This window comes from Amblyomma maculatum, chromosome 2 (genome assembly GCF_055883805.1).
Source record: "Amblyomma maculatum isolate TAMU_Amacu chromosome 2, ASM5588380v1, whole genome shotgun sequence".
NCBI classification, from domain to species: domain Eukaryota; kingdom Metazoa; phylum Arthropoda; class Arachnida; order Ixodida; family Ixodidae; genus Amblyomma; species Amblyomma maculatum.
In genome coordinates, this window is record NC_139345.1 from 1,069,609 (window position 1) to 1,203,677 (window position 134,069).

At 47.2% G+C, this 134,069-nt stretch overlaps 2 protein-coding genes, 1 non-coding gene and 4 pseudogenes across 3 annotated transcripts; 3 read left to right on the forward strand and 4 right to left on the reverse strand.

Annotated features, from left to right (window-relative positions):
* The first annotated feature begins 18,658 nt into the window (after positions 1-18,658).
* Positions 18,659-19,857, forward strand: LOC146197799 (uncharacterized; annotated as a pseudogene).
* A 116-nt stretch (positions 19,858-19,973) lies between these two features.
* Positions 19,974-27,467, reverse strand: LOC146197800 (uncharacterized; annotated as a pseudogene).
* Positions 27,468-27,652: 185 nt separating this feature from the next.
* Positions 27,653-28,833, reverse strand: LOC146197801 (uncharacterized). The gene is made up of 2 exons (XM_084591812.1): positions 28,661-28,833; positions 27,653-28,376 (listed from the first exon to the last, which is right to left on the reverse strand). Exons 1-2 carry the CDS (start codon positions 28,831-28,833, stop codon positions 27,653-27,655), a joined length of 897 nt encoding a protein of 298 aa, XP_084447938.1.
* Positions 28,834-37,210: 8,377 nt separating this feature from the next.
* LOC146197802 (adipokinetic hormone/corazonin-related peptide receptor variant I-like) lies at positions 37,211-96,517 on the reverse strand. The gene is made up of 4 exons (XM_084591813.1): positions 96,140-96,517; positions 70,582-70,749; positions 38,186-38,390; positions 37,211-37,842 (listed from the first exon to the last, which is right to left on the reverse strand). Exons 1-4 carry the CDS (start codon positions 96,515-96,517, stop codon positions 37,211-37,213), a joined length of 1,383 nt encoding a protein of 460 aa, XP_084447939.1.
* On the reverse strand, positions 70,117-70,189 carry TRNAL-CAA (transfer RNA leucine (anticodon CAA)). The gene has a single exon. It is a non-coding gene; the product is annotated as a tRNA-Leu (tRNA).
* A 5,958-nt stretch (positions 96,518-102,475) lies between the features above and the next one.
* On the forward strand, positions 102,476-104,357 carry LOC146197804 (uncharacterized; annotated as a pseudogene).
* Positions 104,358-107,178: 2,821 nt separating this feature from the next.
* Positions 107,179-109,037, forward strand: LOC146197805 (uncharacterized; annotated as a pseudogene).
* The last annotated feature ends 25,032 nt before the right edge of the window (positions 109,038-134,069 follow it).

The window sequence follows — 134,069 nt, forward strand, 5'->3', positions numbered from 1 at the left end:
ATATTAATACGCTCGGAAAGCTCCATTATTTGATACGCATGATTATAGGGTTGATGAAATAGATTTAATGGTCTTGGCTGTCCAGGAACTGTTGGAGTGCGACCAGGTTAAAATCAGTGGCGGCAGGATTAAATGTTTTGGCGCTTGGATTATTTTTTGTGGCGCCTAGATTAAATTCTATGGCGCTATGATTAAATACTCTGGCGTTTGGATTAAATTGAGCGGGAAATACTGTAGTTCCCCCATGTGTTGGCGATGTCATAACATTAGGAGCTGTTGATGCTTTTACATCGATTTCTGTGTTACTCGTCTATGTTTACGTCTGCGGATCCGTACAAGCTCCCGTGTGGCGATCGACGCCGGTGGAGAAGCCCACAGTGTCATGAAGTGCCCAGTGACTTGTTCTAATGAGTGTGGTTCTGCAGTCCACGTCTGTCGCTTGATGGGCTGCAACCATCTGCACGCCTGTTTAGGAGTCGCAAGGCGCAAATGGGACTAAAGTGTTCAGGTCAATGGACATCTTGCAAGCTAGCACAAGCATGGGAATGCAGCTTTACTTGTCACAGCCACAAGAATGTCCCAGCACGTAGTCTATTCCCGCTTCGATCGACTTAGCGGTGACGAAGTCTGCGCAAAACACATTTTTATTCTACGACCGAGCGTAGCTGCCTAAGCTGTTTTTCCTCATCTGACAAGTGCCTTTGGGCAATCCGGGTCAGACCTGTCTACCATTGTGCTTCTCAAAGTGCCACGGCTATAAAGAACATCAGAAAAAGTTCTCCATTGTCGATACGAGTGTCAAATACAATCTCAGCACAACAGGAAGTAATGTAAGTGGCACCCGTAGACATCGACACACTAGGGCACTAAAAACCAAGTAAGTGATTTATCGACGTCACAAGCCGTTTCATCGCGAACGGCTGAAGCCAGCCGCGTTTTCTTTTGGAACGACTGGAAACCGGGTGCAATGCTCAAACTATCTCCGTGTTGTGTTCGCTGGGGTGTTGACAGCAGCTGGGCGGCTAGTCTTAATCTGGAGCTCATCCAAAAATACCCAGCCGCGGCGTCAGGCATCCGGCAGCTACACCGGCATGTAATCCGATTTAGGAAAAGATAAACATTAATCCGGTCCAATCCTCATAAGCAACTTGCAGGGCTCTGTTGATGCCTACCGGAGATAAAACAGCAATATTTTCGACATGAAAGTTTGTACCTTGTTATTTGCCGCCGGCTACATCAGTTAATTAAAATATATTTTAAACATTAGTTAACTAAAGTGGACACGCGTTAAACCGAACCTCAAGGAACTCAAAAAATATGTTGAGTTTGTCACGAGTTTCGTTTGCAGGAATAGTATGTTCCGCATTGCGCTATCAGCTTCCGCGCCATTAATCCGACGCGAAAGGTGGGCGCGTGCCGTTGGCATTGTCGGCGGAAGTGGATCCCGATATGCTAAATGTAGGTAATAATAAGAACGGTGCACAACGGGTTCAAACTTTAATATTGTCATTAGGTTTCTGATTGAGACGGTGTATTTCATTGCGAGTGCCATTTCCGTGAACAATCATTGTCTGCATCGTTGAAGATATCCATTTTTCCCTCCAACGCAAGGGCATTGTGCGGTCGTGCATCCACTGCCATCGAATGCTGACTTCGTGACGAAATGGAACGCACAGCACTGAACAAAGGTTGCGAGGCTTAGGCCTAACTGAACACAACTGTAACCACATGGCGTCTTGCAAGCAAGCGATGGTGGTGCAGGCGAGAAACGAAAACCAAGACGGGGGCAGTGATGCGTTTCCGCGATGTCGCCGCCCTCATCCAATGAGTTGAGGTTGAGAGGCTATTTTCGGCTCCGCTTGTGCGGTGCTTGGAAAATTTCAGTTCCAAATACAAAGCCAACCAACACCCAAGTGTTTCTTCCGTTTAAGCGTTTATCTGATATTCGTTTATCGACCTTCTATGTATTCTTCAAGAGAGAAAGAAATAAGTTATTATTGGCAGCCTTCAAAAATGACAGGGAATAATTGAACTTAGCCGCAACCTCTAACCGTCGGTGGGTATCCCTTGGAGCTCGGAGGTGGAAATAATATTTATGAGGGAATCTTCACTCTAATCGCAAGGAGATTCTAAGAAAAATTCTCGTGTGTAGGTTAAACATCATCACAGCACTAAGGCTACGCGAATTTATTCCAAACTAGAGGACTTTGCAGCCACATTATAGTTCTGCTGTATATTGCCCTGTGACACATCCACACCTACGCTTGTTCCTATCCCGGACAAACAATTGACCCTGGAGATTGCGATACTCGGCAATGCGAATTTTCAGCGCATCTCTTTACATCGCAGAAAACCTGGCGTCTCCGTATGTAGTCAGTGGCGTGAGCGAAAAGTATGCATCAGTGGAATTCCGTGCTGTCAGCGAAACAGTGTAGCCCAACTCCTATCGGAGGAAGATCAGTTACAAACTGGTTCGGCAGCGGTAAATCAAAGTTTTATTAAAAAATTGCCGACGATTACGTTACTTCCTAATGCGAAATTTGAGCACAGCTCATCAGCTGTTTCACCTTCTCGATAGGTTGAAACAAAGATTTCGAGATATGTATGTACAATTACAGACAAGATTTTTTTATTTTTCACACGTATTCTTTGAAGACACACTCAACTGACGGATGCCGCTGACGCCGCTAGCGAGTGAAGAGAACGTGGCTCTGCGTTTCGGTTTCGGATGCACGCACCGTGATCCGCTGATAGCGAGCCGGCGCTTCGGCAACCGGAGAACAAGGGGCTTTACAGAGAACACCCTCGCCGCCACGCAGGATGAGGAGGGGAGGGGGGGGGGGGGGTATACACAGTGGCAAACGGGGGTGGCTGGAGCGCGCGCAGCAATCAGATAACACGCGCGGTCGCCGCCAAAAAGGAAGGGGGGGGGGGGGGGGGGGGGCTGAGCTCGGGGGCTGAAAGGGGGGCGGAGCTAGTTACGAGGCGGACAGTGACGACTGCGCCGCCGACGAGTGCGACGCCGACGACGACGCGAAACGCAGGAACGGGCGTGAGAGCTGCGCTCGAAAAGAATTAAAGCGCAATCAGACGCGCTACTCAGTGGTTCTATGGCGTAACGTATTATTGATCTCGAATGCGAAAAAGAGTACTTTTGATCATTTATTCTGCGTTATCGTTTTTGTAAATATAATTGATACCCTTTCGGGTGCACATTGTTTAGAGGGGAATTCCCTACATTAGTTCATATAAACGCTGATGTAACAGTAATGCTAAGACTAGCTGAGTGCTTCCTAATTAATGTTTCATTTTAAAGAAGTAGGAAACTGTGACCGTCATGGAATATAAGCAAAGACAGAATCTGGGGCTTTGTATAGTCGTCACCACCTGGTAGATTTAGTGATCGCTTTGCTGTAGTTTTGTGTTAAGGTTTTATTTTTCTATAACGAGACTTGTAATAAATCTCTTAGCTGAAGTCAGTCCGGACGGAAATGCCTTAATGAAACTAAAAAGCAAAAAAACACGATTTCTGTCCTTTATGTTGGCATTGACTTGGCGAATATCACGGAGAGAATAACGTGTAGGCCTGTAGAGCTGAACGCAGCAAATATTCATTGAATTATGCTGAGGTGGAGAAGAATACGTTTACTTCAGCACTTAAACGAATTTGCAGTTGGATGGGTGTGACGTTGAGTGGCAGGCCCTATTCCTAGACACTACTGGCCGCCGCTGCTGTTCGAGCTACATGGACCACGGCCCACTGCGTCTCCAGGCTCGAGCTGTACAAGGCCGCGTCCCAGCCCTCCTCAGTTGATTGACGTTTGTCTAAGAATGTTTCAGAGAAGGCTAAGTAATTTTAAGGAATACTGGTTCAAAATAGAAAAAAAAAGTATTCGCTGAAACAAACTCTCTGCCGCGGCGGACACAATACGCTGCAAAACTCCTCTCAATACCAATGTAACCAAATTCCACTTATTAACTTTTTAATTATTTCTTTTGGTGCTTTGTCCCAAAGAGAAGTTCGAAACCGTGAAGACGGCAATGACTGAACAGTTTTTGAAACGAAGAAATCCCATTTTCTAAAGTCTTGTAGTGCTAAGAAATCCGACTCTGTTTTTTTTTTATATACAAAACCACAACTGTGGGCAAGAGACGCACAGGTAGTTTTATGCAGAGCGGCATCCAGTGATGTCGGGATGCAGTGCGAACGGCGCCAAATTCTAACTGCCTCTTCTGTACTCTAACGTTTCATGTACTTTATTTTGCACCGTCGTTCCTAAAAGTAATTTTCCATCTGTTTCATCTGTTCGGTCAGGTTCTCCAAATCTAGGACACGTCCATATCATATGGATCATGTCCGTTATGCCATCGCAACGTTTGCACCTGGGGCTAAACATTTCTGGGTGCCACTTGCTGTAAAGCTGGGGGTTCTGGAATACTCCAGTCTGTAGCTTACGCCACATAACCTCCTCGCTTTTGGTGAGTTGCTTACACGCTTTTGGTAGTACTGTTCTGCCTAATTTGTAATGATTTAGGATATCTTAGTAGGTGTTAAGGTCATCGTCGAACTGCAGGGGCTCCTCATCGCGCAAGGGGTACGGGGTTGCGCATAAGTCGTCACTGGGATCCCGGAATGTAGCTAATCCTCGGGCCAGTACGTGCGCTTTCTCGTTCCCCCTCAACCCCTGGTGCGCCGGTGTCCAAATGAGCGCGACCTGCTCTGCCGGTGGTGAACCACTGGCCAACACTCTTGCTGCTATGGCCGAAATGCGGCCCGCGTCAAAGTTTCTAATCGCTGATTTCGAGTCTGTAACTATAATTTTGACCTGTTGTTGTGTTAGAGCTAGCGCGATGGCCACCTCTTCCGCCTCCGTTGTGGTCGAATTTCGGGTGCTGCAGCAAACTACCGAGCCCCCGTCTTCTCTAGTTGCTACTGAAACACGTCCCCTACCGTTCGCGCATTGTGCGGCAACTGTACAGGGTTTTGAATATTTGGGGGCTGGGATTTAAAACATTCCTATGCAAAATCTACTACACCATTCGAGCTGAAATAACGTTCACAAAGTAGCAAAATATCGTCTATGTTATCTGATAAGTGATTCTACATCGGTACTTGCCTAGATTTTCCGAAATCGAGAAAAAACTGCTCTCGGCGGCGTGCACAATTTTCGCAGAAGAGAGTCGAAAAGCTATTTTAACATGGTGCGTCATCTGTCGGGCAGCGAGGCAAGCGTGCCAACGGCCGGGATGGAGCTTGTCTCACTGCTCGACAGATGACGCATCATGTTAAACTAGCTTTTCGACTCTCTTCTGCGAAAATTGTGCACGCCACCGAGAGCAGTTTTTCTCGATTTCGAGAAATCTAGGCAAGTACCGATGTTGAATCACTTATCAGATAACGTAGACTATATTTTGCTACTTTGTGAACGTTATTTCAGCTCGAATGGGTTAGTAGATTTTGCATAGGAATTTTTTAAATCCCAGCCCCCAAATATTCACGACCCTGTATATAAGACGTCCTGTATCTCAAAATAACGGCTTGAGAGGCTAGTTGGTGCATCATCGTATTCAGATATGTGGCGCAAACAAAGACAAACACAGGAGAAGATCCACAACACACGCGCACACTACCAACTGTAAGAAGAACCGGAAAACACTTCCTCTTCTACACTCAGGCACGTCTCAACTTCTTCTTCTTCTCATCTCCCTCTTCTTTGCCAAGGGGAAAATGTCACACTCTTCCTCGCACACCATAACCTTGTCCAAACATGGCGGTGACCAATCTCTTCTTTCTTTTCTTCTATTCTTTCTCTTCTTTACCAAGGGGAAAGTGACACTTTCTTCCTCTCAGCCCAAAAAACATCGACCAAACATGACAGTCACAAATTCTATACTGTCTTGTAAATCCACACCACTGCATTGCCCAGTAACTCCTCTCAATAGATTCTCAATAGATAGGGACTACTTAAGTTATGGTGTGTAGATGGACATGTCCTACTGTATTTGCTGTATTTGTGTGGTGGTGTTTTTAGTGTATGATTTGTGACTATGTGGTGATATTTACCTGTCCAGTGTGGTAGGAGTTACTGGGCAATGCAGTGGTGTGGATTTACAAGACAGTATAGAATTTGTGACTGTCATGTTTGGTCGATGTTTTTTGGGCTGAGAGGAAGAAAGTGTCATTTTCCCCTTGGTAAAGAAGAGAAAGAATAGAAGAAAAGAAAGAAGAGATTGGTCACCGCCATGTTTGGACAAGGTTATGGTGTGCGAGGAAGAGTGTGACATTTTCCCCTTGGCAAAGAAGAGGGAGATGAGAAGAAGAAGAAGTTGAGACGTGCCTGAGTGTAGAAGAGGAAGTGTTTTCCGGTTCTTCTTACAGTTGGTAGTGTGCGCGTGTGTTGTGGATCTTCTCCTGTGTTTGTCTTTGTTTGCGCCACATATCTGAATACGAAGACGTCCTGTCTTCCCTCAAAACGGGCTTGTAGCGCTGTTGCTCTATCACTCCTCCGGCTCTCATGGTAAACGGGGTGCATGCTTTTGGGGAGCGGAGGAAAGACACGGCTTCGAACCATATGAGGTGGCACTCCTCTGATATGTCGAGACGTAAATAGTTTATCCGAGCAAGCTATTAGTGCGCTTGGCACGGTTGCTGCGTTAGTACTGAAAAATAGAGTGGAGCTCCGGGGGAGGCCCGCTCGGGCGTCGGGGTGTGCGGCCTCTTTCTCCTCCATCTCCTGGTGATTGTGCACCTATGTTGTCTGAACTGCTCTTATCTGCCATTTATATTCAGGGGGAGGGGGCGCTATTCTACCCCACACGTAATTCCGGCAGGCCTGCTGCGAGTCCGACATTATGTACGCTGCTTAAGCCCAAGCACGCACATGGTATCCTCGAAGTCGAACAGCAAATCGGCTTCGCTTTATTTCTAATCCACATTCGAGGGCAATAAAATAGGCAACAAGAATAAAAATGAAAGACAATGTGTTAACTACGGAGACAGCAACAATATCGAAAATCGCGCTCGTTAAATTTTACAAACATTTTTCTTACCTAACTTAAAAACAAAAAATACTTCTTAGCACTCAATAGCGGAAAGACCAATTACATCACGCTAAATTCTAACCTCGGTTACCATGAAGTACCTCGCTGTGCTCTATACTTTGTCTCACAAGATATCCGCAGCACTGCGAAAGGCAGAGGTGCCCTTGCAATTGTGCTCCTAAGTGCCTCTCGGCCCTGCGCACTATAATAGAGAATTGTGCTCCTTTACTGTGACCCCCGCCAATTTGGGGGCGAAAGGTGCGTATAGAGCACGATTGCCTATTGTAGAGCGCGTGATCCTGATTGGACTGGGGAGCCTCTACCTTTCGCAGTGCTGCTAACATCTTGTGAGACGAAGTATAGTTGCTCACCGTCTCCTCTGATTCACTTGAATGGCGTCTGAGGAGGACATATTTTTCTCCTTTCCGGCGTAGCCTGCACACGTGCCTGCTCTCCTGTCGTTGTCTGCATTTGGACATTCATTGTCTGAAATGACCTTTTCCATTGTAGTCTCGTTGCTTTTCTCTTAGTGAAAGCTGCCTTTAGCGTTATTCGAGGGGCCTGGAGAGAAAGGTTCGTGAAACTCCGTTCACGCTTGCTGAATGCTTGAGTGTATGTTACCTCCCACGGCATCTTTTTCTCTTAAGAAGCGTGATTACGAAATGGCGCTCTAAGTGCTGCAAAAGTTTCATGTTTTCCGTTTTAAGCTCGCTGACATTTTGCAGCACAATCCTTCTCGACATCTTTTTCTCGACCCCGCGATGAAAACACTGCATTCAGTCTATACGTTAAAAATACAGAGGAGTGTGCGTCGCGCTCACATGAATAACTAAGGTATTTTCTCGAAGATATTATAAACAGCGTGCAGTTTGCTTCTTTATCCTAATTAACCCATTCCCCTCTGTAATGCCTTTGGCCCTGAGGGTACAATAAATAAATAAATAAATAAATAAATAAATAAATAAATAAATAAATAAATAAATAAATAAATAAATAAATAAATAAATAAATAAATAAATAAATAAATAAATAAATAAATAAATAAATAAATAAATAAATAAATAAATAAATAAATAAATAAATAAATAAATAAATATGTCTGTAAACGATCGCGACAGAGCGCGCCTTTGCCTGTCGAAATGACACGAATATTGCGACAGCGAAACTGAATTGGAGCGCCTGAGTGACTGCAGGTCGTTCGGAAGCCTTTCAAGTCAGATGATCAGAAATGAACAACGAGAGATGAACCTTGGGCCTTCATTGGACAGCTACGAACTGAAAGTGCGCACAAAGGTTCGATAACAGTACACGTGTCATGAAAATAGGAAGGGGAGTTGAGCAACCCTTCGAGTGTAGTAGAAAATAACCACAAGACCGAACAAGAGCCATGAAAGGAATGTGCACTTTTTAGTGCGGACACAGATGTACGCTGTTCGCTCTCTTTCCTGTCTTGCTCACAGCTACTGAATGCACTTCCATCGTTCTCGATTGACGGCTTCTGGGGTCTTGAGGGAGGTCATCCTCGCTACATCTCAAGCTCCTCTTTGCAAGTTCTGTACCTCCCCAGGCCGTTAAAGTCCATTTCTTTGGATGACCGCTCCGTTATTTCGTCAGGCACAGGATTAATCTGTTGCGCTCGTTCGCAGTGTTCTTTTGTTGGCAGTCCGAAAACAATCTTGCTTGTAAGCTGCACAGAAGCCTCTGCCCGCCTTTCAACGCGTGTTACTGGTTCGATGATTTCTTTACTGTCGGAGAACCCCGTCTGGATCGGTCGATAATTGCAATATGCTTCCAAGTAAGTGTCCCACAGTACTGCAGCCACTCCTCGGTGATAGCCCACAACGCTCCGGACCCACTTAAAATCAATACTTTTATGAATGACTCTCCGAAATGTATCAGTGTATAGAGTTTTCTCTGATAATGCATTTTGAGCTGACTCGGAAAAAAGGAAGTCAGGTATCACCGCGGTGGAACTTTCAATTGCGTCTCGTTAAGCTCAATGACAGAAGTGGCGGTTAAGTCGAAAGGTGATTCAGCGTAAATCTCCAGTAAAGCTGCTTTCGTGGACGATACAGCTGCTGCTTAATTGCTGCTTTAATAAGCAATAGCTGTAGGTCTAGTTGTCGAGAAAGCGATGTATTTAGCAGGATCTAATTTTAAGTTCCGATAAAGTAGTTGGTGCATGAGCTTGAGGCGTGCGATTTTAGCTCCGGTTTGAAGTGTTTTTATTCCCTGTTTTCTCGTTATTTCAGTTGATGAGTCGGTTGTTCTGAATATAAAACTAATCGCCTGCATTTGTACTGCTTCAATTTAATTGATGTCTTGATTGATGAAATAAAACCAAACGACATTAGCATATCCGAGGACAGAGCGAATCAGCGCATTGTAAGCTAGTAATTTCGTTCCATAAGGAACTATGTTCAGGTGCCGCCTGATAAAAAATAGTCGTTTTAGTGCAGTTGAGGTTATATAGCTGATGTGAGAGCCCGTCTGAGGTCACAAGTTATTAATAGGCCTAAGTATTTGTGTTCATTAGCTGCCGCGACAGGGTTGCTGTATATACTGTACTGAAATCTTGATATATGCTTCTTTATAGTTACTGACATAACAGCAGATTGAGTTGCAGTGTCATCTGTCAGTCAATGCACCAGTTGTTTATAGCTTCTAGTGCACTGTTAAGGGCTTTTCGGACATCGATTGAGTTAAACTCTCGATATATATAAAGCAGTCATCTGCGAAAAGTCGCATTTTAACATTAAAATTAGTCACTATATCATTGATGAATATTAAGAATAAGACAGGTGCCAAGACGCAGCCTTGGGGTACGCCTGTGGGCTATATTAGATGCTTGATCATTGGTTTGTACAAACTGTATCCTGTCGGTTAAATAGTTGGTAATCCAGTTTTCGTCTTGGCCTAGGGTCGATGGTAGCTTTTTTAACAAGCTTCTGTGCGACACCGAATCAAACGCCTTTTAACAGTCTAATAGTATTAGATCTGTTTGTTTCAGGCTCCCTATGGTTTGGATTGGTCGTGCAATAATTATAATAACTTAGTTACGGTTGAAAACACCTGACGGGAGCCAGGCTGAAATAAAGACAATGTGTTGATAATTTCGAGAAATGCATTTTTGTGCTTAAGAATTAGGTGCTGAAGTATTTCAGATGCTGGGAAGGTGATGGAGGTGGGCCTGCAATTAGTAATATCGGACCTGTTTCCTGATTTGTGTACCCATATTATTTTGGTTATTTCCCATTAATTTGGAAGAGCACAGGTTGAGAGGGATTTAATAAATATTATATTCAAGTATTTGGGTACTCACTCGGCATAACTATACAAAAAATAATTTAGGACTTTATCTGGCCCTGAGATCTTCTTAGTGTCCAGATTTAGTAATAGGTTCAGTACCCCACTCTCAGTTATAGTTAAAAGTTCAATACTTTTTGTTTTGGTGTTTGTTTACTCAGAGAAAAGACTAAAAGATTATCCTTAATGAATACCGAAGCAAAATAATCATTTAGTGCATTCACTTTTTTAGTGCTTTCTACTTCTGCGAGGGGATTATCATTGGTTGTCTTGAGGTTTAAGTAACATCAAAATTTTGTTGGAGCAGTTCTTATAAACTTTGGTAGGGTGCAGGAAAAGTAGTGTAATTTGACTGCGTTCATTTGCACCTGCAGGCTTTGTATGTAATGAGACAGTTTACTTTCTGTTCCCGAGCAAGATATTTGCTTCAACAATTTTTTAAGACGATTAACTTTTCGTGTGGCATTAATTACGTCACATATTATCCAGGGGTTGCGTTTTCTAATGGCTTTTTTTTTTTCAGTGGGATGAAATTATGAATGCCTTATGATACAATAGTTGTAAATCTATTCCATAGCACATCAATATCTATGGAAGAATCGGGTGCAAGATTATTGAAGGAGTCGAAGTGATAGAAAAGATGGTCTAAAATGCTAGTGTCATCTGCTTTGAAAAAATCTACAATTGTAGAATGTGAACTTGGGACATAACGTGCTCCAGTACGCGGCACACTGCATATGGTAAGTTTATGATCAGAGATTCTTTCAAGTATTTTTATTTTAGACTTATCAACAAGAAAGTGATCGCTAATAAAAACCAGATCAATGAGTGTTAAGTGCGGATCCTTGTTGACGTGTTGGTTGGTTTACCATCTGGGTTAGATTAAATTGCAGCATATCAAAGAGAGCATGGGAAGAAGCACTGTGATGTTTCATTGTCAACCAGTCAATATCAGGGAGATCAAAATTACTGAGGAAAAATTGTCTAGCTCCTAAAAATGATATTACACTTAACGATGTAGTGTTAACACGTCTCGATCATTTGACAGGCTACGGTAAACAGCCTATAACAATAGAGCAGGCACCAAGTATAGATTTTGCAAATATTTCTTCCACACCTTCAATATCTGAAAGTATCATGAAATGTATTTTTTTGTTGAAGAAGAGAGCAACTCCTCCACCATGTGTTTTTCTCTTTTCGAAAGAGCATAATTGGGGGGAGTAACCTCAGAATCTTTTATATGAGATGTCAATCAGGTTTCTGTTACCACCATAAAGTCTGATTTTATGCCGAAATCTATGCTTTCTAAAGACTCAATCTTGTTCATTATGCTACGGGCGTTTATGTTATCGAACGTTATTTGGCTCTGGGAGGACGGCGTAGTCGCAACGTCCCAGTCGGAAAAGAACTACAGAAAATTTACAGAAATCGACTATCTTGTGTCGAGTTATAATGCCGTTATGAGCGCATTTCACCTGCCAAGCAATGTAGCCGTAATGGGGCTTTCAGCATAAATTGTCACACAATCACGATATCAATAACATTAAAAGTGTGCAAATGAGGCAGCAGAAGCACTTATTTACATATTTGTAACCCCCGTCAAACATAACAAAGAGAGCGATGTTATAACGTTCGTCTCACTACATCTAGTTTCGGTCGCTCCTCACCCCGAACATACGCATCAAATCAGAGAAGTCAAGCTCATGATAATTGATGCAGATGACCACAACCGTTTGCTTGAAGTTTTCACTACTCGTCACGGAGCTTTCGCTACAAAGGAACGAAAGCTGAGGATGCGTGCACAGAGAGCATCGAATTGAAATAAGAGACCTATTTCATGAAGCCTCACTTCCATAATATCTTCCCCGTAACAATATTTTCTGCGCAGACTTCAAATTCAGAAGGAAAATGCCAAATAGTTCTTCAGACAGCATCTGTCAGGCCAAGTATGACGTCAAATTGCTCTAGTAGCCGCAGTTCTCAGTATTCAGAGATAATCTGAGCGTCACGTACTTGACAAAAAGCAATGTCTAAGCAATCAACGATCCGCACAATGAGCCGAAGACCTAGCGGAACATGATTTTACGGCTTTTCATCCCTTTTGATAACTCAGCAAAGCAAACGTCTTTCGCGGCGACCCTGTCGGTATACGTTGTAGCCTCTCCAACTTTTCCAATCGGAGGCATCTGCATGACAGCAGGGGCGGGCAGTAATATGTTACGTTGCCACGCCAAATTGTATTAGTGCAGTCAGTACCGACACCAGTGGGAAAAAGAGAGAGAGAGAGATAACTCTGAATTTGCTCTTTATTTTGCCCTATCGATTGTCCCCCCTCTAATCCCTTTCAGTTAACCTTCATGAGATACCAGCGATTTCGGGCAAGCATAAAGGGAATATCAATTTTATGGCCTAGTATTGGTTGGGTTAGGAAGCCGCGGCTTTCAAGCAAACGTGGGAAGCGACCGGAGCAATGGCTAATTACCAACCGCACCTCAAATTTGGTTGCATGACGCCCCCATCAGTAGCAAGAGTGAGCGGCGGTGGCTATCACCGCCGGCGGGACCCACTAGATTGTGATTTCTGTGACTGGCCACTCGCTACTTAAGCAATACGAATAGGGCCCCAGTTCTGATTAGGATACGATTGTTTAAGTTGCTTTCATGCTGCACAAGCTGCAAGATAAGAAATGTGCTCATCCAATCATTTTTTTACGAATATTTGCTGCCATGAAAAATAGACAGCTCTATGTATTGCCGATGCTCGCCTGACGTCGCTAATAGAATGCATCTACGTGCCTGATTTTTTAAGAGGTTGGATCAGACGTAGGGTATAACATTAGGCTGGTTAGGAGACGCAGCCCGGAGATAAATAGGATTCCGGCATCACAAAGTGGTTATCTATGGTTATGGTTACCTATTTCTTAGATTATGGTCTATGGTTATCTATTTTTAATCGTAGGCTGTATGTCTTTCCGCACTTTCATTGAGCTTTCTACATTCTTTACCAGGGTTCTAATCTGGCTAGGTGGCAGTCTGAACTCTACAGGCGGCAGCTGTAACTATATAAAAGCAAAGTTCAATGGCAAAGAGCTCTTACATTAGGTCTAACATTGCGAAGCGACGCTGACTTGTGCGGAACACCTTAGTGAATGGCTGCTAATTCATTCAAATCACCAACGATCACCAGATTTCAAACAGAATACGGGCGCTTTTGTACTTTGCCTCCTTCAAAATGAGAAGAGATGGAACCTGCTACATTGATGTCATCAGCCAGTTGCTAAAATCAGTCAGCCATCGGGGCGGAAAAATTTAAAAAATGCGCAAAACGTTTTCAAACATAAAACACTGATGAGTTTCTTCCGTGGCAGATATTTGGCGCCCCATTGGAGTATATGCTCCGGACGCAGCATAAAGCATAGATTTTCTTGATCGCTGTTACACGTTTGGTTTTGTAGCGACAGAACCCGGTTCGCAACTTAATTTTTCTAATCAACCCCAAACCACCTAACCATCCCTGAAAAAGGGCAATAACCACCATACTGCTAAAATCTGTTGTTGGTGGGATTCTCAGGGCTGCTGTACCCGCTGAACTGACCGGCTTGTCAGCAGTTCCGATTCTCATTTCAAGGCGTCTTTCTCGCTACCGGTTAACGTGGCTTTTTCTCCTCCCTGCGAACGTTGTCTGCCTGAGGTGCAGTATACGCGTAGCAGTAGCTTTAGGGCCCAATTCCGTCCTGCCATGTTATATTCACTCGAGCGAAAGATAGCATAAAGCTTTGCTTACTTTAAGGACCTAAGTAATTAGGACGACGAAATGGTCAGGAACGGATCATGCAATCTGAAGGCAATATCACTAATGGTCGTTAAAGGCAATGGGCTAGAATCAAAAGAAAAAATGAGGCAGGGGGGGGGTAGAAAGTTAGAGGGACGAGAAAGGACTAGGAAATTTGCTTCGGTGAGTACATGACAGGGTTAATTGGAGGGAAAGGGCCGTTTACCTCTAATGGACGTAGCTAGACTTATGAAGGCAATGAAGGAATTAGGCGATCGCCACGGAGGGCGCCTTCTTCATCTAGTTTGTGCATGCTAGTCTTGACCTAACGTTAGGACATTAAACAGTAAGCTCAGAGCCTGTGCGAGTTTGTATTCATTATTCCCGACTATTTATCATTAAACCTAGTCGTAAGCAGCACACATTACTTCCTTTAGTTTTGTCTTGGTTTGAGCCAAGAACAAGAACTTATTTCGCTGGACACTTCCATACTGGAATACTTGCGTATAACGGCTTCCACAAACGTAGTAGCTCGCTCGACTCACAGGAAAAACATTGCTCGACTGGCGGTGCGGCACACTGGAAAGGCCCCTTACACAAAACGTGATCCCGGCGGCGCGAGATCTGTCTGAAAAGTTTGCGACAAGATTTGACATCTGCGAAACAGTGGGCTTGGCTGGCACTGTCTATTGGTTGCTTACTCTGGAATGGTTTGCGTTTGCATGAGTCCTGTCACCCCAGGGCGATGCAGTGCGATTCCATCGAACAAACTACCGTGATACAGGTATGCGCATGGCGCATTTTCAGATTTAGCTAACAAAGTTCAGTAATGTCTGCTTGCAGATTTGTCATTCATTTTTAATGTGTCCAAATATTCGTGAGGCCCTGGACAATGCGATCAAGTCAGATTTATTGTATCCTCTTTACAGTGATAACTGCACCGATGTTGTGCGTTTAGAATTTTGATTCTGTACCAGATGTTGAAGCTGCAAACCGCTTTATTGAAAAGCTTATCAGCGCCGAACCAGATGATACGGCCCGTGTTATAGAGGCTAGAGTCTCATCTAGCGCATCTCCAAAAGGATCACTAAAGGAGCTAGCTACCGCTCGAAGATATAAAGTTCTGCTCGGCTCTTCTCTGACATCTGTGTGCGATTTGATGCAGAAGGGCGAGTGCGAAATGCAAGACACTTTTTCTTTTCACAAACATGCTCTGTGCTATCGCGGGCAGGACAGAGAGTAACGGCCTGTGGTAATTGAAGCAGCACAAATGCACATAATTCGCGCTGTTACATCGACGTTTCGTGCAACGATGTAATCAATGCAAGGTGCACTTCTGGTAGGGAATTGAAGTGGGATATTTACAATTGTGACCCCAACCAGTTCGCGCATGAACATTGCCAACCAGTTTGAATCTTTAGCGTCGACGTTAATTAAAGACGCCCCAAATGCGAGGGGAGTGTCAAGTGCCTGCGCAGTGCTCGTTTGCCCACTCCCTTAACTGGCTGCCGAGGGCTCTCGCCCGCACCTTTCGAAGGCATTGTTCTTCTCGCTGACCGTTGACATCCGAGTTAGACACTCTGGCTCATTGCTTCCGAAGGCATTCTTGTTCGTCTTGCTCTTTGAGGTCAAAAACTCTCGCCTGTCGTTTTTGAAGGCGTTGTTGACCTTGCTCCTCTTCTGTCCTCAAACCCGCGCCTGTCGTTTACGATATCGATCGGCAGCAGCACTCATGAAAGCTTCCGCCGAAACCGGCACCATTACATGAGGTCATAAATGGTTCTGCAGTTGATGACTGGGATATCCAAAAAGAGAAAGGGGTCTTTCAAACACAACCTGTTTATATGACCTTCCTCCATGGTATGCGGAAATGATGATGATGATGATGATAATATTAAAAATAACAATAATAATAATAATGATAACGTTGGCTAGTCGATTTGTATCTTACGTCATTATAGCAATTCAAATAAAGATACGGTGCGCAATTTTTTCGCCCGATGGCACCTCTTGTCCCATCATTCGCCGACCATATAAACTGTCCCAAATTAACAATTGTGTATATTTGCAATGTCGGTATTGAATGTAGTAAGTAACAAAATATTATTCGTAGAGAGTATTCGTTCATCTGGTGTTGTTTTCACTTACTAGTCACTAGTTATTTTCTTACAAGTCATTTACTACAATATCATACCTGGGATTCAAAAACATCCTATGATAGTCGCTAGTGCATTTCTTGACGTCGTTTTGCCTTGGTGGACGGAATCCTGACGGACAGTCAGTAGGGGTTGAAAATATAAACGGTAAGCTTAAGCACCCGCTTAATTTTTAAAGCAAAATTTAGTTAAAGGTACCATACATGCGCAAAGTTCACAATAGAGAACAGACCCGCCATAGTGGTGCAGTGGTTACAGAGCTCGACTACTGTACCCAAGGAGGCGGGATCGAATCCCAGAACCCCGGGTGGTCAAGGTTTCCGGAGCCTTCCACTATTGCGTCTCTCATAGGTTGAGTCACTTTGGGACGTTAAACCCCCTATCAAACAAGAGAGAACAAACGCAAGAGCACGCAGCCTCATTAGTTCAGCAGTTACAGTGAAAACTACACTCCCTGCCTTGTCATTCACCCGTTTTATAAATTCATATTCAATACAATCCATTTTAAATTCGCTCACAAGCGCATGTCGACCGTCAACCATTCCGCTTTCACACCAGTTCTTTACAAGCGTGAGAAAACAATCTCGTCCGTGTGTAGTGAAACGAGAAACATCCCGACATGCGAGAGGCTGTTCAGCCCACGCAAGTTTTGCACAATACCAAATGGCCATAAATGTATCCTAAAATTGATCTCAGGAGGCATTTCTTTAAACACCGCTTATTGGATCAATTCAGGCGTCGATTTTCGATCGCGAAAATTGTCTATAACATCCACATGTAGGAAAGGTTCTTGGTAGCAGTTAAATAAATATACGGCTGCTGCGCGGTCGCTAATATACGTGTTGTGGGTATATTTTTACATTATTTGCCATTTTCATATTTCAAAACGACCAAAATAATAGCAGAATACGACTGAGAGAGAATTCAGGGGCGATTACGATAACTCAAAATGTAATAGAAATAAATTTACGTCGTTGGGAAATCAGGGTGGCACTTTCTTGCTGCTTTTTGTTTTAACGACACTGAAGCGCGGCTTCCTTTTTGTTGTAGTTTCAATCCATAATCACGGAGGAGTCATTTCACAAACGCAATCGCGTTCTCTGCCAGTCTGAGAGAATTCGAGACGATGAAAAAAAAATCACAAAAAATGTCTTTTATTTTTTTAGTCTTCGCCAGCAATAGGAGAGTTTCCTAATTCAGCGCCATCTGGCGAGTGAAGCAAGAAGCCTTTGCTGCCGCCATTAGCTTGGCGAGCCACTCCGGTAGAGTCCGTACGCGCGCGTACGCGCGTGTAGCTGTGACGCTATACGCGTGGAACCGCGCGTTTTCTCCGTGTTGCCATTCCATCGTTCCAACTGCTGCGTTGAAAAGTGTGCCAGAATCATGCCCGTGCACTGCTGTGTGCCATTGCGCAAGCAAAGAGGAGTGCTCGACGAAAAGGGCTCAAAGGCAAGTAGGCTTGTTATCAGCCTTTTCGCATTCATGCACTTGTCTCAGTTCATGCGTGACCTTGTGTCTACTTCTTTTCTTTAGGTCTCCTTCTTTTGCTTTCCGAGGGACGCTTATTGGAAGAAGAGGTGGCTTATTGCGATTAAACGCGACGAGGGCAAGTTTTTCACCGTTACGAAGTTCACGAAAGTTTGCTCGAGACATTTCACGGAAGACAGCTATCTTCCGAATGTAGCGGGGAACCGGCGTTACCTGAAACAAGATGCTGTGCCGGCTGTGTTTGCCTTTTGTGCGTCGAAGCCTCCACCGAGAAGAAAGCCTCGCAGCAGACAAGCATGCAGCCTAAACTCGACCACCACCGGTGCTAGCGCCGCTACATCCGATCTTGTGCCGACCACTGATTTTGAAACCGAGCCATCGGAGGCGGCAGAAATGATCTACGGGAGCATTCCTGCCGAGGCCAGCACGTCGAACAGCATCGGTGACGACGCTACGTGCGATTGCGTGTGTTCGCGTGAGGTTGCGGATCTCAAGGAAAAAGTTGACGCACTGACGGCGCACATTGAAACCCTTGAGGCAAAGCTTAAGGGCCAAGCAGAGGAACTCAGTTTGACAAAATCCTCTTTGTACAGGGCGCAACGTGAGCATGAGCTGGTAGAAGCTAAAAATGTACAGCTTGAAAAACAAACGAGTCGAAAATTTTCTGTTGAATGTTTTCAGGACAGCCCTGAATACATGGCATTTTACACCGGCCTTCCTAGCTATGAAGCTTTTGTAAGGTTTTTTAACTTCCTTGATCCAGGGGAGAATTGCGAAAACCTTAAGGTCTAGTCAAGGAGTTATGCACAGGGCTCTAACACTGCTGGAAGGCCCCATTTGCTGCCTGCCAAAGAACAGCTGTACTTAGTGCTGGTCAGGCTTCGTGTTGGGCTGCTGGAAAAAGACCTAGCCTACAGGTTTAGGATTTCGATGGCAACGGTATCCAGGCTGTGCACAACCTGGATAAGCTTCATGTACCTTCAGGTAGGCCAGCTTAACCTTTGGATGTCAAGAGAACTAGTGAATGAATCAATGCCAGCTGCGTTTATCGCACAGGGGTACTCTAGCACTAGAGTAATCATAGATGCAACCTAAGTAAGGTGTGAGGTCCCAAGCTCTCTTGTACTACAGTCACAAACTTTCTCTACCTACAAGTCGGCAAATACATTTAAAGCATTGATTGCTATATCACCAGATGGGACAATCACTTTCTTGTCAAAACTATTTGCCGGATCGATTTCCGACAAGGACTTGGTGCAAAAATGTGGATTCCTAAAGCTTGAGTTTCAGCCTGGAGACACTGTAATGGCTGACAAGGGATTTAAAATAGACGAATTGCTCAACAAGATTGGTGTCACATTGAATACTCCTCCATTCTTACGTAAAGAATGTTTCACAGCAGAAGAAGTAACTGAAACACAAGAGATTGCAGCACTTAGGATTCATGTTGAAAGGCGAATTCAGCGCATCAAAGCATTTCACATCTTTGACAGGCCAGTCCCACTCACCATAGCGCCTGTCATCAATGAAATGTGGGCTGTTTGTGCATTTTTGACCAATCTCCAGAGCCCACTTATAGGGTGCGGCGATACTGAATAGTGCATTTGCACTCTTTGGTAGCCCTTTTTTTAATTATTGTATAAGTATGCATGTTCTTCCCTTATTTTCCCCTTATTATTAGTGGATACGTGATGTTACTGTATGATGTTTTATTATGCTGCATGTTCTGAGCAGTGTATCGGGTGCCTGGGCTCCGTCAAGCACAGTACATCTACCTTTTGCCCTTGCATCCAAGACCTCGTTGTGTGAATATCAGTGTCATAATGTCACTAGTATGTGTTTGGTGTCAGTTTGTAAAAAATAGTGAAGCAGTTCTGTTCTCATTTTATTGCGAAAGCAATACTACTTGCACTTTCAAGCCTTCAGCGTAGCGAGGCGGTGAGCTGCCAACTTGGGTCTCTCATTTCTCATGGGACGGTTATGTCCAAATCAGCCTGCCAGGACCCTGGCATTCACGTTACTAATATAGCCCCAATAAGGCACGTTCATAGGGCATGGTAATAGAGGGGCTTTATATGTGGGCTGGCAGGAGCTGCCAACTTGGGTCTCTCGTTTCACATGGGACGCTTATGTTAGAATCAGCCTGCCAGGAACTTGGCATTTCGTTACCCCTATAGGCCACTAAGGCACGTTCACACGGCTTGGTTAAAGCGCAGCTTTATGTGTGGGCTGGGGAAGAAGAAGATGAAGAGAATAATTAGAAGAAGAAGAATGCTCGGTCACCCGCAGCTATTGCTTTCGCTCAATATTCGGTTCAGCAGCGTTGAACTCTTCTAATTTTTTTTTTTCAAGATCTTAGATGACCTGCAGTTTATTGTTCTGCCAGAAATGGGAGAAGGGTGTCAAAGTAGAATTTGTCGAGTTTGTTTCAGCATAGCTGCCATGCAGCTTCATCGAACCTTATTCTTTCAATCACAATAAAATGTGGCGAATAGACCACAAAGTCTGCCCAAGTGAGGCCAGTTAGTGCCATTTGTCTAAGAACTTGATAATAATAAGCATCTTGGCGATCAAGCCTGATAACACCGGTGGCATCCTTCACGAGGCATGACCCTTCTAACCTTGGAAAGTCCACATATCCTTCATTGAGTAAGGACACTTAACCTCAATAATTCCGTGGCTGCCTTCTTCTGGGTCCCAGACTATCCTATCTGGTGAGGCTCCCAGCCACGGGCAAGCTGGACTTACAGCAAGTCCACAGTGGAATGTCTGCACGTCGTGCTGAAGGGCCTGCATTGTCGTTGCATATTGGCGTATGGCTTGCAGCTCATTTGAAATGCCGTACCTGAAATAAGGACAAGAAAGCTGGTTCTACACTGCACTAAAAGCAACACCTCCAGTTCATAAAAGAAAGACTGCCAGTGAAAGCAGAAATATGACCATTATTAACCCACGCTGAATGAGGTTAGCTAACTTGTAATGCGTTAAAAGTGATTTTTTTACAAGACAGCATGCATGATTATGACAACCTGCTCATGGATAGGAGAAAGTAGTTTTTCATGTTGTCACAGACCAATGCCAGCAATACTATGTTTGGGAACAAGCTGGTGGTGTACGTGTTGACGCAGAATTTTCCCTTTTCCTCTATAGTTTCTAACCTCACATAGTTACGCCTTTAATGTACTGTATGCCCTTAGTGTGAATTCATATAATTGGTCTGGCTTACATTTTTTATTGTTCCTTCTCTTGTCACATTTTAGGTTTTGCATTAATGTTACATACTAGATTATGTTACTCCCTTTGTCCACTTTTATCTTGTGTTTCTCCTTGCCAGTACTTAAAAGCTTGTTAATTATTTCATTTTGCCCTCACTATTCCCTTAAGTTGTTCTCATTTGGATGTGGATAGGTCAAGAAAGCTGTGCATACAGTACAGGATGATGATAAGGGGGGAGGGGAAGAAACCGTAACGACATTCATGGTGAGCTTTATCATATTGATCGTATTTATATGCTGTGAGCAAGAACGTTCTGATGCATTCTAGCAATGCGAGGAGGAGAAAGCTGTCTTATTGAAAGGTCAGCACATTGATTGTCGGAAGGTGCTGCTGAAAGGTTTGTGATGACCAGAACCTGTTTAATTCATCAGCAAGCCTCACTGCGCCATAATTACGATATGACATGAACGGCCAACACTGTTAAGTTGCGCTGACATATTCATGCGTTGTATGCATGAACAATATCCGTCATTTTTGGTTGCTGAGTGGGCTTACACATATTTTTGATGTGATACCCAAAATGTGAGCTCTTTATTTTTTTTTTTTCCTTCTTTCGTGGAGATGTCCGTGCTTAGGCTACACATGACCACTTCTCTTGCATATGCTGTGGTCGACGGCTGGCAGAGATGCCCGTTTAGGTAACTTTTGGGTCATCGAATATCGGACCTTCACATTTGGATGAATCCACCGTCAACTGGTTACAAGAGAATGATTCTCTCCTTGCTCCTCCAGGAGAGAAGCCTAGCACATCTAATCCGACCCCTTTCCTGGCACTTACACGCCCTTTTTTTTTGTTGACCAAAGGTGTGGCCGTATATATGAAATAAATAATTGAAGCAAGAAATAAATCTTGGCAATCTGCAAAATATGCTTGCACATTTGATGCCAGTACACTTAACCTAGCGATTACATTTCGTGACATTCTGTAAATTGCAATGCATGTCTGCTAATTATTACAATTGCTGTATGTGCTGTACCAGTGTACCTAGGCAGCTGTTTTCCCTCTTTGTGGTGAAGTTTCCAGTCTTCTGTTAGAACAAAGATTGTGTTACCTCAGAATATTTTCTCACATGCATCAGTGCATACGTTGCTTGAATGCTTCAGTGCACCCTTTTAAAGGGACACTGAGGACAACTCCATTGAGGTCTCAGTAAATATTTGATTATTTCTCTCATTATGGTTGTGTTGTCTGGCAGCAATTGTGGCATATAGTATTTATTGGTGAGAAAAAATTTAAATTGGAAGCCTTCCCATGAGTCGATTCATGATGACCTTGCTGAAAAGGACGTGTCACTGCCACATTAGAGTGGCTCATGGCACAATATATCTTGCGGTAATCTGCACCAAAACTTCTTTGTGGAAGCATGCCTTTTACTTGCAAAATTGGCCGGTAATCGCAGCATCTTTGTTCTGTTTCTTGGTCTTTTCATCCTTTTAAAACCTCTGCTTTCATTTTAAGTGGTCTCTTCAATGGTTTGTGGGGTTTAACATCCCAAAGCGACTCGTGTGGTCTCTTTAAGATTAGAACACTGTATGTTAGCGATACACGAAAACTGCTTTCCATCCTTAGTGTCTCTTCAAAGGAATCCGACAATAAAACACAATTCACAATAAGTATTTCAATATCTATTGCCATTTGCCCACTTTTGCCTGGGGCTACTTGGAGCTTGTTTTACTTCACAAAAGGAGCTTTGTTTAACAAAATAAATACAGTGTAAATTTCACTGAATTAACCATATTAACAACTCCCTCTTGTGTAAACTCACTGAACATCTCAAATGTGTTTCGTCAGCACTTTACTTCTGGGCTGCCAGGAATGGCAGCTATGGGATGTGGTTTTTATGGTAGGCAACCACCTTGGCAGGAATGTTGCTTTGTGAGCTGCGTCGATTGGTGTCTACCCAAGACTTGGACATCACTTAGGAATATACACAGTCAGCAGTAGGACGGTGTACATCGGACCTGTGTTGGCAGTCATTTTTTCAGAATTGCAGCGTTGGAACCAAGGACCATATGGCATTACCTTGGCCTGCATGTATGATAACACAACAAAAACAGGACATAACTCCGCCTAACTGACAGGATTAAAATTGCCATGCAGGCCTTGTGCTCAACACATCACTAAAGGCAACAAGCACTGTTTGCCATGTCAGTCACAGCAATGGTTCTAGCAAAGCTACTTTCACTGTGTAGTGTTTAATATTTTTAACAGTGCAAATTTATACAGTTTTGGTACTCTTGCAATGATTTATATCCATATACCTTTTTTATCCCATAGCTGCAGTTGGCTATCATGACATATGGAGTATTTTGTGACCACCCGAGGGTATTGTATGACCTGAAATCGAGATGCATATGTGTATTTTCACACTACACAACCAATATGAAGGTGCAGCGGTGGCGTAGCGGTAGAACATCCGCCTCGCATGCAAGAGGACCGGGGCTCAAATCCCGGTGCCGCGCAATTCTCCACCGGATGAAAAAAAAAAAAATCCGCGTGTCGATGGAATTGCATAAACAGGTTTGGGGTGCGACCTGATGCCGGTGAACACCTCCGGCAACGCACTCCCTCACCAGAACAGGAGTTGGCCACCCTGGTGCAGTAATTGGCCGCAACCTCCTATGATAAGCTCCATAAAACCCTGGCCCTCAGTCACCAGCGGTTGCGGAACAACTGACCACGGCGGCGGTCAGACCTGTGACGCAGCAGGGGGTGCTAAGAAAGCCTGGCTCCGCTGGACAGGCCGCCATTGGAAACTGACCCTGGCAACGTTTAATGCTAGAACCCTAGCTAGTGAAGCTAGCTTAGCAGTGCTGTTAGAGGAACTAGAGGGCATGAAATGGGATGTCATAGGGCTTAGTGAGGTTAGGAGGCCGAATGAGGCATATACTGTACTGAAGGATGGGCATGTACTGTGTTATCGAGGCTTACCAGAGAGGCGACAACTAGGAGTAGGTTTCCTTGTAAATAAGTATATAGCGGGTAATATAGATGAATTCTATAGTATTAATGAGAGGGTTGCAGGCATCGTAATAAGGCTTAATAAGCGGTATAAACTGAAGGTTGTACAGGCCTATGCACCTACATGTAGTTATGATGACCAGGCAGTTGAAAGCTTCTATGAAGATGTAGAATCGGCAATGCGAAAAGTAAAGACGCAGTATACTGTACTAATGGGCGATTTCAATGCCAAGGTAGGGAAAAAACAGGCAGGAGACAAGGCAGTAGGTGACTATGGCATTGGTTATAGGAATAGCAGGGGGGAGTTACTAGTTGAGTTTGCAGAGCGCAATAACTTACGAATCATGAATACCTTCTTCAGCAAACGGAAGAACCGGAAATGGACATGGAAAAGTCCTAACGGGGAGACTAAAAATGAAATCGACTTCAGAATGTGTTCAACCCCCGCCATTATGCAAGATGTAGAGGTAATCGGGAAAGTGCGATGCAGTGACCACAGGATGGTGAGGTCCCGAATTAGCCTAAATCTGAAAAAGGAACGCAACAGATTAGTAAGAAAGAAACCCATCAACGAATTAGCGGTGAGGGGGAGGGCAGAAGAGTTCAGAATCTCGCTACAGAATAGGTTTTCAGCTCTAACTGAGGATGGCGACATTACCCTAGAGGCAAGGAACAATAATTTCAGAGATATCATTACTGAGTGCGCGGTAGAAATAGGCGGTAGGATAGTTAGAGAGGATACCGGCAAGCTGTCTAAGGAGACGAAAGATTTGATTAAGAAACGCCAGAGTATGAAAGCTTCCAATCCAACAGACCGGATCGAATTGGCTGAGATATCAAAACTAATCAATAAGCGCAAGGTGGCCAATATAAGGAAGTATAACATGGAGAAAATTGAGCATGCTGTAAAGAACGGGGGAAGCCTTAAAGCGGTAAAGATGAAATTGGGCATAGGCAAAAACCAGATGTATGCGATAAAGGACAAGGCGGGCAATGTAATCACTAATATGGAAAAGATAGTCACAGTAGCCGAGGAGTTCTATAGAGATCTCTACAGTAGCAAAAGAAGTCAGGACCGTAATGAGATTGGAGGTAGGGAAAAACAGTCAGACGTTCCACCAGTGATGAAGGACGAGGTCAAGAAAGCACTAGAAACTATGAAAAGGGGGAAATCAGCTGGAGAGGATCAGATAACTACAGATTTGCTGAAGGACGGGGGGGGGGGGGATATTGTGTTAGAAAAACTGGCCACCCTGTATACGCAGTGCCTGGTGTCATCGATGGTACCGGAACCATGGAAGAATGCAAACATTATCCTCATTCACAAGAAAGGGGACTCTATGGACCTTAAAAATTACAGACCAATCAGCTTACTGTCTGTTACGTATAAGGTATTTACTAAGGTATCGCTAATAGAATCAGGACAACCTTAGACTGCAATCAAGCAAACGATCAAGCAGGGTTTCGGAAACGGTACTCTACTATCGATCACATCCATACCATCAATCAGGTGATAGAAAAATGCTCGGAATATAACCAGCCCTTATACATAGCATTCATTGATTACGAAAAAGCATTTGACTCAGTTGAAACCTCGGCGGTGATGCAGGCATTGCGAAATCAGGGGGTAGACGAGGCGTACGTGAAAGTGCTGGAAGATATATATAGTGGCTGCACAGCAACCATAGTTCTGCATAAAGAAAGTAACAAAATTCCCTTAAAGAAAGGTGTTAGGCAAGGAGAGACAATCTCCCCAGTACTATTCACAGCTTGTTTAGAGGAAGTATTCAGAGACTTGGAATGGGAGCAGTTAGGGATAAGGGTAGACGGAGAATACCTCAGTAATCTGCGATTTGCTGATGACATTGCCTTGCTAAGCAACTCGGGGGATGAACTGCAAATAATGATTGATGACCTAGACAGGAAAAGTAGAAAGGTAGGCTTGAAAATCAATATGCAGAAGACTAAGGTAATGTTCAACAGCCTCGGGAAGGAACAGCAGTTTACATTAGGTAGCAAAATACTAGAAGTAGTAGGCGAATATGTCTACTTAGGACAGGTAGTAACCGCAGATCCGGACCACGAAAAGGAAATAACAAGAAGAATACGAATGGGATGGAGCGCATTTGGCAAGCACTCGCAGATTATGACTAGCAGCTTACCGGTATCGCTCAAGAGGAAAGTATACAACAGTTGCATCTTGCCTGTACTCACCTATGGGGCTGAAACGTGGAGGCTAATCAAGAGAGTTCTACTTAAGTTGAGGACAACCCAGAGGGCTATGGAACGAAAAATGGTAGGGGTAACATTAAGAGATAGAAAGCGTGCAGAGTGGGTCAGAGAAATAACTCAAGTTACCGATATTCTAGTGGAAATTAAGAAGAAGAAATGGACATGGGCAGGACATGTAGTGCGAAGAGAGGATAACCGATGGTCGCTGAGGGTAACAAACTGGATTTCAAGGGAAGGAAAGCGTAGCAGGGGGCGGCAGAAAGTTAGGTGGGCGGATGAGATTAAGAAGTTCGCAGGGGTCAAGTGGATGCAGCTAGCACAGAACCGGGTTAAGTGGAGAAATATGGGAGAGGCCTTCGCCCTGCAGTGGGTATAATCAGGCTGATGATGATGATGATGAATTATTTAACTTCTCCGAGTTCCTTTTAGATCTCTGATGCCCCGACACACATGAACGTCACACGGGCTGACCGACTTTTAAGTGTTGTCCAAACCTCTCTTTTAGATCGGGAAAAGCGTGAAGTCCCTGTGTCTCCACAGCTTACGCCTGGCAGCCAGTCGACGAGAAGTTGGTGACACATGTCTAAGTTTGAATGCGAATGTACAAAAAGGGCGACCACTGAACAATTAATAAAAGGCTTTATTTCATGCAGTGGTTTTTTGCTATTTTTTCATGCTTGGATGCTACCAGTGTTTGTTTACAGTGCTGCTGAAGACTTCATGGCCTATCAACTAGCATCTACTGGTGCCTTTCTGTCATTTTATAATGCCTTACTACAGAGTCCATACCTAGTGTCCATACTAGTAAAAGTTGCCAAAAATTGTAAAACGCTGCAACAGATCACCCTAAAGATTGATGAGCTGTAGAAGCAGTGCATGCAAGCATTACAGTGAGCACCTGTTTGCGTTTGCACTTACAAGCAAAATAGTATTTATGGATGCTTACTGGATTGCTCTTACTCGTGACAGATCCCTCTCGGCAGTCAAGTTCTTGAGACCCTTCACTGTCCAGTTCTCATGTTTCATAACTGCACCAAAGTTGGATGCAGTCAGTCGCTGCCTGCCATGCAGCACTCTTGTTTTGCCCACGGCTACTTTTCTCCAACTTGTGAGCCTCGGTGATAGTAAGGGTTAGAGATTGCAAAAAGAAAAAAAAAGGAAAATATGCTTGCACAGGTAAAAAGTAACATTTACCAGATAGATTGTAGCAGCAGCTGTACTTCTAATACTTTCATATTTGAGAGAAACGTTAGTTTGCTGTGCACTATGGTTGACATGCATATCCTCATATGTTTGCGCTGGGTGAGCAGTGACGTTCAGCACTTTACCATATTTAGACGAAGCCCTGTGTTTGCACTCTGTATGTTATGTGCATTTAAGAAAGATAATGTTAGGAACTGTAGCTGCAGACATTTTTTTTCTAACATACTAGCCACATTTGTATTACTAAAGATTGTCTTACTACAACTTCTGTATTTACCTCAAGTATGGCTTTCTGTGATGCTGGCAGGTTTTGAGATGAAGCGACATACAGTGATGTTGAAGGTATGATAGTTGGTTCTGGTGGAACGGAGTCGGCTCCTCTTGATGTGGAACCCAACTTGATTTCTGGACTAATATGAGTGGAAAAATGATGAGGCATTAACGGCTTCTGGCTCCATAACATACTGCCTTCGCAAGTTTCCCCATAGGCAGAACTTGAAGGTTTCACTGTCATTGCCTGCAAATGCTTTGAAAATGGGGTTGGTGCCAGTTCTGCGAGATCTTGACCAAATTTCAGAGCAGCTTTTTTAACATCCTCTGCAAGCCTGGGTTTTTTGCGAGCTTCATAAAGTCGAGAGGCTGTGGCACACTCCCTACCACCAGGCCGTACGGACCTCCAATCTACATCATCTACCGCGCTGGATGATATTTTATCCCCACGCGGTCGTCTCCACTTCTGCGGCAGCTCCGTGCAGGACAGCTCAGGCGGCGGTTCTTCATACCCTTGCTCTTTGAGCAACACAAGTAACTTGAGCAGTACCAGAGCATGGTGACACACACCACTCTCCCGCGCAGCGCACTCGCATGTGCAGCCGTCGATGAAACCATCTTTCGTTATCACAACACTGACTTGGTATGGCGATGCAGTCTTTTTCTGGCTTCTAAGCACCGCGCGCGTACACGCACGAACCTGGAGTCACTGCACAAGAAAAAAAAAAGACGAGAGTTTTTGATTGATGTTGCTTACAGCGCAACCGAAGTAAAAAAAAAAATAGCTGGCACTCGGTTTAACCGGCCATGGCTGCTCTGAGTGCATTCGCATAAAGCTTGTGCGCTCTATTTTCTCACTCAGAATGAGAATGAGCATAGGCGGTTCAGCGAACAGAACGCATCTAGCATTCGAAGACGAAAAAAAAAAGCATAGTCGCAGAATGTGGCAGCTTACCGTATAGTGAATGGTGACGTTTCAATGGAAGCGCACTGAACGTAGCTCTCGGCGACAAACTTGTGGCTGCGCTCATCGTTCCGATTGCCGAGGCTTCTGGAAGCGCTGTACGCTTGTATTCTGTCGATGGTGAGGCTCTTCGGGACAGGAGAGAGGCTTCTGGACCACGACATTGCTAGCGAAGAGGAGTTATACGGTACAAATAGGATCAACCCAGCAAGGGAGAACGCGGACGCTAGGTGAGCAGCGGCGTTCGTCGCCAAGCTAATGGCGGATGGCGTCGGCGACCAGTGTTGCCGGACCGAATTAGGAAACTCTCCTATTGCGCGCCAATCCCTTCCTATGCCCTTTTTTCGGCTCTACTTTCGGTTGCGTTACGTCACATCCTTGACGTCATATCCACTATGGCACCCCTTTCTTCCTTTCCGCTTCCGCTCCCGCTCCCACCTTCCTCCCTTTTCTTACACGCGGTTCAGGTGTCCACTGAACAAGTGTGGCAGATACTGCACCTTATCTTTCCTGCGACCCAGTTATTCTATTTAATTACCTAAATAACTAATAATTCTAATTACCTATTGGCCTAATTATTTTTTCGGCAAAAACATTACGTCCTCCTCTATCGATGGACACCACTCATTAACCTCTACCACTTCTGCTGCGGTCACAATTTTGTGGACACGGCTTGCGGACAGAAATCTGTGAACATAGCGATTTATTGATTTATTTGTAGGAAGGGAAAGGCGCGGTAACTGTCTCACTTGATTTCTGTGGACTCTTCAACCGCGCCGTAAGGGATGGGAAGTAATCCTTTCGCATTAATAAAGTTGTTATTATTATCATCATGTATATACGAAGCTGACCCCGCCAGGCGTCGGATCCAAGCACCATTGGCGCCTTTCATTTGCCGCTTCCTCGAACGCCGCACCACACAGTGTGTGTGTGTGTGTGTGTGTGTGTGTGTGTGTGTGTGTGTGTGTGTGTGTGTGTGTGTGTGTGTGTGTGTGTGTGTGTGTGTGTGTGTGTGTGTGTGTGTGTGTGTGTGTGTGTGTGTGTGTGTGTGTGTGTGTGTGTGTGTGTGTGTGTGTGTGTGTGTGTGTGTGTGTGTGTGTGTGTGTGTGTGTGTGTGTGTGTGTGTGTGTGTGTGTGTGTGTGTGTGTGTGTGTGTGTGTGTGTGTGTGTGTGTGTGTGTGTGTGTGTGTGTGTGTGTGTGTGTGTGTGTGTGTGTGTGTGTGTGTGTGTGTGTGTGTGTGTGTGTGTGTGTGTGTGTGTGTGTGTGTGTGTGTGTGTGTGTGTGTGTGTGTGTGTGTGTGTGTGTGTGTGTGTGTGTGTGTGTGTGTGTGTGTGTCGAGGCTGCAGCAAGAAGGAAAAGAAAATGCACGTGCCTCCTATTGGCTCTGTAGCTGAGCCACCTCTGCTGCCTGATTGATTTATACTGATTGATTTATAGGAAGGGAAAAGCACGGTAACTGTCTCACGTCTTCAGTGGACGCCTCAACCGTGCTGTAAGGGAAGGGAGGAAGGTGGGAGTGAAAGGGTTAAGAGAGAAAGAGCAGCCGTAGTGGAGGGCTGCGGAGTAATTTCGACCACCTGGGGATCTTTAGCGTGCGCTGGCATCGCACAGCACGCGGACGCGTCTTCGTTTCGCCTCCATCGAAACACAGCCGCCGAGGTCGGGTTCGAACCCGGGTACTCCGGCACAGTAGTTGGGCGTCTTATTACTACACCACCCCGGCGGGGCCCTCTGCTGCCCGTGCGGACAGAATAGAGAAAGCAGAGAAGAAAGAAAAAGCAGAGGGAGAGAAAGAGGCGCGCCGCAACAGCCGTCGTCCACCACCTAAGTGGTAGCGGGTGCAATGACGGCCTACAACAGGTAAAAATTCGATGGCAGGCTAGCCCCCACCGCAAGCGGCGTTGACCTACCAGTCCCAGCCCCGTAGGGCTAGGAACAGCCACCCTTCACCTCCTAAGTCCACAGGAAACAGAAGCAGACCCCGATGTCTAGTGTTAGTACAGCAGGCAGCAGCGGCGTTTGAAATTGATTTACAGGGTAGAGAAGGAGCAGTATCTGTCACAAATCTCCGCTGACACACGTACCGGGCCCTGAAGAAAGGGAGGAAGGTGGGAGTGAAAGAAAAGAGGGAGATAGAGAAGCAGTAGTGAAGGGCTACGATCCACCACTTCTTCTGCAAAGTAACTTCTTTGGGATCTGAAGAGTTAAGCTTTCCGGCTCTTCTACGCGGTTCAGCAGCCGCTTTACTATTCTTCCCCAAGGTTGACTGTTTACTGGCCGCTGCGCACCGCTAGCCATATATATACACCACAAACCACGTAGATGGTGATGCGCAATCGCTGCTGCCGATCAGAGGGAGAGAGAGAGAGAGGGGGGAAGGGAGGGGAGGCTGTCGGCGAAGCGATGAATATTGCGCGGCGGCAGCGGCGGCTCCGGCGGCCATCGGAGGCACCGACGCGCCAGCTGCGCGCATTGTGACGTCACTCGCTCTTCACGCATGCGCAGCGTGGACTTTCCAGAGCTCCGCAAAATGGCTCGGTGAATAGCGTATTATTGCTTTCGCAACAAAATCTTTGTTGACAACTCAAAAAGTATTCACGTGAGGGACGGGGGTTCGTGAGAGGGGAAGTAAGGTAGACCCTCGCAATTTCACTAGATGGCCCGAACCCTTGTGCCCGCATCCTTTTTGGCCCAGTGCACTGTTGAATCCCGCCACAACGAATACAGCCACAACGAAATTTCCGCGACAACGAATAATTTTTTATTCCCCGCGAGTATCCTATAAGAATTAATGGCCTAAATTTCTCTGCACAACGAACCATTTTTGCAGAGCGTTTCCGCTTCAACGAAATTTTCGCGTTCAAAATTGAAACCGAAACTAGTTTTATTGGCGAGAAGTCCAAGTCAAATCCAAAGCCACATTAAGCATGAAATCACGTGATTGCAGTTCCGCCATTTTGGCTTTGTGTCGTGGTCATAGAGTTCGTCGTGGTCGCGTTGTTCACTCGCTGCCTTTCTCTTCGACAACGACGAGTTTTCATCCGCAGGACACGATGGCAACGCAAGTGAAAAAACGCAAAACTCTTTCCCTTGAGCAAAAAGCTCAAATAATCGCCCAAGCAGAAAGCGGAAGGAAGAAAGCGGCAATTGCTGAAGACTTCGGAATTCCTGCAAGTTCGCTGTCAACGATTCTAGGCAATAAGGACAGCGTGAGAATGGCACTTGCTTCAGGCACATCCTCGAAGCACAAAAAGGTGACGCGGCCCCTCCATGAAGAGTTGGACAAAGCAGTGCATGCGTGGTTTGTGGAAGCACGAGCCAGCAACGTCCCCCTGTCCGGAAGCATCGTCCAGCAGAAAGCCTTGAACTATGCATGCCTACTTGGCATTGATGATTTTAAAGCCAGCATTGGCTGGCTAAACCGTTTCAAGGCCCGCCATAACATCGTCGGAAAAGTGTTGTGCGGTGAGTCAATGTCAGCAGACGTGGACGGAGCAGCTGCTTGGAAGGCGAGTAACATGGCCGGAATTTTAAGCAACTTCGCGCCTGCAGACATTTACAACGCCGACGAGACCGGGCTATTCTACGAGATGTTGCCGGCTAGGACGCTCGACTTCAAGGGGCAGCGCTGTCACGGCGGCAAACACAGCAAAAAACGCATCACAGTGCTGCTTTGCACAAACATGGATGGCTCGGACAAGCGTCCGCCGTTAGTCATAGGCAAAGGTGCCAAGCCGCGCTGTTTTAAGGGAACTCGTAGCCTACCTGTGCAGTACAAGGCGAACAACAAGTCATGGATGACCCGCGCTATTTTCACCGAGTGGAGGATGGCATTCGACCGCGACATGAAGCGGCAGGGCCGTAAAGTTTGCTTGCTTTTGGACAATTGTTCAGCGCATCACTCCGACGAAGTCAAGCTCACTAACACGGAGCTGAGGTTTTTCCCTCCCAATTGCACGTCTGTCTTACAGCCTCTCGATCAGGGCGTGATTCTTAGCCTGAAGCGCGCTTACCGCGGGAGGTTAATTCAGCGGCTGCTTTTTAACACTGAAACCGGCCGAGACACGAAGGTGGACTTGTACGTGGCACTGCAGATTATATCTGCTGCCTGGAGCACACTGGGGCGCTCAGTAATTGTGAACTGTTTCAGGCACGCCGGATTTGCCGAAGGTCGACCCGTACACTCTGCTGGCCTAACACCAGGCGTTACAGACGACGACGAAGAGGCGTCACCGGCTCCGGGGATCGCGGCCGCCTGGAAAACGCTGGGAGAAATAGGAACCGTGCCGCCTAATCTCGAGCTCGACGAATACATCGGCGCTGACGCTTGTGTTGTTGTTCACGAAGATGTGAGTGATGAGCAGATCATAAAAGCTGCCCGGAATGATAAGGACTCTTCCGATGAAGAAGACGACGACGTACAGGAAGCGCCGGCTGCGGCAACCGCCGTACAGGTGATGGACGCTTTTGATGTCATCAGGAATTTCGTTGCTGTCCGAGACGACGATGTTGCAATGGGTTTGCTGACCGAGTGCGAAAATCGCGTGACGGCGTTGCTCGCCGTGAAGCGTAAGCAAACCAAGCTTACAGATTTTTGGCATTAAACGCCTTTGCTGCTGCTTGGGCAATTCTTTCTGCGTTTCACGTCAAATTTTTGCGATAACGAAGTTCCGCGAGAACGAATTTTTTTTCGTGCACCGTGAATTTCGTTATAGCGGGATTCAACTATACGAAATCGAGTCTCACACATGTGGGGTGATCAACGTGGTTTCCAACCGTTCCGGTCCCGCGGATGATGCCGCGGGCTTATTTGATCATGTTCGATACGTGTGGGTAAATTGAGATTTAAGGGGACTTCATGAGCCACAATTGGGTGGCCCTTTTCAGCTGACGCCAAGCGACCACCTCAGCCTCAGAGGGAGGGTAAAATATGAGTGATTGCCGGTAGTGAAGGGCGATCTTGTGCTCGGTGAACATATTTTTTTGGTTCTGGAGACGGGGAATAGCCTCCCTTAATGGGCTGAGGAGTGCTCGGGCGTTGGCGTGAATGTAATTGCATCCTGCGGGTAGCTCCGGTGCTCGGAAACCCAGGGGATGGTGATTCGTCTGGTATGAAGTGTAGCGCGAAATATGTATGAGCAGCAAACGATGTTAGTGTACGTTAAAGATCCCCAAACGGTTGTCCCGTTGGAAGTCAGGAAGCGACTAAAAATCCCTCCGCTATTATGAAACATGCATTCAGAGCATCACCAGGAAAGAAGGCTGAAAAGGGCGAAAACGCTGCTGAAGATATATCAAAGAAGACAGGACGTGATTTATGTCGAAGCCGGCAAATATGAGGACAGGCATATTATGGTTGCGGTAGCGTCAGATGAACGAAATCTAAGAATAAGCGGTTCGGTTAAAACGAGCTTAGCTCACACGGCTGAAGAGGTAGCGATTACCGTTGCAATAGCAGGGACAAGGGCTACGGCTATTATAAGTAATTAGAAAACAGCAATATGCAATTTTCTCAAAGGAAGGGTCTCTCCGCCGGCGAAAAAGATGCTGAGAACATGTCAGGATGACAGAATAATCCGGCTAATATGGGCACCAGCCCACTCCCAGCTTTAGCGAAATGACGGAGCTCATAAGCTTGCCCGTGGTCTCACCTTACGGGTAGGCTCTGATCCTAAGTACAATCAGCAGAGACAGGATAGTCAGCTACAAAGAAATTACTCAGCACTATCGGCTAAACAGGGTAGAATACCCACCGGCAGATAGGACACTAAATAGGATCCAAGAAAGCATTTGGAGGAGCTTACAAACAAGGACTTTTCCGAATCCAGCTACCCTAGGTCAGTGGTACCCGGAACAATTCTCAGATAAGTACAGACTATGTCAGGGTAAGGCGGATTTCGTACATATGATATGGACTTGTCCAGACAAAAAATGGGCAGACAAAACAAATTAGAGCACTGCAGAATCTGCATTGGAGTAATGCGAAAGTACGGATGGTGCTGTTGGTTGCTTCTGGTTGCTTCTAGTAGCTTAATTCTCTTCTCATTTGCCCATTTTAGTCTTTGGTACTTTCAAATTACGCACCAGTCCCTTCCTATGCCCTTTTTCGGCTTTACTTCTGGTTGCGTGACGTCACATCTTCTACATCACATTAATTCACTTCTTGTTTACCCATTTTAGTCTTTGGTACTTTTAAATTGCGCGCCACCCCTTCCTATGCCGTTATTGACTCTACTTCCGGTTGCGTCATGTCACATCCTTGACGTCACCTTAATTGAATGTCTTAATTAAATACTTTAGTCTTTGGTACTTTCAAATTGCGCGCCAATCCCTTCCTGTGCCCTTTTTTTTTTTTTTTTTGCTCGACTTCAGGTTGCTTGACGTCCCAACCTTGACGTCACCTTAATTGACTGATTTAATTAAGAGAGAGAGAGAAAGAGAGAAAGAGAGGAGACTTTATTTACACCAACATGGACCTCGGGGCAGGGGCCCAGCCAGGGGGAGGGCCTATTCACCGGCTCTCCTGCGCCGTGGCCGCAGAGACGGTCTTGGAGTAAGCCTCCTCCGCCAGGTGTAGGACGATTTTTTGTTCATCTGCATTTGAGCTGCGGATGTAAGACTCCCAGATAATTTTATCAAGGGGATCAATTTCTATAGCTCCCGGAGAATCGGGGCATTGTCAGATTAGATGATTTTCACTCAGAGGTACGTTGCAGAGATTGCAAGCCTCTGGGTCACCTGTCTACTCATTACGCAGAGTAACATGAGTAAGGATACGACTGGCCTGAATTTCTAGCCGAGCAAAGGCGAGCATGTACTGTGTTATCGAGGTGCACCAGAGTGACTAGAACTAAAAGAAGGTTTCCTTATCAATAAGGATATAGCTGGTAATATAGATGAATTCTATAGCATTAATGAGAGGGTAGCCGGCATCGTAATTAAGCTAAATAAGCGGTATAAGCTGAAGGTTGTACAAGCATACGCACCTGCATGTATGTAGTCATGGTGACCAGGCAGTATAAGTCTTCTATGAAGATGTAGAATCGGCAATGGGGTTTGTGTAAAAACCTATATTATACTGTACTGATTGGCGACTTCAATGCAATGTAGGTAGAAAGCAACCTGAAGACCACGCAGTGGGCAACCATGACATTAAATTGAGAAATAGCCGGGTGGTGTTACTAGTTGAGTTCGCCGAATGCAATAATTTACGAATTATGAATACCTTCTTTAGCAAACGAAAGAACCGGAAATGGCCATAGAAAAGCCCTAACAGTGAGACTAAAAAATGAAATTGATTTCATACTGTGTTCTAACCTCGTCATTATGCAGGATGTAGAGATTATCGGAAAGGTGTGATGCAATGACCACAGGATGGTAAGGTCTCGAATTAATCTGGATTTGAAGAGTGAGCGGAACAAATTGGTGAAGACGTCCACCAATAAATTATCGGTAAGGGGAAAAGTATAAGAAATACGAGTACTAACAGAATGTTATCTTTTTGGGTATCATGATACGTTGCTGCTTAAATAATTCAGCGCTATGGCTTCCATTATTCTTGGTTAGAGAAGTTCTTAGCGCCAGTATAGCTTCTAATTAGAAAGAGAGGGGGGGATTCTTTTTCAGCCAATTAAGCTTGGAGGTTGCCTCGGTATGCAAGTCCAGTAAAGGTGTGTATGTATGAAGCTGAAATTCCAGAAGGTCTTTTTAATAAACTAGATAAATAAAAGGCAATACAGAAACTGAACAGGAAGTTGGAGCCATATGGCTGACTGGCATTTTCGTAGTGCTTGAAATGTATGCTTTTATGTTGGAATAGTTGATACGAGCGTTGTAAAGGCTTCCATCTTCACAGCACCAGAAGTGAAAAGCACTTCAGTTCGAGCATACAAACGAATTCGGGACCTCTATGCAGTGCTTGTTTGTTCAAACTGATGTTATAGAGTTATAACACAAAGGTGCCAATGTGATCGTTTTCACGTCGTTTGCAAATACCATGTTCACCCCTCCGAAGCCACCTTGAGCATCACAGAACCCCTAAGACGCCGGAGAACACGGCGGCATCCACAGCGTTCTTGCTCACGCAAATACATGGACGGGCTTCGTTCGCAGCACGTAGTTTTTGTCTTTGTTGGTACCTTCACCAACTGCTATCCTGCGGCACGCTTTGAAGAAACCAGTGGCACGTTACCATTGTAGCCCAGTCCTCCAAGGTCGTCCTTGTTCATTTCATCACACGGTTCTCATCTCTCCAGAAGAACAGTTGCGTAAAGTTGCTAACAAAGCACTCATTGCTGAATACGTATTCAGTCATTGTGGTTTGTCAGTGGTCGACCAACCACAAATGCCAATGAACGAGATTATGTGGGCCATTTTTTTTATGTCGTTTTCGTCTTTCTGCCTTAAGCTTTAGACGCATGGATATATGTTCTTTAAACGGGAAGGCTGATCGCCAACGGTCTGAAACAGATATGCGAGCACCAGCACTGTCACTGCCTAACGAAAAGCTTCTTCAACGGTGCCAGAGTCACGTCCTCCCATCACAGGCTGTGGTTTTTTCTGAGCGGAGACGCACCGCCCGAAACCAGGCAGCTGCCACCATTGAGCTGGGCCGAGTGGGCCTCGAATGCCCGTTCGGCATGCATGCACCCGACGTCTACCCTGAACACACACATGTCCTTCATGTCGGCCACGCACAGGGAGCAGCAGTCCTCGCGCAAGGCTCCGCACTCGGACTTGCCGCCGGCGGCAGCGGTGGCGACCGTCTTCGGTATCCACGACTGCAGCGTGCGCTTCGAGAATCGCCTCAGAGACGACGAGAAGCGGCGCTTGTCCGGGACCCCGTCCTCCGGAAAGCAGCGCACCCGGCAGCAGCGCAGCCTTAGCCGGCCCGTGTAGCTGCCGTAGACGAGAGGGTTGACGCACGAGTTGGAAACGGCGAACATGAAGAGCGATGACTGCAGATAGTCGTCCACATGCTTGGCGCTCTCGGCGTCCAGCTGGTACCAGAGCACCATAACCACGTACGGGGTCCAGCAGAAGAAGAATGCCAGCACGATTACCGCGGTGAGCCGCAGGGTGCGGTATTGGGCGCGGTGCATGCGCCGCATGTCCGAGCACCGGAGGCGCATTCGCGAGCACGGGGGCGCATCGGCTTGGCTCGGATCTTGAGCTGCGCAGAGGAGTGGCCGTCAAACGCACTGTTCCCATCTCATAGCGCGCAGATATTGGCACTTGTGAGAAAGGAGGCAGGTATAATGTCAAGGCAAATGCTTTCTGTAGGCGCAGCCATAAGCATGGGGCGAAATATTTGCGGAACTTGTACTGACTGTATTAGAGTATAATTTCATGTAATATTATCCTTAATAATTCTCTAATGGCGTCGTATTCTACATCACTGTCTGCAACATTTCTGGAACTAACACTGCGCTGTCAAGTGAACTAGAGCGTTACATTTCTCTAGATTTGGTACCCTAGTTAATGCATTTGCGGTAATAATTATGGAAACGCTTTACCGTGCGAGTCCTTTGCCTGGCGATGTATCTCGCACAGAATGCGTCCGTACGAGAGGATGATGGCGCCCAGCGGGATACCGTAGAGTACCAGCAGGCAGAAGAGGTTGTACAGCGTCTCGTGCAGAGGAGAAGGGAAAGAGGAAAAGGTCACACACTGCCAGAAGCCCGGCACCTCCGGATGCTCCATCACGCGGAAGATGAGCGCCTGCGCGGAAAAAAGAGCTTTCCGTTAAGGATGAGCGTAGCAAATAAAATAAGCAATACGGACAAAAGTTTCAAGTTCTCGTTTTTTTTTTTTTTTTTTTCTTCTCGTAACCCCGAGTCATTCATCTCTTTCATTACGAAACCTTTTAGCGATCTATGCACAGGCTGATATAGAGCAGCATCACTAATGGTTTATGGTTTATAGAGTTCAGATCCTAAAGTGACTCGGGCTGTGAGGAACACCGTAATGGAGGGCTCCGGATAATTTCATCGCTTGCCTTTCTTCAGTGCATACTGGCAACGCACAACTGGGAGTTTCGAATACTACAAAACGGGGGCCCCCATGGACGAAAATAAACTGGGCTCTCTCGGCTCAGTAGTCGTGTCATAAACGCCGAGCCACCGCGGAGACGCTAATGTATCGCGGGAACAAAATATACTGTACAAATTAAAAACAATATGTTTTCTTATGCGTAGTTGTAGGAAGTTGCGAGAGGGTCACTCTTAGTCCTGGCGCATTGCGAAATACTGAGGTTTCGGACAACGGACGCTCATCATCTTATCATAATGAAGAGGACACAAGGTCAATATTTCTGTCGGTTACATTACTCTGTTTCTCTGGCTAAACGCTTAAGTAGTAGTACAAGAAGACGTTATTGAAGCGCGGCACTTAGGCGCCTAATACATCGATGGCCTGCTGGACGAGCAGGCGCTGGTCTTCCCCACTCTCAGCACCAAACCTGTCCACCCAGGTCCAGATCGTCCAGATAGCATGGGACGGGGTGGGTAAGAACCCCGATTGCAATGTGGTTGTCGTTGTTCCCTTTCGTAACGAATGAATGGGTAATGATTTTATTTACGAATTAATACTGAGACATTCAGCAATCCAACTAATCTAGGGTTACCTGTTTACACGTGCAATGGTTTTTAAAAGTTAGTTTTGTCAGAGACGTTGTCATGTTAATATGAATGCTCATGCGTAAATTTCATTAAAGCAAAAGTCTTATTTGACTATGTTCGCGATTTAGTGTCAAATGGAAATAGACGCAAAACATGTCGGATTCCTTTTGTCGTTGAATAGAGTTAGGGGTAAGATAATGAATGCATGATGTACAGGATAACAAAATAGTGGATGTAGAGTCATCAGTTATTTGATGAGAGGTAAAAATTTCAATTAGATGTCGAAATAGCCTTCAACGTGCACATCGAGTGTAAACCACCGTGGTGTGAACGCTCAGGCCGCTAGTGACGCCAGAATTGTGCGGAAGTCGAGATTGGGGCAAACAAAAAAGCGCAAACTAGATGGATAAAGGGTTGAAATAGACTAAAGAGTGGTTAACATTAAATTAGTCAATAAACAGTGCTAAAGACAAAATTTCTAGAAAAACATGTAAAAAAAGGCGGCACCCATGGTGACGTCACGAGAAAGTGGTTGCCATGGTGGCCACTGCTGCTGACGTCAATGCGCATCCAAGCAACAGCGTGATGTCATGGGAGAAGGATGCAGCGCGATGACGTCGTGGGGAGAGAGTGGGGGTGCTATGGAATAAAAACCTTCTATAAAATTCGGGCGCGACCCCTCAGCTTCTAGCGCTTCCGGTTTGTGTCAAGATGTCACCCCACACTTCAATGAGCACTTCAACGAACGCGCGCTAAGGAACGCTACGCGACAGTAGCGAGGACGTCCCATAATAAAAATTAGAGGGTCTCTTAAATGTATCTTTGGGGGAGAATGGCCAAAGCCTACCCCCTTTTCCTATCATTTGCCTCTCGTTTGCGTTTTATCGGCGTTCGTTGCAGGGCTACATATAATTATAATTGGTTTACAGGAAAGGAAAGGCGCAGTATCTGTCACACACTCTCCGACGAGTGTGCGTTTGGACGTTGCCCCATCGCTCCTGTCACGTGGCGTTCCTTGGAGCGCGTTCAAATGTGGCATTGCAGATAGCAGGAACGCTAGACAAGAACTAATCTTGTGGAATCTCGTGGAGCCCAGCGGGGGTGGCCAGAACTCCTAGTCTAGGTGGTTCTGGGGTGACACAGTGGTAAGACATCCGACTACTGTCTGGAATTGCCGGGTTCGAACCCGACCTCGGCGGCTGCGTTTCGATGGAGGCGAAACGAAGAGGCGTCGTTGAGCTGTGCGATGTCAGCGCACGTTAAAGATCCCCAGGTGGTCGAAATTACTCCGAAGCCCTCCACTACCGCTCCTTTTTCTCTCTTTCCACTTTAACTCCCACCTTCCTCCCTTCCCTTACGGCGCGGTTCAAGTGTCCACAGAAAACAAGTGAGACTGTTTCCGCGCCTATCCCTTCCAGTGAACCAATTATTATTATTATTATTATTATTATTATTATTATTATTATTATTATTTTTATTATTATTATTATTATTATTATTATTATTATTATTATTATTATTATTATTATTATTATTATTATTATTATTATTATTATTATTATTATTATTATTATTATTATTATTATTATTATTATTGGAGATATTCCCTGGAGATATTCCCTGTTCATCTTCTGCCTCTGCTCCTCGCCGTGCGGTTGACTTACCCAGTGAGATGAAGAAGCACCGAATTCGATCCATTACTGGCGCATCGAGCTCATCTGTCCTGAACGTTGCCATTTACCAAAAGAAGCGTCCGAAGACTATTTTCGTCTCTAAACTCAGTCCCGATACTACATCGGTAGACCTTACCAACCATCTAAAATCAGTGAATATTACTCCCATTTCCTGCCGGCAGCTGAAAACAAGGTACGACTCCTACTCGTCCTTCCATATTGAAGTTGATGAAGAATCCTACAGTAAGCTTGTTGAGCCTTCGATGTGGCCGATGGGTTGCATATACAAGGACTTTCGTGGGAAGCTTTACGACGATATGCTTCATCCCTCTGAACTGACGCAAAATTGCAGTGGCCCCTAATTTGGATATCTATTATCAAAACGCCCGAGGTCTTCGGACTAAGGGATCAGAATTTTTTTCTAGCGTCTTGTCCTCTTGTTATACCGCTGTTGTGGTTACCGAAACCTGGCTGTCAAGTGATATTCCTTCCAATTATTTCTTTCCAAATAATTACTCTGTTTTTCGTAGCGACCGCCCTGAAACAGGTCCCAAATCAAGAGGAGGTGGAGTGCTCATTGCTATTGACAGTTTTGTGAAGTGTGTTCGACGTTCCGATCTGGAAACTGTTGAAGAATGTGTGTGGCTCGAGCTCACTTTAAATCGACATGAAAAACTTTTACTTGCAGCTTTCTACATTCCTCCGAATCTACCTCCTTCAGCCTATGATGATGTTCTGCTCTCAATCGAACATGTTATAACCCGTCATAGCAAACACAAACTTCTTATTTTAGGTGATTTTAATACTCCTGGTATCAACTGGAACTCACTTATTTCTTCTCACAACAATCATTACATATTAAGTAAGTGTAACGCTCTACTTGATTTCATAGCCTTTAACTCTTTGCAGGAACACAATTTCATTGAAAACTGTTGCGGTAATATTCTTGACATCTGTCTATCGAATTTTGAAAGTGTTCGAGTCTCGAGTTCGGACATACCGCTGACTCGCTGTGACAAATTTCACCCTCCGCTTCTAGTTACTACTGCTGTCTCTGCCTCACCTTCTACTAACTCAGATCGGGTGGGGAATTCGCCCCGTTTCGCGTATGCACGTGGTGATTATGTCGGTCTTTTCAATTTCTTCTCTTCCGTCGACTGGTCCCTTTTAAATGACATTAATGATTCAGATGGACAAGTCAGTCGCTTTACAGAAATAGTTCTTGATGGTATGCGTCGGTACATACCTTTGCATACTCCTACGCGTAGGAAGTTCCCTTCCTGGTTTTCAAGGGAACTAATAACGGCGTTAAAGCTCAAGGAACGGGCCCATCGTAAAGCGAAACGCCCTGGGTTTCACAATTGGGCAGATGAGTTTCGCCGTGTGCGTTCTCTTTGCAAACGCTTATACAAGCGGGACTACGACTCCTATCTTGAGTCTTTAGAGAGGTATGCCTCAAATCGTCCTAGTCAGTTCTGGCGTTACGTTCGCAAGCGTTCCATTAAATCAGATTTAAGTATCAGCTTAGTTGACTCTCAGGGTTCGGAAATTCGGGATGTTGCCGACAGTTTTGCACAACATTTTTCCTCCGTTTACAAACATCCACATTGTGATTCCGTTTGCCTCCCATCTGGTGCACTATCTAATTCCACTCTCTTTGACGAGGAGTTGATAACTGAGAGTCTTAAGCGTCTGAGACCATCTTTGTCTCCTGGACCTGATGGCATTCCAGCTGCCATAATAAAAGCCTTCAGTTATATTGTTACGGGAAATATTCACTGTAAGGCACTTTTCCACACCACTGAGGATGATCACAGCTACCACAGCACAGCACTTGCACAGCACAGCACTCGTCTGCGTCTTCTTCTTCTCGGAGTCTGTCGCACTTCTTTTTCGTCAGCACGGCCAGCGAATACCACTCAGTAACACTAATTTTGTAATAGCCCAAACAAGTGCCAGGCACTCTCGCTCTGTGATAGAGTAATTTTGTTCGGACGTAGATAAGAGGCGGCTGGCATACGCAATCACCCTTGTGTGGCCGTGTTGTCGCTGGGCAAGTATAGCTCCAATGCCGTGGCCACTTGCGTCGGTGCGGAGTTCAGTATTGGCAGATGGGTTGAAATGGGCCAAGACGGGTGGAGTTGTGAGAGCAGCAATAAGTTCCGAGAAAGCTGCAACTTGTTCAGGCCCCCAGGAGAATGAAACATCTTTCTTTAGGAGATTGGTGAGAGGACGAGCTAGCGCTGCGAAATTCGGGACGAATCGTCGGAAATAAGAACATAGGCCAATAAAGCTTCGAACATCGCTGGATGAACGTGGAGTGGGAAAATCTCTGACGGCACGAATCTTGTCGGGGTCAGGCTGAACGCCGGCAGCATTACCCAAGTGACCAAGGACTTTGATTTGTCGGTGACCAAAGCTGCACTTTTTGGAGTTTAGTTGCAGTCCCGCGCGGCGAAAAAGCGCTAGGATTGTAGAAAGGCGACGAAGATGGCTTTCAAATGTAGACGAGAAAACTATTACATCGTCAAGATAACACAAACAAGTGGTCCACTTGAAGCCTCGGAGCAAAGAGTCCATCATACGTTCGAAGGTTGCTGGGGCATTGCAAAGGCCAAAAGGCATGACTTTGAATTGATAAAGGCCGTCAGGGGTGATAAACGCTGTTTTTTCACGGTCTCTCTCGTCGACAGAGATCTGCCAGTAGCCGGAACGAAGGTCGATGGACGAAAAGTAGCTGGCTCCGTGCAAAGTATCAAGCGCGTCGTCTATACGCGGAAGAGGATACACATCTTTTCTGGTTATCTTATTTAAATGACGATAGTCGACGCAGAATCTCCAACTGTTATCTTTCTTTTTGACCAATACAACAGGGGATGCCCAGGGGCTGCTGGAAGGCTCAATTATGTCGTTCGCCAACATTTTGTCGACCTCTGTTTGGATGACACGTCGCTCGGCAAGCGAAACACGATAGGGCCGCCTGTGAATAGGACTGGCGTCACCGGTGTCAATGCGGTGACTGACCACTGTGGTTTGACCCAATGGGCGGGTACCGAAGTCAAAAAGGTCACTGTAGGCAAGCAAAAGCTGTTTTAACTCTGCGGCGAATTGAGGCTGGAGATCAGCTGCAATCATGCTTTTAACAGGATCAGTTCGCGATGTAGAGGACGAGGGAGGTGTTGCAGGGACGGCATTTGGATTATCGGTAGTCAGAGCTGAAATGGCACAATCGGTCATCGGCGACAGGTCTGCTAGTGAAATTCCCGCGGGCAGAACCTGAGTTGATAAGCTGAAGTTAAGGACCGGGAGGGTGGTACGGTTCTGGGAGATATGCACAATCAGATGAGGAAGGGTGACGTGCTGCTGCAAGATAACATCAGTAATGGGACACGCGAGATAGTCGCCGTCTGGGACGGGTGGGAATGGTGACATAGGGATGTAGACGGCAGCTTCAGGAGGAAGGCGGCAGAACTGTGCTGATCGAAGGCGGGGTGAGCAGGAGGGGTCTTCAGAGCAGAGCGGAAGGTCCAAGCGAAGTAGGCCGGTAGAGCAGTCAATGAGGGCAGAGTGGGCTGTTAAAAAGTCAATGCCAAGGATAACGTCGTGGGGGCATTCTTGAAGGACGGTGAACAACACTGGAGCATGACGACCACCAATGGTAACTCGCGCTGTGCACATGCCAACTACGGCAGCAGGGCTTCCATTGGCGACGCGAACTGTGGGCGAGACGGCTGGAGTAAGGACTTTTTTGAGGCGACGGCGAAATGAGGAACTGAGAACGGACAGTTGGGCGCCGGTATCAATGAGAGCAGAAACGGGAACACCATCCACAAGGACGTCGATGCGATTATTTTGTAGGGCAGGGGTCAGCAGAGGTTTTTCAGTCCGGGTCACAAATGCAGCGTCACCTCCGGGAGCTGCATTGGCTAGTTTTCCGGTATGTGGCTGGAATAAGACGGGGACAAACGGCGGCGAGGAAGAGGAGAACGCGAGCGTCGGGTCTGCGGGGATGGTGAACGGTTGGCATCACGAGCAGGGACACCGGGGTCAACAGTGGTCTGGTCTGGGCGAGGTGAGGTATAGCGAGGGGCATAGTCTCCGCGGCGGTCGACGTAGGTGAATTGACGAGATGGCGTGTACCAACGGCTACGGCAGTGACGGGAAATGTGGCCAACTCGGGAACAAGTAAAGCAGATGGGACGATTGTCATGGGTACGCCACTCATTCGGATTGCGGTACCGATATCGGGGCGAGAAACCGGCGGTAGGTGAGGCGGCTGCAATTACTGGAGGGGCAGGTCCTGAATCCACGGTGTCGGTGCGGCAGGTAGAAGGAAGACCCATATTGGCAACCTCTTGGCGAACAACAGCCTGAATGAGTGATATGGTAGCCAAGGTATTGTCGTGGGTAGGCGAGAGTGAAGCTGCAGGAGTCATTGCCTCCAGCTCTTGGCGGACGATGCGGGTCAGAGTAGTGTCATTAGTTGGCGGTCGAGGAGGCGGAAGATCGACACAGGAAGAGCTGGCAGCCGTGTTCGGTAGACGGTCGAAACGATGCGATATGCGTCTCTGTTTCGCTTGTTCGAAACGTCGGCACACTTGTAGTACAGAGTCCACGGTGGAACAATCCCTGCATAAAAGGAGGTTGAAAGCATCGTCGTTAATGCCTTTTACTATGTGGCCAACTTTATCCTCCTCAGGCATGGCGTGGTCGACTTTGCGGCACAGGGATAGGACGTCCTGTATATAAGTGATGTAAGACTCTGTAGACGTTTGCGCGCGAGAAGCCAGCGCCTTTTTCGCGGCAAGGTGACGGCCAATGGGCTTTCCGAAGAGGTCGTGTAGCTTCTGCTTACAGATTTCCCAAGATGTGAGGTCCTCTTCATGGGTCTCAAACCACACCCGCGCTGTCCCAGTCAAGTAAAAGATGATATTAGCAAGCATAAGTGTAGGATCCCACCTGTTGTGCTTGCTGACTCGTTCGTATAGAGCCAGCCAGTCGTCGACATCGACGTCGTCGGTCCCACAGAAGGTTCCGGGGTCACGGGGATGGGCCATGACGACAGCAGGTGCGGCGGCAGTAGATGTAGCGGCGTCAGTTGTCATAGTGGTGGTAATAATGCGTCGGCCGCTGCGGAGATCCAGCTTGTGACGGGGATCGAAAGATTGACCTCCACCAAGTGATGTTACGGGAAATATTCACTGTAAGGCACTTTTCCACACCACTGAGGATGATCACAGCTACCACAGCACAGCACTTGCACAGCACAGCACTCGTCTGCGTCTTCTTCTTCTCGGAGTCTGTCGCACTTCTTTTTCGTCAGCACGGCCAGCGAATACCACTCAGTAACAATATCTTCGTACCAGTACTGACTGCCATATTTAATAACTGTTTAAAAAATGCTGCCTTTCCTCGCGTGTGGAAAATGGCACGCGTGTTTCCTGTCTTCAAGTCTGGAAACAAAACTGATGTTTCCAATTATCGTCCGATTTCTCTTCTATGTGCAACCTCTAAGCTTTTCGAATTAGCTTTGCACAGCGTACTTTCCTTCCATCTCAAACATATCATAGTACCGAATCAACGTGGCTTCATGTCGGGTCGCTCTACTTCCACCAACCTAGTCACGTTTATGACGTATGCCTCTGCAGCAGTCCTTCAGAGGGGTCAGGTTGACACTGTGTACTGTGATATGAGCAAAGCTTTCGACGTTGTTACTCACTCACTACTTCTTGAAAAACTTCTACTCTCTGGCGTTGAAGTCTCTCTCGTAGCCCTCCTACGCAACTATCTCCTTGATCGCTTCTGCTTTGTCAGTGTCAATGGACAGACTTCTTTCGTTTACCCTGCAACGAGTGGAGTTCCTCAAGGTTCAGTACTAGGCCCGCTTCTCTTCTCCGTTTTTATTAATGATGTTTCCTCGGCGATAAAGAACTCCTCGTTTCTTCTTTATGCTGATGATATAAAAATATTCAAGGTAATACATTCTTTTCAAGATTGCGTGTTGTTGCAATCGGACATATCTGCTTTTTCTGATTGGTGTGCGATGAATCGACTTACCCTCAATTCTTCCAAAACTAGGGTTGTGTCCTTTACTCGTAAAACACATAGCTTTCTCTACCATTATTCTGTGAATTCTGTGCTGTTGGATAGGGTTAAAGAAATTAATGACCTTGGTGTACTTTTTGACCGCACCCTCAGCTTCTCCTCTCACACTAAACGCATTGCTCAGCGGGCTATGCGCACACTCGGATTCGTTTGCAGACTTTCGAGAGAGTTCCATACTCCACTTCCGTTCCTAAAACTGTACCTGTCCATATGCCTCCCGGTCTTGGAGTATGCGTCGGTTGTTTGGAATGGCACTTGCAAATCGAACTTGGACAAGGTTGACAGAGTACAAAAAAAATTTTTACGGATATTTCATTATCGCTTTCCTTTCGCAACTTCCCCCTCTCGCTCCACCAGGAGCGCCCAACTGAATCTTCCTTCCCTTCACTGCCGTCGTATCAGACTTGATATCATATTTCTGTACAAACTCCTTCATGGCCACATTATGTGCCCTCAGCTCTTAGAGTACATCCTACTGCGCGTTCCGCGAAAGAGCATGAGGGAATTCAGACCATTTCAGGTTTCTCCTCTTCATTCCCACTCCCCTCTGGACAGGATGCAGTGGTTATTTAACTCTTTTTGTCCTCACCTTGACATCTTCCAAAACTCGCTCTTTTCATTTACATTGGATGTTCGTAGCGTTGTATTCTAAATAGTACTTTATCACATATAACTCCCACTTTCTAGCCTTAAATTGTATTTACTTCACTTTTTGCTTTTTCTCCTGTTCAATGCTGTCTGTATCTTGAACTACTTTTTATCCGTTTCTTGCTTATATTTCAACTTTAAACTTTATATTCGAATCTTACTGTCCCTTGTTCAATTTTACTTCTTTATTGTATTATTCTGTATTTCTAGCCTGTGTTTTAAGTACCATGCACTTGTTGCGCCTGGAATGGTTGTTTATTTTATGTATATTTCTATATTACTATAATCAATGTCAGTCATCTGTTTTTTTTTTCTCTTCTACCTACCGTTCTTTTTTTTTTTTCTTTATTTCCTGGTGTGCTAAAAAATTCTCTCACTGTGTATATAAGTGATGATACTCATTGTTTGCTTAATTTCCGTGATACTTTTCGTCTCAGTTTCATTTCATGTATTATTTATTTCTTTTTTTTGTGTTCTCTCTGTGTGTGTAAACATGTTTGTGCTTTTTCATTTTTTTTTTGTGCTGCAGCACAAAGACCACATGGTTGTTCCTGCGCACATTAAATAAAGATTGATTGATAAAGATTGATTGATTGATTATTATTATTATTATTATTATTATTATTATTATTATTATTATTATTATTATTATTATTATTATTATTATTATTATTATTATTATTATTATTATTATTATTATTATTATTATTATTATTATTATTATTATTATTATTATTATTATTATTATTATTGAATCTCGTGGAATATGACAGATCTCGAGAGCAAACATCGCCCCCGGGATTTCGTTCCATGAGCCTAGAAAGGCTTTCCCCTTAATAATAATTTGCTCACAGGAAAGGAAAGATGCTGTAACTGTCACATCTTTTCTGTAGACACCTGAGCCACGCCGTAAGGGGAATGGAGGAAGGTGGGAGTGAAAACGAAGATAGAAAAAGAGGTGCCGTAGTCAAGGGCTACGGAGTAATTTCGAGCAACTGGGGATCTTTAACGTGCACCCCGCCGGGGTGGTGCAGTGGTGAGACGCCCGACTACTGTGCCGGAGTACCCGGGTTCGAACCCGATCTCGGCGGCTGCGTTTAATGGAGGCGAAACGAAGAGGCGTCCGTGTGCTGTGCGATGTCAGCTCACATTAAAGATCCCCAGCTGGTCGAAATACTGCGTAGCCCTCCACTACGGCTCCTGGTTGGTTGGTTCATAGGAAGGGAAAGGCGCAGTATCTGTCACACTTGCTCTGTGGACATCTGAACCGCGCCGTAAGGAAAGGGATGAAGGTGGGAGTGAAAGTGGATAGAGAGAAAGGGGGGCCGTAGTGGAGGGCTACGGAGTAATTTCGACCACCTGGGGATCTTTAACGTGCGCTGACATCGCACAGCACACGGACGCCACTGCTCCTCTTTCTCTCTATCCACATTCACTCCCACCTTCCTCCCTTCCCTTATGGCGCGGTTCAGGTGTCCACAGAAACAAGTGTGATAGATACTTCGCCTTTCCGTTCCTGTGAATCAATCAATCGATCTTTAACGTGCACTGAACTCGCACAGCGCACGGACGCCTCTCCTTTCGCCTTTATCGAAACGCAGCCGCAGCGGTCGGACGAACCCGGAAACTCCGAGTATTCAGGCATCGTAACGACTGCACCACGGCAACGGAGCGAGGGTGTACCGTCAAATCTCACATTTGTAGTAGAAAGTGTGACAAATACAGCGCATTTCATTGCCTACAAACCAATTATAATTATATACTGCATCACTGCAACGAACGTGCTCCAAGCAAAGGAAATTTCCACTGAGCGGCACGAGCCCTGTGGTTGCCAACAAAAGCAGCAGCAACGCTGCAGGCTTTCACATTTCTCCGGTGCAGATTCTGCAGTACTATCGTGATTTTTCCTGCGAGCACCGGTTAAAAAAACGTAGCGTCATTGCACAATACATGATACATTATTTTGCGAACAAGATAACAAGTTGCGCCTTTTCTCTTTGTTCTATTATGCCACGGAAAAAAATTACATGGGTGCTAAATGTAACTTCCCTACAGCTACAGGTGTCTTCAAGTGTAGTGGCGCTTTGGGTCGTGGGGTCTCTGGTCGGCAAATTTGGTCAGTCGGGTCACATATGGCCGTTTGATTCTCTCGTTGTGTCTTGTGGTCGTGTGGTTGGCGTCTCTCGTTCTTCGTGGGTTGTGGTCGAGGCGGAGGAATGACAAGGTCTTGCTAGGTCCGGCAGGCGGGGAACCAGCCATGCAATGCCTCCTAACCTTCAGACAACGGCTCAAGAAGTCGCAGGGCGCCGAGGCTCCGGGCCAGGATGAGGGGTGATGACATAACCAGCACCTCCAACCAAATGTTATGGAGCGGCAAAACGATGAAAACAGTAGAAGAACCAAGAAATGATGAATGACCGTGAGATGACGGTTAATGAAATGGCTGGCCTAACGCGAGCGCTCCTGCCCACGCCACTGCCCGTTTCTACCTCCTTCCTCGTCCGTAACAATACCATGCGTGAAAGGAAATACCTTCTGCCTTAGGTTACTACCATAAGTTGCATCTGTAACTTGAAGTTTTCGAGCACATTGGGTTAGGTGGATATTGGAAGCTCTGCAATATGTTCGCAAAGTGTCATAACTCTCAGAATTCGTCCGATTATCAACGTTCAGGCTTCCATGATATGAAACACAATAACCAGTTAGCAGAATAAGACAATTTTCTGATATCTTCACTGCTAGTTAAAAAAGAAAATGAGTTTTGAATATGGTACGCTGAGAAAATATAGCGAGAAATTTGTACAAACTGCGCTTGTCACTGATTCGAAAGGTAGTGTGCCATGGAACAGCTTGGCGCGGCATGGTGTATAGGGTCACGAAGAGGCGGCCACGGCTAAACGAATTAACTGAACTAACGTAACCATTACCGGAACGCTCAGACTTTTTATTATTCCGCTTATATTACAGAGGACGGCGGATTACGGGGTTTAATCTTGCGTGAGACAGTGCGACGATGGATAAACGACGGGTGTACTGCCATATCCTTAGTTAGGAGCTTTGCAGAAAGACGCGTTACTTAGGCTTGTGTCTGCACGGTACGAAATGAACGTCGGAAAATCAAGGTCTACACATATGTTTCAATACCCCGCTACAGGTGTTAGAGTTTTCATGGGCATATATTGCCAGAGAGAAGCTTTATGGGCAAATTTGATGTAGTGGAGTTTCTGAGCCTCTCTCGTCTACTACTCCAGCATCGTGAGACGGTTCAGCAAGGACTGAAACACTCTGAGAGTGTTTCAGGAACCCATTCTCCCGCCAGCTTAAAAATTTTAAAAAGTATCTCCAGAAGTATCCCTTGTGTGGTTCACCCTAGTTTTCTTAAGAGTGTCAGCATCTTAGCTGCATCCCCTGAAGTGCCGTTAGTCAATGAGGCGTTGCGTTCCCGTCGAATTAGGATGTCCATTATCGTAAAAAGTGACCAGAGTCGTCGCTGCCGTTCGAAGCCTCCATCTCCAGGGCATGATGATGTATGTATACCATCTACGGGCGCACACCTCCGTTCTCCAAAACACACTTGAAAACAGCTTCTGCCGCCATCAACACAGGCACTACCAGAAGCCTCCCGATATCACTGATGAAAGGCGCAAATGGGTCGCCTAGCATCTGCAACTGTGCGCAGAAGTCGCAAACGATAGGCAGCCTCTAACGCTGACACAAACACCGCCGCATTCATCCGTCACCATCGAAAAATAACAGCAGCGATCATCAGCACGAGCGGATGAGAGATAAAGGCTCAGCAAATAAATCTTCGCCGATGGGCTCCTGTAAAGTGACAAGGGAACACCACCTGACTCGACTCAAATGTAAGCTCGCAGCTTCATTTGCTGGTCTTTTATCGCCCATCCGTAGTGGTGACGTAGGCTAATGAGGTTCGCTGGCTTTGTCAATATCTCGCTGATGGCAATTAATCACAATTAACACCGTCACATTTATCAAGTTCCCACTACAACACACTTTCGAGCTCTGCAGTGAACATCGCCGTAACATAATGTTTAGTCTGAGCCGTTGCTTCATAGATGCACGTTATCTTAAAATAACAGAGTGGTAGCGATAGAGATAGTGGTCATAGTATGAAAAATCATTCCGCATTACTGCAGCTTACTTACGTTCACTTCTTATATATACATATTGTTAGTGACGGCAAGCCGGTGAACACAGAACAGAGGACAGAGAGAAGAAGTTAGATGACCGTGAGTTGAGGTTTAATGAATGGTTGGCGGGCCTAGCGCGAGCGCTCCTGCCCGCTTCTTCCTCCTTGCGCGTCCGTAACAATATATATATATATATATATATATATATATATATATATATATATATATATATATATATATATATATATATATATATATATATATATATATATATATATATATATTGTAGCAAACGATCGACTTTTGTCCTTTGACTTCCTCGTTCAGCCGTTGCCCAATTATAATTTATTTTAGTGCTCAAGCAGTGCTTGACGGAGTAAACCAGAGAAATGTGATATATGGGAAGCCTCGACCTTCCCAGAAACAAAAAATCTTTCACAAGGGATTTGAACCCAGGGATTTCTCGCAACTTTTTTACTGCACTTAAAATATATAATATTTACATAAGAACCGTCAGAATCAGGATCCCAACTGCCCCGCGTGTTTATCGGCCACACTGTGCCGTCGTACATTGTGTGCCTTCCGTGTGAAACGTACACCGCTGTGCCCAAACTTTTTATGGCGCACTATCACTAAGCTCACCAATTCCGTCAACATTTCCACTTCGAACAAAAAGCTTGCGCACGTAGTTAGCATTTGGCCTACCAGCCGAATAACCGCCTGCTACTGATAACCTATGACATCAGATTCGTCGCATGCTATGTCACGCCAATAATTTGCCGTCGACATGTCTCATGATAATCACGGTCTGGGATGCAAACCTGTAGTATTGTCATGGAGTAGCGATGGCAGGCAGTCCGGAGGAAAACTGGACAGTCTGGCGCCAAACACTCAGTCTGATCATCGGGCGGCCTAGCGTCCGGAAACAAACTCGGCTGCGCCGTTAGCCGCGAGTGGTTAACGGCGAATGGCGTGGCCATCAACCGAACTCATCCCCCTCATGGCATCCTGGGTCTTCGGTTGCGGGCGAAACTCTGAAACGCGATAATGAATCGCGATAGGGGTGCCCAGGAGGTGACGTCGCAGGTTGTCGCATTCAGCAGCCAGCCAGCCAGCTAATGAAGGCGCTGATTTCGGATATCGCAATCCCTCATGCGACTACCGTAATATGCAGAGCAGCTGAGCACGATCACCCAAAAGCCATCAACGTATGCAGTGAAAAGAACGCGCTCATCAAGGATTATAATTTGGAAAACAACGAGAACATTACCATGTTAGTCGGCATGAAACGATACTCAGTGCGGAAATAAATGCTCAGTCAATGAATATTATATTAAGCCAGGAAGGTCTGAGTTACGATCACTAAACTTTCCCTTTAAACAGGTAGATTATTTAAAACAGTGGCCATTCACACCTTAAAACAACGATCATATTAGTTGTGATTAAAACGATGTCTAGAGCGGAAAATAGCGATGCATCGAGGCAGATTGAATAAAGAAATGAATATGTGAGATGATAGAGACAAAGAAATGGAAAGGAGCCGGAACTAGAGGTTCAAACAGGTGTTATATTAAAAATCAATTATACTACTATATAATATGGGATGCAATGACTCTCCAGGAAAGCATACGATGTGCTAAATCTCGACTATTAACTAAAGCGAAGCCGGTGTAAGGACACAAAGACTAAAAGAAGCAAAAGGGCCTGAACTTGTGGTATAACTGGTGGTTTATCAAAACAAAAGCCCTTCATAACTTAAGTCTCCTGCCATTATAGTTGTGAACAAATCATATTTAAGGTTAAAATAACAAGTAATAAGTCCAGGAAAACCGAATAAATCAAATTAGGTGTTAGGTTAAAAAGACTAGATGGGAGAAAGCGGCCGGAACTCGCGCATCAAGCGGGTTTCTCAAAAACAAAGCCAAAGCCAAAAACATAGCTTGAAACCACTACCATTTAAGTTGCGATGAAATCACCTTTAAAGTGAAAATTAGCAACTCATAAGACTAAATAAAGCAAAGAAAGTGTGGGGTCATAAAAAGCAGGAAAGGGACGACGCGTAGCCTTTAATGCGTTTGTTTACCTCCATTCATAGCTTCCTAGAAGACAGTATTTCAATATCTTCTCCAATTCGACTTTTCTTTATTAATCTTGCAGTCATTATAACGCTGCTGCGGTATAAGCACAAGTTTCTCTTCTATTTTATATCGGGGCTGAAATGAAAGCAGGCTGGATTGATGTAACATGTAAAAAGAGAACCGCCGACCAAGCTCTTAATAGGTATACTGGTCTTCAATTCACTTGCGGGCGTCATAATCGTGATAAAAAAAGTCAACTAAGCATCTTCATTAACAGGACCCACCCACCTTCGACCCTGCATCTGTTTCTGAGTCTTTAATAGTCAGCTACCAAATGGTAATGGGCACACAGCCATTCGCTAAACTTTAATGACGACGCTGCAGTTAGCTGTGCCGATAGCATCAATAAGGCACCGGTCAGATCGTCGCAATATTTACCGGCTCCGGTTCCTATAAGGGAAGCTTGAGTGAGCGCAGCCTCTTAATATTAAGTGGCACCTTGGGCCATCTAGTCGGGAACTGTCACGTTTCATGGCGCCCTGATGCAATGGAATAAGCATTTTCCCGAGTCAGGTTTGCAGAAATGAGCTTATGAGCTTTGCCCACTTTTGCTGCTACACGGTTTCCAATTAATTATGCAAAACTGCGCATTTAGAGGCCCCGTATGTCATTTAATCGTGGCCATAAACACGAGGTTAGTGCAGAATGTTAATGTTCTGCGCATAAACTAGGCGCGCGGTCACCTACCCGCGTCATTTAGTATTGGCCATAAAAAAAAAAAAAAGAGAGAGAGGTGAGGGCAACAGCTATCAATTAAAATGGAGCTGTTTATGTTTTATTCAGCTATGATAATTTCAGGACAATTCAAACGAAAACACTTCCGGTAATAGTCAGTTCAGAATGATGACCAAGAATGAAGATTCGAGTGCTGTCGACGCATTTGCAGAATGTGCTTCTATTACAGAAAGCTACTTCCAGCTAGAAAGTGAGCATCAAAATCTGTAGAAAGTGACCCAAATGAGAAAAATTAACACGTATAAGCTCGTCATTTGATTTAGCCAGAGATTGTGGCCCTTAATACCACTCTTCACCTTAAGTGCTCTTGAGTTGAGGACTCCATATCAGTGTCGGTCTCCTGCATCATTTTATAGCGCATTAAAACCCTAGTGCGGGGACGGACACCTTGCGATACTGACTGCATCGAAATCCAACCCCTACTGCTAGAGCCGAACTCGCGCTGTCAGCCTCCGAGTCCCCGCGATAGACACTGCTTTCAACGTTTCAAAAGAAACAGTACATAACATCAGCAGCGACTCAATGAAACGCAAACCGGAAATGCTGTTGCGGATGGAAGAAGACGTGCCTTGTAATTAGGAACGGAGCTTATCGACGGCGAGGCCCTGTGGCTTAATGGGGAACTGTACGTGCTTATGGGCTTTCAATGGAGGGTGTTTTTGCTTATTGCGGCAAAAGAATCGGTTTCCGACCGAGAAAGAAAAGTCGAGGAAGCATCCGAACGGTTCCAGAGACCCGCTACTTGTGGCTAATCCCCCTGCTGCTCCCCACGTTGTGGCGTGTTTGACTGCAGAAATTATTAGCGCACACCGCAGCCATAACACAGCGTCCACACCACCCTTTCCGCCACTGGATAAACCGCGAAATCCTAGCGTTATTTTTCTTTTCGTCTTCTCGGCAATTTTCTTGGCATTGCGAAATATGTAGGCAATGTTTTTACGTTGGCCAGAGGGTCCATAAATCCGAATTCAGCTGAAAAAAATAAAAGGGGGGGGGGGGGGGGGGAAGGTTCGGCTACAAACCAGCTGCCTTTTTTCATAAAAATATTCAGGGCACGCGTATGATTCAAGTGACTGCCCAAACATCAACATTTCATTGCAGGTGCTAAAGTATCCTGTGTTAATTTACTGAAGAATTATTTCCAGTCAGCCGCTGTTCATTTAAAAATGGCTATTTAACGTGCGCACTCATTTTCTTGAGGACAAAGTCGAAACAGGTCTATCATTTAACATGGGGATCAAATTGTGCTCCATAATATAGTCGTTCAGATTGTGATAGCGCTCGTTTTGTGTACTTTTCTTTCGCGCTTGTTACAATGAAATGAAACTGGTTAGCAGAACACCCGCTTTCTGTTTCAAACGTCGGAATGGATAATTTTCTACTCTAAAAAGAGATGAGCCACATAACCAGCCACTGCATGCTGATCCCATCGCGTACGCGGTGTCCAAGCTATTCTATATTGCAAGGCTAGCCTCGAAGAGGATTTTGAGCCAACAACGCTCAGCGTGGATGCAGCGCGACAGCGAGTCACGGCATCTTACAGCAGTGCACGGAACTGCGGCGGCCAATTCAGAACCTCCCCAGCAAGGTTTCACCAGCGTCCCCTCGTCCAGAACCAGCTGTTGTCCAATCGATGACGCTTCCTGAGAGCCTGTGATGGCGTTCACGACAGAAGCCGTATTACGGAATCCAGGCCCTCAATCAATTTTGTGGTACTCTTTCTTTCCCTCTTTCTCTTTCTCGCTCCCGCTCTCCCATGCATTGTGCCTTTAACTATCATAGATATGCTCAATTTAATTCCTTTGCTGGTAAATTCTCGAAGCAAAACGTTCATGCTCATCATTATCTGCCAATTAAAGATACAACAGCGCGAGGTTTGTTCAACTCTCGTTTTAACCACTAAATCTACATGACAAAAAATCAGCCTTCAGTATTTCAGCCATGCATTCCTTTCAATTTGATGACTTTGGGAATTTCAACAGCAGTAGCAAAGCCCAAGTCTACCACAGACACAAAAGCAATCGTAAAAAAAAGTGCAAATATGCTCCCCTGATGAAGTCGCAACTAGGTATTTTACCCCTCTAATTTACAGTTCCGCCCTTCTGCTCTCGACTTCTGGTTATATCGGAATCTAACAACCTCGTTATTTCAGATAATCCCATCAGCTGACAACAGAACTACACAGTACTTCGACCTTTAGCTGTGAGCATGACGGACGGTTTGGCAATGTCAAACGATCAGTGTGCGGGAGACGCCTCGGGACAGCTCGAATCAGACCACAGAAGTTGGCAGCTGTATTGCTAAGGTCCAGTCTTCTTTTCTCTTCCAGCTATTTTACTGAACCGCGTTTTCTTCGACTGCCTTCGGCACTTCTGACTTTCCGCTCCTAAAGCAGGCCTGGTGCTTTGGGCCATCCCGTCAACCTTACAGATTTACCGCCATGCTATAAGCCTTCAACATAAAAGCGGCTGTAGTGACGCTTTCGAAACACCGCACCCTCGTTATTGAAGGTATCATATAAAGATAAGTTCTCTTCTCTGTGCCTGAAACTTTTCGGTGACACCTATAGTGAGACTATGGCAATTGGTAATAATCTTTCAGCGAAAGAAAAATATATCCCAATGCTGAAACACCTTCTAGACATCTAAGATAAACACAAAGCTCCGAATCCCATTTATGCGTTGCCAAAAATAGGCAGCAATATTTGGGTACGTCCGCTATTCCTAGAGTAGTTAGGACTTTGCATTTCTTTTAGCTATCTGCATCGATATGTGGGAGAGAGTGGGCAGGAAAGAAGGTCCAATTGCCGACAACATGAAACAAAGCGAACAGGATGTGAGATAAGACTCCGCCAGCTAGAAAACGTTTCGATAAAAGGACTTGTTTTTGTTCGAGCAATATGTCCATTACCGACAGAGGCTCAACGTGAGTGATCTTTTTATGGCGCAGTCATTTTTACTCATGAATGGCGTGTCGACGGGGCGTGTCTGCTCGAACTGTCATCATTATTAAAAAACATCGTATCCACACACAAAATCAAACCACCATCCTTCCACTCCTTACCCGAGCGTGCATACCACTCATCTACGCAGACTTTTTTCTAAACGTACAGATGGCTTGCATAGATGCCCTTTTTGTACATAATCTACGCCAGCTTCCTGAGAATCGGCCCCTACGTCTTCTTGTCTTCCTGTTAGAGTTTACTGAGGCAAAAACGTTTGAGAACCCCTGGTCTAAAGGGTACCGGTTTGAATCGTTTTCGCGGCCTTCTTGGACCAGCTCGACAGGCGGTAGGAACCTCTTTTTAATCAGCTGAGCACAGTCAGATTTCTAAGAAACTCTGAGCGTGCTGTCCTGTCACATCTCGAATAGGCAGGCAAAATTTACTCATTTTTAGATCAGTTTGAGACATAACGGCATCACAATGCACTTTCGTTTGCATCATTGTATAGGGTCGTCAGATGGAGTAGCTGTACCTTTCGCCTTCATCGATTCGGAGAGCAGTTGATATAGATGTACACAGGGCAGCAGAAGTAAAGATGAGAGATTTGCACGCCTGTTCTTCATGATACTAAATAAAACAACGTCACTGTATTCATTTTAGACATAGCTAGGAATTGCTGACTACACCTACTCCGCACCGCACAACTATTCAGACGCAAAGGTATGCGTATTGGGAATTTTCACGAGTCGAGCGCCACATCGCGATAGCACTAGAAGTCACTGGAAAGAGTCTAGAATCACTTCTCCTGCTTCTTAGCACGAACATTTTGCCTGCCCATCCGTCTGTGGGCCTCAAAATTTCAAGAAGAAACTGTCTCTTGGAAGCGACGCTACATTAATTTCCAACGGGGTAAAGCTTTGGGGCAGTTGGCCGTTCGGACTTTAGATTGCTCTGTGAACATTTGTGGTTCAGCTTCTTCTTTTACATGAACCTTTTCATAACATTAGAAGCAAATTATTAGTGACAGCGACAGAAAGAGTTTGGAACAAAAGAAGAACCAACCAACTTTGGACGACGGCTGTAGTAGAGCACTCGTAGCATTCATGATGCGTTCATATTAAAGAGTACCCAGCGTCAAAGCCAAGTAGCATTCGCCACCGTGCCTCAGTTTCGAACCTCGCAGCCTGCAAAGGTGGTTCTGTTTGTCTTGCAAAGGTACTTCCTTTGACCCTCACCTGAAGTGCTCCCTTAGAGCCTCAGCTGCAGCAGTCCTAAAAAAAACAAAACGAAAAAAAGGGCCACATAATGGGCTGTTGCCGCGCAAGGCGGACTTATTGTTGTCCGATGGCGGAACGAATCACTGCCACATCGGCGCAACTATTTGGGCCATGACCCCTTTTCCCAAGCATTTCACCCCAGAAGAGCCGAGCACCAGGCCGGGGGACAGCTTGTACCCATTTTATAACCGGTGTACCCATTTTATAACCACAAGGCCACCGAAGCAGAGCATCCGCCTCGCATTCGGGAGGTACCGGGTTCGATCCCTGGTGCCGCCGGTTACCCACCGGTTTTTAAATGGGTACAAGCTTTCCCCCGGCCTGGTGCTCGGCTCTTCTGGGGTGAAATGCTTGGGAAAAGGGGTCACGGCCCAAATAGTTGCGCCGATGTGGCAGTGATTCGTTCCGCCATCGGACAACAATAAGTCCGCCTTGCGCGGCAACAGCCCATTATGTGGCCCTTTTTTTCTTTTTTCAGCACGGCCTTTGCAGGCCATGGTTGTTCAAAACTAAGCCCCCGAGGGGGCACAGCAGGGTTAGCAGAGCCTCTTCCAAACGTGTGTGTGTGTGTGTGTGTGTGTGTGTGTGTGTGTGTGTGTGTGTGTGTGTGTGTGTGTGTGTGTGTGTGTGTGTGTGTGTGTGTGTGTGTGTGTGTGTGTGTGTGTGTGTGTGTGTGTGTGTGTGTGTGTGTGTGTGTGTGTGTGTGTGTGTGTGTGTGTGTGTGTGTGTGTGTGTGTGTGTGTGTGTGTGTGTGTGTGTGTGTGTGTGTGTGTGTGTGTGTGTGTGTGTGTGCGTGCGTGCGTGCGTGCGTGCGTGCGTGCGTGCGTGTGTGTGTGTGTGTGTGCGTGCGTGCGTGCGTGCGTGCGTGCGTGCGTGTGTGTGTGTGTTTCATTTTCTCGCCTTTTTTACCTCCCTTTTGAACTCTGCGCCAGCTGTTTTGCTTTTTTTTTCACCACCTTCTTTGCATTTCGCGATGTTACTTTGTGAAAGTAATTTGAATGTTGCCTGCTTCCCGCAATGTAGGGGTCGAAGAGCATGTCAAGCCACAATTTCTGGGTTTTGTCCTTCGACCCTCTCCATGTATACATGGAAAATAAACAAAACGAAATTGAAATTTTGAAGGCAATCAGTTTTAAAGGGCCTCAATAAATACGTAAGTTCGACATACCCCCCAAAAAGTAGCTATCCGCTGAGTGCTCAAGTGCTCCTGCAATCGCGACAACTTCTCGTGTTTTCCGACATGCTGCCACGCAGACTATATTCCGACCTAAATACTGCTGCTGAAATGATACAAACGTTTAGGCTGAAGGCACGCTCCACATACACGAATAGCGCACAGCAGGAGACGACCAAAATGCCCCGTCTGCTCACAAAGTCGAGTTCGCGGACGCCGGCCTGTTTAACGCTCCAAAGAACATCGTATGCTATGTACAGTGGGCCGTTCTCTTTCGGTCCCTTTTCGCGACGTTTGAGAAGTATTTTTGAATGTTTCCTCTAGGCTGCACACCTTACACGACGGTTATTAAGGCGAAAGCTTTTGTTGTGGCTGTAGGAAGAAGGAAAAGAAAATGCACGGGCTTGCTACTGGCTCTGTAGCTGAGCCACCTGCGCTGCCTCGTGCGGACAGAAGAGAAAATAGAGAACAAAGAAAAGGAAGAGGGAAAGAAAGACGCGCGCCGCAATAACGGCCGCCGTCCACCACCGAAGCGGTGGCGGGTGCAATGACGGTCTACAGCAGATAAAAATTCGGTGGCAGGCCGGCCCCCGCCGCAAGCGGAGGTGACCTACCTGTCCCAGCCCCATTTTAATGGCTCATGCTGTCGTGGTCAAAGTGTGTCCTGCTTTTGCGGCGTTCTGATTGGTCGAGGCGGGATGCGTCCCTGCCATATGCAATGCCACATTTGAACACGCGCCAAGGAACGTCACGTGACAAGAGCGATGGTGTACCGTCCAAACTCACACTTGCCAAAGAAAGTATGATAGATACTGCGTCTTGATTGATTGAATGTCCTTTATTGAATGGGAAGGCTCATGGCCATGGATGGGGATAAAGGGGAGTAGACATAATCTTCATTGTTTAGGTCGTCACTCGAATCACATTGCTCTAACCAGGCCACTAAGCGAGCCATACTTGGCAAATATCATCTGTGTGTTTGCATCAGTTTCTAGAAGGGAACGGTAGTTCAGGCGGTAGGGTTCGATCTCGGGGCGTCCAGTAGAAAAAGCAGGGCATTCCCAAAGTAAATGAGATATGCCGCCGCAGGTTAGAGTCGTACAGTGGGGGCACGTAATCATTTCCTCCTTATACTGACGCCAGCGGGCCATAATACGTGGCGTGTACGCCGCATGGGCGATGAGCTTATTCAAAAAGACTTCTTGACTTCGGGTGAGGTGGGTTCTTCTCGTAAAAGGTGGGTCTGGTGTGGCCACCTGCATGCGATGCTGACTGAGGCTACGAAGACTGGTCCGAGTATAGTGCATAAGGGCAAGAGAAGGGGTGAGTTGCCCGCCCAAGGTCGAATAAGGATGAAGCAAGGGGGGTGGGGAAGTAAATGTGGGCATCCCACCTGCCAAGGCAGCCGCGGCGTGTGCCGCCGCATTGCCCCCTGATTCGTCCGAGTGACCTGGGGTCCAGTGAATAGCGACAGTTCTGGTCGCGAGTTGGTGGCGTTTAAGGAGGCGCTGTATAGCCGTAGCTGTTGCATCTTGTGAACCCGGAGTAGCGATTTCCTTGTAAGCTTCAAAGGAATCAGTAAGAATACGTAGTGACCCAGTTCCGGTGCAAGGCACTCCTGACAAGGCTCCCCAAATCGCGAGGAGTTCAGCGTGAAGAGGGGTACCCTGAGGTAGATGGCAGGCATAAGCGCCTGAAAGGGAAGGGTTGTCATCGCATACCCAGGCCATAGATGCGAATTCGCTTGTAATGGATGCGTCGGTGTATATGTCAGTCGTATCGGGGATTCGCTCTTGTCGGTGATGGGCAGCTAGGAGATCCCGGGGAATGACAAAATCGCGGTTTATAGGTCGGCGATGGACGCGTGTGACTACTGGCATCTCCCAAGGGGGAAGTGATGCATATAGGGCTGGTGTTTTGTCGTTACGCTGTTCATCCCAGGCCAGCAGGCGACGCCCCTGGACAGTGTTCTCTAGACGTATTCGATGACGCGTCTGTGACTCGGTAACGATGGTAGTGAGCGGTGGTCTCGGCCGAACGCTCAAGTTCGGCTATAGGAGTGTGCTTAGGTAGACCGGTAATAGTGCGTAGTGTTGCGCGATGAAGGCGTTCGACCTTAGCGAAGTCAGTCTTCGACAGTTGGAGGACCGGTGTGCCATAGAGGATTTTTCCGACCGCCGCTGCTCTGGCCATCGCACGGCAGGCATGCTGCCGCGCACCGCCGTGCTGGTTGGACAGGCGACGAATAGTATGTAGCAGTGCTGGCCAAAGGCGTTGTAACTGATGAACCCATTTCTGGGGGCTGTTGCAGCTTGATATGGGCAGGCCAAGAATGCGGATTTGCCCATTTGAGGAGGTGATGGTGTTGCCTCCGATGTGAAGATGGATCTGCATACTGGGGTTGGTTTTATGTTTTCCGTCGATACTAATCAATTCTGTTTTATGTGGTGCGAGTTCGAGGCCAATTTTGGTTAGTGTATCTTCAAGACAAAGAAGGGCCGCCTGAAGTTCAGTCTCCATAGAATATTTGTCTACGTAATCCGCTGCCTCAGTCCAGACGGTAATATCATCGGCATATATAGCGAATCTTGTGCTTGTGCTGATTTCCAGATTCTCGGCGACGCGTGTCATGGCCAAGTTGAACAATATGGGTCCGAGAATGGAGCCCTGAGGTACACCCCTATCCAAGTAATAGGTTTTGGGCACCCATCCCGGAGCTTTGCCATGTAGCTGAATGGGTCTAGATGTCAAAAAATTGCGGATCCAGATTTGGGCACGATTACTAGGAAAGCGTTTGGCGAGTTCCTCCAGGATAACCTCATGGCGAACATTGTCAAAAGCTTTGTGTATATCGACAGCCAGGAGATAGTCAGGTAGCGTTTTACGATGAGCTCTATTCAGAACTCTTCGCAAAAGCCAAAGGCAGTCATGCGTTCCAAGGTTAGGGCGGAAGCCGGCTTGAGCTGGATGAAATCCAGGACTGACGTATTCAATGTAGTGACTAATCCGGGTATGCAGCAGGCGCTCGATGAGTTTACAGAGATGTGAAGTCAGTGCAATTGGACGCAAATTACTAGGAAGTCGAGGGTTTTTGCCAGGTTTAGGGATAGGAAGAATAAGAGAAAGCTTGAGGTTATCCGGTACCGTTCCGGTCTCCCAGTAAGAATTAATGATGTCGAGAAGGGCATCCTGGGCTGCCGAGTCGAGATTGCGAAGCTCCTGCCAACTAACTCGGTCATGCCCGGGTGTGGCGCGAGCTCGGCCTCTTCCGAGGGCTGCTTGCAGTTCTCCCTTTGGGAATGGGCGATCCAGGTCTGGATCAGGGTTTCCGACTGGGAAAATGGAAACTGCTGGTGGAGGCGTTAGGCTGGCGTGTGGGAAAAAGGTGCGTATAACTTCATCTTCAACATCAGCCGGGTTGTCATTGAGAAGGAGATCGGCGAGAGGTGGTGCCCCGCGTGCCTTGCCATTTAGGCCACGAAAGATGCGCCAAAGTTGTGATAGGCCCGGTACTTGTCCAAGACGGTCGCATGTAGAGTGCCAAGCCTCACTTTGCAGGTGAAGCTGGTATGCCCGGATAAGCTTGAATTGTCGTCGAAGAAGCATGAGATCTTTGTGACGTTTTCCGCGTGTCCGAAAACGTTGCGTGAGGTGATCTGCGCGACGCCAAAGGTTAGCCAGGTGAGCATCCATGCCAACTGTGGAATCGTCACAGGGGATATATTCGAGAGCTCGAGTGCGGGCATCTCGGAGTACAGACAGAAAGGAGTCAATATCCGAGAAGGGGGTCGTAGTATTAGCACGAAACTTGTCCCAGTTGAAAAACGAACGTGTTGTCCGAACGCGAAGACATTTACGATTGAGAGTGAGCAAGATGGGCAAGTGATCACTACCCCAAGAATTAGAAAGGACTTCCCAGCGCCGAAGAAGACGCGGTGATGAGAATGTAAGGTCCAGTGTAGTGTCTGCTTGAGAGGGATGGAGACCGATACGGGTCGGCACGTTAGGTTCGTTGCACAGGGTAAGAAGAGTTTGATCAAGGGCGTCATATAGGTGTTTACCACGTTGGTTAGGCTGAGATGAGCTCCAGGCTGCGTGATGTGCGTTGAAATCTCCACCAATAAGAATAGGATAAGGGTGTGCTGCGTTTTCAAGGTCAGGGAGCCAGGAACAGGGTTCTACCATGACGTTACCTGGCCGGAAATAGGCCGATGCTACGACGAAAGGTTTTTGGCCAGGGGGAAAGATTTTTACTGCAACAATCTCACGAGTGGAAGAGCAAAGGGATTGAAGCGAGATCTGAGTGGAAGGACAGTCGTTTCGGATTAAGACGGCCGCCTGTCCCTCTGAACGGCCGTTTTTATGTTGGATAGTAGGTGTCTGGTAAGTGCAGTAACCAGGAATTTTACAAGGACCGCGCGTTTCTTGAAGAAGTATGAAAAGAGGACGGCGCTGAGGCACAATTGTACGAAGGATAGGACCGTTCTGATTGAAGCTTCTGCAGTTCCATTGAATCCCATGAGCCATAGTGCTCATGAAAGGGGCACAGATTTACGGCGCTTACTATCGTCTGTGAGTGTGGTACGTTGGAACTCCTCAAACATAGTCTGCAGATGGCTCTGCATGGAAGTGAGGGCAGCAGTAAGAGTTGCATTAACTTCCTTTCGCAGAGTTTCTTCCAGCTTCTGTGTCTCTTGGGCGCGTTCCTGTCGGATTAGCCCGAGCATGTGGGTATAGGCGGAATCAGACGCTGTGACCGGTTGCGGCCGGCGGGTAGGCGAACGGCTTTTTCGGCCCTTCTGTGAGCGGCTGCGTTGCAAAGTCTGGGAACGAGTTCGGGTGTCCATTGTTATCTTGTCCTTAGTTATCATCTCCCGGAGACGCTGATTTTCCTGGCGTAGTTCAGATATTTCTGCTCTGAGGCTCTCAATGACCTCGGCTAAACCTGGAGAAGAGGTCTTTTCAGCATATGATACATGTTTGGAGACAGTATGTGAGGATGTCACCTGATGCGTATTCGGATCATCCGACTCCTTAGGTGCCGATTTGTCGACAGGCTTTGCATAAGCTCGAGCCGGGCACTGGGCACTCAGGGTGATATGCGTGGAAGCGCCGCAGGCTACGCAATGAGGAAACTGCTTGCAGCCGGGGTCCTCGGGGTGCGGGTTCTTACCGCAATCCCGACAAACGGCGGGAAACGAGCAGTATTTGGCTACATGGCCGATGCGGTGACAGTTATAACATGCGACTGGGCGTGGGCGGTATTCACGGATTCGTGTAATCTCGTAGTCGAATACTAGCCGAGAAGGTAATGCGTCTGATGCGAAGGTCAGAAGTAGCAAATTTGTCTTGCCGAGCATGCGTATGTCTGTGATTTCAGCTGTCTCGCAGCGCAGATGTGCCATGATATAGTCCATCGTGAGGCCTTCTCTAATTCTGATCACACCTCGCGTGCTGCCAACCGCAGGCTGCTTCAGTGCACGTGTCCACATCGAACGGTCGGACAGAATCCCGCGTTTGCGCGATTAAACGGGTCAATGTACACAGCTTCTTGAAATGCTCAGCGTCCCTGACAGTTATGCGGATGCAGTTAGCAGCAGAATCAAAGCGGAGAATGGCCATATCCGAAAAATACTGAGACGGAGCGCTTTGCTCTATTGCGTTGGTAATAGCCTGTTTCGGGATGTTTGTGACATGCACTTTGTTAAGTGGACTGATCAGAACAGTGAAATGAGGACGACTCACCCGTTCTGTGTGCAGACGTTGCGGGGACACTTGACGCTTGCGATAGGTTGAAGTCATGCTGCATTCTGTAGTTGTCTTAACCTGAGCAGGAGGGCTTGCAGAGACAGTCAGAGCTGCGGCATCCATTTCCTCTTGCACCGTCGGCAATAGCGGGTAATCAACGCTCCCTGCAGCTTGTGGCGTTTGTGGCGTCGGAGGCAGCGTTCGGCTGGATGCGAAGTACGGCGCCGCGTCCATCTGTTCATGCCCCGCCGGTAAGAGCGGGTAATCACAACTTCTCGTAACTTGGCTTGACTGTGGGGTTGTAGTCGGTGTAACCTGTGGCGTTTGTGGTGTCGGAGTCAGGGTTTGGCTGGATACGTAGTACGGCGCAGCATCCATCTGCTCGTGACCCGCCGGTAATGGCGGATAATCGGAACGCCTTGTAACTTGGCTTGACTGTGGGGTCGTAGTCGGTGGTTGGCACGGAGTGAAGGTCGCCGGGCGTAAAATTTTGAAGGTCACATCTTCCGGATGCGCTGTGGCGGCAGCGCCGCCCGGCTGTGGCCCGGGAGCAGCCGTGGTCGTGGTGGGCCCTGAGGGCGTCGATTAGGCTTAGCCCGTCAGAAACGCTAGTCCTTGAAAGCTTCGAATCGAACAGCGAGCCGAAAATAAAATTGTTGCAAACAGGTGCCGAACACCTTCACTGACCGTTGCGAGTGGGTTCAGGCCATATCGGGTCTAAAATCCACATACACAATTCGAAAAACACGGAGCCGAGGTGAACCGCGTCAGCTCGCTCTCAAGGCGGAGTCTTCCTTTCCTGCGTCTTTCCTTCCTGTAAACCAATTATAATTATATCTAGCACTGCAACGAATGCCGACAAGAGGCTAACGATGGGTGGCAAATTATAGGATAGGAAGGGTTCTTTCGCCATTCTCCTCTTAAGAGACACCTAAAAGACCCTCTAATTTTTAATAGTAAGAAAATTCAATGGGAATGGCAGTGTATAAAGCTGCAAGAGAACCTTGCGGGATTCGGAGAAACACTCCGCTGATAACGAGCCTTTCGGCGGTATTTACGACTTCGCTACACATATCTTTAGTGCCATTTTAAAGAGATTGCTTCCGGAATGATGTAGTACAGTTTGTGACACATTTCTTCAAAACTCTCGCCAACGTTTCAGTACCCGCCACATCTTCTGGGGCTCTGCGAAGTGAGGTGAACTAAATTTAGCGGCCGCCATCTTGGCTAAGACGTACACAGAAAGCCATCTTGGTTGGTTGGTTGGTTTTTGGGGTTTAACTAGTTTAACGTCTCAAAGCGACTCAGGCTTGGATTTGGATATCCTATCCAAAATCCAAGCCTGGAATTGTGATATCCTATCCCACCAGTGGCATTTATTTTTTTCTTCTTTTTTCTAATTACCTATCGTTCTCCGATTTAATTATTATTCGAATAATTTCGCACGTATACCACGTATTAAGGAAAACACATTCCCCTATATGTTTTCCTCGGTGTCGCTGACTGCTGGCTTCCTTCATCTGCAACCTATAACGAGCCCTTAATGGGCAACTCCGGAGGTTTTTGACATTCGAATATTCTAATAAAAAATTTACTGTATATTCTCCTCTCCGTCGTGACGCATTCTACAAAATTTGGGCTCCGTACGATAATCCGTTCGCGCGCAACACCACTTTAAAATATGCTGTTTTCATGGCTTAAGTTGAGACTATTTCTGCCGGCAACACTGAGTTTCTGACGTCACGAACAGTATACCGGAGTTACTGTCCACTTCCCGCATGATTATGAAATTGTGAGGCTTATATTGAACTACCTCAGACATTTTATGCAATGCTTCATGACTTACATACGTTATTTTCACCATCCAATACACGTACGAGTGATTTTTCTAATACTGAGTGTGACGTCACCATTTCGTCACCTGGGACGTTGTTTCTGGCCGTGAAAGCAGTTTCGGTTTCGATTTGCTGTTTTTCTTTTTTTTAAAATACTTCTAATTGGAATTTCGAAAAACGGTTTTTTGTGTTGGAGTCAGGACGTGCCGAGGAATGTTATTCAATGAAAAGCAGAAAATGATGGAAAAACCACCGAAGTTGACCTTTAATTTTCGCACACTTCTCTGCTTAAGCGGAGCGCTGTTATTTATCGCACCATCTGGCAGTACATATAGAAAATATAGCTTGTTTCCACACCCCAGAATACAACGTCTGTGGAATTTCCTCCTTCTCTCATCGTTATAACTTCTCGTACGCCCACGTATCTCTCGCAGCCGGCCACAAGATTTACGCTTAAAAGCCGAACGTCGGCGCCTGTTTCCTTTCGCGTCGTCTTTCCCATCGCAATTCGCAAACCCCATCTTAGACAGGAAGCAAATATTTCCGAATAGGCGTGTACGCTTTCCTGCAGTTATAAATTTTCAACAGCGCCGCTTTCGGCGAGGGATTGATGCGGCAGCAGCGCAAACTCTATCACAACGAAAAGCTCTGCTTCTGATATGTATTAATAACTGTCAAGAACCTTTTAGTTTCGAAAAAAAGACGTAAAAATGCTTTGCGAGACCTTGCATAGTGCGTATACGATTGCCGCTATTGGTACGGGAATTATATATCCACGCCATACTGCCGCGTCATGTTTGCGCAAACAGTGTCAGATACAAAGCGGCGTTTGTTTGAAAGAAATGCGCTGCTAAACAGATTGCTTCGCGATCCGCAAAGAAGGCATTTCCCAACCCTACCCAAGCATTTCCCTCTTGCGTACGCTTTGTTTGACAGCGCTTATCTCTGTCTTGGTGGCCTTCCTCAAGAAGACAATGGCTTATTTTCCAATACTACTTTTTGTGCGCTTAATTCTTTTCAGTCTACTTTCAGTGCAGTAGCGAGTCAGGATGTGAGAGGATAGCGTTACCTCCGCGGCACTGTCTCACTGTTGATAAATCACTTCTGACTTTTGAAACATTAACCTAAATGTTCTTTTCTCTGACAATGTGTGCCCATTATTGCTTTCATGCCGTGTGCAGATACAACGTTTAAAGGCAACGATAATTTACTAACACGCAACGGCTGCCGCATCAGTGTCCTAAAGCGCTTGTGCGTGAAAGAGCATCCGCGCGTTAGAATAATCAAACATTTAAGCGCGCGTCTGTTAAAAAGAGGAGCATGGTTTTCAACTCAACATAAAGTTAATGCCTTTACCACTTCACTTAATGTCTGTGCTTCAGTTTTCCCGATCATCTATATCGTTCTTTATCGCAACCGCCCTATTGATCGCTCTCGAACATATCTTCCGTGCTTTCCAGCAGAACACTACGTGAATATAACCATCAGCCCTGTTCGAAAAACTTTTTTTTTAATCTTCTATGCTTTTCTAACATTACAGTTCAGATCTGGTCCTGCAGACGCCAAGTTTTCCGCTATGTCATAAAAATAGTCCACAACTTCCAGTCGTCGGTCATCTCAGAGAGCATTCCCATTCACCAAAATTGTTTAGTGGAGCTTCCCTCTTATTGTTGTATCGGCGCAGTAGCGATTATGTACCTTTTCTTTCTTCCGCGGCCATAGCAACGCCTAGCTACGCCTGCGATGGCAATATCTTCCTCCTAAGTTAATGAAAGTCGTGCGATTCAATTCCCCTTTGCATATAAACGAGAGAGCGATGAAGTCGCTCTCAAGAAAACCGCGCCGCGTCCCGCAGCTGTTCTCAGCTGACCCTGAGCAGAACGTTTCCCTCGTGAACGGACATCAAGCACAACAGCATCTAAATGTTCTCAGTAGAACTTTTTGTGTGGCCCTTTCTCGCTTTGTTTGTGTTTGTGGTACAGAGAAGTACCCATGTCTAAAAAATTCTATCAATTATGTCCCCGTTATTAATGAAAACTTCCGATGTCATGACTGAAGTGGAGTGGACAGATTCGTCAAACGTATGAAGTGAATGGAAGTGCAGGCTAGTCTCACAGGTCAAGCTCCCCCCTTCCTTCTCTTCCTGTTAATGACTCACCGCTGCATGCCTGCCAAAACGGAAACGGTCGGCAGTGGGAAATAATATATACATATATATATATATATATATATATATATATATGAAGGAAGGAAGCCAACAGTCGGCGAGGCCAAGGAAAGCGTTGGGGATGGTACTTTATGTCTTTTTTTTTGTTATTTACTTGGATAATCACAGAGATTAGTAATGTAATTCGTTTAGGGGAAAGATAATTAAACACAAAGTAGAAGAAAAAACAACGTGCCGATGGTGGGAACCGAACCCACGACCTCCGAATATTGCGTCCGGTGCTTTTCCAACTGAGCTACATCGGCCGCTGTCCCCCCTGCTACTTTCTTGGGTATTTATGTTGTCTGTATACCAACCTTGAGAGTGTTCACCAGCATATATATATATATATATATATATATATATATATATAAGCTTTCTATCTGACGAAAATTGACTTTTAACTAAGGACCGTCATTCCTCATTATAAGGCATTAACTTAATGCATCGATACAGGCCAACTGTCCGCACCCTCTCTGTAGTTATGTGACCTGATGGGCACCTCTTACATTTATTGGTAATTCTGGCGTTGCTGTCGGTATTCAGCGCATTTACACGTGAAAACCACGAGTAACTGCTGTGCGCGAACAAACTCATCAGACATTACACGCTTTTTGTGAGTTCGGGTGCAGCATTGGAAGACTTGTGTGATGCTCACCTGCGGCAGGCTGCACGCAAGGCTGATGTACCAGGCTGCGGCCAACATGAATTTGCCCCTCCGGCAAGCCTCGTGCACCCGCAATGGGTGCAGCACGGCGAAGTACCGGTCCGCGCTGATGCACACCAGCACCATGGACGACAGGTACGGGCCGAAGGCACGGAGAACCTGCACACACGTTCACAGTAACGCATCAGGCTAATGCTACTGAGGTACTTATTAGTCCTTTGGCTTTAAAGTACGTAGGAGAAAATGGAGAAAATATAACGGAGGAAATAACGGAGAAAAGGAAAACAGGAGAATGTGTGTTTTCAGGTGGCTGTGTGTGCGTGTGCGTGTGCGTGTGTGTGTGTGTGTGTGTGCGTGTGTGTGTGTGTGTGTGCGTGTGTGTGTGTGTGTGTGTGTGTGTGTGTGTGTGTGTGTGTGTGTGTGTGTGTGTGTGTGTGTGTGTGTGTGTGTGTGTGTGTGTGTGTGTGTGTGTGTGTGTGTGTGTGTGTGTGTGTGTGTGTGTGTGTGTGTGTGTGTGTGTGTGTGTGTGTGTGTGTGTGTGTGTGTGTGTGTGTGTGTGTGTGTGTGTGTGTGTGTGTGTGTGTGTGTGTGTGCGTGTGTGTGTGTGTGTGTGTGTGTGTGTGTGTGTGTGTGTGTGTGTGTGTGTGTGTGTGTGTGTGTGTGTGTGTGGTGTGTGTGTGTGTGTGTGTGTGTGAGTGTGTGTGTGTGTGTGTGTGTGTGTGTGTGTGTGTGTGTGAGTGTGTGTGTGTGTGTGTGTGTGTGTGTGTGTGTGTGTGTGTGTGTGTGTGTGTGTGTGTGTGTGTGTGTGTGCGCGCGCCATGTCGTATCGTACAGCCCGTCTGGCGGAATCTGGAGGCCAGAGTGCCCACTTACGCCTGCCCTGTGATTCGTGCGATCCTGATTTTTAGTACGAGGCGTTCGTTGAAGCAATAACACCGATGTTTGGGCCAGTTGGTAATGATCCATATTAAAACCCATTCGCAGCACGAACAAAACAACGACAGGAAGGAAACACACACGACAGGACGAATGCTTCAGAAGAAAAAGGGTATTAAAAAGAAAGATAAGCATGATCAGAGGCGGGTCACTCAAGTAATTCCGTACCTTCATAAATTATCTCACAATCTTAAGAAAGTTTCCAAAAGATATGATGTAAACGTGGTCTTTTCTGCGCCGAGTAAGCTTTAAAAAATTTGTCCTATGATGGTGAGAAAAGAAAAGCCGATTTGTTCGATCAAGCACCACCTTTGGTTCACTCGGTGCACTACTAAGATAGTATACAGCATTCCACTCACCTGTAATCGTGTGTACATAGGTCAAACTGGACGCTGTTTTAATCAGAGAGCAAAAGAACACCACGATCAGGTGAAAGAAGGAAAAAGCGGCAATCTCGCAATTCACTGCCGAGACTGTAAGTGCAAACCCATTTTTCGGAAAACTAAGTTTCTTGGGCGCGGAAGGGATCAGGTAGAAAGAGAAATAATTGAGGCATTTCACATCAGAAAAGCAGGCGATCAATGTGTCAGCACCCCATCCCTCTATCTACATCATAATGAATTGGCTTTTTTAGACACACATTTGACTGTCAGAAGGTGATAGTAGCTCTGTACTTAAGCTTGGTTTTTCATAATAAACTTTAGTTGGAAGTGCAGCATTCGTCCTGTCGTGTGTGTTTCCTTCCTGTCATTGTTTTATTCGTGCTGCGAACGGGTTTTAATATGGTTCGTTGAAGCCAGCCAGATATTTCTGACATCGCCCTCCTGCCAAGACAGAAGATGCCCCATGCAAGTAGGTTTATTATATGGCCTAATATGAAGTTCTAAGCTACTTCTCGTGGTCCGTCCCGTTCGTCTCCTCGTCTCGTTTCGTCTATCTGATCTCATGTTCGTCTCGCTTTTGCGATGTAAAGTAATAGAACGACAACACTTCGAGGCTGCATAGTAGCAAGTCTCGTCAGGAGGAACCACTCAAGGGCGTTTGTGCTTATGAGCTCATCTGCGAGTGTAGACTGAGAAGCGAAGTTAATTTTGAAAAAGTGGCTATGCTTTCATCTCCTTTTCTGGATTTCAAGTCAAGAGAAACGGCAAAAAAATCAAATACAATAATACACTTTAAGTAGTACGGCCCGAACATCTCAAAAAGTATTATATTGTTACGGTACACAGCCACGAAGACGATGACGAAGTGCTGGGCTAGTGAACAACGACGACACTGAAGTTAGGCTCTGGTTGTCATGCGAGGATTTGTCAACACTGCAGCAGCCGTCCCATCACCTAAGCTTGACCAGTATCGCTCGCAGAGACCTGGAGACCCCGTCGCATTCACACCTCAGCCGGCGGACGCTACTATAACACTGATCCAATCTGTCTTTCGCCAAGAATTTGCGAATGTCAGCCTTAATGCTAACGGTAGGCTCTGGTCAGCCGTCCGCACAGCCATATGTCTAGCCCACCGTTCCGGTGGTAGCTGCTGCGGCTCCGACTGCGCCCTTCCCGACGGGATACCGCTACCGCAACGAAAGAATGGCGGACCTTGGACAACCGACCCATCTGCTTCAACTGCCCACGTGCCGGCCACATTACTCACCATTGCCGTAGCCTTTGGGTTCCGCCACCACGACCTCGCTACTATCATGATCGCAGCGCCGCCTACGGACCACACCGAAACTCGCATCGTGATACGCCCTCTCGTGACTTAAACTCGCCATCCCCGCGCATGTCCAGCCGCTCGCCGTCTCCCCAGACCCGCCGTTCCCGATGGCCCCAACCTCGCCGTTCATCGTCCCCTCACTTCTCTGGTCCTCTCCCGGAAAACTGATAAATGCATCTTTCTAAGGTGACGCTGCATTGACGACCCAGCCCGAAAATCCTCAGCTGACCCTCGCTCATCGCCGCAATCTTCTAGATATCTGTGTAGATGTTGTCCCTGTTACCGCCCTCATTGACACTGGTGCCCAAATTTCCGTCCTCAGCTCTTCGTTTCGCCGCCGACTCAAAAACGTTGTCACAGCCGCCTCTTCATCAGCCGTTCGTGTCGCCGATGGAGACGTCGCTGCCGTCTTGGGAATGTGCACTGCGTGCGTGAGCATTTGTGGTCGAACTACTCCTGTGCTCTTCACTGTAATCGACCACAGCCCTCACGATGTGATCCTCGGCATCGACGTTTTAACGGCCCACTTTGCCCTGATTGATTGTTCAAGTGACCTCTTTCGCTTAGACGTGCCTCTCTGCTTCGACCACACAGATATCAAGCCACGCCTCCGCTCCATCAGTTTCTGCGCCTACCGCCCGAAACTGCCATGTATGTTCCTTTGGCCCCGTTTCCTGCTATTCCTGATGGTACATACGTCACTTGTCCAATCACCAAAGTTGTTCACCGCCGTAACGTCATCCTCCCTCACACTGTCGTGATCATCACGGATAACAGAACATATATTCGCGTCCTAAACTTCAGCCACTCCGTCCAAGTTTTGCCCCATGGCATTGCACTCGCTGACTTGTTTCCGTTGGCTGACTGCGAAGTTTCTGCCCTCAAGCCTGTGCCTTTGTCTGAGCCCCCTGTATCAGCTTCTCGTTCGAACCTTTTTACTCCAATGATAGCAGCGGATTTGACACCTGAGCAAGCTAGTGCTCTCTCCGAGCTTTTCTTTTCGTACAGCGACATATTTGATTTAGGGAACCGACCTTTGGGTCAGACATCTGTCATTACCCATCGCATCAATACTGGTGATGCCAGCCCCATTCACCGAAGGCCTTATCAAGTCTCCCTTGCTGAGCGCCACGTGATACAGAAGGCGGTAGACAAGATGCTGACAAACAATATTATTGAGCCTTCCTGCAGTCCCTGGGCGTCTCCTGTCGTTTTAGTCAAAAAGAAAGATCAAACTTGGAGATTCTGTGTCGACTACCACCACCTCAATCAGATAACTAAAAAAGATTTTTATCAGCTCTAGAGAATTGACGATACCCTCGACTTCTTTCATGGTGCCAGCTATTTTTCTTCGATCGACATGCGCTCCGGCTTCTGGCATATAGCTGTCGACGAACGAAAATGAGAAAACCGCATTTGTCCCCCCTGACGGACTATAACAATTCAAGGTCATGCCATTTGGCTTCTGTAACGCTTCTGCGACCTTCTAGCGCATGATGGACTCGCTTCTCCGTGGCTTCAGGTAGACAACGTGCGTATGCTACTTAGAAGATTTTGTCGTTTTCTCTACCACGTTCCCAAGTCACCTTCAACAGCTTTCTACGATACTGGCCGTCTTCCGCCGCGCTGGTCTTCAACTCAATGTCAAATAAGGCAGCTTCGGCTGCCGCCAGATCCAAATCCTGAGACATTTGGTTGACGCAAATGGTCTGCAGCGCAACCCTGATAAAGTTCGTGTAGTCCGCGAGTTCCCTACACCACGTAATACAAGTGATGTGCGAAGTTTTTTCGGGCTCTGCTCCTACTTCCGTCGCTTCATTCGGACCTTCGCTGACCTAGCACGTCTATTACCTCCCTTCGGCAGAAAAACGTGAATTTCTCGTGGAGCGTGAGCAAACTCAGGCCTTCACAACGCTCATTGCCGCCCACAACTCTCCTGCTGTCCTGGCGCACGTCAACCCGTCAGCACCTATCGAACTGCGCACCGACGCTAGTGGCCATGGTATTGGAGCCATCCTTGTCCAGTACCAGCATGGCCACTCTCGTGTGATTGCCAATGCCAGCCGCCTCCTATCTCAGTCCGAGCGCAATTATTCCATTACAGAGCGCGAATGCCTCGCACTTTTTTGGGTGTTGACCAAATTCCGCCCTTATTTGTTTAGCCGGCCCTTCAGCGTAGTGACGGACCATCATGCCTTGTGTTGGCTGTCTTCACTTAAGGACCCTACCGGCCGCTTAGGTCGCTGGGCCTTGCGATTACAAGAATACATGTTTACTGTTGTGTACAAGTCAGGCCACTGACATCAAGACGCCGACTGCTTGTCCCGCCATCCCCTTGACCCTCCTGAACTTTCTAACAATACTGCTGACGACTGCGTCTTGTCCATCTCGGACTTTCTTCACATCGGCGTCGAACAGAGTCGTGATCCTTTCCTGCGCCCCATAATTGATCACCTGCGCAACGACAGCTCCGAACCACCCATCAGTATGTTTGTGCTGCTTAATGACCCATTATACCGACGCCCTGTATACGCAGTGCCTGGTGTCATCGACGGTACCGGTACCGGAATGTTTGCATGGGAGAATGCAAACATTATCCTCATTCATAAGAAAGGGGACTCTAAGGACCTTAAAAATTACAGACCAATCAGCTTACTGTCTGTTACGTATAAGGTATTTACTAAGGTAATCGCTAATAGAATCAGGACAACCTTAGACTGCAATCAAGGAAAGGATCAAGCAGGTTTTCGGAAACGGTACTCTACTGTCGATCATATCCATACCATCAACCAGGTGATAGAAAAATGCTCAGAATATAACCAGCCCTTATACATAGCATTCATTGATTACGAAAAAGCATTTGACTCAGTTGAAACCTCGGCGGTGATGCAGGCATTACGAAATCAGGGGGTAGACTAGCCGTACGTGAAAGTGCTGGAAGATATATATAGTGGCTGCACAGCAACCATAGTTCTGCATAAAGAAAGTAACAAAATTCCCATAAAGAAAGGAGTTAGGCAAGGAGACACAATCGCCCCAGCACTATTCACAGCTTGCATAGAGGAAGTGTTCAGAGACTTGAAATGGGAGCAGTTAGGGATGAGGGTAGATGGAGAATACCTTAGTAATCTGCGATTTGCTGATGACATTGCCTTGCTAAGCAGCTCGGGGGATGAACTGCAAATAATGATTGATGACCTAGACAGGAAAAGTAGAAAGATAGGCTTGAAAATCAATATGCACAAGACTAGGGTAATGTTCAACAGCCTCTGGAAGGAACAGCAGTTTGCATTAGGTAGCGAAGTACTGGAAGTAGTAAGCGAATATGTCTACTTAGGACAGGTAGTTACTACAGATCCGAACCATGAAAAGGAAATAAGAATAAGATTGGGATGGAGCGCATTTGGCAAGCATTCGCAGATTATGACTAGCAGCTTACCGGTATCGCTCAAGAAGAAAGTATACAACAGTTGCATCTTACCTGTACTCACCTATGGGGCTGAAACGCGGAGGCTAACCAAGAGGGTTCTACTTAAGTTGAGGACAACTCAGAAAGCTATGGAACGAAAAATGGTAGGGATAACATTAAGAGATAGGAAGCGTGCAGAGTGGGTCAGAGAAATAATTCAAGTTACTGACATCCTAGTGGAAATTAAGAACAAATGGGCATTAGCAGGACATGTAGTGCGAAGAGAGGCTAACCGATGGTCTCGGTAACAAACTGGATTCCAAGGGAAGGAAAGCGTAGCAGGGGGCGGCAGAAGGTTAGGTGGGCCGACGAGGTTAAGAAGTTCGCGTGGGTCAAGTGGATGCAGCTAGCACAGAACTGGGTTAAGTGGAGAAATATGGGAGAGGCCTTCGCCCTGCAGTGGGTATAGTCAAGCTGATGCTGCTGCTGATGATGATGATGATGATGCTACCGACGTAATATGCGCCCAGATGGTGTAGACCTTTTACTTGTTGTCCCGACACATCTAAGCTCTGCTGTTCTTGCGCACCTTCATGATGCTCCTACAGCAGAGCACCTTGGAGTGTCACGCACATACGACAATGTTCGACGGAGATTCTACTGGCCTGGCCTTTACCGCTTTGTTCGAGCTGTGCCAGCCCAGGAAGAAACCGTCCCTTCACCCTAGTGGGCCCCTGCAACCACTCGCAGTTCCGACTGAGCCCTTTTCTCGAGTTGGTGTCGACCTACTTGGGCCATTTCCCACATCGACTTCAGGGAACAAATGGATTGCCGTAGCGAGCAATTCGCCACCCGGTATGCTATCACCAGGGCTATCCCCACCAGCTGTGCCTTCGACGTTGCACTTTCTTTTGCATGACGTCATCTTGCTTCAAGGCGCTCCTCGTCAACTGCTCACCGATCGTGGTCGCTGCTTCCTTTCTAAAGTTGTTCATCACCTTCTCCGCCCATGAGCTACCCGCCACAACTTCACAGCGGCCTACCACCCACAAACGAACTGCCTTACTGAGCGCATTATACGTACACTGACCGACATGATGTCAATGTATGTTTCTGACCATCACCGTGACTGGGACGTCTCTTTACCCCTCATAACATTTTCCTATAACTCCTCCCGGCATGATGCCGCCGGATACTCCTCCTTTTATCTACTCTACGGCCACGACATTCTACTTCCCTTCGGCACCTTACTGCCTCTTGACGATTCATTTTGCAGTTACGCTTCTGATGCCATCGCCCGCGCGATGCCGCCCGTCATATTGCTCGAGAACGGCTTGGTGCGTCTCAGCGTTCTCAAAAGCACCGTTACGATCTCCAGCACCGTAACTTCTACTACCCTCCTGGCTCCCTCGTACTCCTCTGACTCCCAGCCCGACGTGTAGGCATTTGCGAGAAACTTCTGCTCCGCTACATGGACCCTTACCACGTGTTGTGGCAACTTACCGATGTTAGGCACGAGATTATGCCTGTGTGACCCGCAAGTCTCCTACAACCGTCATCCAGACGGCGGTCGGTAGGCGGAGCGGCGCGCTGCAGCTGGAGCCGCTCTGCTACCGAGTGAAGGAGCCGCTGTCACCTCTTCTCTCAAAGTTGAGAGGAAGAGGAGGAAAACGACACTGTAATGGACGGTTTGAACAATGAAGACTTTTTGCCGACATGTTCACGCAGCAGTCAAAACGTTGGAATGCAACAAGGCGGCAACGACGCGTTCAGGAAGCAGACGAACGGCAACAGCGGCTTGAAAAGTTGGTCGTGCTTGTCGACAAGTAAAGTATAACGAGAAGAAACGGCGTGCACAAGAGACGTCGCAAGAATGGTTTGGTTTGTGGAGTTTAACGTCCCAAAGCGACTCAGGCTATGAGAGACGCCGTAGTGGAGGACTCCGGAAAGCTCGACCACCTGGGGTTCTTTAACGTGCACTGATATCGCACAGCACACGGGCGCCTCGCCTCCATCGGAAAGCTCTTCCAAGTCCCCCGTTGACTCAGTGAAACTAGCCCTCACAAGTGACGCTTCCCGTCTCTTTTTCAAACATACAGCTATACGTTTGAAAAAGAGACGGGGAAGCGACACTTGTGAGGGCTGGTTTCGCTGTGTCAACGGGGGACTTGGAAGAGCAACGACGTTCAGAGTATGCGAGAAGAGTTAGTGAACTTGACTCGGTTACGCGTGAATTTCATAGACCATTCGCGAATAATCCCTTCGGTAGTGTGTGACCGCCTAAGGCATAAAGACGGATTGACTTCGGTAATCGAGCTAATTTATTACGTAGCCTTCACCTAGCTTATCCAGAATGAGACGAAAAAGCTATGAGAAGTGCTGTGGTATTTAGAACGTGTAGAGCGAGAAAGACCAGAAGATCCCCCTCTACACTCTGATGGCTATGTGATTACTCGTGTGGAGACAAAGTTTCACTACTTCAGTGATCACTGAAGTGTCTTTACAGGTATAAACGATAAAGATAAACAATACTAAACTCCAAAGTGTTGGGAAGGCTCTCTACTGCTGTACCCACAGATGCGGGATCGAATCCCGGCCTCGGCGGCCGTTTTTCAATGGCGGCGAAAGCCAGGATCCCATGTGGTATGCGATGTCAGTGCTCGTTAAGGAACCGCATGTGGTTCAAATTTCCGGAGTCTCTACTACGGCGTCTCTCTTAGCCTGAGTCGCTTCAGGAAATTAAAACCCATAAACAAAAACAAACGACGGAGGGAAAGTCTAGACGTCCACTAATGTTCTGCGCGATCGGGCAGCGGACGGTCATTACACGCAGCAGGGTCAAACTTTCACAACGACGTTCGTGCGCTCTTGTGCTTGCTAGGCGGTCTGGTAAGCGGTTCCTATCATCCTCCACCTTCTTATCGGCTACTATGTCCACGCTGCGAGCGTTCTAAAATTGAAGTCCGTCTGTTCTTTTTAAGAACGCGTATATGTAGACACTCTCATAATGGACCTCGTCAACGCACAAAGTGCGATGCCAGCGCGCCAAGTTTCATCTTTGTTTGCAGAATGGGAAGGCGGAATAGTAAAATTAATAATAATAATACTAATAATAATAATAATTCTTTCACAGGACAGGAAAGGCGAAGTATCTGTCACACTTTCTCCGACAAGTGTGCGTTTGGATGGTACGCCATCGCTCCTGTCGCGTGGCGTTCCTTGGCGCGCGTTCAAGTGTGGGATTGCAGATGGCAGCAACGCTAGACAAGATGAGACTTCTTGGGCTTTCGCCTTTCACAACTTAAGTCGCTAAAGTTCCTCGTAATTGTTTTCATTTTGTCGGAGGGACTCCCAAGCTTCCGTGTCTTGAATGTTAGCCATTGCCACAGGCGAAAAGGGGCATTGTCAGATTACATGCTCTAGAATGTACCTCCCTGTTCACATTGAAGAAAAAGGTTACCCAGAGCGGTCCATTTTAACCTTCTGCATTATGTGCTCGTTCTCTAGAGTGTAAATGTATGATATCATAGAGTGATAATCGATATTGTTCTAACCAATCAAGTCTAAAAAAATTCTGAGGACGATTACAATGCGCCCTAATTCGAAATTTGAGCGCTGTTATTACGCCATTTTCGCCATGTATTCGGACAAATAACTTGAAAAATGTAGGCATATATATATACAAAGCACACTTTATTTTTCTCATGAGTCACGAGACAAAGAGAATGTCTTAAAAGAAGAGAGAGACGAGCCACGGGCTCCTCGCTGCTCGCCCGTGGCTCCTCTTTCTATAAATTATCTTTGGCTAGGGACTCTCTCGTGGCTCGTGACTCTCTTTCGATCGGTTACACCGGCAACGGCACCGAAGGCGACACGGGTCTATTACCGAGCGAGGCCATCAGAGCTGCGCGCTTTAAAAATGCTATCAAGAATACTAAAATCGATAGACTGTCGATAGTATTGCAAACTGCACTATCAATGATAATACTAATATTAATCCAATCGGTACTCAAAGCGATATTTTTATAGGCGATGAATCGATAACATTACTCAGTATACCATTGATGGTATTATTGAGTGACGCAAAAAGCTGGGTTTGTTGGTAAAGTAATCTATAAAACATGATATTAGCGAGAACGGCACGGACGAAGGACGAGAAAAGACACCACAAAAGACAGAAGACATCACAAACGCATTTTTGCTGCTTTTTTTTTTTTCGTACGCTGTCCTTGTTTCGCCTAATGTCATCTTTTCGAATTTTCAAAAAACAGCCATTTTCTAACGCAAAAAAAAAATGATAAACCTGTCCCCCCCCCCAAAAAAAAAAAAAAAAGAAAACTGGCCATCTCGTTTAGTTATTTCCCTCCAGGTCCCTTTGATGTCAACCACGTTTTAATCAATTCAAAATTGAGATAGTCAATCTCATCTTTTTTTGTTTTGTCTTGTTTTTGTAGCCATCGCCGTATCGCATGTCTGTTTCATGAATATATTTGCATCCCCCTTGCTTCTGCGCCATGCATTGTTCCGTAGTATGAACATTACGTCACCCTGCTCATCTGTTTCAAGTCATCCATTCAGACACCCCTACAATGTTATCCTGACCGCATTATTTTTTTTTTTTTTTTTTTTTGAAGGCGCAACCGACTCGAACAGCCTCCGCACAGTCACAAGCGTCATATCTGCCTTATAGCATTGATAAAGAAGTTGGCAGTTCTTGACGCCCTAAATATATTATAAATGAAAATCACAATGCAACCTCTCCCATAAATTTATTATTATTATTATTATTAGTTGGGAGTTTATTGGCGCAAAGGCGACTGAGGCCAAAGAGCGTCAAAACGATGCTGTTTGACTCTGTGGTGTTAGATGAACGCGAATGGAATTAATAACTAGCCATGCTTCAAAAACGACACTTAAGAGCCAGTGTAAAAGGCGGGAATTCGTGAATGGCATACAATTATGGCATTAATGTGGTGTTGTGATGCGGGCTTAAAATTAAATTTGAATGGAAGCTAAAAACTAAGGTTTGACGTGACCAAGGAAGTGAGGAATTTCCTCCTACCGTGCTTGGCTACAGCGGCCCTGTTGCCAGCACACATCCAGCCAGAAATTCACTGGAAGGAACATCCAGCACTTCTATTTGAGGAAGCCTGAAGGGTCCAGCACCGGCAAACCACGCAGGTAACAATGTCATGTAAAAAGCTAGAAGCTGTAGCGACAGGATAGTTTCACTTTCTGGCTACGTTTCTCGCTTCTAAGTGATACTTCTCCAGTTGTTTGGAAAGCTTGATGACAAATTCTGGATAGGAATGACGTCACTGTACTACTTTTTCGCGGCTGCTTGAATGTGAAAGGGATTTGGGACTTTAATTTGCAGTTTTATAAGTGGCGCAGAAAGCTGGGCTTCTCGGTGTTTCGGAAACGCGGCATTAGCGAGAATAACACGTACGAAGGACCAGCGGAGACATCGCAAACGTATTTCTGATGTCTTTTTTTTTTCTTTCTTTCTTCATACTTGTTGCTCGTGGTAATACCATGTTTCCGATAATTTAAGTGACACAGCCATCTTCTTACGCGGAAATATCAGCAGTGTTCCCAAAGAAAAATTTATTCGTTTCGCTTAGTTGGTTCTTTCCCTTTAAGCCCCTTTGATATCTGCCGTTTTAACGATGCCAGATAATGCTCCCAATGTTTTAATCAACTCAACATTAAGACAGTCAATCCGATCCTTTTTGTATTTGCATTTGTCACCATGCCACGTGTCTCTGTGTCACAAATATTTTTGCATTTCTCTTGCTTCTGCGCCATGCATTGTTCCTTAGTACAAACATTACATCACCCTGCTCATCCGTTTCAAGTCACTAATACAGGCGCCCCTGCGTTGTTATCTTGTCCGCATTATTCTCCTTTCACGGCGCAACCGACTTAAATACGCTGCGCACAGAGTCACGAACTTTGTCATATCTGCCTTCCGGCGATGCCAAAGAAGCTAGCAATTCATTACGCGTATAATATATTATAAATCTGCATCACAATGCAAACTCTCTCCTGATGTGGTACGGAAAGCAGGGGTCTTCAATGTTATCTAATAAAACAAACTGCCCACTGTGCATCATTAGTCATGACCACCGCACGCACACTACGGGAACACCGCGATGAATGGTCGTTTATAAACTAGCACATGAGCAGCATTAGCATCTACCGGCCTTAAGAAAAATTCAACTGACCCCATTTCATTGCATGTGTTGATAAAGGGTAACTGAGAGGAAAGATAAGTGGAACGTTTTGCAACATAATCAAAAGAATTCCAAAAAAAAGCAAAAATACCTGAAAAAATATGGGGAAATAAATAAATCATGGGGAAACGTATAGCATCTACTGCTAAAGCAAAAAACTGGCCTTCGAAGATGTATAATGCCTATTATCAAAGCAATCTCACGAAAGGAATTGCAGTGCCTTCGGTTCTCTTGGTAGGACGATACTACGAGGCTAACTCCCAGTAATCCGTTCTTAAGAAAGCAGTCCGTCATCAGCAGCATTCGGGTCTTCACGTGAAGCATGGTTTCAGCTCACAGGTGCATGTTGTGACACGGCGTGATATCATGTGACACTGCAGTTTGCTGCGGCGCCTTCTGAACGCAGCTCAGATTAGCATATCTTGAGCCCTGCACTAGCAGTATGTTGCTTCTTTTATTGTATCTTTAAGACGCTTAGCCTTCATATAGAGCTGCCATGTTTACCATAATCTTAAAATAAGTGCACTCAATGTTGTTACCAGCTGGAAATACCTCTCAGTAAATTGCATACAACAAAAAATGACATTTCTAGCTCTTTCTGTTATGTCTTTAAACATACAACAAAAGCATATAAAAATAATAATTAAGGCTTAGGCTTATAGCCAACGAAGAATACGAGTCAATGCGCAGAATGTACAATTCCGGACTATGCAATGTGTGCCTCCGTGCAGCGTGAAAATGCGCTCTCTCCTTTTCGCGGCTGTTTCGGGTCTTTGCTGCCTTGGGGCCATGTTTTTCCTGTATTTTATAGGAAATATTTTGAGGTCCCGTCGAATAAAGCTTCTCACTGCCGTCACAGAAACAATTTTCTCCAGAGCCAAGCCTCTCCTGCTTCCCTGTGGCTGTCGCTGTGTCCTTTTCTTCAAGTTTTTAAGTTAGGGAGTGTCCGCTAGGACAAGACGACCACAGCGATATCAATCTTGCTAACCATGATGATAGACTGATTTTTTATAGTGTAAGGGCATCTCGGATTAAAGATCGCTAAACACAAGGTAAAATGTCAGTTCAGGTCAATAAAATGTGCTAGGTGTGAAGTCTAATGATGTGCTAAAGCACAATGGTGCATAGGGCCTAAAAGTTTATTCTCTGTGTACAATTTCTAAACACAGGGGTGTATAGGGCCTAAAGAATTGATTCGTGGTGTATAGCGGTCTGCGCAAAAAAAAATTAAAGAGACATGTATATGTTGAAAGGCTAAGCACTCTCAGCAACACTTCTTCCCAAGAAGACGGCAAGGCGCCTGATGTTGCTTTAAAAGAAAGCTCAACCATCTAAGAAAATGAAACTGGCTGAAGCCCATGTTGATAAAAGATTCCACACAAAAAGCCTAATTTTAATAAATATTTAAAACACTCTTTCTAAAGGAAACATTGGATTATCACTAAGAAAGTTAGACAGATGAGTGGGTATTTGATTCTTGTGTAATTCGGGAAAATGATGTCTCCTTTGCCGTTCAGGTCTCTGACATTCAAATAAAAAATGGATCACCGTAAGCCCACCAATGAATCACCAACACAGTGTAAACTTAAGTTTCAATTCATGAATATTCATAAGGTTGTTAAAGAGGGAATTCAGGACTTGATTCTTATTATGCCATTTCTAAGACGACAAGGAGGTTGTAACACTGAGGGAGTTAGATGATCGATTAATTTATTTTATTTTCTATAATGTATCTCACAGCTAACAGGATACCGTGACATTCAGCGGTGAATATATTGTGTGTTTGTTCAATGTCTTGACCGTGAAAACTGTAGTCCATAAGCTGCACAAGCGACTTTAGTGTACTTTGAAGCATCAGTGTAGTACTCATCGCATATGTGCTTTGCCTGAAGTGACATGAAGTGCACTGTATGGCAATAGGGGACGCATGTGTCCCCACTTCAAGGAACAATAGGTCACAATTAACAGCGTGCATTTTTCAAGGAGGAATTAAGTCTTTTATGGATATTGCATAAAGACTGTCAATCGGAAAGTCCAAATATCCAATACCTTAGCTACTCTGATCGGGTATGGTGGCCTTAGTGATGGTTTTCTTGAAAGCAGTTCTGTACTGGTTGTGTCAAGCAGGAGCCGGCGACATGAATGGTCCGGTTGAAATAATACCTTCGTAGCAATAGCTGTTCCAGTGAATTCTCTTCTTCACGGCAGTGACCACCGGTCCGCCTCAACACAGATGTTATTAACCGGGCTAGTTCGGAAAGCGACCAGCGAGACGTAGGTTGATGCGATGCACCGGTCGAGCAATTTTAGAGCACAAGATGATGCTTACCCTTAGACCACAGAGCCATAGTCAATGCGTGAAAGAACGACATTATTTAGAAGGCTCAGGAGGCAATCACAGTATATGCCCCATGACTGATGAGACAAGATTTTTAGTAGATTCAATGCTTTGAGACATTTTAGACTAAACTGCTTTGTGTGAGCAATGAAGGAAAGATTTTATCAGCAATTAACTGCGCCAAGAAATTTATGTTTTTCTTTTTTTTTAACGGCAAGGCTCTGGCCATTCAGTGTAATGTTGGGGTCAGGTATACCGCGCAGCTTACACAAAATTACTCAAACACTCTTTTTAGAGTTAAGTTTATAACTATTGCCAGCAGCCCAGATATACAGTTTATTAACACCGAGCTGAACCTGTCATTCACAGATGTTCAAGTTGCCAGATTTCAAGCTTATCTGGACATCACCAGCATATACGGAACAAGAAATGGTTTTTGGAAGCACGCTTTTTAGAGAGTTCATTTCGACTATAGAAAGTATAGAGCTGAGAACACCACCTTGAGGGACAGCATTTTTCTGTGTGTACTGCTGTGAATACATATTGCCAATGCGAACTTTTGAAAGTCAGTTCAGACACGTAACTTTATATCGTATTCAACATGTTTCCTGTGGAGCCGAAAGAGAAGAGATAGCGAATGATACCGTAGCGCCAAGTGGTATTATATGTTTTTTCAAGATCGAAAAAGACAGATTAACAATGCTTATTGTATACAAAAGCGTCCCTTGTAATAGACTTAAATGCAATGAGCTGATCAGTTGTTGACGACCCAGCCTTAAAACCAGCTTGGTTTGGTCAAGAAGACCATTGTATTCAAGGAAATATAGAAGGTGATTTTTTTTTATTTTTTTTTTTCAGAAAAGCTTGTATAGGCAGCTGGGTAAGGCGATCGGCCGATAGCTCGCTGCAAGTGTAGCTTCTTTGCCCGATTTTCATATTGGGACAATGATCGCTTCCTTCTGTTCTTTAGGAAAGCGTCATGTGGCCCATACCGTATTAAACAGACAGGTGCGGTTTCAAGCGTGGCCACATGAAGCCTATTTGATCCTGTTAAAACCAGCTACCGAGTTAATACATGTGCCGAATGCAATATTCAACTCTTATAAAGTAAGTGGGCGATCGTACCCTTCTGTGCATGGTCTTTTATTGTGTATAGGCTTCCTCTACTTAGTTACCTTGTGCCGCAAAAATGAATCCGTATAGTGCGCTAAGCTCAGCTGTATATGTATTCAAAGTGTTGCCCTGGTGTATCTGCTTGTTGTTTAAAAAAAGTCACCAATGGGGCTGACAAGGGGTGTTTGGAGAGTGATATATCCTTAACGTACTCTTATTCTCTTGTAAACTTTATGTGCGTCGGAATAAGAGTTCACAGTCGGAAATAACGATGCCCAGTTTTCTCGCTTGGAGATGCGTCGAACAGGCCTGCCATTTGCCTCTGCGCGCTTAAAGGCTATTAGGTTTTCGGCTGTCGGGTATCGTCATAGGTTCAACCACGCCCCCTTTGACTTTCATTATCAGTCTTACATTCTGCATTCCACCAAAATCTTCGTTTGTTACATGGTTTGGTTGATGTTGGTGGGGTGCATTTTTCAGCAGCCTTTTTAATGTGTAGCGTGGTCAAAAGCTGAATTTTATCGAAACCTAAGCCAACAACCAATGAACAGGGCAATATTGAGTGTTCCCTGAACATCTCCCAATAGAGCGGCATATATTTTTAAACTTTTTTGGATTAGTGATGCTTGGAATTTTCTTCCTTGCATACTTCATGGAGATTGGAAAATGGCCACTTCCGTATAAATTGTAAACAACAACTCACTACGTAGCGGCTAAGAGTATCGGAGAGCCGATAGCTAAATCTATGGCTGTGTATGTGCTGTGTGCCAAGTTGTAGTATGTTGACTCCTTTGAGTTAAGTAGACATGATTCAGAGGACAATAAGAATTTCTCAATTAGCACACCTCAAGAATCTGTTCTCGTACAACCTCATAATGGGTGGTGACCATTGAAGTCTCCAAACAAGAGGAATGGCTCGGCGAGTTGATCAATGAGTCTTTCAAATTTTTTGCTACAGAGGCTATACTCTGATGAAATGTACAGTGAACAAACTGTTGTTATTTTACCGAGCATTAAACCCCTCATTGCCACTGCCCCTAAATCTGTATCAAGCGGGATGTTTCGACAAGGAATTAATTTTCCGATTACAATTGCAACGCTCTAAGATAAGTACTGTTTTGCCTATCTTTTTTTAATGTAAAGTACTAGTTGATGACATTTTTGTGTGTTTAAATGCGCTTTTTGCAGGCAAAGTATGTTCGGTGTTAAGCAAGAATTTCATGTATGGAATCCAAATTTTAGAGTAGTCCTCGGCAATTCCAGTGCATGCTGCTCTCAGTAGCCATGTTTCTAGAATGTGAAAAAAGAGAGAGTGGTTTCAGGACTCGCCACTTCTCCTTACCTCGCCACCTTACGAACAAACAAGTGGGTGTTTGTTCGTAATTTTTTGTGTTTCGTTGTTTACGATGTTGTTTGTTGGTTATATTTTTTAATAAATTATTCTGCGGCAACTACAACGTTCATGGTGCTAATGCGTGCGTTTGCATGAGCGAAGGAGTTCGTCGTATTGCGTGGTTTAGTTGATTTGTGGGGTTTAAAGTCCCAAAGCGACTCAGGCTATCAGAGACGCCGTAGTGGAGGTCTCCGGAAATTTAAACCACCTGGGGTTCTTTAACATGCACTGACATCGCACAGCACACGGGCGCCTTGCTTTTCGCCACCATCGAAAAGCGGCCGCCGAGGCCGGGATTCGATCCCGCGCCCTTGGGAATAGTAGTCGAGCGCCGTAACCACTGCGCCACGGCCTACTATTCCCGTGACGGCCTACAACAGATAAAAATTCAGTGGCTGGCTAGCCACCGCCGCAAGCGGCGTTGACCCACCGTACCAGCCCCGTAGGGCCAGGAGCAGCCACCCGCTGTGCGTGGAACGTCATCAAGAAGAACAGATGTTTGGAATAGAAGAACTGTGCGAAAGTGCATGAACAATGTGTAATTTTAATCAGGGCAATTTTAAATATAACCCTTGCATTTTCCACACTCTATTTTTGCGTGAAGTGCTTTCTTTCACACTTCCTTTTTTGTTGTTGTTGCCAACGCAAAGTGGTTAAAGAAGACATCTCACGTTCTAAGCACTCAACTCCAGCGTCTGATACAACGCTTGCTTCGGTTTGCTGGCTCCGAAGCTGACAAAAACCGCAAAGATAATTAGGCATTTGTAAATCTGCGTTGCTTGAGTAAGACAAAATATCAATCTCTTTTTCGCTACAAGGAGAAATAATAAAGTCGGGCTAAACGGGCCTGCGGCTCAGTGAAAATATTCAGCGAAAGCAGTGACGTTTTTTCTTTTCTTCTCTTTCTCTTATTCATTTTTGTGGAATCGATTTATTCTTTATTTGCTTCCTATTTTCTTTCGCTCTCTCTTGACGTGGCTCACATTACACACCATTTTTTATTCTCATCGACAAGGGCTAGTGAGAGGTTCAGTCACACAACTGCTCACAATACGGACACAGTAAAGGCTTTGAGGTTAAAGAAAACATAAGCACTACAATACATGGCACCTCCTTCTGAGGAAGCCATTCTTGGGTATTCAGAGTCGGATAATCCCCCACATTAATGAGGTTTTTACCGTATCGGTGAACACAGCTGCTCTTAACTAAATTAACTTTTCCCTCTGCAGCCGGGGAAGATTGTATAACGAAAAAGATAATGCAAAAATTAGAGGAAAAGTCTGGAGAGGTTTTTACGCAACTCTAACACACACTATACAGACGAAAGCATCCCCGACGAATGGAGAACCTCCGCCCAATTTCCCTAACTTGATGCCTCGGGAAGGAAATGAAACGAGTTGTGTTAAACAGGCACCACATCCACACAGAAGTGTTTCCCCTGTGCACGATTGAGTTTCGAGAGAGAGAGAGAGAGAAAGAGAGAGAAGGCAGAGAGGTTAACCAGGAAAGCTTCCGGTTTGCTACCCTGCACTGGGGAAGGGGAATGAGGAGTTTAAAGGAGAAAGATAGAAGAGAATGATAGGAAAGGTAAGGCGGCGAGGAGCACAGTCACAGTTTCTCAATAAGTTTGTGTCTCTCATAAAACACATAAGTGCTTTGAAGGCTTTGCCGTTAGACGCCTTCTGTGGCCATGGGCCGAGGATTTTCTCCTCTGTGAAAGGACGGCTGTCAAGATGGTCCAGAGCCGAACGCAGCGCATGTCTTTCGCTTGAAAAAGCAGGGCACTCGCAAAGGAGATGCTGTGTGGTCTCTTCGCAGCCGCATCTTTCGCAGTTAGGGCTATCCGCCATTCTCATCACATAACCGTATTTTTTGGTGAATGCAACACCGAGCCACATACGGCACATCAGTGTTGTTTCGCGCCGCCCTTTGTTAGGGGGAACACGAAGGCGCAGCCCAGGGTCTAGTTCCCTGAGGCGTCGATTGGAAAATTCTCCTTTGTTCCAGGCTGAAAGCGTTAGCTCCGCCGCTAAGGAACAAAGTCGACAAGCTGCGTCAACTCTAGATATAGATTGAGTTTCGAGGAGGTCGCTAAACTTAGGATATCATGTGGCAGATACAACACGACATTATAGATCCAAATCGCATGAGAACCACACGCACTGTCCTGACACCAGACGTAAGACCTTCGACAATGCGTCACAAGCTTCCATCCTCGTTCATCTTTCACTTATGAAGGTACGCAAACGAACATACGAATGCATCGCAATCTTTCTGAACTAGCGCACTGCTACGATTCCTTTCAGACACTTACACTAAGGACCAGAGAAAACCAGCAAGACCGTTCTTTCACCTTTCCTCTTCAAGATTACTATCACAAACTTCCCGCGTCTGTTGGGTGTTATCCCACGAATACATTATTCTATTCGCCGCGAGATCGACCTAGAGGTGGCGACACCGTCACTCCGGGAGTGTGGATCGGCGGCCGGCGGCGATCGCAGAAACGCACGCTGCGTAGGTCTGCTTCCGAGTTTACGGCGGGTTTGTTGGCGATGAAAACGTGTCTTCTGCAGTATTTCTGCAATATTGCAGAAAAAATCCAAGGATTTCGCCAAAGCAGCAGAAGAAGGGCGGATTTAAAAAAAAAAAAAAAAAGCACGCAACCACCAGTCTTCTATATTTACTTAATTTGCACGTTTCATGCGCTGTACCGCGCTCACGCGCCTAATGCTTGGGCCTGCCTAATGACAGCTTTGTTTTTCTTATCGACTTTTAAACAGTTTGCGCGTGTCTCATGCGAGTGACTCCGGCGAAATTAGTGTCAGGCCCACGCAGATACAAGGTTCGTGCTGTGACCTGCAGTAATTTAGATTGAATCGAGAAAGCCTGGTTCATCATATCGAACTTGACTCGAGGATTAAGCAGGTTAAATGTAGCATTGGCAGCGCACTGCATGGCGAGTTGCTTTAGATTGAGTGCACATCAACTCTGGCCCAGACAACCACGCACAAGTATTCCCCAAAATGAGATCACGCCGACACTATAAAGGAAACCTCGCCGCACTGGAAAGCTGATTGTCCACGTGTACAGTGCTGAGTGGATTGAATTTGCCGAGATGCTTTTTTGCGGCCGCTGTCATAGAATGTGATAGTGTATTAATGCATGCGCCACTAACTGTAAATGATTTCCTGAAACCGAGGAAAGTATAAGGGATTTCTGATGTGTGTGATGTTAATATATAACGGTAAATTAGTAGTGTAATTATTTTGTTTTGCAATGCGAATAAATTTCACCGTGTGAGAGAACTTTTACACACTTGACAGAATTTACAATAATCAGCGATTAATTTTCAGTAACGTTAAAGTGCAAGCTACGAATTACTCGCTGCGAAGACATCGTTATAAACTACGCATGGGCACTGTCATGTTCTGGGAAGCTATTTTACAGGCTGAAAATTTCTTTATCACTAATAATTTAGCAGTGACTAAATCTTATGCGAAGTGAAATATTAGGGTTGCTTCCAAAACAGATTCCGGATATAAAACTATTCCGAAAGAAATGGAGGTCATCTTATCATGCGACTATAAATATGTATTTATTCCCGAACTAAACACTGATATTTAAGCCCGCATGAAGCTGTTTTACTCCCCTTGTCAGAAATGACGAGTTTTGTCGGGAGACAGCACTTGGACGAAAAGGGATTATAATGATTACAATAGGCTACCAGTAAAGTACATTGATCTAGGTGTATTATGTAATATTTATGGTAACAATTAGGTGCAGGGAATATGTTTATCAAACATTCTAGCATTTCTCTAAAGCAAAATGTGCTGACTAATACTTTTACGGATGCACAAAGCCTTCAACAAAAAAAAAAAAAGAAGAAGAAAAGAAATGTATATTGGCCCGGGTTTAACGCATGAAAGCGGCACCAGCTTTGACGGATGATTGCAGAGGCTGGTTTTGGTGTCGGTTTTTTTTTTTTCATTATTAACACCACATTTACCACGTGAGATTGTTTATTGTGCAGTCAAATCTCACAGCAGGGGAACGCCTTTCGAAACGGTTGTGATTGAATCCCCCGTTCTCGAAATCAGCAGTCGAGCGCCCTTACCATTGAGACACCGCGACAGAGGTTTAAAAGCAAAAAAAAAAAAAAAGTACTCACACAATTCTGTCGTGCATACAGACGGCATAGCAGGCATTGAGTGGTCTATTCAAACTGAATTCTGCTATATGAAGCAGTCTGCGGTTGCATATGTTTTAGTAGCTGCGGTATTCCAAACAGAAACGGGAATATGCGATTTCTTAGCGTTTGCATTAACTTTTATTGACGGCAACGACCTGATTTGCTTTGACACGGCGGTAACGACAATACCATTTCGTTTGAGACATTGCATGTCAAAGGATCTCAAGCGCCGAAGACCGCGATGGATGATGTCCTTATCCAAGCATGACATGCTCGATACGAACAAGAATATTTTTTTTAATGAAGCGTGGGGTTATAGACTGATCATATTTATTTTGCAAGAGGCATATAGGTAAGCGAAAGCGCACAGGAACCACAAAACAAACAAAACACTCCTGTACACGCCGCATGCGCGGGCGTAAATCACTGCGGGCTGGCACGCGACGCGAAAACGCATCCACACTGAGTTGGTTTCGCCGCTGAGCCGCAAGGTGGCGACTCTGCTTGATCTCGAGGCCAATATACGTCGTTTAAAGTTGTGAAAGGAAAATTAAGTCGCAAAACTCATGAATTTGTCGCACTTTCTTCTGGTTATGCTACGAGGCGCAGAAATCATTTTGCTTTGCTTCCTTTTCAAACGAAAAATAATGTCTTTAAGTATTCATTCTCCCCTCGTACGGTTGTGGAGTGGAACGGCCTCGATGGTGCGTGGTTTGAGGTGGAAGACATCCAGCAGTTTCAGGCGTTCATTGAACGTAGTGCGTGAAATTTAGCCATTGTCATTCACAGTCACTTTTTTGTTTTGTAATTCCGTTCATGTGTCTGCGGTTTCATGTATGTCATCGTTTTGGACATTATTCTATTATTGTTTTTGATATTTTGATGTTCACTGTTGTCATTCCCACCCTGCCACGACTCTTACCTTGGGGCTAGCAGTATTGCAAATAAAGAAATAAAGATATCACCCTATTCTCTAGATCCCACGGACAGATTGCAGAGTGATTACAACGGGCTACAGACATGTTACATTATTTCGCGCAGGAGAACGGCCTTGCTTGTTCGCCGGCTAAATAGGAACTGTTAGCTACGAACAAGCCTCAAAGGCAAAACTCGACCCTTGGGAACCCGTACAATAGCACACTAACAAAAATCCAATACTCCCGGTAGCCACGATCAGGGTCCTCGGCAGGTTGGTTCAAAAGACTGCACAGAACACGGAAGCAAAACACCGGCTAGGCGCCGCGCCACATAAGTGGACTAGTGAGTCGCATTGCCGCCAATGCAAGGAAATGACAGAAGTCGACCTGGGCAGGATCTACACACCTTCATGATAAATGAAATCGCATAGTACAGTCAAGAGTTAAAGATACCTGCACAAGCGACTGGTGACCAGAACTGTCATAGTCCTCCATGCGACGCTGCAGTTCTCAGAAATTCCTATAGGGTCATTCCCATTTTTCAGCATGGGAGAGGGGCAGGAAATAACCTCCACAAAGAATATATGTTACGGTCCGAGCGTCGAAGTGCCGGTCTTACGGGATCTGACGTGACGGGGCGGCCCTTTGTCTGCCAGTATACGCGAACTTAGGTCGACTGCTGCCGTTGGGAGTTTTCAACACGCTCACTGAACTATAACTGAAGTCCATAAACTTCAAAGGTGACCCGCTCGTTGCATACCGTTGCGGACACGCAATTTATAACAAGCTCCGCATACAGCACGCTGAGGAGGTGTGTACAACATCGCATTTATTAGTAGGCATTACCAGTAGACATTACCAGGAGCAGTTGCTAAGCCAGTAGCCAAAAACATGCTTCTACGCAGACACGACACCCGCAGGAAGACACTGGCAGGCCCTTGAGAGACGGTACTAGAGTGAACCACGAGCAGTGTACGTGAATGCAGCTCACACATCAGACGCGGAGCATACGTGTCATGTATGATTACACCAAAGTCAGCCTTTATTAACGCCATCAGCTTTTTGTCAATTCTAACGCTAGGCAAAATGAGTAGCTATCGGAGTGGCCATCGCGGATCGCCGCACCAAAACTGTTCTCAGCGAATCTGAGAGCGCCGTTTAAAATTTCGCCAGAAGCTTGGTAAGTGTGCTCCCAATGATAATTATGCGTAACCTATCTCTCAACCACAGCATCAATCTCCTATGGGTCGCAGCTCCGGCGGGTAACTCCAGAAACGAGACGGTTGATCTTCTAACTGTAGAAGAACGGCTGATTGGGCGAATTAGTGAACCATGATGGACTTTAATATAAGTGCACAGCAAAAACGTGACAAAGAAGAGAAGTGGACAATGACGGCGCACCGTCTCTGCGCCGTCGTTGTCCACTTCTCTTCTTTGTCACGTTTTTGTTGCGCACTTATATTACAGTCCATCATGAGGTTCACCGCACCGGAGAAGGGGAGGTCTCTTTGGAACGGACGATGTGCGTATTCTGCTCCTCAGACCGACCTGGACAAGGCGGAAACGATGACACTCAGACAAGCAAAGGCCATTCTTAACCCTTACCGATTATGTCTAATTACAAGTGGTGTATACGACCCTGCCAGTCGGCAACACGGTGACGGAACGCGCGCCGCCCAAGACCATGCTATAAGAATGCGCTGGAAACCCCCTCCAAAGACATTCTTCCCAACTCCCTCGGCAAAGGAAAGGGACAAGATGTTTCCCACTTCAAGTAACACAACGCAACTAGCCCTCGGAATGCGAGCGGGGTGGCGCAGGGGTTACGGCGCTCGACTATTGTTCCCAAGGACGCGGGATCGAATCCCGGCCTCGGCGGCAGCTTTTCGATGGAGGCGGAAAGCAAGGCGCCCGTGTGCTGTGCGATGTCAGTGCACGTTAAAGAACCCCAGGTGGTCGAAATTTCCGGAGTCCTCCACTACGGCGTCTCTCATAGCCTGAGTTGCTTTGGGACGTTAAACCCCACAAACCACAACCACAACCGCGAGCTCAAGAGGCCACCCCTCACAGGAGTCACCGTGGACTCGCCCAAACTAATATGTTCCCTTTAGCAGAAATAAAGTATGCCGCCACCCTCCTGATGGAGCCTTTGATCTTCCCACCAAGAAGCGAAATAGTTTGGCGCCTTTTCAATTTCGCGCCACAAAACTAACGTGGAGTGAACGAAAGTAATTGACGGCATTCCGGCCCCGGCACAGTGGGGTGACCCATGGTCGTGTTCTCCTATGGCTGGACACCATCATCGGGTGGTAAATACATTTCATGCCTGATAAACAGTGAAGAGAGGAAAGGATCGCCGTCAGGAACAAAGACAGACTGAAAGAGTAGAGCCATCTAGTGTGGTCCGACGGCTGGCAGCGTCGGTTGTTGGTGTTCCTAATTGCGCCTGCGACGCCTCATGGCATGCATGGACCGCGTTCAAGATTGGCCGGCGAGTACCAAAACAGCGTGAAAGCTGCGGCATCCGCGGCCGACCTAGATACAGAGTTATATGATTTGTGGGTCCCGAACACTGGCTATACATTACTGATACAGCCCCTGCCAACTCAGTCGCGAAAGTGTTATGCTTCCGCCCCATTGCTTAAAGTGCGCCATGGTCTCCCACAATGTGATAACACCAGGAACCTGCATGCCTGCTCTGTCACGCGCGTTTGCAGCTCTGCTGCCACCACTGCTTTTTCAGTGACACGTCACGCACATTTGTGTCGCAATCAGCCGCGGATGCCGCAAAGTCTACGCTCCATGACGGTTTTGAAAAATAAATCGGATAAATTCCGCCAGGATTGGCATGTTCAATTCACAGCGCTGTCCAGCAGTACCTTTCAATCCAGGAAGAGGCTCTATCAATCAGATAGGGTCCTGAGCAGCTGCCTAGCAGAGCTGGTAGAGCAGCTGCCCACAAAGGTGCATTTCTATGTTTGGTGGGAATAATTATTTTTTCTACAAAATATTGAAAGACCTGTATACAGCATTTCTTTATGGGCAGATGGCTAGCACCTTTCAGTGACCAACTGCACTGACTGGTTCAATAGAAGTCTTGTCAGGGAAGTCACATAGTTCGACTCAAAAAGCATAGCGAAGGAAAAATGATGGGGATGACGACGAGACAGGACAAGCGATCTCGTCTGCTTTATGCCTCGACTGCCTGCGCTATATGCTTTATGAGTTACGATGTATAACCAACACGCCAAATTCTACTCACTTCTGAAGAACATCGTTCGAGCTTGATTTTTGTGGGTACTCACCTGCATTATCTTGCACATGACGTTGCCCGCGACCCAACACACCGTCAGGCGCCATGCCACCTCGAGCGGTATCATGACGAACGTAACAATCAGGTCCGCCACAGCCAGGTGCATCATCATCAGCTTGATGCGAGACTTGCGCGCACGCTTGCCCAGAAGGCTGAGGAAGACGGGCACGTTGCCGGCAGCTGCAGCTACGAACAACAGTACGTACACAATCACTTGTACCAGCGACTTGCGCGTGAATGTCAGCTCTTCCGGGAGAGAAGGAGGTGGGGTGCTGGAGTCCACCACCGCTGTCACTGAGGTGTCGTTTAGTGCCATCGAAAGCGTTGACGCGAATGACTCGAGTTCAGCAGGCCGGTTTAACACCATCATCGTGGCTGGTATCGTTGGACGTGTTGAAACTAAGCTGCATTCGGAGCAGTGAATCTCAGATTCCTAAGGGCACCCACGAGAAGAGTCACCCTGGCCGCGCAGTTGACACTTCAGTTAACGAGCTCGTAAGTTCTGAAGAAACAGCTAAAGTCGTCATTATTTATGGTTTGCACCTGAAAAACGTTCATCGCCACAAGTGAGTTCGAAGTTAGCCCATTACTGAAAGCTTCTAGAAGAGAAGAGAGAAAACGCTTTACGGGCTCTTTGCGCCGTTTCTTTCGAAAGCTAGCTGAAGACAGTACTTACTTCCCGAAGGCGCTCGGACCTAAACAAGATACTCTACGAAGCACTGTCGCATTAAAATTCGTCCTTGGACTGTAGAAAAACGTTATAAGATGTCCGATGTTCTTTTTTTTTTTTTCCTGGGAACAGATTCAAGCACTTCTCGCTACATACTGGGCGCTATGTGCCAGCATCGCTTTACTTCACAAATAGGCGCGGCGCGTGGTATTGCTGGAGCATTGTCTTTGCGTGCACGTTAAGCCCATGAGCACGTCGAAAGCCACATCGGAAACAAGAGCACCTCTTCTGAGCATAAAGTCACTGTTCGGCCCGACGCTTTCTCCAATCAGCAGGCTACACTAACATCACCGAACGACGGAGCGTCACATTTCACAGCGCACAGCTTCCGCAAAGTGGCCACCGTCCTCTGCCGAGCGTCCCGAAAGTTCCTCAGAAGAGCACCCACTTCGTGAGCAGCTCGACGAACAATGCACGTCCTCTCTGGCCCGAGCTCTCAGCGGCAAGTGAGCGCCGACCGGGCTCGCCGCGGTCGTTGCGGCGCGCATCGCTGGATGAGAGAAGGAGCGTAAAGGGAAGGACGTTCGATTGGGCGTAGCGCCGCCAATGGGAGCCCGATGCGTTTCGTTCTCCCTAGGTGGGCGCCTTTTTTTTCCCCTTTTTGAGGGTTGCTTTCTTGATAAATTCCAATGGAGCTTAAGAGAACGAAGCATTTCGTGCTAATGGATTGCGATAAATGCAAACTTAAATATTCAATGCTATTGAAGCAACTTCACCCGCACACTGTGAGACAGTGGTTGTCAATACCAGCAAAAGGCAACATTTCTGAGCATACCCACTTAGCAAAACCACTCAGTAATTAACGTTCCTTAAAGTATGTTCGTTTTCACCGGTTTTCTACACGCGAGCCCCTGATAGTATTTACGTGTCACGTTTCGCCTTGGTCGCCTCAGGTTCTTTCAGTCGGAAGTTAGTAGGAAGTTAGCACCCTTTCTGTGTATTTCGTCTTTTTGCGCCACACTCTCATGTTAGGGTTTCTTGTTTTGAGTTACAATGCATCGATGAAGACCTTTACCATTTGCGTTTCTGGATGAAGTAACTTTCATGAAACAAAACCCTTAATGACTGAGCAAGCGCAGATGTATTTTTTTTTCTTCGAAATATCAGTGCCGTAAAGGCGCTTCTTGAGTTGATAGGTATCACCAAAATCGACTCACATTTGGGGAGCCTGAGCGGTGTGAAAATCATTTAGGCTGCGGAAGCGGGGTAGTTTCAAAGTTTGCGAAAACTTTCCCTTCTACCGTGAGCGGAGATTGCGTTAACTTGCCGAGAAGACAAAACTCAGAGCGCTTAACTAATCTCGACGTGAGTCTTGGCGGGAGGTCTAGATGGGGTTAGTAACTGCTGTTCATGTTACGCTTATATGCGCGCCTGCAGCCTTGGCACGAAGAGAACATATCCGACGCGCGTGGCATCGGCGCTGAAACAGTGCCGAGGATGTTCTTTTAAAAAAAAATGTTCCACGGGCTATCCGGGGAAACCCCGCTGACCAAACAGCCATGGTTAAGCCAGGAGGCGGGTGCCAGTTTTTTGGACGCGGCACCACGTCGTTTAGTTGCCGGACTGTCGCAGCGTCCATTGAAAGATCTGCTGTTTCTTCTGTAAGCCTTTCGCTTACTTTATCATAATATTCATAGAACATCTGTCATTGTGTTACAGCCTTTGTTCACTACATGATTTGCATTCGTTGCATTGTTCTTAAGAGAACTGTAGATGTATTCGTGTGAGCATTGTGCAATTTCTCTGCAACTTTCCTTGGCAGCATAAAGTTTGTTTTCTTTGTGAGTCATTGACTCCAAACCATTCCCTCGCTCGCTACCGGTGAAAGCTGATCAAAACACGACCACGCCTCTTGCGATTTATGCATATAGCAGCTGAATTACTGCGAGCTGCTCATGTAAGGCGACGGTGTCTCCCAAAAGGCCAGAACATCTACTCTCAGACGATTTAAATGTGTCAGGGAGCACGCGCATTAGTAGTGCGTACATGTGGCTTGGGTGTTTGCGTTATTCTACGTATTATTTATGGTTAACAGCTACTACGTAGCGTCATTAAGAGTGATCGTATTTATTTCTTTAACACGCTGTAGTATTACTGACTGGTCGCTTAAGCAATATATACTATATTTCTGTGATCCTCATACGTTAAATAAGCAAAAGGGAAAAAGCTCCGTCGTTGTGGATTGTAAACCAGATTTATTTTGACAATCAAGTATGGAACTTTCTAGCCACCCAGTTTCAAGTAACCCCTGTGTTACATGACGGATAGAAGGTAAACATATTTGCGTGGGCTATTCACTGATATGGAGGCAATATTAAGTGATGTGAAGGGGATAGAAAACCCCGACAAAATAAAAAAGATCAAAATTGATCTGCGATGGTAACAGGGGACTATCATCATTTTCCATGACCGTAAGTGTAGGTGGCGCGACCGAAAAGGAAGACGGATGCGCGTTGACGGCATGGAAAGCTACCGCACACTCTACCGTCTTTCCTTGAGCGAATGAAATACGGTGCTTGCAGGCGCGCTGGAAGCGGCAACGGTTGAATCGCAAATTGAGAAAGAATGTGGCCGACTTAAACAGGGCCATTCAACATCACTGCAAGGTCTTGTGCCGTCAGCATGTAGGGCCCGTGGCGCGTCGCGCTTTCGAAGGCCGCGCCACTTCCCAATGCTCCCTGCGCGCTGTCTGTTTCCCTCTCCCCGATCGTTTGGGGATAACCGGTCCCGCGCGAGGGGGCTATAAAAGAAGGCACGCGCCGCCGTCTCGACCTCTCTTCGCTCCTGCTCTTCGTTCCTGCTTCGCGCCTGGCGCTTCTCCACGGAAGACGACCCGCAGGCTGCAGCCCCTCGGACGACGACCTAGCACCGCCTTTGACGACCCCTGTGAGATTAAAGATGTTTGTTACACGGCCCACTGTGTATTTGTCGTGCGCATCCCTCGGGCAGAGGGGGGCTGAATTAGCACCCATGTGGACGATTTCTCTGCCAACGTGGCGGCGCACGGCAACACGACGGGCCGGTTCTTTGTATGTTAGGCGCGACGCCAGTTTGAGTTTAGGGCTAGCGTGTGTGCATATGAGGCGGAGTGTAGTACAGTGGTGCTTGTACAGTGTTTTAATTTTGTTTTGGGTTATGTGTGTGTTTTTAGTGTCGGGCGGTTCGTGTTTTAATTTTTTTGCGCATATGTTAGTTTGATGAAGTGTTTAGCCTTTTTGAATAGCCTCCTGACGCGGGCTAGGTGGTAGTCGTGCGCGTGCAGCAGTTCTGCGGCTCTCGGCCGGCCTTAGTTGTTGAGTGCAATGCCTCCTAGAAAAAACGTGCTAGATAGGGCCGCCGCTTCGGACGCCAGTGCGTCCGGAAGTGAAGTGAAGGACGCGGTAGAGTCTGCGCAGGTTACCGATGCGGCCGCCCTGATGAGGCAGATGAACGAAATGTCGGTGTTCACCCGTCAGCTCGGTTCGTTGGCTAGCGCCAACCAAGCCACAGCTGCGGCGACAGTCTCGTGTCCGCGGATAAATGTAAAGGTTTCCTCCTTTTCCGGCTACACGGACGTGAAGTCAGTCCACGAGTTCTTGCAAGAACTCGAGGATTATCAGACTGCACTGGGTTCCCCAGATGACGTGGTGCTAGCGCAGGTAATCCCCGTGGCACTTGTTGAGAGCGCGGCGTGATGGAGACGCTGCCAGCCGGCCTTCCAGTCGATGGCAGACTTCACAGATCGCTTCCGCGCCGAGTTCTTGCCGCTCGATTACGAGCGCCGGATGCTTGAGGAGCTAGCGTTGCGCACACAGCACCCAGAGGAGAGCCTCCTCGAGTATGTACGCGCAATACAGGAGCTCTACGAAAGGGCAGATCCCACGGCAACCGATCTTGAACAGGTCGCGCGCGTGATCAGGCAGTGCCATCCGCGCTTCAAGCCGTATTTGCCGGGGACGTGGTTTTGCAAACCTCGAGGCCCTAGCACAGGAAGCGAAGGTAGTACAGGCGGATTTACTCGCTGAATTGCGCTACCAGCCACCCCCCAGGCCAGCCGAATCGCTAGAGCCGCGATGCGCCTGGGCCGGAGGCCAAGACTCCGCGCCGCGCGCCTGGGGCGCAGACGTAATGACGGTAGGGCAGGAAAGGCCAGCGGAAGGCTCCGCGATTCCTCGCGCTCTTGACCCGTACGTATTCGAGCAGCGGCGTCGAGCTGGGCTCGCCAGCGACGTCCGCATAGGCGCGGAGAGAGGGGAAAGACGTCCCCAACCACTTCGTGGAACGCGGCATTCCCCGACCGCGCGGCAGGTGAACGATGGGCTTTGCTGGAATTGAACCCAGCACGGCGCCACGTGGAAAGGGGTCAACGATGTAGATCAGCAGCTCAGGGCCGCTGCCAGGCGTATCCGTGGCCGAGCCCAGCTGCGCTGTGACCTGAAGATGTGCCCGCTGCCGGAGAGGGACCAGCCGGAACAGTCCCGCCATGCCTGCTGCTTCTCCCGTCCCACGGACCAGCTGAGATGGCATCCCGCCAAAGCCAGGCGACAAGCCTTCATATTGTACGCCGACCCGGGCTCGGACATGGACATGGCTCGGCTGTTGGCGGAGCCCGGGTCGGACGCTTAGGGGGGGGGGAAGATGTAGGGCCCGTGGCACGCCACGCTTTCGAAGGCCGCGCCACTTCCCAATGCTCCCTGCGCGCTGTCTGTTTCCCTCTCCCCGCTCGTTCGGGGATAACCGGTCCCGCGCGAGGGGGCTATAAAAGAAGGCACGCGCCGCCGTCTCGCCCTCTCTTCGCTCCTGCTCTTCGTTCTTGCTTCGCTCCTGCTTCGCACCTGGCGCCTCTCCACGGAAGATGACGCGCAGGCTGCAGCCCCCCGGACGACGACCTAGCACCGCCTTCGACGACCCCTGTGAGATTAAAGATGTTTGTTACATGGCCAACTGTGTATTTGTCGTGCGCATCCCTCGGGCAGAGGAATCGCCCACAAGCAGTGGAACGAAGTCTGCAACCGAGCTGACGGGCAACTACATCATGGTTGCACATGGAATCTATTTCGGCGCCGCCTAAACGAAACCAAGACCAAGTCACACCAGCGCGATCGCCTGGCCTGTCTCATATACACCACCACACAACAAGGAAAAGACGTTGTTATCAAGAGCCTGGGAGCCAAGTATCTGCCACACACGCCAACGGAAACCCACCCGCCATACGTGGGGCTGCCCAACGCGTGGCTCGACCGAGACATTACCTTGTCAGAGGTACGGGTAACGCTGCTCGAGCTCAGCCCCCGCTCAGCAGCCAGCTCCGATCTTATTACCAACAAGATGCTACGCAACCTCGACTATGCATTGATCGAGACCCTAACCCGCTACTGCAACGAATGCTGGCGTTCGGGCAAGCTCCCCCGACAGTGGAAAACGGCAAGAACAATCCTAATCCCGAAACCGGGCAAGCCATCGGACATCGGCAACTTGCGTCCCACCTCGCTCACGTCCTGCGTGGGCAATGTGCTGTAGCACGTGGTTGCCAACCGGTGGCAGGAGTACCTGGAAAAGGAAGACCTATATCCGGATACGATGATCGGCTTCAGGTGCAGACTCAGCACACAAGACGCCATGTTACAACTCAAACAAGAAATAATCGACAAGACACAAGACAGCAAAGTAGTTCTGGGACTTGATCTACAAAGCGCATTCGACCAAGTCAAACACTCAGCCATATTAGAACAAGTATCGAGACTCAACATGGGGGTAGCGAGCTACAATTACATCCAAGACTTCTTGACCAACCGCACGGTGGAACTGCACGCTGGAGACCTTAAGTTCCCCGAACACAAGCTCGGCAGCACGGGTACCCCGGAAGGTTCAGTCATCTCGCCGTTGCTTTTCAAACTTGTCATGATCGGGGTAGCGAGCGCAGTAGAAGGGACCGGCGTCCGGCATACGACCTATGCTGACGAAATTATCCTGTGGGTGGCAGGCGGCACCGACGCCAGCATTGAGCAGCAGCTCCTAAAGGCTGTTACTGCCATCGAGCAACACCTTGACGGTACAGGCCTAGTGTGCTCGCCCGCCAAATCCGAGCTGTTCGCCCTCACACCATTACAACCGATACGGAAACGCGCTCCTCCTCGGGAGTGCGATCACATAAAGATCGTCACTGCATCGAGGCAGCGCATCCCCGAAGTTCCCAAGATCAGGGTCCTGGGCCTGCGACAAACCAAGAACGGCCGCAACGACGAGACCATCGACAAGATTACCACCAAGGCAATGGACGCTATCCGGCTCATACATCGAGTATCGACAGGACAGGAAGGCATGCGTGAAGACAGCCTTCTGCGCCTCGTCCAGTCGTTCGTGATCAGTCCCATCACCTACGTGGCGGCCTACCTCAACTGGCAGGTCACTGACAGGACAAAGATAAACACGCTGATCAGACGGGTTTACAAGACGCCGCTGGGATCAATGGGGAACACGAGTACGGCTCGGCTCATGCAGCTCGGCGCCCATAACGCCTTAGAAGAAATAGCCGAGGCGCAGCTCATTGCGCAAATGGAGCTCCTCTCTACCATCAAGACAGGCCGCAGTATACTGATGCCCCTGGGTTACAATCCCCGAGCACCCAGTCGACAATCGCGTGAGATTGCTGACTGGGAGCTCTCGTCAAGCAACACGCCCAGGACCCGCACGCCCGGTTCGTAGACATACAAGCGAGAAGGATTCGCGGCAGTGACCGTTGCGGCGGCTACCAGCATCAAGACAACGGCAGCGAGCGTGCGGTACACGGACGCCACAGACGCCAAGCCGGTTGCCATCGCTCTGGCGATCTCGGAGGCCGAGTGTCGCATCGTGCTCAGCGACTCGAGGAACGCTGTGCTCAACTTTGCCAAGGGGCGCGTGTGCGAGCCGGTGGCCGCCATCATCAGTAAGCTCCAGCTCCAAGACCGCGGCAACACTATCCGCATCAAGTGGTTCCCGGCGCACGCGGGAGATTGTGCATCCTCACCGAATCACAACGAGACGGCCCATTCGGCGGCGCGAGCGCTTATCTTTCGCGCCTACGAGAGGGACCGTTCCGAGTGGTGGTTCGAAACAAAAGACCGAATGACCAGTTACGAGGAAGTGACTAAATGTTACCGCCTAGCTCGACGGACAATGCCGCCACCTCACCCGGCACTTAGTCGGGAGGAGGCGGTCATCCTAAGGCAAATGCAAACCGGGTCACTCCTAGCCCCGTCAGTGCTACGCGTCCTCCACCCAGACATCTACACGAGTGATATGTGCAGTGTATGTCAAGTGGGTCCGGCGGACCAATGGCACATCATGTGAGACTGTGCCAAGTTCCCGACCGAAGCTGCATCCAGGACATACCCGCCGGAACTTCAGTGCTGTGCAAAGTACAGACAAGGACACTGAATTATGGGCAATCCGACAGGCCCGGGGTGCGCTCGAAAAGCACAAGCCTCACAACCCACCACAAACGGGCCAAATGAGGTAGTGCAGAGTAGGGCATAACCCCGGGTCGACGCTTGGCCAGCGTCACGACGCTTTAACCCGTCGTTTGCCGGCTCCTTAATAAAGTTATACATACATACATACATACATACATACATACATACATACATACATACATACATACATACATACATACATACATACATACATACATACATACATACATACATACATACATACATACATACATACATACATACATACATACATACATACATACATACATACATACATACATACATACATACATACATACATACATACATGCATGCATGCATGCATGCATACATACATACATACATACATACATACATACATACATACATACATACATACGTACGTACGTACGTACGTACATACTACATACATACATACATACATACATACATACATACATACATACATACATACATACATACATACATACATACATACATACATACATACATACATACATACATACATACATACATACATACATACATACATACATACATACATACATACATACATACATACATACATACATACATACATACATACATACATACAGTTGAATCCCGCCACAACGAATACCGCCACAACGAATACCGCCACAACGAAATTTCCGCGACAACGAATAATTTTTTATTCCCCGCGAGTATCCTATAAGAATTAATGGCCTAAATTTCTCTGCACAACGAACCATTTTTGCAGAGCGTTTCCGCTTCAAAGAAATTTTCGCGTTCAAAATCGAAACCGAAACTAGTTTTATTGGCGAGAAGTCCAAGTCAAATCCAAAGCCACATTAAGCATGAAATCACGTGATTGCAGTTCCGCCATTTTGGCTTTGTGTCGTGGTCGCGTTGTTCACTCGCTGCCTTTCTCTTCGACAACGACGAGTTTTCATCCGCAGGACACGATGGCAACGCAAGTGAAAAAACGCAAAACTCTTTCCCTTGAGCAAAAAGCTCAAATAATCGCCCAAGCAGAAAGCGGAAGGAAGAAAGCGGCAATTGCTGAAGACTTCGGAATTTCTGCAAGTTCGCTGTCAACGATTCTAGGCAATAAGGACAGCGTGAGAATGGCACTTGCTTCAGGCACATCCTCGAAGCACAAAAAGGTGACGCGGCTCCTCCATGAAGAGTTGGACAAAGCAGTGCATGCGTGGTTTGTGGAAGCACGAGCCAGCAACGTCCCCCTGTCCGGAAGCATCGTCCAGCAGAAAGCCTTGAACTATGCATGCCTACTTGGCATTGATGATTTTAAAGCCAGCATTGGCTGGCTAAACCGTTTCAAGGCCCGCCATAACATCGTTGGAAAAGTGTTGTGCGGCGAGTCAATGTCAGCAGACGTGGACGGAGCAGCTGCTTGGAAGGCGAGTAACATGGCCGGAATTTTAAGCAACTTCGCGCCTGCAGACATTTACAACGCCGACGAGACCGGGCTATTCTACGAGATGTTGCCGGCTAGGACGCTCGACTTCAAGGGGCAGCGCTGTCACAGCGGCAAACAAAGCAAAAAACGCATCACAGTGCTGCTTTGCACAAACATGGATGGCTCGGACAAGCGTCCGCCGTTAGTCATAGGCAAAAGTGCCAAGCCGCGCTGTTTTAAGAGAACTCGTAGCCTACCTGTGCAGTACAAGGCGAACAACAAGTCATGGATGACCCGCGCTATTTTCACCGAGTGGATGATGGCATTCGACCGCGACATGAAGCGGCAGGGCCGTAAAGTTTGCTTGCTTTTGGACAATTGTTCAGCGCATCACTCCGACGAAGTCAAGCTCACTAACACGGAGCTGAGGTTTTTCCCTCCCAATTGCACGTCTGTCTTACAGCCTCTCGATCAGGGCGTGATTCTTAGCCTGAAGCGCGCTTACCGCGGGAGGTTAATTCAGCGGCTGCTTTTTAACACTGAAACCGGCCGAGACACGAAGGTGGACTTGTACGTGGCACTGCAGATTATGTCTGCTGCCTGGAGCACACTGGGGCGCTCAGTAATTGTGAACTGTTTCAGGCACGCCGGATTTGCCGAAGGTCGACCCGTACACTCTGCTGGCCTAACACCAGGCGTTACAGACGACGACGAAGAGGCGTCACCGGCTCCGGGGATCGCGGCCGCCTGGAAAACGCTGGGAGAAATAGGAACCGTGCCGCCTAATCTCGAGCTCGACGAATACATCGGCGCTGACGCTTGTGTTGTTGTTCACGAAGATGTGAGTGATGAGCAGATCATAAAAGCTGCCCGGAATGGTAAGGACTCTTCCGATGAAGAAGACGACGACGTACAGGAAGCGCCGGCTGCGGCAACTGCCGTACAGGTGATGGACGCTTTTGATGTCATCAGGAATTTCGTTGCTGTCCGAGACGACGATGTTGCAATGGGTTTGCTGACCGAGTGCGAAAATCGCGTGACGGCGTTGCTCGCCGTGAAGGGTAAGCAAACCAAGCTTACAGATTTTTGGCATTAAACGCCTTTGCTGCTGCTTGGGCAATTCTTTCTGCGTTTCACGTCAAATTTTTGCGATAACGAAGTTCCGCGAGAACGAATTTTTTTTCGTGCACCATGAATTTCGTTATAGCGGGATTCAACTGTACATACATACATACATACATACTGTGGGGATTCATAATCCCCTGCCCCCATTATAAAGGGCCGCGCGTAGTTACCACGCGTGATTACATGCGCTCTTGGGGAGGACCGCGAGGAGAGGGCACACTGACCACCCTCCCATCCTCCCAGGCTCCCGCGGCGACACCGCACGGGTTTCCTTCTTTCCTACCGGATACCCAGGAAGCCTCCTCTCCCCGAGCCGAGGTGAGATGCGCGTCTGTCGCAGCTCCCTCGGCGTGCGCACGGTTCAGCATTCCCGTCGGGAGACCGCCGCCTTCACCCTCTGCTCCCGGTCCAGCGCGCACTGACTGCCGCGGGCCGTGAGCACGAAGCCGCACGCAGGTGAGCAGTACCTCTCACTCCTCGTGCGTGCTTCTCCCTTAGGTGGTTCTATTTCACCCCCGTACGCGGCTTTCGCTCGCTACACGGCGGTTGTTCTTTAGTGTGTTTTCCTTTGCCGTGTACTCGAGCACAATAAACTGTTCGAGTACGAACTCGGTGTCTGTCCCCTCTGGCTCGAACCCGCCGCAGTAGCGACTTCTCGCACCGCGGGTTGCGGGTCACAGCTCTGTCTGCTAGGGCTGCACGTCGGGGCTAGAAGGTGACTGTAGCGTCTATTCCCCTCGTGGCGCATTCTTGCGGGAGTAACACCCCCACATCTTGGCGCCCGAACGTGGGGCCAGAGGTGTGACAAACCGAATGTCTGTGCATCGGGTTTTCGACACAGACAGGCCATGGAAGCGAGCATGCCTGACTTTCAGTCGCTGCTAATGCTTTCCGATATGGCTTCCTAACGGCAACCTATTGGCGCGGCTGTATCTGCTACAGCCGGTCCATTCACAGAGGCTGACGCTAGCGACGCTAGCCCCAGTGACCTCATATCGTTTGAGCCGAGCTGTGCTTCACGCGACGCACTCACTCAGACACGCGGCGACGCAGGGCACTTTTCGCCAAGCGCTACGCCGCGAGGTATGGAGTGCTACCCTGCACATCCCAGCCGGTCGTTCAGCCAGATTTCTCTGGCCAGACCAATCCCCAAGAGGCTATGCTGCGCGACGCTTTGCGCCTCATAGAAAGCCTCACGGGTGTCGTGCAGACGACTCTGCACACATCCGCGCCAGCTGCGAGACCGAGGTTAGAGGTGGTTTTGCCCAGTTATAGCGGTTATCATGATCGTGTCAGTGCCAACGAGTACCTGGACCGCATGCTGACTTACCAGCAGGCGACAGGGCTACCCGATGGCGAGATTCTGAGACGCGTCGGGCCAGTCTCAATGACCGATCAGGCTGCCCGCTGGTTCCGCCTCACTGGCCACCGGTCAAGCACGCTGGATGAGTTCCGAACGCGGTTTCGCGAGGAATTCTTGCCCGCAGATTACGAACGGCGTCTGCGGCGCGAGCTGGAGCTACGTACTCAGCACCCGGACGAGTCCTTGCTCGAGTACGTGAGGGCGATGGATGAGTTGTATCGTCTCGCATACCCCTCGGCTCCGAACGGCGAGAAGGTAGAGCGTGTTACGCGACAAGCTCACCCTACCTTCGCAGCCTACCTGCGAGGAGCTCAGTTCAGAGATTTGGACGAGCTCGCCTCGGCAGCCAAGCGCATACAGGCGGACATTCTCGCTTCGCGCACCTATCGACCACTCCCGCCGGCGTCGCACGCACTTGAGCCGCGATGCGCCTGGAACGGAGGCACTTTTCGACCTCGTTCCCGGGGAGCCGAAATGGTTGCATTGAGTGACGGACAAATGAGAAACGGTTGGCACCTGTCTGACCGAGCTCTCGACCCGTACACTTATGCCATGCGTACAGCACACGCTACGCCCGGCCAAGACACGCAGAATCGTGGTCGGCATCCCGACACGAGGACGCAAGTGCAACGCGCACCTGCAACGGTAAACCCTGCAGAGAGGTACGGTCAATCGGCGCGCGGCGACAGCAGCCCCGCCCGACAACGGCCGACTGCCCTCTGCTACCGGTGCAACCAACCAGGGCACTACGCCAGGGAATGCAGGCGCCCCGCTGCCCGAGAGCACGCGCTTTCGGGAAACGAGCGGAGCCGCCGCTGAGCACGACTGCACAGCCGGCCGCGTCAACAGCGGTGCTCAGTGAGTCACACGAACTCCTGGCCCCGTTGGCTTGTCGTTTTGGTCCCCCCAGCGACACGCCAGTGCCACTTATTGAGCTTACTGTCGTCCGGCGTAAGTTCATGGCTTTGCTAGACACAGGAGCGTCCGCTTCGTTGTTTGGCGACGAGGTATGCGAACATCTCCGTCGGAGTGGGATCCGATTGCGAGAGAGCAACCTCGCCTTCCGACTAGCCAGTGGCACGGCGCACGCGAGCGGTGCCGCGCGGCTTGTGGTGCGATGGGAGAAACGAGTCAGGCGCCAGCGCCTCACCCACCTCCCCGGCCTGTCGGTCCCAATCATTCTTGGTAGAGACTTCCTCCCTAAGACGGGCATTGTTATTGACGTCTGCAACGGAGGATATAGGGAGCGAGCATGTGGCACCCTGAAACCTTTCGTTCAACCTCAAAAAGCATCAGAAGTACCCTTGCTATCAGATGCTACGCGCAGACGTACGCAACAAGCGCCCGAAAAAGCTTCTCGAAACGCCTTCGGCCTGGCAGACAAATTCGCCGGTCAACCGCGCCGAGAGAAAAGGCGCGGAGGGGACTGACTCCCCTCCCGCGCGACCCCCTGCCCCTTTTGTGGTTGCACTTTGCGCCGCGGAGGAAGGCAGGCCTCCCCCCCCCCCTCTGCTGAACAACTTGAGCAGTTTGTCAAGGGAGGAAAAAGCGCGCTTGTCTCAGCTCTTGAACGAGTACGATGCAGTATTCACTGAGCGGCCTGGCTGTACTACGCTAGTAAGGCACAAAATTGAGACAGGCGACGCCGTTCCTTGGAAGTGCAATCCCCGGCCAGTCAGCTTGGCTAAGAGGAAAGCGCTTGATGACGCTCTGGATGAACTTGTCGATACAGGCGTCGTGGAACGTTCAAACAGCCCCTGGGGTTTTCCAGTGGTGCTGGTGCCCAAAAAGGACGGAACTACCCGCCTTTGTGTGGACTATCGCCGCCTGAACGAGGTGACGCGGAAGGATGCCTATCCACTTCCGAGTATTCCCTCGATCGTGTCCAATGTTGGCGGAGCGAAGTACTTTACTACGCTCGATGCCAGTAGAGGATACTTTCAGGTGGAGATGGATCCCGGTGACAGAGAGAAGACTGCATTCACCTGTCACAGGGGTCTTTTCCAGTTTACCCGAATGCCATTTGGCCTGGTTGGAGCTCCGGCGACGTACCAGCATCTTATGGACCGTGTCCTAGGTGATGCAAGGTGGCACTACGCTCTTGCCTACCTAGATGACATTGTGATGTATTCGGCAACCTTTGATGAGCACTTACGCCATCTCAAGGACGTGCTGGAAAGACTGAGGTCTGCGGGAATCACTTTGAACCCAAATAAGACTCAGATAGCGGCGACCCGAATAACCTTGTTAGGGTTCACGCTAGACAATGGACGCCTTCTGCCGTGCGGGGATAAACTCCAGGCGATTCGGAAGTTCCCCTCGCCGACAGATGTAGGCGGACTGACACGCTTTCTGGGGATGGTGAACTTTTATCGCCAGTTTATCCCAGATTGCGCCGCTCTGCAAGCCCCCTTAACGACTTTGTTAAGGAAAGGTGTTAAGTGGCATTGGGATCCCGAGCAAGAGGCTGCACTGCGAGACCTCACTAATGCGCTCGCGGAAACCACAGAACTGAGGCTGCCTGACCTGAACAGGGAATTTGTGATCCACACGGATGCATGTGACTTGGGCTTAGGAGCAGTTCTGCTTCAGGAGCACGAAGGTAGCCTGAGGCCGGTGGCGTTCGCCAGCCGCTCATTAACTCCCGCAGAGAAGAACTATTCCGTGACAGAGAAGGAATGTCTCGCGATTATCTTCGCTCTGCGGAAGTTCGACTACTACGTCGATGGAGTCGCTTTCGTGATTGAGACTGATCACATGGCACTCACATGGCTGAGACGCCTAGGCGAGCCGAGCGGGCGCCTAGCGCGATGGGCGCTACTTCTCCAGCGTTACGACTTTACCGTTCGCTACAGGAGAGGTAAGAACAACGTGGTAGCAGACGCGCTTTCGCGCGCACCCGTTGGCGGCGGGGGCAGTACCCCTGCTACCCCCTCCGCGACGCCCCTCAGTCGGAGCAGCGCGACTGCAGCTACGCTCGGTCATAGCCCCGAGGGAAGCGCGGCCGACCCGCCTTCCCTGGGCGAAAGCGTTAACCACTTGGACTGCGTCAGTTCGGTGGGGAGCGCGTTCAGCAGAAGGGAGCTATTAGAGGCTCAGCGAGAGGATCCATTTTGTCAGAAAGTGTTTGACGGGCTCAGGGAGCCGGGCGGCGCGGCCGCGGCGCACATGGAGGCAGCTGGTATTGCTGCCCGTGCGGGGCGCTCGAACACAGCTGGTAATGCTGTGAGCGCAATGGATTCCTATCTGCTTGACTCTGACGGCGTCCTGCTGAGATACTTCCCCTCCGAGAAGGATACACACGAGTCCTTCAAGGTGGTGATTCCACGCACGCTGAGAAAGGCGTTGTTACGCTACTTTCATGACACGTGCATCGCTGGGCATGCGAGCGGCCCTAAGACTTTTCTTAAGTTGTGTCGCTTCGCTACCTGGCCTGGCATGAAGCGGGAGGTGATTCGCTACACCCGCTCGTGCGACGTGTGCCAAAGGGTTAAGCCACGTGGTGGACGCACACCTGGGCTTATGCAGCCGATCAATAGCCAGGCTCCCTGGCAGATTGCGGCTTGTGACGTCATGGGACCCTATCCCAGGACCCCGAGCGGGAACTACTTTCTGCTCGTTGTCACAGACCATTTCAGCAAATGGGTGGAGCTTTTCCCACTGAGAAAGCTGACGGCACGCGTAATCATGGGGAAGCTGGTTGAGGTGTTTACACGGTTTGGCTACCCCGAGCAGTTGATAACGGACAATGCGTCGTACTTCACTGCTGAGCTGTTCGTGGACTCCTGTGTTGCCCTCGGCATTAAGCACAAGAGAACAACCACGTACCACGCCCAGGCGAATCCCACGGAACGCGTGAACCGCAACATCAAGCACATGCTAGTTGCATTTGCGGAGACGCACAGTGACTGGGATACCCGTCTCCCCGAGATTGGGTTTGCTCTCAGATCAACCGTGAATCGCTCAACTGGGTACACACCTGCCGCCCTCAACCTCGGCAGGGAGCTGTTGAACCCCGTAGACCGTACTCTGCAGGTTCGCAGCAACAACCCGAACGCCAGATCGGCACGCGCCGACTACGCGACCGGGCTGCGCGCGAAGATGACGGAGGCTTTGGACAAAGCACGACGGAATCTGAGCACTGCTAGCGCAGAGCAGAAAGCGCAGTATGACCGCTCTCACCGAGAAATTCACTACAAACCGGGTGATCTCGTGTTGAGGCGCAGTCATGTCCTGAGCGACGCCAGTAAGAAGTTCTCCGCTTCTCTGGCGCCGAAATGGTCAGGACCGTACCGAGTTTGGCAGAAGGTCTCTTCGCTCGTGTACAGGCTGGCGGACTTGAAGTTAAGACCGACCGGCGGACCGGTGCATGTCTGTGATCTCAAACCCTACGTTGACAGAGGGAATGAGTGGCCCGAGGAGGACGCACTCCCTCGCCAGCAGGCAGCTGTACCGGGAGGCCGATGTCGTCGTTTGAACATCGCGCCTCGTTACAACTTGCGCCCACGGCAGACGTAACTCTGACCAACGCGCAGGGAGTAATTTCTCGTGCTGAACACGAACGAGACGTCCTGTCGATATTCAGTACATTTTGCATCCAGAGCAAGCACGCGCTTTCTCTTTGGAAAAGTCCGAGTGGGGGTTGGTTCAAAAAAAAAAAGAGAAGAGAGAGAGAAAAAGGAAAAAAATGTAACTAGGGAAAACATAGCATTGCAGCCAGCAAAGAGGGGAGCCGGCAGAGGCCACGACGACCGTTGCAGCATCGAGAAGCAAACCATCCAAGGAGGGACCACATTCCCGAACCCGGAGCGAGCTGTCACCGACGAGCAGGCCACGAAGAAAGAGGGCTTCCGGTCGACCGCGGAGCAGGCGAGCCAGAGTTCTTGGAACGGGCTCCTGCGACTACCATGACGAGGGCTGCTGCAGAAAGGGGCCGCCATGGCGCCGTTCGAGTCTCGTGGCTGTGGCCTCGCGGGCGGCAGCGCTGGTGCCCCGCTGTGCAAGTCGACGCAAACCCCAAGGTCAGCACTCCTTTTCCAATGTTTTCGTTACGCGGACAGCGGAGAGCGCCGGGATGAGGGAGAGGGTGTGCCTGGCGGAGAGGGAAAAGCGCGCGAAGCAAGCCCCGCGGACAGCGCACTTGTCACGAGACCGTTGGGCAAAGCAGAGGCAAATTTTAACTGCTCGACGCAAACCCCGAAAAGATGCAGGCCCAAAAGCCCAATTCCATCGGCCATAAGGGGCAGGGACGCAATGATTACCACCGCCCGGCCAGTACGGGACCCGCTGCAAAGAGGCGCTATTATCCGGACCACGGAACACTGGGAGTCCCCCCGAAGAAGAACGCCCGCCCGGGAACGACTACCCTTAATGCTGGGGGACGCTCGGGCCGCTCCGGTACTGCGACAGCGGTCGCCGCGCCGGAGACCCGCTCGGTTGCAACCTGGACACACCAGAGGGGCACGGAGGCGCCGGTGAGTTATTTCTCGGACCGGCCCTGGAGAGTGCAAGTACGAGCGCCCCGCAGCAAAAGCGACCACAGGCTGCTGAGCATGTTCCAGGGCCGGACCGTGGAAGATGAAGATCGCCGCGCTAACGGCACCTCTCTGCCTCCGGCGCCCGGCTCCGTGTTTTGTGTATGCGGAGGCCTGGTGTTGTCCCGCGCAAGTCACCGTGGCTCCAGACTTCACCGCGGCTGTGACGAGAGGAACCTGGCGGAGCCTGCTGCGCCGCCGTCATTCGCGTCGCAACTCGGCCCCGCGGCGGCGGAGATGATGCGTCGGCTCGCCGAGGACCCGGCGTACGCGCAGTGGTTGCTGGCGATCGCTCGCACCGGTCCTGGGGCATCGGCGTCACCGCTGCCGGGGCCGAGCCAGTTGAGCGTCACCGGAGCAGCGGAGGAGCCTGCCTGCAGCGACGTTCCTGGTGGCCTTTCCCCCGCGCGGCCGGGTCGGTCCCGACTGTCCCCGAGTGCTCCAGAATGGACCCCGTCATCGTCCTCGACGACATCATCGGCGGACCCGCTGATAGATTTCGCGGAGTTGATGGGAGATTAAGAACCAACAGACCCCCCCACTTCGGAAAAGGTGATACGGCGGTTTTAAGGAGGGGGGGATGTGGGGATTCATAATCCCCTGCCCCCATTATAAAGGGCCGCGCGTAGTTACCACGCGTGATTACGTGCGCTCTTGGGGAGGACCGCGAGGAGAGGGCACACTGACCACCCTCCCATCCTCCCAGGCTCCCGCGGCGACACCGCACGGGTTTCCTTCTTTCCTACTGGATACCCAGGAAGCCTCCTCCGCAGCTCCCTCGGCGTCTTTTGACGGTTGGGCGTGCACGCGCACGGTTCAGCATTCCCGTCGGGAGACCGCCGCCTTCACCCTCTGCTCCCGGTCCAGCGCGCACTGACTGCCGCGGGCCGTGAGCACGAAGCCGCACGCAGGTGAGCAGTACCTCTCACTCCACGTGCGTGCTTCTCCCTTAGGTGGTTCTATTTCACCCCCGTACGCGGCTTTCGCTCGCTACACGGCGGTTGTTCTTTAGTGTGTTTTCCTTTGCCGTGTACTCGAGCACAATAAACTGTTCGAGTACGGAACTCGGTGTCTGTCCCCTCTGGCTCGAACCCGCCGCAGTAGCGACTTCTCGCACCGCGGGTTGGGGGTCACAGCTCTGTCTGCTAGGGCTGCACGTCGGGGCTAGAAGGCGACTGTAGCGTCTAGTCCCCTCGTGGCGCATTCTTGCGGGAGTAACACCCCCATAATACATACATACATACATACATACATACATACATACATACATACATACATACATACATACATACATACATACATACATACATACATACATACATACATACATACATACATACATACATACATACATACATACATACATACATACATACATACATACATACATACATACATACATACATACATACATACATACATACATACATACATACATACATACATACATACATACATACATTTGCTTCCAGTGGTCTGTAAAATAGCCAGGCAGTCGTCAGTGCGATCAACTGTTTCTAGCCCGTTCAAACATTTATATTGCGCAACAACAAGACATTTTTTTCGCGAGTTCGCGGGCGGTGTTTGACTACATGTATATGGCGACGTCGCTGCGGAACGGCCTCATTTTTGTTGTTGTTTTAAAGCTCATGGTTCCGTGTTACCGCCTTTATCACATGCAGGTCCATTTGCGCCTCCTGGTTTTTTTTTCGTCGGATTCTGGCGATGGCTATTTCTTTTCCAGTTAATGGATCGGCATCGATGATGATAGTGATATGAGCTTCAGTTGCAAATAGCACATACTCATGGTGAAGGGATTCGCCAGTGTGCATCGCAGATAAGATATACACAGACAAGCAGTCAACTGGTTAGATAGTCTGTTAGATTAAAATTTTAACCGAAATTTAGGAAATTAAAGCAATGCATTCTTATTCTAGAAAGGAATCTAGCGTATCTAATTATAGAGTAGTGAATAGTATCGCACACTCGTTTCAGGACATATCCCTTGGTGCTTGCTGTCGGGACCCAGGCTGCTTGTTCAAGGCCCAGTTGGTTCATCGGGACAGGAGCAAAGACGAGGCGGCTGCAATCCGGAATTTGATGTGAGATAGGAAAACTTTTATGTACAAAATTTACATGGTAGCGTTTTAGTAGGAGACTGACTGGAGCAACAGTCTCCGTTTTACCGATCCACGACACAGACTTGTCCCTTTTATAGGGCTAATTCCCTATGTCCCTAGATGAAAGGCAGGCCAGTTTATGAGGGAGTGTATCTGTCTCCTCACTTTCCCACACTCTCACACACACGCACCAACACTGCTTGCGTTTGCTGACACGCTTCTCTGACAGGTTCTGGCTTGAGGGTGAGGAGGTGGCCGTCTAGACGGCGTGGATGGCGTCAGCCGCTTGTCTCCGCACCTGGGCTCAGACATCGGTCCTGTCGTCGCCGGGCTGCATTCAGAGAGACCACTTAGCCGAAAGCTGTCCCCGTGGCTCACCACGGGAAGAAAGGAAAGAATGCACGCCCGCTCTTCGTAGCGAGGCTCGAAAATTGAACGGACCGGAATTTGGTCGCTTCCACTTCATTGTCCGTTCCTCTACTTGCTGGCGGGACCCTTAATTGTCGCCGCGTGAGGAACTGTTACCTCCGGCCGGCCGGCGCCAGGTGCCATAGCATCTCACCGGCACCGAGGTTGGGCGCTCATCACCAGACGATTCCCCTGCTCTGGCTTGGGAGGGCAGCTCGCCCGATCACAATAGAGGGGTGAGTGGCGCCTGCTTCCCATCTCGATCTTTTGTCGCCGCTCGTCCGATCACAACATTGTCCTGAAGGATAGGAGGATCGGAATAGCTAAAATGTCTTAGTCGAGAGGTGAATCCTCAGGTCAGTTCTACAGAAGCCGAAAAAAAGGTATAGGCATATATGTATATACATATATGCATTACAGAAACCAACAGTCAGCGAGGCTAAGATTACACACTTGATCAACCAACCCACACACGACAGCGGACGAGAGCAGGACGAGAGGACGATAGCAGAGGCAGGGGGGCGAGAGCAGAGGCGCCGACCAGTACAGAGCAGTACAGGAGTACGCCGAGCGAGGGCGTAACTGTCCTCCCATGGGAACGCACTCTTCGTTTCGAGAGCAGCGCGCCACGACCATGTAACCGCACTTCTCTCCCCGGCATTCTTCGCCTGCCCGCAGTGGCGGCAGTTGCAACCCGAAGAGAGGCCAACGCTCCGTGAAGAACCGCTTGTTTTGTATGCCTTTGTTCTCGCAGCGCGGCGACCTGCCTCCTTTGGCCCTTTCGACACCAGAAGCTACTCTCAAACAAGCATACAGCACCTGAGCAATGCTTTCCGCTCGCCGTGCGCCGACGCTTTGCAGCCGCCATTTTGAGCGTTGCCGAATCAAAAAAAAAAAAAAAAAAGATCGTGCGGATATGACGCTTTATGCCATGTGACTTCCTCTACACTCGCTTTAGACAGGGGAGCAGGCGGGAGTGTACTCGGGTGACCTCAGCGGAGGAAAAGCCCTCCTCCTCCACCATTGGAAGTCAGTGACTCTACTCCTGCTCTCCCACTGGTGGGCTCCCGCTTGTCTGATAGCACTTTTGAAGTGCTCTCAAGTGCGCCTGCTCTCCCAGTCGAATTCGCCATTAGAGGTTCAAAATTGGCAAAAAGCCTGCTTGTGGTCGTAAACAGTCTGCTTCAGATATGCCTGAATAACTATGTTTCAATTATTTTCTCTTAATGCTTCCTTTCAATACAAAAAGGTCAGCTCAATTATCAGTGTATTGGTAATTGCAGAAGGCCGTAAAACAATAACGTGACTTTCAACGCTATACCAGCGAAACCTTCATCCCACTTTGTTTTTCAGCAGGCCGTAGGATCAAATATATAGAGAGTGCAGCTGAAAGAAGTAGTAACCGCATTAGCGCGACTCTTTCGTGAAACTCTAGCAAGGGGAAACAGAAGGAGGTCTGGCAAACACATAAAGCCTGCTACTCTAGAGAATCAACTTGGGCAAAGCCGTCTGATGCATAAACGAACCATTCATTTCTGAATGCAGATGCCGGAAGCTAACAGAGCAAGTTCGTTCGAAAACTATGTAAGACATGATAAGGCGTCTCACGAGAGCTCTTTTAAGCTTCCCTCGTGAAATGAAAACGCGAAAGCCTAACGAACCGAAATTATAAGTGAGGGAGCGACGCTTCAGCGGCATTATTTTTGCTGGCGAAGACCACGCATCTTCGTCGGAAAGAATTCTCGCTAACCCATTTACGAGTAATGTAAGACTAGAAGAAGGCGGACTTCAGAAATAGCATTAAGAGCAGCGGTGTGTTTTCTAATCACCCACAACCTGTCTTAATGATCCTCCCGCTGTCTTTCACATCTCCAGTTCAGAAGAAGCAAGCGTGTTCGACCGACGCACATCGCTCAGGCTTCCGACAAGAAATTTCCTTTCTCAGTGCAGCGCTAACGCCGTACTCTAGTTATCTCAGCCAGCATCAGTTTTAGAGAGTTTAGCTCCAACAAAATTATTAGCTTTCATGGAGGCATAATGTCTCCTTTGATTCCTTTGATTAAAGATACCCACGCTTCTCGTGTTTTCTAATGTATAGGGTACACAATATGGACTTTTCGAAGAATTTCCGTTCATCCTGGACGTGCGCACACGCATGTACATTGATCGCCCTGTATTTTTGGAGTCTGTTTTTCATGTACTTCTCTTTCTTTGTCTTCAAGGTGACCCACAGCTGTGCAAAAGTAAAGTTGCGTATGAGTAGCCTGTTTCATTTTCTTGTTTACTCGTTCCCGTTACAACGTTGTCCCAATGACAGCCAAAGCCACCAGATGGCGTTATTAATAGTAAGGTTTACCCCACTGCGACCGAACAGTCATGTGGTCTCGATGTGGGCTGTGCATGTGTTCAAACTTTGAGGGCTGAGGGAAGGGGGGAGGGGAAGTAATTAGCGAACAAAGGATGAGCCACTAGAAGTAAATGATGGCTCCTAGGACGCCTAAAAAAGAGTTCTGACCATCACCCGCTTCAGTGCTCTATTCGGGACGTAGCACCCGCGCCAGGCATTGCCTCTAGTTGCCGCCGACGCCGCATCTTCCCCTGCTGTTCCGGAATGGGGATTTTGGGGGCCGCATCTCACGGTGACTGAACCGTCGCGGCACCTCTGGACACTGTATTCCGTTTCTGCAGCTTGGCTTCTGTTTTGCTTTTCAGTCCGCTTTGAGTTCGTTCTGCCTTCCATATCTGCTGTAATCACATGTATGTCTTCTACACATTCTTTGATAGAGCGCACATCTGACTCCTGAAATTGTAATTGCTAGTGTTACATTACGTCTAAGGTGAATGCACACCAATGGAATGTGTACTACTTAGTATTTTGTTACTCATGGTATAGAGAATCAAGTTAGTTTTATTTCTCTTCCGTGAATCTGATGGCTCGCGCTAGATTGTCGATGTGAAATAGCCCTGTGAATATATTTGCTGTCGGTGACTGACATCCCGGCTCTGTGTCGTTTGCAGCGCTGAACGTAAATCGGTCACCACTAAGCGTCAAACTTCACACTCTTTTGCTTCGACTCGGCAAGGTGCCTCAGAGTTCTCCGGAGCTGTGACTTGGGGCATTTTCAGGACCGCGAAATTAAAAGAACTAGCAGGAGGAAAAGGGCGCATTCAGCGATCAGGCCGACAGCTTTTTTCTAAACCTATGCGCTGGCAATAGACAGAGATGACGCTTGGCGCAGAGTAAAGGAAAAAAAAATTATAAACACTTCCTAGACAGAGCATTTCGTGGAGTGGAATAACGACTCGCTTCGCTCCTTGAAGATTCCGACTGTTATGTGCACAATTTGATTAGTACTAGGGATAATTAGTTCATCCGGTCTTATAGGGAGGATGCCCCGTTCGCGATTACGCACCATATTCTAGACCACACTGCTCAGCCCTGGCAACCACCCTCGTACGAAATTCCAGTTGCATACAGCAATCGTTTTATGTCAGATGTCCCAGTTAACTTGTAGCAAACGTTCGGAAAAAGACGAAGTTTGCCAGCCCAGTACACTAAGAGCGACGGGGCCGAGTCTGGTGCATATTTCCCGTTCGCACAAAAGTTATTTAGATTTTTAGTACAAATTAGTTAACCTCTGTAAATACGGGCTCGAGGAAATGGGTGCTGAATTAGAAGCTGCATGATGTGTTGAAAAACGTTTTTCTGCAGTATTCGCACACAGCCACAATACACGCCGGTTTATTCACTGGGCTTAAAAGTTATCTCGTGGCTACCTACTGGGCCAAATCCACGCTTAGAAAGCTCTTGAAGAAAGGAGGTTTCACTCTTAGATGTGTAACACCGCTGTCAATTGAAGGCTTTTATAATTGTGTGAATTATCTTTTGAGGCCAGCAAATGAAACCACTTAATGTTTACGGCAGTTTATTGACGCAAACGCTTAAGCAAGCTGTTCTTCAAGACCATCTACAACTTCTGTATTCGCACTTGTTCCGAGCCAATAATTAAAAAGGTGGCTCAATTATACTCACTATAATAATAATAATCAATTATTCAATCAATCAATATTTATTTAATGTGCGCAGGAACACTCATGTGGTCTTCGTGCTGCAGCACAAATTAAAAAAAATAAAAAAAGAAAATGCACAAACAAGTTTTACACACACAGAGAGAACACAAAAGAATAAATAAATAACACATTAATGATACTGAGACGAAAAGTGTCACGGAAAGAAGGAAACCAATGAGTAGCATCTCTTATATACAACGGTAAACGGTAGATAGAGAGAAAAAACAACAACAAAGAACTGACATTGATTATAGTAATATAGAAATACACATAAAATAAACAACCATTCCAGGCGCAACAAGTGCGTGGTACTTAAAACACAGGTTAGAAATGCAGGAAAATGCAGCAAAGAAAACGAATTGAACGCGGACCATTAAGATTCGAGTATAAAGTTTAAAGTTAAAATATAAATAAGAAACAGATAAAAAGCAGTACAAGATACTTTAAACAGCACTGAACAGGGGAAAAAGCATAACGTGAAGTAAATTAAATACAATACTTAGGCTAGGAAGTGGAAGTTATATGTGATAAATACAGTTTAGAGTACAAAGCTACGAGCGTCCAATATAAATGAAAAGAGCGAGTTTTGGAAGGTGTCAAGGTGAAGATGTCAAGCATTCCTATTCCCATTCTCTCAAGAGGGGAATGGGAATGAAGAAATGGAGAAACTTGAAACGGTCTGAATTCCCTCATACTCTTTCGCGGAACGCGCAGAAGAATGTACTGTGAGAGCTGGGGGCACATAATGTGGCCATGAAGGAGCTTGTATAGAAAAAGTATATCTACTCTGACATGACGGCAGTTAAGAGAAGGAAGATTCAGTGGGGTACTCTTGGTGGAGCGAGAGGAGGAAGTTGAGCAAGGAAAGCGATATCGAAATATCCGTACAAATTTTTGCTGCACTCTGTCAACCTTGTTCCAGTTCGATTTACAAGGGCCACTCCAAACAACCGACGCGTACTCCAAAAGCGGCAAGCATATGGACAGGTACAGCTTTAGGAATGGAAGTGGAGTACGGAACTATCTCGAAAGTCTGCAGACGAATCCGAGTGTCCGCAAAGCCCGCTGAGCAATGCGTTTAGTATACGAGAAGCTGAGGGTGCGGTCAAAAAGTACACCAAGGTCATTAATTTCATCAACCCTGTCCAACAGCACAGAATTCAAAGAATAATGGTAGAGAAAGCTGTGCGTTTTATGAGTAAATGAGACAACTCTAGTTTTGGAAGAATTTAGGGTAAGTTGATTCTTCGCACACCAATCAGAAAAAGCAGATATGTCCGATTGCAACAACAAGCAATCTTGAAAAGAATGTATGGCTTTGAATATTCTATATCATCAGCATGAAGATGAAACGAGGAGTTCTTAATGACGGAGGAAACGTTATTAATAAAACCGGAGAAGAGAAGCGGACCTAATACAGAACCTTGAGGAACTCCACTGGTTGCAGGATAAACGAAGGAAGTTTGTCCATTGACACTGAAAAAGCAGGAGCCATCAAGGAGATAGTTACGTAGGAGGGCTACGATTGAGGCTTCGACACCAGAGAGTAGAAGCTTTTCAAGCAGTAATGAGTGAGTAAAAACGTCGAAAGCTTTGCTCAAATCACAGTACACAGCGTCAACCTGACCTATCTGAAGAACTGCTGCAGAGGCATATGTCATAAACGTGACTAGGTTGGTTGAAGTAGAGCGACCCGATATGAAGTCATATTGATTCGGTATGATGACATGTTTGAGATGGAAGGAAAGTACATTATGCAAAGCTAATTCGAAAAGCTTAGAGGTTGCACATAGAACAGAAATCGGACGATAATTAGAAACATGAGATTTGTTTCCTGACTTGAAGACAGGAAACACGCGTGCTATTTTCCACACGCGAGGAAAGGCAGCATTTTTCAAACAGTTATTAAATATGGCACTCAGTACTGGCACAAAGATACAACTGAAGGCTTTTATTATGGTGGCTGAAATGCCATCAGGTCCAGGAGACAAACATGATCTTAGACGCCTAAAACTCGCAGTTATTAACTTCTCGTCAAAGAGAAAGGAATTATATGGTGCACCAGATGGGAGGCATACTGAATCGCAGTGTGGAGGTTTGTATACGGAGGAAAAATGTTGGGCAAAACTGTCGCAACGGCATATTTACATGGGTGTTTGCAATGGCAGTGAGCCCAAAGCGTTTCTGCTTAATGACGCGGTGTTTTAAATGGCGCCGGTAGCACAGGAGTAGACGACACGAATAATGCAGCCCGTTTGAAAAAGCGCTGACGCTGCGTATTCTGTCTTGCTCCGTGTTTGATGAGGCATCATTGCAGCTGCGCCTTCTGCCCCCAGTTGGTGCTTTAAAACCCGCCTATAGCGAAGTTCGTAATTACCGGAAGCGTTTTCTAACGCAGTCTTGTCAGAGCAAAAAGCGTTTCTCAATACAGCATCCACAGTGTACACTGCAGACGCCGCTATACACTGCACCAAAAGCAGACGACTGCAACGAGACTGAAGTAGCACAGCACCCACCTAGCCCGCTGAAGGACTGCTGTGTTCTCAATAGAGCCAAGAACATATTTGGATTTCTCTTCCAGTACATTTAGCTAGGCGCTAGACACCCTTTCTAGTTGCTAGTAAACCTGGAGCTCTCTCCAAACGTGTGTCTGTCTCTGCTGTGGTCCGTGTGTTTTTTATGCGCTTTCCAGGTTTAACATGTCTAACCAACTCGCCCAAACGCTGCCATTATCTCCAAACTCCCTCATCGTAATGTCATAACCAGCCGCAGACACCAAAGAAAAGTTATCAGGAAGAGGTTTTAATTGACAGAGTGTAGATAAAACGTTGTTTAGGACAAGATGATTTATCAGTGCCCCTCACCACTGCCGTTCACTCTCGTCGCCAAAGCACTCTTGAGATGAGACTACGCAGTAGAGGAGTTGCATGAAATCTGACGAGTATCTCTCTTACAGTGCGTAGAGCGCCGTGTATTCGGAGATTCAGCGCTCAACGTTTGCGGCGACATGCTGCGCGTGCTTTCGGAGAGAGCACGAAACTCTCAAAAATTGGTAACGTGCCTTTTACTTACGCCGAAAACGCAGCGCACCGGGGCTTCCTGGAGAGAGCATGAAACAGCATGTTCAAAGTTGTAGTTGGAGCAACTATTCCAAGCCGCGACCCTTAAGCACTCTCATTTACCTCGCTTAACCGGGCTTAATGCCTGGGGGGTACAGATCATGTCATCTTTCCTCTGCTAGACGTTTGGCCGTCTGTACCAATAAGAGCTAATCAATATCTCGAGAAAATGCTGCTCGCTTCCTACTTCCTTCCCCTGTCCAATCTTTGGGTGAATCTTGAAGATATAATAAAAATATCACCCCGAACAGGCAATTTTTGCGCCAGAAATTTAAAATATCTTAAGACCTACGGAAGAAATTAAATTTAAGGGTTCTTGATTCAATTTACACGGAATAAAAAATCTATGCTGATGAGAATTCCTGATGGGGACAAAAAAGACTCATGAAAATAGAGGACTTCGCAGAAATGGGAATTTAGTTATTGTGAATCCTTAAAAGAAGACACTCAAAAAAGATAGCCGTCGCTTCACTGCACTGAGCTGGGCAACCAATTTTTTTTTTCTCTGTTAGACATATGCAAAACGAAACATAGGATAAATGTTAAGTCTACGGGATTCCAGACCCTGGCTATTCTCCGCGAGCAAAGTGGAATTTTTGCTTAGCGTGGCTGTCTCTTCACTAACAAGGTCAGGGTGAGCTATTGGATGATATTTCCTAGGCACCGGGAAATATTACATTATGGTGCATCGTGGAGCTGATTTTATTGTGCGCTTAATTTGCTCCTCTTTGTAGTCCGCTGAAGTCATTTCTTTGAAAGATTTAAGGAAAAACACAAAGGAAGAGATCAAAAATTTTATCCTGGGTTTCAGACCCAGTTGTGCTGAAGTACTCTGCGTAGCAGGGGAGAAGCCTGCGCTTGGGGTGAGCATCGCGCTGTGGTTCTCTGTCGCTGACAAAATGCGTCTGCGGCGTTTTCATTCGAAAACGTTATCCAAGCGCATGTATTTTCTGCTCGTTGAGAACTGGGAACGACATTTCTTTTGTCTTGCGAGCATCGCATAGGCGAAAATAGGACAAACTGCGAAAGTCACGCGTTCTCGAATCAGTGTTACAAGAATGCTCGGAGGCCAACTTTCGCGTTAATGGCACATCTGTTGTACTTGGCCATTGTGTAATTTCATGGGAGAAATCGGACGCTTGCACTCATCGATCACCTACACGTTTTAGTTGCAGTGCAGTATGCCGCACGATGCTCGTGTTTCGACATTTGTCACATCGAAGCGAAGATGCCCTTTGTCTCCACCCGCCAAGGTGGCGCCCTGGCACTTAGCTGCTGAGCCGAACGTTGCCGGATCGAATTCTAGCTGCAGCTACCGCATTTAGACGAGGACGAATCAGGCCATCCGCTGTGTGCCGTGAGTGCTCTCTAAAGGTTCCCGATTTGCGGAAATTCAAACACAGTCGCTGTTGGCAATTTTTCCGAAATGGCGCCTTACTGCGGCCGCAACGCGACCCCTTCACCACCGGAGTTTCGCTGTGCATGGCTGCGTGCTGCTGGTGCTGCATAGCAAGCACTTTCGAATAGGTTCTCACCTCGGGAGAGTCATTTCAAAACATTCAGCTTGGCGATGTTAGTCCAGTGCCTTCATTTTACGCCAACGAGACGAAAACGCCGAGTCATGTCATTCAATTTCTACACCACTGCCTGAAGATTAAAGCTGATGAAGCTTTAGATGCAGAAAATGCAGATTTGCAAGCGAACCACTGAATAGATGGTGGTATCCACGAAATTTTCAGAGAGACGGCCTGTTTCTTCTATGTAAGCACTCGTACGTGCCAGTATGGTTTTGTCCTCTTTTAAACGGATGTCTAAGGTTTCAGTCATGGCTGGTCGCATTTGCGGCTGCGATGCGATTGTGGCGATCGCTGAATCGTACCTTGTTAATCGTACCTGAATCGTTAAAATTGTAGAGGGTCAACTGTCATTGAACCAAGTTTCACGAGAGTTAGGCATCGGTCATAGCCGCTGTCACTGCTGTCACTTCAATTTTGGCTCACTCCGCACTTTGTAAGCCTCTCGGTAAGGGGTTGGTCTGGCTTCTCGTTGTTCAGTGGTCTCGGTAGTCTGTACGGCAAAGCTGCGATCGCTGTCTTTATGGAGATAGCACATGCTTATAGCATATTTAGATAGGTTAAATGAGGAAGCGACGCAGATTAAACTTCACGAAGACGACGATATTCAATGCACAGCGCGAGATTGTGTTGCAGTTTTACACGAGGCGTGGTCGGCTACGGCGATACCATAGTGCTGTCGTGACTGGGCACGACGATAAAGACAACTATATTTGTTGCGCGCAATGCGAGATGAAGCAATATGAGAAGCACCCTAAGTAGCACGAGTTCGTAGGACGAATGAGATTTTAGACCCAGCAATAACGCTAAACTCGCGAATAAACACTGAGAGCTAACGTTCTAAAACAAGCCTAAACTGAAAAGGCCGGAGTGATGACATACTGGAGCATTTGAGAACGTAGAAGCCGGCTGGCGATAAAATGACTCTGGTCTGCTACACCAGATTGGGAAAAAAGATAGGAAAGCAAAGAGAGAGTTGAAGTGCAAATGCAAGGCGATGATGTCAGAATGTAATGAATTGCTTGGCATGACCTGCGCAATAAAGAAATCCGCGCACATTCTGCCAATGAGCCCGCGCCTTCTATACGCATGAGTTGCCATGCATACACACGCGCAGTTGCATAGAAGGGCTCTAACTACGCACTGACAAGTCCCGGCGCAAGCTCATATGCAGATGCGTGATCTGCAATGTAAATCATGTGAGTGCACAGAGAACAGCGCTTACCTTGTGTCAAAGAGGAGAATTCAGCTCTGACTAACCTGGAAACTTCAAAGCTGCATCGGAATAAAGTGGTGAGGCGGGTCAAGTAACTCGCGCTAGACCAGATCGGTAAGTTTCACATGACCGGTTCCGCGCTATATATACTGTATTGCCGACTAATGAAAAAAAGAAGCCCTCTTCCGCTGCTCGATTCTCCGAAGGCACATCGAAGGTATCACGCCTCATGTCAAAGACGTGGGCAGGCTTGCTTCGAGCGGTTTTCTTCAGAGAAGATGAAGTGACATTTGAAGGCCAATACTGAGTTTCATGATCAGTGGTCGCGCTGAATCGAAACTGCAAAGAATAATAGCAAGCAAAGCTTTTAACGCACAAGTTGCGCGCTGGGAATTGTTCCGCAGAATACGGCGCTCTAAACCAGTCCGTTCGCGAATGTACAAGTATGTAGTATGCTCAACTTAAGTGATGGCTACACGCAAATCATATTCGGGTACAGATTTTTGCTTTGAATTCCAAGCAGATGATTATCGATAGTGAAACCATCGAGTTCTCATCAATGATTGCTGAAAGCCTCGCTTACCTTCGTGAATGCAGCATTTTAGTCAAGGTGCACTCGCATTTTTGTGATTTTCTCGACGTCGAGGAAAACTCGGCGCTGAAATTCTGATGTTGCTTAACGCGGCCTGGATCAAGGCGGGTCACGGTCGAGTGTGGTTTCATTTGCACGATCAACGCTTGCATACACGGACCGAAGATCTCCAGTTTGTGATCGGTTCTTTATTTTAGACTGACTAATACGAAGTGTTTAGCTGAAACCAATTATGTGCTTGCCTTTTATCAAAGCAGTGAACCAAAGAAACTAACCATCGCACCCAGGCTACTCAGACGAAGCCCTTCTTACGGTGGCCATTTTGGCTTGGCTGCGGCGCCACCAATAGTTCCGGAAAATCGCCATTAGGCGCCTTTCATAGCCCATGACAAATGGAAGAACCCTAACCCCCTGCATATAGCCTGCGGCCGCGTAGGCGCAGCAAGCTTGAGGAAATGAAGAGAAGAATGAAAGGCAGAGTTGATAACTATCTATTTACTATTACGGAGGACTATTTTCTTACAATTACGATTATCTTCTTAAGAAATCTTCTTGCGATTGAACCAACGAAAAGCGAAAAGCGCTTCAGGTTAATTTTCAGTGAAGTGCCAAAGTCGTTCTCTGGCAGTGTTGGAGAAAGCTCAGTCTGCTATACAGCCCCAAGAGTTGTTGTCGAGCTAGTTGGCTTGAGTTCCGCTCGTCCTGTCCTGTCTACTAACTTCGTGTCGTCTTTTTTGCAAGTAGTCTATCATGACATTACAAAATTTTCTACACTGCTGTCGGCACGGAATTGTTCAGAACATGACCTGTACCTCATGAGGGCCCAGATTGCAGAGGAGGCCGTCGGTAACGGCGAAAGTGGAAGTTTCAGATGGCCATCTGTCAATATTCGAGGCTGGACGTGGCAGGCATATCTGTCCGACCTGAAATAAGACTAATGATGCCATCTTATCGAGTAAGGCTTTCGCTTACCTCTACAAAGTCGCGTCGCTGCTGCGTGATTGCCAGAACATCGCCGTTGTTTAGCAGGGTCTGTGCAAAACTAGAACTACACCTATGACGTCATACTAGCCGTGGTCGCCTTGCGTTGAAAGGAAATATGGGAAATTTAAATGTACTCGCTTATACAGCCTTCAAAAAAAAAACAAGGTCGAAATTGAAATGCTCTTCTTTTGCAACTTAATGAAAAAATTGAGTTGTTCAAAGAGCGGTCCGAACTACACAGACTGGACCATTTCGTCACATGCAAATTGGACGACTTGAACAGACGCGCTGTATGGTGTTCAAGTGGGCCTGTTGCTTTTATTATTGCTTTATATCATTCTGACTGTCTTATTTCTATATTCTTTTTGTTCTGTGATCCTTATTTTATCTTCTTTTTCTCATTTTTCTTCCCGCCTGCTTTATGACGTTGCACAGTTGTAACATCGCTGTTTGCTGTAAACAGCTACGTTTGCAGCCAAAGAAAAATATATGTCACGGCATGCATTGTCTTGCCTTGTGGCGTTTTGTAATGTTATGTCGCATTATATTAAGTTGCTGCGTTATGTCACGTTGTTTTGTTAGGCAATGTTATGTTATGTTATGTTATGTTATGTTATGTTATGTTATGTTGTGTTATGTTATGTTATGTTGAGTTTAGCCCCCTGAAGTGAAACAAACTACGAGAAACGCCGGAGTTGAAGGCGATGCAATTTTGAAACACCCTCTCGGCAGGCAGCTGCATACTGGTTAGATCTGGCGTCAGTCTTGACCTGAAAAACAAAACGTGCACCAATGTACACATTAAGCCTCCATCAACAATGCACTACAGTGGCGGCACCGCGCGTTATGGCCACAATGCATTAAGCGTTCGCATTCTCCAGTGGTTTTTGTGCGGCAACGTAGCATAGCCGTCATAGTTTTAGCAACAAGGCCCCAATTGTTGCAGAAACACTGCTGCGGCAATGTCATAACCAGAAAATAAATCGCTATGGCTTGGAGGGTTATGAGCTTATTTGGCAACTTTACGTGTCCTCGCAGATCACCCCGTTTGAGGCGATATATTGCGCTCGTTTCTTAGTGTAACCGTTATTGTGCCCACGTGACGGAACAGCTTCTTGCGTCGGCAGTTTCATAAGTCTCGACAGTTTCATAAGTCTTGCATAAGTCTCGATTCACATGTAAAGGCCCTGAACATGTTGCAGCTTATGTCTGTAGGAGGCACTTGAGGCTTCATTTTATTACGAATTATAAAAGCGAAAGCTTTTAATGGCTCATGTTATCGTGGACAAAGTGTGTCCTTTTTTGCGGCGTTAATTGACCGAGGCGGGATGCGTCTCTGTCATCTGTAATGCCACACTTGAACGCGCGCCAAGGAACGCCACGCGAAAGGAGCGATGGTGTACCGTCCAAACTCACACTGGCCGGAGAAAGTGTGATAGATACTGCTCGTTTCCTTTCCTGTAAACAAATTATATGTAGCTCTGCAATGAACGTCGATAACAGAAGTCTCATCTTGTCAAGCGTTCCTACAATCTGCAATCCCACACTTGAACGCGCGCCAAGGAACGCCACGCGACAGGAGAGATGGTTGATTCATTTATAGGAAAGCGCGGTAACTGTCTCACTTGTTTCCTGTGGACACCTCAACCGCGTAATAAGGGACGGGAGGAAGGTGGGAGTGAAAGTCGAAAGGGAGAAAGAGGAGCCATAGTGGAGGGCTACGGAGTAATTTCGACCACCTGGGGATCTTTAACGTGCGCTGACATCGCACAGCACACGGACGCGTCTTCGTTTTTCCTCCATCGAAACGCAGCCGCCGAGGTCGGGATCAAACCCGGGTACTCCGGCACCGTAGTCGGGCGTCTTACCACTGCACCACCCCGGCAGGGCACTGGAGAGATGGTGTACCGTCCCAACGCACACATGTCGCAGAAAGTGTGAGAGATACTGCGCCTTTTCGTTCCTGTAAACCAGTTATAATTATATGTAGAACTGCAACGAATGCCCATAAGAAGCAAACGATGAGAAGAAAATAATAGGATAAGAAGGGCAGGCGTTCACCTTTCTCCTCTTAAGAGACATCTAAGAGACTTTCTATATGTTTTTATTTTTACTGTGATTCATAAGTAGGCGGTGTTCTAAGCAAGGACTTACCGTCACCATTTAAGACCAGATCAATATTATGCAGCAGTAGCTGGAAAGGAAAGATATGCGGGGAGTGGTACGAGTTGAAGCGTCCTGCAACATGCGCCTGTTATTTGATTGCTGTTGAACGACAAAACGCGAGATTGCACGAATACTGACTGCGGTGTAACCCCAGGCAGCACGTTGGCGGATGCGACAGCTGATTCTGGTTAAAAATTCTGTCGGAGCATTAAGCTGTTTACCATGGTAAAGCGAAAAGCGCATACACAGAGAAGAAAACGGGACAGAGCTCTCTTCAGCTCTTTTGTTTTGATTATGGTTTGCACTTACTAAGAACAAAAAACACAAGTTGCGACAGTGAAAATTGTTCCGAAGCCCATTTCTAGTCTCTCCTCGTCATGTTCGTTCTTTGTTCTGGCCACAGTATTTACTCGAACCAAAGTCAGCTAAATTCTCAGCCAAGAACGCTGATTTTAAAGCCAGGAAAAGATAATTTTCGCGGAACGTAAGTCGTTGGAATAATGAAGAAAAGTATTAATAAAATCAAAAATTTTAATAATAGCTATAAAAAGCAACCGACATTTATCTACAATGTACCTCGAGTATTTACTCGAACCAAGGTCAGCTAAATTCTCAGCCAAGAACGCTGATTTTAAAGCCAGAAAAATATAATTTTCCCGGAACGTAAGTCGTTGGAATAATGAAAAAAAGTAATAATAAAATCAAAAATTTTAATAATAGGTATAAAAAGCAACCGACATTTATTTACAATGTATCTGCCCTCACTCATTCGTGAATCTTGGCTGGTCTCCGGCCCATACAAAAATTTCCTATGGTCAGCTATAGAAAATCCTTTTTATGGTCGGCTATAGAAATTTGGCCCAAATATCTATAGCCGCTTCTATGACTGTCTTTAGGTTTTTTTTATAGTCTGCTCTATAGAAGTGTTTAAGCTATTTTATAGACTTATGGCTCCCTATGTACTGCAGGCTATAGCATTTTCTATGGTCGCATACAAACGTTCATCGCCAGCAATAGAAAATCCCGTGTATTGTCGGCTATAGATATTTGGCCCAAAAAGCTATAACCTGCTATAGAAGTCTATATGGAATATTCTGGTGTCCTAATATAAGTATTTGCAGTCTTTAGCATTTTCTATGGTCAGCTATAGAATATTCGCGTGCGCGTGCGTGTGTGTATCTGCGTTCGTTGTGTTTGTGTATGCGCAAGTGTGTATGTATATGTGTATCATGCTCTATATCTTCGGACGTTTATTTTCAATTCGATGAATAAATAACTGAAAATTGGCCAGCCGTCCCCACGACTAAGACCATCATGGGTCGGAGGTACTCACTGCAGGCGTACTTCCATACGGCGACAGTGCTCCCACTAGTTATACCAAGATTGTAACATTACATACGGTTTCTCGTTGCATACAGCACAAAACTCTTAATCAAGCTAGAGTACAAGTCGCGCGAGGGATTCGAACCGACGATATATGTACTTTCATATAAGAGTGTACGCCTACTGGTCTATAGCTTTTAGTATATACAATATTCTATAGCCAGCTGTAACAGGTTATATGACTTGCAGTCTGTAGCGTTAGAGGCATTGACATTTCTATAGACGGCTAAAGATAACTTTATGGCTACTAGTCTATAGCTTCGAGAGCATGCACTTTTCTATAGCCAGTTAAAACAGCTTATATGACTTGCAGTCTGTAGCTTTAGAGGCATTGACATTTCTATAGACAGCTAAAGATAACTGTATGACTACTAGTCTATAGCTTCAGGAGCATACACTTTTCTATGGACAGCTAAAGCAGCTTATATGGCTATCAGTCTGTAGCTTTAGAGAAATTTAAATTTCTATAGACAGCTAAAGATAACTGTATGACTAATAGTATATAGCTTTAGGAGTATACTCTGTTCCATAGCCAGCTAAGCAGCTTATATGGCTTGTAGTCTGTAGCTTTAGAGACATTCACATTTCTATAGACAGCTAAAGATATCGGTGTTACTAATATCCTATAGCTTCAGGAGCATAAATTTTTCTATAGCTTGCTAAAACTGATTCTATGGCTTGTAGTCTGTAGCTTTAGAGGTATTCAAATTTCTACAGACAGCTAAAGATATCGGTATTACTAATATTCTATAGCTTCGGGAGCATAAATTTTTCTATAGCTTGCTAAAACTGATTCTACGGCTTGCAGTATGTAGCTTTAGAGCCATTCAAATTTCTATAGACAGCTAAAGATAACTGTATGTCTAATAGTCTATAGCTTCATGGACATATGGTTTTCTATAGTTAGCTAAAGAGATTTTGCATGGTCCAGAAGCTATAGGCAAAGTGTTATAGAATTTTCTATAGCTGTCCATAAATATTTCAATGGTGCTTAATAGCCGACTATAAAAGTTCACAGAGAGACATAGCTGGCCATAAACTTTTCCATTGAAGTACATAGACCATTTTTGTATGGGACTGGCCTACTCGCACAGCAACCAATGAAATCATCGGGCTGCATTATACAAGCCGGTCATACCTCTACATGTCACCGCTCTCATAAATATCAGAATTCTGAGGCAGAAACATGCATCAAGATAGAGCAAATAATACAGGGTGCTCGTCCAGCGTGACAGATACTACTCGCACGGAAGCGCGCTATTCTGGAGGCACCGTTTTCGACGATCGTGGCGATTCGGCTTGTCTGTCGATCATACGACTCTTCCGCAGACTGAGTAATCCCATCAACGCAAAGAGATTCCAAGGCAGAACACGCTTTTTTCAAAGGCACACATCTAATTTACAGTACGGTGTTATTTCAGTGTGCTCTCTGTCCTCGTAATTGTCTAGGAAGAACATAGGCATCACGGCATAGAATAAAACAATGATCGATGATCTCCGGCGTATTACATAGGCTGCAATTCATCGTACATGGCATAAGCAGCTGCTTAGCCTGCAACCACGCCTCTGCTAGCTAAAGGCCCCCTGTGGTTTGACTGCGAGAGAGACAGAGACGGCAGCCATGCTGATATCCCCGTCTGAGAGAACCGGCATAAATCATTCATCTTTCATTTCTGCTCGTTCGGCCTGGTGTCCTTATTGGGTCGCTCCAAATGGCGCACTGGACGGTTGTTTCAATGTGATGCCGCAACGTGGAAAAGGAAGAAATATAGCCGCCAACTCCGGCAGCAGCAGGTTGTAAAGCTTTCCCTCCGGGTGCCCCGGCTTTGAACGGGAACCCATGGTTTGCGGGCGCGGGCATCTTGTATGCCTGTTCGAGTCCGGGCCCGAAAGGAGCCCTGCGCCCGTCTGTGCGGCGGCGACGCTCCTTAGTCGGGAGGACCTGATTTGGCATGCTTCTCCTTCACCGCTGGCCAAAGTCGGTGGCGACGAACGATAAGCCATCGTTGTGCGACATGTGTCGTCAAGATAAACTCCGCGTATCCATGATGTGTCGGGCGTGCATCAACCCTTTGGTTCGCTGTGCACGCGGCCTGAGAGCCCTTTTAGTTTCGTTGCAAACGCGTGAATCTCCTTAGTATGGCACGCGCGCCGCCACAGCCCGCTTTCGGGTGCTGAGGCAGTTAGTTCTATATTGCAGCTCAACGTACTTGCGCTCATAACCCGTCCTTCCTTCGGAGCGAGAGTGCAGAGACGCAGTGAATGCTGGCTGTGCTTTTGGCTTGCTCTAGACAGATCCCCGCCGTATGTGGATGAGAAGCAATTTATTAGCAACGCACCCTGAAAACTAATCTCATAGCAGGCAGCGTCATTGCGTGCTGTTTAAGAATGAACGTTGTTGTCGCAGATTGACTGCACATTTGATTAACAAGTTTTAGAACACTGCATCGAGAACCGCTGATAAGGTTTCCTATATAATGGTGCAGGAAACTGTAATCACCAACAACTTGAGTTGTCACCTATCCGTCAGGCTATGTAGTTAAGTTTGGCAAAAGCGTACAGTAAGGAAATTTGAGAAGTCAGTAACTCCTTTGAAGATTCTGCATAAAAAAAGGACCTTTCAAGAACGAGGGCAAATAGTTAAGGAAGATAAAAGTTATGCTCCTGTTGAGCATAGTCACTAA

Bases quoted from the DNA above. Each gene is read 5' to 3' on its own strand.
- LOC146197802 (XM_084591813.1), bottom strand. From the start codon at position 96,517: ATGATGGTGTTAAACCGGCCTGCTGAACTCGAGTCATTCGCGTCAACG. The intron at 70,750-96,139 runs GTGAGTACCCAC...ACGTGTGTGCAG, and splicing joins TCATGTGCAAGATAATGCAG to GTTCTCCGTGCCTTCGGCCC. The intron at 37,843-38,185 runs GTAAAGCGTTTC...TCCTCTGCGCAG, and splicing joins CCAGGCAAAGGACTCGCACG to CTCAAGATCCGAGCCAAGCC.
- LOC146197801 (XM_084591812.1), bottom strand. From the start codon at position 28,833: ATGTCGTGGTCCAGAAGCCTCTCTCCTGTCCCGAAGAGCCTCACCATC. The intron at 28,377-28,660 runs GTAAGCTGCCAC...CGCGGTGCTTAG, and splicing joins ACGTCACCATTCACTATACG to AAGCCAGAAAAAGACTGCAT.